The sequence below is a fragment of the Phoenix dactylifera genome, chromosome 10, assembly GCF_009389715.1.
Source record: "Phoenix dactylifera cultivar Barhee BC4 chromosome 10, palm_55x_up_171113_PBpolish2nd_filt_p, whole genome shotgun sequence".
Classification (NCBI taxonomy): Eukaryota; Viridiplantae; Streptophyta; class Magnoliopsida; order Arecales; family Arecaceae; genus Phoenix; species Phoenix dactylifera.
Window position 1 is genome coordinate 5,544,691 of NC_052401.1, and position 121,896 is coordinate 5,666,586.

The following is a 121,896-nucleotide window of genomic DNA, read 5'->3' on the forward strand; positions in this document are numbered from 1 at the left end:
GTAGGGGACGGCGCACGCGGCGGAGAGTCGGCGGCGGGGTGGATCCGTGGTTGCGGTGGGTCGTCGCCGTCGGTCGCCTCGGTCTTGTCGGAGATCTAGCGGCAGTGGGCGAAGAACTCGCGGAGAGAAGCGAGAAGACGCGCAATGAGGAGGTAAGCGGAGAAAGAAAGTAGAAGGTTTGCCGGGGGGTGAATGGAAATATGATAGGGGAAGGAGAGGGGAAGAAGATCCCAAACCTGGCCAACGGAGAGGGGGAGAAGGGGAAGGAGATGCGGCGGAGGAACACGATTTGGGATCGTTCGTCGGAGGAGATTGGCTGAGATCGGTGAAAAGGGCTGAGGACGGAGAGGGTCGGTCGCCGTGAGTTAGGGATTTAGGGCTGTGGGCTATGGAGGGAGGGGGTCGATGGGGTTTTGTGGAGGGGAGGAGTGAAGTCCGACGACGCTTATAAGCGTCGTCGTATTTTTTTCCTACGCCGACGCGTACAAGCGTCGGCGGAACCTTTTTTACCGACGCTTTAAACAAGCGTCGGCGGTTACCGTTGCAAGAAAAAAATTTGCCGACGCTTTTTCGTAGCGTCGGCAATATAGAGTCGCCAAAACCCTTTACTGTTGTAGTGGATTATACCCGTGTATAGATAGAGATAGTTTTACTTTAAAATAGTCGTACTCCTTTATTATTCTTGTATGATAAATTCGTAGTTTATAAAGTTTTTTGTTACGATGTGAGACACATTTTATTCACTCCCTTGAGACCCTTGGATCCAAAGAGATCAGAAACACTTGGGGCCAGCTTATTCACGGCTGTTGGATAAATTCCTTAGCATTTAAATATTTCACATACATAGATGGTCGTCTTTTTATTTTTCTTCTGGTATGTTATATGTTTTAGTTAATAACAGTGGATAAATACTCTTCAAACCAAGCTATCAATAGGTGAACTACTACTTGGAGAGCTTGGGCAACCTTTACAAGCTCTCCCGGACCTCACAGGTAACCGTTGGTAGCATCCAAACCTACGTAATCACCTAAAATATTTGAGCTTAATTAATATTGTTGTGGTTGAAATTTGGCCTGAGGGTGACCACGCCGGAGGAAGCCAAAAAGACGCCGGCCGGGACGGAAAAAGAGAGCCACCTCCTATGCTCCGCTGTACTTGTACAAAGCCTTGGCTGGAAATTCCGACGAAAGCCTCCGATGGTTAAGTTAGCATAGTTTTTGGAAATGTTTCTGAGTGCCTTTTATGGCCTCTTATGGCTCTTTCTTGCTTACCAAAGGTTTTTTCCTACCTTTTCTTTATAGAGTGAGGGTCTCGGCCGTTACCTGAAGTCTCGGGCCGATTTGTGATTAGCTGACCATTAGCTGGAGGCGGCGTGAATCACGAAGATCAATTCCGCGGACGGAGGATTCGGAAAATATCTTTACGGATTTGTTCTGAGGATCCGCCACATCATTCCAAGCCAATATAGTTGAGAGAGCTCTTCAATGCGTTGTGTGCACGCTCCCTCTCGAGGCATTACCTGCTGGTACGCGAGGAGCCAATTATCAATGCCCCGCCTTCTAAAGCGGCCATCATGATGACCAGCCTTTAACACCGCAATCTAGAAAGATTTGTTGAGGGAGCTTCTAAGTCTGCCACGTGGCATTATCTGGCCGCTCGGCCGCCCAGGCAGGCCGATCAGAGCCATTGAGGTAGGCTATATAAGGCCTTGGGGAGGAACATTCCTTTTGTTCTAAGGATTCACGGGATCTTCGATGAGATCAAGATTGACAGGGCCGAGGTCGGTTCGGTCTTTAGTGGGGTTCGAGGTCGGCCTGGCCTTCGGCGGGGGGCCCGAGGTTGGCTCGACTCTTAGCGGGGCCGAGGTTTGGCCCACTCGGCAGGAATTGGATGGTTCCACGTTGGAGTAGGATGATCCATTTTGCCTTCCATCAAATATTGTAGAAAACTATCCATGTTAATGTGATGCCCAATCCTATCCTAATCGCAATAAGACTTGATGAATTATATTAAATAAGAAAACAATTGTTGGTCTAGAAATTAACCTTCTAGACTAGGTGCAATCTAGTATGCTAATTTTATGATATGAACTAGTTTGGAAGGTGCTAAGGCACGTACTTTGCTGGTAAAGTTTTCTAATCAAATGACACAAACCATCAAGTCTTAGATTCAAATTCTATCTTCACCGGAGTCTAAAAGCCCATTGGATATTCAAGGAAATGCTACCTCTTTTTTTTTTTGGCCGTCCATTGACGAATGTCATTTTATTAAAAAATATTGTATAAAAAGCCCTACTTTTTAAATATTATACATTAATAATTCATTTATTTTTTTAAAATATACACATTTTATATGTCCACACTTTTTCGAGCTATTATTCTAACCCTACAAGGACAATCAGTTCTAAAATATTTACAATGTGCCATCTTAAACTTTAATAATTGCAGAGTACATATGTGACATTGAATTGTCATGCCCCGAACTCACTATCTGGGTTGGTCACGTGATACAGCCATATAAACTCTAAAACGGTGTCCTAAAGATCATACAGGCCAACGATGAACAAATTTCACCAGAAATTTAAATCAACAATTAATAGCCAAATAATCCAATGAAATAAATCTATCATAATCAACTAAGAAAACTTGTTCAATTACAAAATTTTCAAATGTTCATTTGATATTACAAATTAAGCTAACTAATTAATGACTCCATTATTCGAACTCTACATCCAATCCAATTGAGACTTTACGTCGAGCAACCCTGAAAGAAAAAAAAAGTGATGGTGTGAGCTTTACAAGCCAGTAACAATGCTCACACATCCACACCAATATAATAATATAATTCAAAAAATTCAAATAAATAATATCATGGTGAAATCTCATGTCAAGTATCTAGTGTAACTCAAAATGTTATATATGCATATAACATACATCGTATATCATCACAAATCCATCACAAGTATTATCAGTGGTTTCATATGACTTATTTTCCTTGTCTCAATAAGAAGATCTAAATCTATCAACAATTATCTTTCGGTTTCATATGACTTATTATCCATGTCTCAATAACAAGATCTAAATCCATCAACAATTATCTTTCGATTTTGAACTAACCATAGCCACATTCCATCTCGTGACTGACAAGCTCAAATATCACGTTCTTGCTCATGGGGAGAATATGCAAAACCTCTCTTTCTTAACCATCAATTTATTAAATCTTATTCATGCCAACTGAATATAGTATGGCATTATATTCCTTTCAAATTTTTAAGTAGCTAGGATCATATTTCAAACATCCAAAAAGCCATCAATATTTGATACATGCATATAATATAGAAAACATAAATAATCGTACTGCCAATCACATTTCAACAATAATCAGCTAAACAAAACCAAACCCATGCAATGTATAAATAAACATACATACAAGTGATCAAGTCTAAGGATTCTTACCTGCATTGGTGTCATACTCAAGTATAGTGAACACTGATCCACTCCTTGATCTATGAACTCGGGGCAAAATGTTCTATTCAACAACTTCTTGCCTAGATGATTGCTCAACTATAGAGCTTCTTGGAATAATCATAACCATCCATAGATTATGGCAGGTGATCAAAATAAGGTTGGTCTGAAACCTCCCCTTAGGGTTGCATAACGCCAACCCGGGACCCCCTCCAAGGTCAACGTTCATCCTGAGCTTACTTAGACGTTTAGACCTCCACAAGTCCATTAACCATGTAGAGAGAGGAAGAAAGAGAGAGTAGAGAGAGAAAGAATAGGGAAGAGAGAGACTAAGAGGGTGGAATAGAGCATATTGGTAGTGCCCAATGGCCTGAGTCAATCCGATCATACTAACTTCATCCAATCAAGATCAAACTAGGGTACAGCTGGCTCCATAGAGATTGAAGACAACCTAGCTCCATAGAGATTAAAGACAACCAAATCTAGTGGTGTTTGACAAGGGATAATATGGAGGCTAATGTACCGCCTGACGGCCAGGGATCATGACTCGTTTTATAATATTGTTGAAAATTGCATGAGAAGGTTCCTCTATTGGGGCCCATCCAATTTAAAGAGAGATTGTAGAGAGGAAGAAAGAGTCAAAAATATTTCTTCTTCTTCTTCTTCTTCTTCTTGGAAAAAGAAGGGAGGGGGAAGGAGCCTCATGAGGCCCGACAGTGGTTACAATCAATGGTGGCATTGCTGACGGCAATGCTACCTAAGGTCCGACATATGACAAAGATCACGGCGATTACAATGCCACGATGGCCGATGGTGGAGAAAAAGAAAAGAAAACTAATGCTAAGTCAACTCAAAACGAGAAAAGTTAGAGTATTCTGACTCATTGACCGGTAGCCGAGGCTCGGCTCCCGCAACAGAGCTTGCCAAGAGCTCGATTGAAGCTTCGGTAAGAGCCCTGGCCTCGAAGAATGTCGGAGTAGGCAAAATAAAACATAAACAAGGGAGAGGAGATTCAAAATAGGGGTGATTCGATTTTCAACTAAATTCGGCGACTCACCAGTGCTATCCGAGGTGGTGACAACAACCATGGAACTAGAAAAGGGAGGAGGAGAAGGATTAGTGTATGTTACCTCAACTTTGAGGAGGCACCGATAATAGCTTGATGAAGATCTCTGGCGGAAAATTAGGAGAAATCTCAACGAAAGGAGACTCAAATCGGTGGCGAACTTGGGGTGATCGACAGTGAGGCCCGAAGGAGGGGTGGGGTTCGCTTAAATAGATATAAAGGCTAGGGTTTTCTAAGCCTCCGATGGAGTCGGAGGGGAGACTGAGTCGATCTCCTCCTTCGACTCAAATAGGAGAACCCATCTTCGTTCCCTATCTCTCTCCCTCTCTCTTTGCTTTTTCTTCTTCTTCAGTGGACCAAGCCTGATTCGAGCATAAGGCTAGGCCAAAGAGGCCGGGCCTCACATGAATAGGCTTTTTTTCTTTTCATTTTTTTTTTAAGAAATTGAATAGACTATGCGTAAAGAGAAAAAGTGGACATTAAGAAGATAAGATATTTATTAAAAAGCTACATTGTTGCAATTATTACAAAGTTACATGAATTCAATATGTATAAGGCCTAATTCTCCTAACTATAGATTGCTTAACGCAAATATACCGTGCTACATAGCATAGAGATGGCAACCCTTCCTCTAAATGGAGAAAAGCTTTGTCTATAATCACGGAAGACTCAAGTGTTTGACATGGATAAAACGATTGGTATTTTTCCACGTACCATTATTTTCAAAACAAAGTAAAAAATCTAAATAGAATCATTAGAACAACATTTTTTCACCTTATGGAAGACATTTATTTTGGAATTTAGAATTATGCACCACTGGGATGGAAATTTTAATCCATCGTTCTTCCTGGTTTGATGTGAAATACATTCTAATAAAAAGTCTGATGTAGCCTGCTGGTTCCACAATTCATCTTAAGAGGAGATTGCTTGGATCTGTATATAGTAGCCATTTGTTTTCCACAGTTCAGTTCAATATATTCTCCATTAAGGCCGACATTACCGCAGACTAGTTGGAAAAGTGGGGAAAAGATCAATGAACTCATTACCAGTGCAGGAATGGTTACTCGTAAGAATTCCTGTAGGCTAAAATGAATGATCTAGATGAGCTAATTGGAATATAAAGTTTCTCCACAGGCTGCTGCTCAAATTTTTGACAAAAAGACTCAAGCATTGATTCATAGTAACCATGCATGCATCTGCACAAATTAATCAAGTACTATACTAGCCAAGACCTTGACTCAACACTAAACATAATGTCATGCATGCACTGGATTATAAAGGTTTCATGTTATAGTATTCTGCATTGAAATTAATTTACGGCCGAGGTATAAAGCAAACCTAGTTTGGTCAATGGTTGCTGCTAGATTTAAAACAACATTGTCTTTTCAAAAGAAAAACTGATTTAGGTGCATTTGGGTGGTCAAAGTCTTGAATTCTCGTACATGATCCGCGTAATGAACCATTTGGCGAGTTTGGTTTTATGGAGTATAATATGGCTGAAGTCCTGGAACTTTAGGCCATGCCACATTTCTTTACTACTATATATTGCTGGTCTTTATCCCTAAGGACAGTGAAACTTTGAATCTAGCCTGACAGGTTCACTTGAAATGCTCTTAAATACTGATAGAAGAACAAAAGTTTGATCTGCTACATCTCCTTCACTCAGACTTTGTAGTTGCGTGAATCAAATGATGAAAGACAAAGTTCCTTATCCCTCACTTCTCTATTAGCACCGTACTCATAAAAAGTTGATGATTCTTTGAAGATGGTTAGGTCTTTATGCATCTTTTGATGACATGCATCATATATATGAACCCAAGGGACACGGCTGAACTCGCTATGATCCGTCCCATTGATTGCTGAAACGTGATACATGTACCTCATGAATCCGTGTATCTATGCCTAGTGCGTGACACCTAACAATATTGAAGCAGGCAAGAAGCAACGCTCTCCTGCCAGAAAGTTGGAACAATTGTGGATTAGATAGTCTGCTGGGAAATTCCATTCAAACAACTTGGATTGTCCCTACGTGCCTAACACCACATTTGGGTCCATCACATTTATTTTCCTGATGTACTAGTAGTAGTGATTGTGATGGCAATGAGGAAACCAATGAGGGAAAAGAGGAAATCTGCCGCTTGTTGCCATGACATGTCATACATGTACTTCGAGCCAATCACGTCTGTGTGTGTCACATTTCCTTACGTTGTGTCACTTTGTAAGGTACTTAAAGGAGTGATTGTGGTGCAACCAAGAAAACGGCTCACTAGCCTAAGCGTCCCCAAAAGCACTTTGAGATTCCCTGCACGAGTCTGGAGCAAATGTCTTATCCGGATACAACATGAGTCATCCACACCAAGCATATTTTATTGCTACTTGATCTTTGAAATTACTTTAAAATTAGTTAACTTTCCAATCTTTACATAAGACTCTTCTGCATGATTTAACTCTTCAAAATAGATCTCTATGCCTGAATCAACTGTAACATCCTTTGATTCTTTTTTAGCAACTTCAAAATCAACTGGTTCTTCAATTATGATCTCTTTTAAAATTGATACAATATCCACTTGATCAAATCCTCCATTTTCTTTTGGATTTGATTGTTCCTTAAGCAGATCAACCTTGCCATGTTCTGAGTCTTCCGAACTTAATACAATCTCTAACTGATCAAGCTCTCTTGCTTCAAATCTTCATCATTAAACCAATTTTATTTTTCATTTAAATTTTTGGAGAAGCCTAGAACCAAAATCAGCTCTTCAGGTAATTTTTATTTGAGATATCTCACCTTACTGAAAATTAAGTGGACTATCACAAGAATATTCCATGCTTACTTGAGTTATTGTATATCCTATATATGGAGATACTTTTTTTCTATCAACTAAATTTGAATAATTCGCATCATCTTTGTAGATTTTAGATTCTACTGGCTTTTTGCAACTTTAATAGTGAAAGTATCTATTGGCATCGTCTTTGATGCATCCAAGATATCCTATAAATCTTGTCCTATCAAATAAATCTTGACAACAGCCTTCCAAATTAGATAACATATGTTAATTTATAGAAAGACACGGTAGAAGTAAAAATAGCTATATTGATATTGGTGAAGTCAAGCAGATTGAACTCATTGAGAGAGAATGTAGTAACATCAGCCATGATGATTCATCTCTTAAATCACTAAAACAAGAGTCTATATACTTGCACTACTGCACAAAGAATTACTAAAAACTCTTCAACCACGCTAAGCTATAAACACACGAACCACCAATAATCAAATTACTGTTCCAAAACTACACTCTGAATAAATCTGAAAGCTGCAAACTGCTCGACCACTCTCTAACCTCGCCTTAATACCATGTAGAATAGCACTCTACTTAGAGTAGATCAACTATGCCAGCCCGAGATCCATCTCTGGAGAGAAAAAGGCTCCAACAATTTTGGGAGAAAAAAATATTTTATTAAAAAATTGAGCTATACAAAAAAGGCTCTCTCACTCCTCACGAAAAAGGATATCTCTCACTCTCTCCCTCTCTCTCTCTCTCTCTCTTTTCACACCACAATCTCTCTCCCACTATAAAACAAAAGAATCATCGTCTCACTCCAATTAAAAAGCAAACTTAGATATATTAAGCTTAAGACTCTACCTAACTAAAGTGGACTTACACTAAAAATCAAACTATTCCAACTAATATTGAAATAGAAAATAAAGAAAAATTAGAAATAGAATTTTAGTACAAATAGGACAAGCGATGGACTTGCAACAATTTATAGTTTGATCATGCAAAGAAAACTTATTGAACTTTGATGGCAAGTAGAACTGGTCGATTTTGATTCTTCTCCATTGTCAAGTCCTAGAATTTCCCATGATTGATGACATAAATAAGCCCCATTAATGTCCTAGAATCATAAAGGAACTGTATAATTTTATAATAGACCGTTAATTGGATAGAAAATTTGAAAGTATATTTTTTGGATAATTTTTCACAGCATTGATACCTTGAACTTGGTATTAGTTTTAATAGTTGCTTATAATAAAAAATGACAATTAACAGTGATACCTTGAAGTTAGATAGTTTTGGTAATTAAATAATAAAATGATAGATGCATGTGAAATATTCTTTTTTTGAAAGTAATAGTATATATAAAAAACAAAAAATATAATAAATGATAATATTAAATATTTTGTGCATGTGAGCATATACGGAAGCATGAGGTTCGGAAAACAAAATTTCAAATATGTACTTTCTCAGTGATGTACTTGGGAACTATAGCAAAACTCTTATTGAGAAACAAAATTGGATAAAAGATTTACCTTGACTAATACAATAACTTACTTTCTTAACAGCATCATATTGTTTAATAATTAGCATCGGTAAGAGCATGAATTTAGTCCCACCCCCTTCTTTCTTGAATAAAACAATGACGTGCTTTGCCATGATGGATCACATTGATTGACTCTGAAAGAGAGATTAAACTGAAGGATGCCCTCACTCTATGGAAAAATGCTTTGAAAGAAGAATGTGCCTTCAAGGCCCCGACCGGCCGACCTATCCTCTTTTTTTGCCCGTCGACTACCTAGCTCGTTATTCTTTGAGATCTGGATAAAGTCTTCCTCCGGGTCAGGGGAAGTGCGAAACTCTGAATCTTTTGCTATCCTTTTCTTTTTTAGTCAGAGCAGAGTTTCTTTTTATTCGCAAAAAACTAAGAATTTTTAAAATATCGGTTACTTGCCAAGAAGATCTCGGATACTTATACAGAATTAAAAAATTTAAATAATACCTTCTGGCTAGCCTTTTTAGGTGAGGTTCTGAGTTGTGATAATATCTCTCTCCTTTCTTTGCTTACTAATTATCTTTATACCCACATTCTCTCCCTCCAACATAAATATCAAAATAATTCTCCCTCCCAATCCAATGACAAAACCACAATTTCTACCATGTTTCATATTATATGATTAGAAACTCTCCAATACTCCTACCATCTCTCCTCCCCTCTCTCTCTAGTTTATTCATTTGTTGGCTGTTGTATATGTCATTCTTAATTAGGAAGAGAAAAAAATATCTTCTTCAAGTCAATGTATTTGATATTTTTCTCATAATTCATTGTTTTTTTTTCTTAACATTTCCATACAATATATAACTTTTTTTTTTATAATACTCAATTTTTTTAAAAAAATGATCATATCCTTAAACTTTTTTTTCGAAATGTGCAATCTACATGCCTTAATGCATTGTGTTGGTTTTTTAATTATATTTACTTTTCTTACATGCATTCTATTTTGTATTTCATGATTATTCTATTTTATTTTATTTTTCATATTTTAGATTCGCGCCCATGTACTAATATGCTTGTTGTTGAACTTTTGTGTGGAGATGCTTCCTAGAGGCCATATTTCATTAGTGGATATACTAGGAGTGCTTTCAATACTTTTAAAAAGTCCCACAAAAAAAAAAAAAAAAAAAAACATGCTCAAGTCTTTGCACAGACACACATAAGACTCGGATGATTTCTTCTTGTTTTTTTCTTTTCAATAAATCAACTAAATTTGTTAGATTGATTTCTTTGGTTTCTCCCTCTCTAATTCATGTTTTTGCTAGACACCCAGTAATTGTTTGGGAGAGTAACCTTAACCATAACATTTCAACTAGTCCATAAGATTGTGGCTATCTATCAAATACTCTTTCCTTCACGATAAAATTACGCTATTGATGCATGCCAACCTTTTCTCTTTTTTTTTCTCTTTCTTTTTTTCTTTTGGTGCAAAATAGGAGAGGGGAGGGACAAATCCACCCACGTAGCAGCTTCCACTGGGCCCCTCTTCCACCAGAGAATGTTTGATGCAAATTGCAAGTTTTTGCATGTCTTTTCCGATCCGTGGATTGTTTTATGTGTGAGTACGTACGTCATTCCAGCACCATCTTAATACCGGCGGACCAAATAACGGGGACAGATTTGGAATAAAATCCAATTGCTAGCTCTCAATCTATTTCTTTGGAAGGAGATATAATTCGTTTTGTTTCTGTCCCCTACGACAAGTCCCAGGGCACGGGAAATGAAAGCTACGTGGATGGCCGGAGGGGAGACCACGTGATCACCGTCATCAAAATAGACGGCATGCACGCGCTCGAACATTCCCATCCGCCCACACCAAAATCAAGGGCCAGATGTTCCCCTCTCCTCTCGCCGCGTTGAACGTCCCCCCAAAGAATGGCACATGAGGAGAAGGAACACAAAAAAAAATAAAAAACACGCACCACAAAAATCGCCCCCCCAGTACGGCGCTCACAAACCAAGAAATAGAGCCCAAATTGTGCACCAAAGTGCTCCAACACGCCCCCGCGTCACAAACTCAGCAGTTTATTAGAGCCAAATCAATCATCTCGTGCCATTTGGCATCTCCTCCCTTTTGGTACAAATATTGAGCCCCATAGCATGAGAAAATTGTACCATCTATTTCCGCGGAGCTAGAAGTCAACCACAGCCTTGGACTCATCTCTCCCTCTCTCTTCTCCAATATCTCCCTGATGTCTTTCTCTCTTCCATAACACGGCCGCAGGTGACTGTACCGAGCCGACCACTTTATTTAGGGAGGGTTAAAAAAAAAAAATCCCCCACGTACAAAATGTCAGTCAAAACTCGCTAAACATGCTTCGCAGTCCAACATTTTAATGTCAACACCGAAGGAAGAAAGTCCTCTGAACCGTGTCGATAAATACCACCCACTCCCCGGCCTCTTCTCATCGCTCTACAAAAGGGTTGGCTGGGGGCGCTACTCCTCGATCTCTGGCCTCACTCCCCTCTCCAACCAGCCTCCAATTCCATCATCACCTCCCATCGTGCGATGGCATCGAGCATTTCGATATCGAACCCGCCTATGGCATCGCGTAGAATTGGCACTCGCCGGCCTCCAGTGTCCGCCTCGTTGGCCGCGACGTCCACCGTCGCAGCCCGGGCGCTGACATCGGCTGTCGCCACTCCCTCCTCCATCGCACTTAAAACGAGCACCGCCGCCGGCAGCGCCATGGTGGGTGCGAAGGCCCCTCTCGCTAGCGTGTGGAGGGAAGTCCAGGGCGCCGACGACTGGGAGGACCTCGTGGAGCCGCTGCATCCCCTCCTCCGCGAGGAGATCGTGCGGTACGGCGAGCTCGTCGCCGCGTGCTACAAGGCCTTCGACCTCGACCCGAGCTCGAAGCGCTACCTGAACTGCAAGTACGGCAAGAACAGTATGCTCCGGGAGGTCGGGATGGCGGGCTCGGGCTACAAGGTCACCAAGTACATCTACGCGACCCCCGACATCAGCATCCCCACCCAGAGCGGCACCTGCCGCAGCCGGTGGATCGGGTACGTCGCCGTCTCCGGCGACGAGGAGGTGAGGAGCCTCGGAAGGAGAGACATCCTGGTGTCCTTCCGGGGAACGGTGACCAACACCGAGTGGATCGCCAACTTCATGAGCTCGCTCACTCCCGCAAGATTAGACCCCCACGACCCCCGCCCCGACGTGAAGGTCGAATCCGGCTTCCTCAGCCTCTACACATCAGATGATAGCAGCTGCAAGTTCAGCAGTGGCAGCTGCAGAGAACAGCTGCTATCCGAGGTCTCTCGGATTGTTAACAAGTACAAGGATGAGGAGCTGAGCATCACGTTGGCCGGACACAGCATGGGAAGCTCTCTAGCTCTTCTACTGGGCTACGACCTCGCCGAGCTTGGATTGAATAGAGATGCATCCAACCGAGAGGTGCCCATCACGGTGTACTCGTTTGGTGGCCCGAGGGTCGGCAATTCCGGCTTCAAGGAGAGGTGCGACGAGCTCGGTGTGAAGGTATTGAGAGTGGTGAATGTCAACGATCCCGTCACGAAGTTGCCCGGCGTTTTTCTCAACGAGAACCTCCGGGTCCTGGCGGGGAGATTCGAGCTTCCATGGAGCTGCTCCTGCTATGCTCATGTGGGAGTCGAACTGGCTCTCGACTTCTTTAAGATGAAGAATCCTGCATGCGTTCATGACTTGGATGCTTACATCGGGCTATTGAAGTGCCCGAAGATGGCACAGGTTAAGAAGGATGGGGAGAATCTTCTCAACAAGGCAAAGAAATATCTAGGCTCACAAAAGCTCAACGTGTGGCAGTGGGAAGAAGCTGCAAGGCATGTTGGTGACTTGGTGCAATCTCTGAGAATATAAGGCCTAACAAATTAAAACCAAGGCTCCATAGCAGATGATCTCCTCATCCCTGTACATTTCACATACAGAAAACCAATTCTTTGATATTGTTACATTCTAAAGGAATTTTTCTAACCTTTAGATTGAAGAGAATATATGACTATTATTTTTTATTAATTCTTATTGATACACTTGTGCAGTTGGGAAAATTGGGTGAAAGCAGTTCATGGTGTATGAAGTGCATTAATTAAATTTTTTGCATGCATGCACAGGATTCTGAATTTGGAGATTAAGTACCAAAACGGCTTATTAAATTTTTTCCCATCACTGGCAACTTTGGGAATTAAACATCTCTACAAGAGAACTAGATTTAGGGCAAATTATAGAAACTAGGATTCGTGTTTAGGCTTTCAGTCTGTTCTAAAAGCAAAAAAGGAAATACAACTTCACCTGGTCTTGCGTTGCTTGCTTTCAACTCATCCAGTGTGGTGGTTGCTTATGCGTTGAAGAAGAAAAAGTCAGCTCACTGTAGAAATATTCAAAATCTATGCTTTCATACCATCAGTCTTCCATTTTATGCATTCAATATTAACATTGTTGAACTTTAGCACTCTCGGTCATAAGATTTTGTGCAAGACTATACCATGTTTAGTTTTCTTGCAGTTATGGGAAATTCATTCATTGGTTTTTACACCTTTGTTCCCATTCAGAAAGTTAAACTAAATGTTAGCAAGAAAACCATTTCTAATATAAGACCCAAAGTACACTTCATGAAATGAATCCGAATTTTGCTCAGACTCAAACAGAATATGAATTTTGTTGATTATTGTCATAACGTTGAAGTTGAATGTGCTGAGTTTTATAGCATTATTGCAGGGAATTCTCCAATTTGGTGTAATGCAAATGTTATGTAGTTCAAGCAATAAACATAAAAGAAAAGTAATAACTTGGCATATTACTCGAAAAAAATATGTGATTAATATAAGAATAGGTACTTTTTTGATGTAGTATGAAAAGTTTTCTAATGCAAAATAAATTAGTTGCAACGTTGTAATGTGGTCTAAAATCGACCTATCTATGATAAGCTAACACATGGCATAGCAAGTGACCAATTTCAGTAGGGCTCTTATCCTTAGGCTAAACCAGATAAGAATAGCTAAGAAGTAGACTTTTAGTCGAAGTCGAACTCTGAAGAATCCAACTTTAGCAGGACAAAAACCATCCATCTTTAAAAAGAAGGCTCATAGCATTGGCTATTCATCTCATATCATTCTACATAATACTCTTTTCTGTTGTTTTCCAAAATTCTGTCTGACTAGATTAGCTCTGGCGACCTTTATTGTTCTTTTTCTTTCTATATGTAGGTTGACAGATGCTCTTCAGGCCTCCACTTTTATCGGATATAATTTTGGTATCAACACATGATAATCTAGATATTAACATATTCTGATAATTTTGTGGGTATCAATATATATGCATGAGAAATTCTGAACAGTTTTGAAATAGTTGACAGTCTGGATCATTTTCCCATTGCAAGAAACCAACAACATCAAATAGGCAGAGAAGATATTTCAAAAGCTAAAATCCCCATGATTTGTGTAAGTAAAAGCATATTTTATCAAGGTAATTAAGTAATAAAATGTTCTACTAATTATTCAGTCTTTACAAAGTTCAGACCAAAGCAAAAATAAACATCAACCACTATACTTTATAGTAATGCTCATCACTTGTTTGTGTTTCCTTACAGAAGGATTTCTGCACCAATATATACATTCTCGGTTGACTCATGACAAAGCATACAAGGACATGAGAGTGATCAAATACAGTAGGCTAACTCTTCCATATAGCTAGTATCTTCACCATAGTTTCTCTAGAGCTAGCCATACAGGGTTCAATGTTTTCAAACAGTCATAGATGATGGATCCGAACCCACCTCGTTATAGAATTTATACTTTGTTTATCTTAGGCCATGACTCATGCTCTCTTTCTCTGGAGCTTCTTAGCCTTTTTTATTCTCCCCTAAGTGGTGATCTTCTTTGATCAAGCTTTCGTATACTAGAGTTGTCAAAGTTCTGTGTTGACCAGGTAGATCTCCCTCCATCCCCCATGCAAGTCACGTTGCTAACACAATCCGAGTGCCCAACCATTTTATAATGTCTTTCATTGCCCCTCTTAATTCTCATTACCCCTAAGTGGGAGCTTTAAAATATAATAATTAGCCATGGTTCATTAACACTAACCTTTTGTGTCCTATTGATGTGTTGGCCTCTAGTGGCATGAAATCATTCCCAGAGTCTGGACATGGGCATTAGCCGCTAATTAATCTACTCCTGCAGGTAATTAACTAATAATTGCCCATGTTCTCCTGGGCCGCGGATCGAGCGAGGGTGGGACCGTCCCTAGACAGTGGCCAATGAAGGACCACCATTATCCTCCCAGCCACCAAAATGGGTCCCACAAGGAGCCACAGAGAGGGGAATTAAAGATGGTGGGCGATGGATAGAGACGCTTTGATGATGGATGGATAGATATAAAGAGTTAGATGGATCTATGGATGGATAGAGATAGGTAGATACGAATATAATGACTCCAAATGAATGTACCGACCATATTAGAACACGTGAAATTAATATATTGTTGACCTTTCTAAGTCTGATGTGGCTTTACGTCTATAAGAGCAATATCTCTCTATTTGTCCTCAAGGGTCAAAGCCGCAAAACTCCATTGTGTGCTCGGTAGCGTGTGCGTGAGAGAACGCAAAAAAGGTTGTACCAAAATATATCGTACCGATTCAAATCGAATGGTATAAAGCATACTATTTTATATCAGTTTAGTATTAATATTCAGTACGCTAAAAAAATTTCGTACCATACCGTACTGATACTATACTTGTGTGGCATCGTTATGGAATTCGGTATGGAGATGGTGAATCTTGAGATTAGTATGTATTAGCTAGGAGGGATGAGCTACTTGTTTTGGAGGCTGGTCTCACACTCAGGGTGGTTTCATGCTTGCTCTTTTTCAACGGACGGTGGTCAGGATGGAAAGAGGCGTAAGGGTAAGAGACAATATTGTAGTTAACAAGACAGAGAAATGACATCTGAAAAAATTGTCAACTGCCTTGGAGGAAAGATATGACATGCAAGGAGACATAACAACTAATTTGCATGCTCTCTTACTTGTTTATATATAATTAGATTTCACTATAACTACATGTAAATAGAGTAATTACGGTAATTTGAGTTTGCAATCCTTTTTGGTGATGTATTCTAATCTTTTTTGCTCAATAAAAATTTATTCTCATTTGTTGAGATAACCAAACCCAATGTTAACTTCAATTGTGAGAGGCCCTAAGGTACATGTAGGGAAGTAGTCCTCAGTTAGGATCTTAAAAATAGAAACAATTGACATGTTGTAAGTATCATAATGCCTGAAAAATGAATATAATGTATCCATAAGATGGATCAAACAACTCGTATGGTTCCCTCTTCCATTATTTATTTTGAAGGTAACAATTACAATGAGAACGTTTTTGGAAGCGAGTGAATTTAAATGTCGTGCCAGATAATTTTTAACACCTTTCAGGAAACGGACGAGAATTTCTTATTGGATTCCAAGCAACATGACATGTGAGCGTAGGGCACTTGTGAAGCACATGTGGAATGAAAATGGAATTACCTTCGATCATTTGGCCAGTGCAATGCATAGCTGTTATGTAATAGATTCGCAAACATCTATTACGTAACCATGGTGACTCTCGTCAATATCAATAATTCAAGTTCTACATGTCAATTCTGCAAAAAAAAATTGTTAGATCTCTGTGCCGCAAAAAAATTCTTAGTAAACGTGTCCTCAATTAAGATCTTAAAAAGGGATACAAATTGGTGACTCACCTACTGCTCTTCACCTAGAGATTCTCTACAGTGCAACTTTTGAATTATGGAGTAAAATTGTATTACGGATAACCATTATGACATCCATTTTGGAGGTGGATGGCTTTTATTCGTTTTTGGAATATAACAAAGCACTATTATTGCGATACATGATGTATCCTAATAATAAAGAGAAGTCGGCTGTCTTCAAGATGGATGATGAAGCAAATGGTGTTTTTCACCTAGAAGCCTTCACATCGAATTTTCTCAAGGTTAACTTCGATGAATGCATGCTAAATGGTGGCAGGAGAGGTGATGCTAGCTTCATCATCAAAGGCCTGAACTTCAAGGTGGTAGTTGTTGGAGGTTGCTAGATATTCAATACCTCAGTTTTGGCGGCTAAGCGAGGGCGGCATGAGTCGGCTTGGGCCATGCTCGGCGTGTGTTGCAGGCTAGTATAGTTATACTTAAGGACGATTTGGCTACAGCGATTGGCTGGATTCAGAGTAGCACCGGCAGCGTGGAAGGGTGCCACATTTTGTTTCGGAACATTCGGGCTATGGTTAGCGGTGTGGCCTTTCAAACCAAGTACATATTCAGAGAGACTAACAGAGCTGCTGACCAGATGACATCGTATGTGGCCAGTCACTCCAGAAGTATTTTATGGCTTGGAAAGATGGAGTGGCCTAGAGCGGTCCAGAACTTTTTATTTTTTTATCTTATGAATCATCCATTTTAATAAATAAATAAATAAATAAAAGAAAGGACGATGTGGCGACTATTTGTAATGGTTGGTAGTCGACAGGGCAAGGGCAAAAGTTGTGCCATTGGAATTCCGTTGCTTCAGATCGCCTGACACGCATCACAAAGGATTGCATGGCCCCTGTTGCCCGTAAGAACTTATATCTATGCCGCCGACAAAGTCGATCCACTTTAACGGCGAGTTCATGTGCATTTGGTGTACGGCGAACACTTCACACTCATTGCTTGTCAATCATTAATTGTTTCTAAGTTTGTCGACTTTCAACCCATTAAATAGTAAGGTGACGTTTACGTCAAGGAAGATTTGGTAATGACGGCTGAAGCACTCATTACAAATTTTTGTTTACATTTTGTTTTAAAAAAAAGGAGTTTGCATGACTGCATCTATGAGGATCCAAGGTACAAAAGGGAGCATACGCGGCTCATATTTGCCGACTGTTTTTGTTTGATGTCATTTGGTACACATCTACATAAGTGTATTGCGGGGATAATGATTTTTGTTTGATTAGCACCAAAATATTATATGGCAATTGTTATAAATCAAATTTTATTCTTAGTGCAACTAGCCTCCATGCGCATACTGTTCATAAAATAAATTGTCTTAGATCACATTAATTATCTCATTTTGTGACATGATTTCGGGTGGAGGGCTGGTTGATAATTAAATTGCAATTATCATGATGGGTAGCTGATAGAAGTGAAAATTGTCTGTATATCAAAAATTGATTGCGTTAATGGAAGAATCTCAATTAAACTTCTGATCAGCTCGCAATTGACTGCTTGTTTTAAATGTAGGCACATGATGTGAAATAATATATTATCCTCAATACATAAATACACACATAATTATGTATATATATATATATATGTGTGCGCGCGCGCATGCATGTGCACATATGTGTGTATGTATGTACGTATATATCTATCTATTTATGTATATTAAAGAAAAAAAGGAAATTCTTTAAGAATAAAATGCAACATAGATTGAACTCGAATTACAAGCTTAATTGATAAAAGATTGATTACTGATGTGCAACCCTCTCATTTCTTCATTCAATGACTAATAATAGCAAATACCATGTCCATCCGCTAACTAGGTCTTGTAGTTAACTTTTTTTAAGAAGATAATATCTTGTAGATAACAAGCTGTTATTTAGTGAATGGAGCAACGCGATAGCTTCATAACATTTTCTTCATACTTTGTGAATGCAACTATTGATCATTTTGGTGGTGCTTGGTTGGAGTATAAATGGATTTATACCATTCAAATTCCATTTGCAAAATAGGCATAGACTTGGAATAGACTATGCTCTTCTAAACAAAATTATGCCCCTTTTTGGGGCATAGGCTATTTCACCATTTTAAGTTGTACCTCTAAAATTAATTTTATATCATCCGATATATTATCCAAATATTATAATATATCTAAGTATTTGATATAGTATTATTAGCATAAAATATTACTATTTTAGTATGGTAATAAAATATTATCATATTGCAATACAATTATATTGTATTATAAAATATAATATCAAAATATATTTTGCTTTGCTATAATGATTATTAATCTTATAATTACAACATAAAATTATTGCTACAATAATATTATATCTAATATATTAAATTTCTTGATATTTATTACTAAAATCTAATGTTAGAATATTACTAATATTATCTAGAAGTATATTATAATATCATATCATATGATATTAATATAGTGCATAATAATATTAGCATATTTAATATTTCATATTAATTATAAAACTTGTTACTTTTAATATTATAATATAATATATTATTGTACAAAATTCTAACATTATATTTTAATATCATACGTGTACCGCGAATTATTATTTTATATTTATATAGTATCATAATTATCAATATTATGGTACAAAATATTATGGAGGGCACTAAGAGTCAAAGTGTTCGGATAAGAAGTAGAAAATCCCTGCAGTAGAAATATACTTTATCTACATCAAAACCAATCATTTATCTTGAAAATTGGGAACTTAAAATTGCTTTTATACAGTTTAAGGATTTATGAGGAAGAATAGTGGCTTTTATGACCAATAATACAACCACGTTCCCTACCAGACTTGTTCTTCCAATGGGCTTCAACCGTACAAACCAAGTGATTCCAAGTCGGAAGTGCATCCAAATTCTAAAGCCTTCAATGCCTTTCCAGCTACTGCAATTCATCTAAGCCAATATTGAAAGAAACCCAGAATTTTGAACCTATGTTCATAAGGATGTATTCCCCGTCAAAAAAAAAAACAATGGTCAACCAGATAAATCTCAGGGTAGATTCTCAGCATAAGTCAAATACTAGATCTCAACGTTTGTTTGTCCAACACCTGGCTATTCATACTTGCAAAGTCTAAATACTAAATATTAAGTCCTTGGTCAGCCCTAGCCTACCGTGGACTAAGTAGATTTGCCAAGGCCGTGTGCATGGATCACGCTTGCATGTAATTTGTTCATATATAAATGTTAGTCATTCTGAACACGTCCCGACGTAAGCTAAGATCTTTTACTTCCTTTTCCAGGCTCTAATTAAGGTTTATATTTGTGGACAAGACTCAGTCAACGGTCTAAGAATCCAAGCATCTTAAGTTTTAAAGCCTGACGAAATATTAGAATAATAAGCTGACATAATAATATGTGATCGAAAAGCTGCAGGATTCTGTTGTTCGAGCGTCCATTCCACAAAAAATTAAGAGTGGAAAGCAGAAACCAGGACAAAATGCCACTTGAGTTTGTTCTGACCTTTGAAACAATGGGTTGATGTCATGAATGATAAAATGCCACTTGAGTCTATGCTTAGCGATTGGGCTTTCCTCTATTCGTGAATAACGTAGTAGTCTCTTTTACATACCAAAAATGCGTTCTGCAATTGAAAATAAATTTAGCTCCTGTACATGCGTGAACTAGATCTCTCTTACGCAAGTTTTATATATATATATATATATATAAAGTTCTGGAATGCATGCACAGACTACTATTCTCTTACACAAGTGTGGTTGTCCTTCCTTTTTCCATTATCTACCTTGGTAGCGAAATATGTGCCAAGTCTTTAACTAAAACAGGAGGCTTCACTTCAATAATGTGACCAACTTTTTCCTCTCTCTCTCTCTCTCTCTCTCTCTCTCTCTCTCTCTCTCTCTCTCTCTCTCTATCTATCTATCTATCTATCTATCTATCTCTATCTCATTTTGTAGATGCGGTACAAGTACTTCCAAGCTCAAGGGGTTCACCAATCCTGCATGTTACTACTGCAACAACCCATGACATCAGGACCTCATCCAAAATAGCTAGCTGGAAGATTTTATTTGGATTTCTTGATTCTATATAAATACTCAAGATCTACCTGGCAAATAACCGATATGAAACTAAACATATGCCTGCACGGGTCCTCACAACTACTCTCTTCGAACTATACTTAATAACAAAATTCTGATCATCATTGATGCTCTAATGCAACCATCTATAATTCATGTCACAAGGTATATATGCCTCCATGCTCCACCACTATGGATTCTATATACATATTGATTCAGTACTCTGATCTCAATCATCCTTTTTTGTGCATGAGGCAATGATGGCCTGAGAAATAGCAAATTTTGTAATGCTGCACTTTTTTTTTTGATGTAAAGAGAGGCAAAAGGAGCCACTCGGCTTTTATTGAAGATTAATCGTATTTACAATAGAGATCAGAAAAAGAGATGAGTTATATTGTCAAGGAATGAGAGGAACAGATGCAAGAAAAAGAAACCAAATAGTTCCAAACTAGGTGTCTGTTAATGAGGACAAAAAATATTGATGCTCATAAGAACTAGTGGATGAAAGAACCTTATCGAGACCAACAAGCAAGAGCATTTATTACCTAAAAGTTCCAAGCAATTTTATAAAGATTTTCATACCAACACTTCTTGCTATATCAGCCTCTTTTGAACATGAAGAGTTCTATTTTGTTGATCTCACGAGACCAAGTTATTGTATCCCTTACCACATCCGAATGACACTTTTTAAAAAAGCACCAAAATCCAAAATGGTTGCAAGCTCCAAATTTCTCAAAAGAGTCTAACTTGAGAGAGTTTTGAAACAGAAAACAATCAATTTTTCACAACCAATTTCATACCACATCTGATACCTCCTCTAAACCATAATACAATCTGCTAGAAGGCATAAGAGGACGAACAAGAGTTGTAGCTGAGGAAATAAAGTTGCAATTCCTCAATAATTGAAGAGGTTGTTTGCAACTGAGGCACATGTCGAAGACGGGGCTGACCTATTTTACATCTGGTAACACTGTACCTTCGTATGTGAAGATTTCGCACACGTTCCAACAAGCACTACCAGAAGACACGCGTATAGTGACGGAGATTTCCGTCACTATACCGTGTTTCCGGTTACTAATACGGAATTTGTGACTGGAGCTCCCGTCACTGCATTGGTTACAAAAACACGCGTCACTAAATTCTCAGTGACGGCGGCGATTCCCGTCACTAACCTTTGTGACAGAACCGCCGTCACTAAGCCGTTACAAATTCAAGAATTAAATATTTAAGAAATTATGTATTTTCCGTCACTATCCAGTTGCGGCGTTAGTGACGAAGGTAACTTGGTCACTGATTTTGTCACAGAATGCGATCACAAGTGTGGTCACTGATCTGTGACAATCTTCAGTGACAGATTTAATCGTCACAAACATGGTCACAGTCACTACATTTGTCATTAATCCCATCACTGACTCTCAAAACAAGGTTACCGTCACTAATTTGTTACAAACGCTCTGAGCAAAATCAATTTTTATTAACCAAAATTCTGTCACTAAGTTTATGACTGTTGTCACAATAATTGGTAAACAATTTAGTAACCAAAATTTGGTCACTGGTCACAATCTAATAACCTGGTATATTTGGTACATTGATTGGCTCATAATAATAATAATAATAATAATAATAATAATAATATCATTAACAGCAAAGGCATTCAAACGCAAAAAGCATTTAAAATATCATTCAAAATAGGCATCAACATGTTCTAAATCCATCTAAATCAAAGTCTAAAAATATGTCATAGAGATCAACAGAGATTTCATTCCTCCTAGGAATGCAAAGACCTATCATCTAAGACAAAAACAATCATAATGAAGCATGATCAGCAGAACCAGAATCACCATTACTCCCCCAATCTGCATGCCTTGGTCCAAAGCCAATCACTTCTCTCATCTTTTGAAGAACCTCCTCTTGCCATTTTTTCTTTTCCTGCTCAAGAATACGTAGAAGGTCTTCATGAGTGTACAGCTCTGGAGCTTGACTTGTAGAGGTGGAAGAGGATGATGATTGCCCAATAATTCCAGTGAGATCCTCTAGGGGACTAAAGCCATAGACATGGCCATGAGTTGGGACACCAGTTGCCTCAAACCACAAGTCATAATCACGTGGAGGAGCATCTGAGGTGGAGGCATCACCATTTTTTTTGGAGTATTTAGCTGAATACTTTGCCTGCCAGTTGATTTAAAAGAAGAGAAAAATATTATGGTGGATCAAACAAGAGATAAACATGAGCAAGCTCAATAATATTTATGAATCATAAAAAAATTATACTTACCATGACAGCTTCACTTCTCTTATCTACATATCCTCCCATGCCTTGCTTTGTCTTATGCATCCGATTAAAAGATTCAACTATTGTTGGCTCCCTACCTAACTTTAATTTCTACAAAAGAGAAAAGAAAAAATTCATTAACATATAATGGGCTGATTTGAGATGATTGAACAATAATATAAAAATTATTATAGAAATCTAGTTGAATAAAGATGTGTACCAGTCGTTCGTCATGATTGACAAATGCAATTGATCCTCCACAGTGTTTAGAGATGCTACCATTCTTCATGGTGTTTCTATTATTTTTGTTGGCTTCTGATTTCTTCCTCCATTTTGGGGAGATCCAAATGTCAATTAGCTTATTCCAATTTTCTCTAGAGATCCAATTAGGGGGTTTATCACGGGCTCTATTTAAATCTCCTTTTGCTTCCAGAAGCTTTTGGCTTCTGACCCTTCCTAATGAGGTTGTCAACCGTCGCTGACAATGCTTGTTCCAAACTTGATGCACATGATGCAATTGTCCTGGAAGAATTGTGTGTATCTCCTAACAATATATAGGTCGTAAGTAAATGCAAGCTCAAGGAACCCTTTAACTCCATCATAGAACTCAGCTCTTATATAACCATTTTCACTAAGTCGGTGGTACATCCAATTACGATCAACTGACATAGTTCCTCTAAAAATCAAAAAAATAAAACAACATAAGAAAGCCTAGAAAATATTAGAGAGATGATAAAAAAAAGAAAACAACATAAGAAAAACCGGACCATTAAAAACACGAAAGGCAATATCATAAAAAATGTAAAAGAAATAAAAACTGGTATGATATTTATGAAAATGAGAAGTTATCATAAGCATGACAAAAATAAGTCATTCAATCTTGTCCCAGCATCATTGACATTAAAAAAGCATTCAATCTTTACAAAAAGCTGAACATAAGAAATTAATCTTTACAAGTTATCTGTTCATTCATCTAATACCAGCAATATTCAAAAAGCATTTAATCTTTACAAAGACAAGAAATACAAGTCAAATCATCCAAATTTACATATGGAATACTATCTGCTTCACATAGAACAAATGTCAATATACATGATCGCCTCTGATGCTAGGAAAGCATGGTACTTGTTAGCAAGCCTTTTGACCAGCTTCTTGATTGCACACTGGAAATAAGTCACAACCATGAAGCAACACCATTTTCCACCACTTTCTATTTTTCCTTGCAGATGAACAATGATTGTAGTAATGAATAACATGACGAAGAAATTAAAATCCATGAACTTTACAGAGTCCCAACCCATCAACCCTCAAAACTACAACAGCTTATTTTTCAACAGAGCTTATTTTAAGATTACAACAGAGCTGGCAAATGGGTTTATTTTAGACATCAAAGGTCTAAAATCCATGAGCTTATTTTAAGATTACAATAGAGCTGACAGAAGAAACCATCAAATCACTAAAATCCATGAGCTTATTTTCATATGAAATTACAACAGAGCTGGCAAATAGGTTTAAGATTTTTTAAATAGAGCTTATTTTAGACAAGTCTCTCCACTCGAGTTGCAAGCAAGTTGGGCTGCAAATGGGTCTATAATAATCTACTGATTCAAGCGAGTTGCAAACAGAGCTTAAACAGACCATGATTGAACAATAACAGAGTTTAAACAGAGCTTAACAATAATAACAGAGCTTAACAAATGGGTTTAAGATTGAACAATAACGCTTGCAATACAACTCGAGTTGCATCAAGAATAATCCCAGCATATTAAAATGGGAGGGGGGCGCCGACGGATCCACAGGCGGAGATGAACACCTTTGCATTCTTAAGATGAACTATGTCAGTTGCTATGCCAGATAATGACTAGATGAAGATGAACACAAAGAGATGCAAACACAGGCGGAGATGAACACCTTCGTTTCTTTTACTTTGTTATCATGGGGTAAAAGAAAATGGGGTTAGGGTTTACCTTCGGGAAGAACCAGTTTAGGGTTCTGAAAACCCTAGCCGACGAGCAAGAAAGAGGGGGGCGCCGACGGGGTGATGTAGCCACAAGTTTGGTCCCGGGTGAGAAGGAGATGAACACAGGCGCCGAGCAAAGAGATAATGAAACCCTCGGTAGGTTAGGGTTTACCTTCGGGAAGCCCAGTTGTGGGTTCTGAAAACCCTAGCCGACGAGCAAGAAGGAGGGGGGCGTCGACGAGGTGATGTAGCCGCGATCGGGAGGCGTGATGTAGCCGGAGAGGAGAGGGAGAGGCCGGAGGTGGAGGAGAGGAGAGGCCGGAGGTGGAGGAGAGCAGAGGAGATGGGAAGCCGGAGGGGAGGCAAAAATGGTCGGCAAGGAGGAGCCGGAGAGGAGAGGCCGGAGGCGGAGGAGAGGAGAGGAGATGGGAAGCCGCGATGCCAAATCCCTAACTCGGGACTCCACTAAGTCGGTCTGCAAGCCAAATTTCATATTAAACTATTTTTTATCTATAAGGCTGATTGGGCTAAGTCGGTTTGCAAGCCAAATTTCATATCAAACTATTTTTTATCTATAAGGCTGATTGGACGAAGGAAAAAATATTTTTGAACTATAAAGCATGATAAAAAAATTCCAGACCTTTTTCCAAAATCCAATCCCATTGCAGAAAAGTTGCAATAGGGGTGCAAATGAGTCATGGCCGACACCATGAGATTTGAAAATGAGAAGAAGGAATTTGAGTTTTCTGGAGAGCGATTGGAATTTGGGTTATCGAAGAAATTTGGGCGGGACTACGGGCACACTTAGTTTCATTTTGGATTTTCCTCCTTTTATCTTTTTTTTTAAATTTAGATTTACTCAAAAATAATATTTTTAATATTTTTGGAATTAAAAATTAAATTTGGTGACGAAAATTTTTGTTAATAACCTGTCACCGCCAAAAATAATTTTTAAAAATTTATAAATACTTGGGTTACGATATTTGTGATGGCTGAATTTGTCACTATCTGGTTGCAATTTTGGTTATCATATTGCTGACAGATACCCCGTCACTATGATGGTCACTAAGTTTTGGCACCCATCCTACCCGCGCATTCTGTGACTGGTCTGTCACTAATCAGTCACTAAGTTTACACCACGGTGACCAAATTTCTGTCGGTCACTAATCAGTCACAAATAGTAACTGATAACGGTCCGTCACGAATTTTCCGTCACTATACGCATGTTTTCTGGTAGTGAAGTTGGTTAACGAAACAAAATTTATCTCTGGACTGGAAACTAGAAGGCCCGAACAAGTAGTGGGGTCGATGGGATTGGCATAGGTTTGGCTGTGATTTAACACATGGCAACTTGGAATTGGACAATATGATTCTTGATGGCTTTAAGGAACAAATGGGCCGTGTGCTTCGCTTTTGTTGAGCAAAAGTGATACCAACTTTAATTCTTGCAAGGGGATTAGGGAGCAAGAGAATCACAGGCTCAAAAAAAAAAAAAAAGGTCTGACCAAGTAGTTGAATCTGTGATATAAACCTTTTTTCCACAAAATCTATGTTTTCATACATGGTCTATGCTTAGGAATGGACTTTCTCTGTCTTCTAATGTGAGTAGTTTAGGGTTAATGTGAACAAAGTAACCCTTCGAATCGGTTGTGAGTTTGATTTCAGCCCAAGCCTCCCAAAATTATGTCGGTAAGTGAACAGATCTGCTCGTGAGCAGCTACTCTTTTTCTTGAGGCACTTCTATCTGGCAATCCTCTGCTCTCTCTTTCTTTCCTTTCTTCTTTTCTGGCTTTCTCTATTCTAATTCTTTATCTTCTTAATCTGAATAAATTCCATTAGGTACTGTGTCCTTATTTTCCTCTCTCTCTCTCTCTCTCTCTCTCTCTAGAAAAAAAAAAGAGAAATTGTATGTCTTTCGATAAGCAAACCAGCCAGTGATCTTCCTAAAAATTAATTACTTTTATTCTATGAAGATAGTAAAATACAATTTGTGGGCATCCTCTTTTCTTCTTCATGTACCATTATATCCTCCTATGAAGATTTAGACAAGATTGGATGATGCCTCTATCATGATCAAATGATGCTAGGAGGCGTGTATAGTAGTCCATGTAAAAAAGTCTGAGTAATTACATTCATTTTTGAACCAAACAGTTGAGTTCGATTGCTCATCACTTGTTTGTACATCAATTATTGTTGGGTATTGAGTAGGGCAAGTTCTATTCAACAGATACTATGGGTCAGTGTATGCATGGCAGGTGATTTTCTAGTTTTTTGAGAGGATCGAAACTTTTTAATCTATACTGTCTACTTTTATCTTTTGTAAAAGAATCTTAAAGCTTAAAGCAGTTTATATTTATGACGGATAGACATCAAAAAATTATTAAATCAATATCGAAGTACTTTTCTGTTAGGTACCATCCATATTGTATCCGTCACGTGAAAAACAACTTCAAGAATTAGATTTGCAGCATCATATTTTGAATTTTCAACTTAGAAGTTATCTAACTAATTTTGATGCCCTAGATTTGATCCTTTGATAATTATCAATGCAGGTGCTTGTCTATTATCGTGCAGCTCAAAGAAAGAGGCTGCTTGATTTACTAAATGCTACTGCCTATACTCCAAGGCTGAATGTTTTCGAAAAGCTAATTAGCAAACTTACATCAGAAGCCTCAGGGACTAGAACCTTTCTGATGTATGCAAACTCGGAGCATTGAGCAAATACAGTTTTTCCAAGTCCACGCTGGGGTATTATGATATCTAACACGGCAGAGTATTTTAATAGTTGGATCATGGAGGCTCGACATCTGCTCGTGCCTTAGATGGTTGACCATATCAGGCTTCAGATAATGCAATTGATGCATGAACAGCGTAATCGAGGTTACGGTGTTCAAACACATCTATGCCACAATCCTGAGAAGGTCTTGCATAAAAATGTAGAAGAAGGTCGAACATTATCCGTATTTACGTCAAACATAATGATATATGATGTAAAGGATACAAACTACTCAAGCAAAGTTGACCTCTAGAATTGCACCTGTTCTTGCGGCGTGTGGCGAATCTTCCACATGCGATGTAAGCGTGGAGAAGGAAGTCGAAGCCACTGTCGGAAAGATACTTTGACTGATAGGGATGGAAAACTAGGGAAGAATGGGAAGAACGGAATAACGAATGAGCGGGAGAGCAGAAGGGTTTTCTCTTCCAATGAGGGGAACAAATTAATGGTGGCAAAATAGAGAACATATTGTCGTTGGGTTAGAGAGTCGAACTTAGGATTGGAAATAAGGGAAGAGAGAAAGAGCGGAAGAGTGGAAGACGAAGGGGTATTTTCATCTCATGATGGAAAATAGTTAAATATCGGAATAATGCTAGACCTTGTTATAAAACCTGTCGACAAGGACTAAAAATTAGAGTTTGGTCCAAGGATGGACCGGCCATTAATCCCCCCCCCCCCCCCCCCCAAAAAAAAAAAGAGAAGGGAATGCATGCACATACTACCACTCTCTTGCACAAGTGTTGTTGTCCTTCCTACTTCCATTCTCTACCATGGTAGTGAAATATGTGCCTAGATTTATCCGGCGAGTAACTAATATGGGACTAAACATTGGACTACACGGATCCTCACATACTCTCTCCATTTAAGACCTGATGTCCTCATTAAGTTAAGGGTTCAAATCTATTTAAATCTAATCACAAGCACCATGTCGGCCTGTGGTCGACCCCAATGAATCTCTGTTGTAGTGTTCCCTAGTCCACATAGGTTATGGGCCAAAGTTCACTATGATACCATTTGTAACAACCCAGGACGTCACCCAAAATGGCTAGCCGGAAAGTATTATTTGGGTTCCTTGATTCTATATAAGTACTTAAGATCTATCCGGCGAATAACCGATAGGGCTAAACACACACCCGCACGGATCCTGACAAATACTCTCTTCGACCTATACTTAATTACAAAATTCTGATCATCATTGATGGTCTAAAGCAACCATCTATAATCCATGTTGCAGGGTATATATGCCTCCATGGCCCACCACTATAGATCCTGTATATATGCTGATTCTGTACTCTGATCACAATCATATTTTTTTGTGCTTGAGGCAGTGATGGCTTAAGAAATAGCAAATTTTCTAACGCTGCACCTCTGCATGCGAAAATTTTGCATACATTCCAGCAAGTTGTTTGAAGATACAAAAATTGTGTGCGGATTGGAAAATGGAAGGTCTGACCAAGAGTGTAGTCGACGGGGTTGGCTGTGGTTTTACAGATGGTAACTTGGAATTGGTAAATATGATTCTTGATGGCTTTAAGCAACTAATGTGCCTTGTGCTTCCCTTTTGTTGAGCAAAAGTGATACCAACTTTAATTCTTGCAAGGGGGTTAGGGAGCAAAAGAATCACGGGCTCAAAAAAAAAAAAAAAAAGGTCTGACCGAGTAGTCGAATCCGTGATATAAACCTTTTTCCCACAAAATCTATGTTTTCATACATGATCTATGCTTAGGAATGGACTTTCTATGGATATGGGTAGAAAAGCCATGTAAGCTGAACAAAGCATTATTTTTACTTTTCTTTTTCTGTGGCGAGATATTCTAAAGTGTACATCAACATCTATTAAGCACCTTTTCTCCCGGACATATTTGGTCAAACCTGTCCCAGGGATGAGAGGAGAATAAAAAACTTGCATAAGGAAACTCCTTTAGCATTTAAATATAGTTAGATTGACCTGTTTTATTATAAAAATCTCACCAAAAAGCAAATAGTATCACAAAAGGACCTACTTAGTTGATTTGATTTTCTTTGTTGCTACTCTGTTGTTGGCTGTGGGGGGAATAAAAAATCTCATATAAAGAGGCTTCTTTGGCACACTGACATTAAAAAACCATACCTTCCATTTGACTGTCTTAATTCTACTTCATGTTTGGCCACCATTTCTACAGGAGAATGCATGTTGAAAGTTCCCCACTCCAACGAATGCTAGCTTGACAATTTAATGTTTGACCATCCTTGTGTACTTTATATCATTCTCCTTGCAACTTCTGATAGGATAATTTTGGTCTATACACAAGAAAACCCTCGTGGATCGCAATTGGGAGTGCATAAAAGCAACCAACATACCGACATCATGCTGCTATCCTTCTGTGAATTTTAAATAGATATTCTTGTCTTTATTTCGACACATCTCCGATAATTTAGGAGAGATATTAGCACCTGGCTCTTTGTAAATCTAGAGACTTAATTCAGTGACCATATCTGAATCTGAGATGCCTTGAGTGTTTGCTATCTCTTGATGGGCAAAAGGAGGGCCTGAACAAGGGTAGGAAGGATGGTACATTGCCTGGATATGAACATCCCAAGAATGTGATCATAACCCACATATCTAAAGCATAGATGAGCCTCCTTAATACTGCCTCAACCATGCCAAATAGAACCAAGCATAGATAAGCAGTTGGGCATATTGTGTGCAATAGAGAAAAATTCTAGCAATCTATGTTGATAAAATTAAAAAGAAATGCTATTACATGTATCATATTTTCTTTTCTCTTCTGTTTTTCTCCATTCTAAGCTACTCACCTACAAATTGAACTCATCAAGAACACAGCAGGAACAAATCCAGTAATTCAGAATAGGCAATCACCTTAAAGCAGCTAAAGCAGGAATCCATGTACTGCACTATTATTCTTCTCAATAGATATTACTGTTAGAAAGGGCCAAAAAGGCCCAACCAAAGCTTAGGGTTAATGTGAACAAAGTAAGCCTTCGAATCAGTTGTTTGATTTCAGCCCAAGCCTCCCAAAACTGTCTGCAAGTGAACAGATCTGTTCATGAGCAGCTCAGGCTCGGATTGTTCATGCATGATTTTTTATGGATAGAAAGGGAGGAGAAAAGCGATCGCTAATGCCTCATTCAAGCTCATTTTAGCTAGGAACAAGATAACCTTGAATATTTTTCTAGAGCTTGGTTCAATAAGAAGCTCATTCAAGCTCAGTTCAGATAATAAATGAATCTATGCTCGATGATACTCTCTAATATTTGGCTTGAGATGGATAACTTCTTTCTTGCGCATGCCGAGCCTAAGAAGCCTATTACTCAGCTTGCATCTGCATGTTTGCACCCACCCCTATCTAAAACTAGATTCATGATCCATTATGGTTTCTAAACTTTCACCAATGCTTGTTAAATTTTACTACAGGGTGGGACGTTCATCGCCACCAGGGGCAGCCCAATACATTTGGGGGCTAAGGAGAACTCACTAGGAAGACTTTTTTTATATTTAAATGATGAAAAAATTTTAACAAGTGTAAAACACTTTAAAAATTTTTTAAAAAAGATGGTTGGGGCTGAGATGGTTTTGGGGCTTTAGATAAAGATTATTGTTTGGCATAGAGATGGTTTTGGGGCTTTAGATAAAGATGGTTGGGGCTGAGATTTAAGCAATAGAGAAGGAAAAGTTAATCAATCACAAATACAGCAATAGATACCTGTGTGGTAAAAAAAATAAAATGGTACAGCAATAGGAAGGTACAACTTGGCTTCCTTTACTTCATTGGGGTATTTTTGATGGGATTTCAGCACATGAGAAATGTTCTCAGAATTATGAAGCCTGTCTGAGTTGCAGCCTATGATTCGTAAGGTAAAATTGTGATGAACAATATGAATTTCTAATTTTTTTTCTTCAATCTGTAGTCATGATATATCTAAAACTTGAATTCGAATCCTCATTCTCACTTAGGTAAGCATGTTCTCAAAATGGGTCACTATTGCTTAGACAAGATGCCGAGCAAGGCTAATATCATAATAAATAAACCTGGATTTTGCTGATGCAACAGATACCAAACTAACATCCCGGAGTACCGATACAAGAAGATTCTGTTCTTAATCTACTTCCTAATTCACAAGGGTGTTGTCATTCGAAATAGCAGTATTTTTTTGCGTCTGCAATGTATTCTTTCAATCAAAAAAGAGCTATTGTATGTATTTTGGAATAAATTCCAACAGGTATCTATTGCTGTACCATTTTATTCTCATTACCACACCAAGATTAAACCACACAATATGAAAAGAAAAAGCTAATCAATCACAAACAAAAAAATAAACTAGAACAAGATTAGGGATCATAAAAGAGAAGAGACCAACACTGTTGTTGGCTCGAAGCAAGACCAGCTCCAACTTCAAGCCTCCAAGGATTAATGTTGGAGGTAACTACTTGTGGTCCAGATGGTCCGGTCGACCGGGAGGTGGGCTAGGTGGCCGCCCACTGCCGTCAAGGTACAGAACAGCAGTCGGCACTCGACAGAACTAGAAGGACGATGGCGGCCGGCAGGTCGCCACTCACCGGGTTTTTGCCTTCTTGGAGCCGAGGACAGTAGACTTTAGAGCGAAGCCGAGGAGGCCGGAGGAGTCGAGGACGGCGAGGAGAGCTGGAAAGGAGATCCGGCCAGCGGGTTGCCACTCGCCGGGTTCTTGCCTTCTTGGAGCCGAAGGTCAATGGACTTTAGAGCGGACCCGAGGATGCCGGAGGAGCCGAGGAGAGCTGGAGAGAAGATTCGGACTCTAAAGTGTTGAATTAAATTAAATATTTTAAACATTTTCTCCAAATTCAAAATTGGAATTCAAATTCCGCGTCAACGGACTTTCTGCTTCTTTTGGCCTGCGTCTGCTTTGACTTGGTCAACGGCCAAATGTCAAGCATCCACGCGCAAGCAAGAGAGCAAACATGAAAAGATCCCCAAAGGAAGCAGGCCAAGACAAGTGTCATGCATCCATACGCAAGAGCAAGCATGGAATGGCCCCCAAAGAAGGAAGCATAGGCGACCAAGATGCAACAGGCCACAGGATCAAAGGAGCATAAGAAGACATGTCATCAATCTACAGAAGGAGAGTCTGCTTCTTTTGATGCACTTGAGCCTATATAAAGGGCTCTAGGGATCATTTTAAGACAATAAAAAATTTCTCTTCTCCTCTTGTTCTTATTCACTTCTCCTGATAATTTCAATTATTTTTTTAAGTCTTTTTTGAGCTATTTGCAAGCGCGTACGTAGGGGGCATAAACTTTTCTGGGATAGCGTGTCAGCGTACTTCGATCCACAAGCCATCTTCTTTTATTTCTTCATTTTATTATTCTATTTTCAAGTAACTAATTTGCTAGTTTATTCTTTTATTTACTGTTTATGAATATTAGAAACATTCAATTATTGATTTATCAATTATATTTGTGCATCTAGGCTAGCAATCCAGAAAAGTTTATGTAATGTTAGCACTAGATTTTAAATTGCAACATTTATTATACATTATGCCACATATTGCATGCACAATCTTGGTATGATATCACAATTGCCACATATTGTATGCACAATCTTGGTATGATATCACAACTGCTACATATTGCGTGCACAATCTTAGTATAATATCACAACTGCCACATATTGCGTGCACAATCTTGGTATGATATCATAACGGTTACATATTGCATACACTACAATCTTAGTATGATATCACAACTGTCATATATTGTGTGCACAATCTTGGTATGATGTCACAACTGTCACATATCGCATGCACAATCTTGGTATGATATCACAATTGCCATATATTGCATGCATAATCTTGGTATGATATCACAACTACCATATATTGCATGCACAATCCTGGTATCATATCATAATTACTACATATTGCATGCTCAATCTTGGTATGATATCACAACTGCTACATACTACATGCACAATCTTGGTACGATATCACAGATCAATCTCCAAAAATCATTGAATCTGATTATCATATTCAAAATTAATATTTGTATCAAATCATAGGATTTAGTATATTTTAGCTGTTACACATTTTTGCTAGTTTCACTTAGTGCTTAATTTTTTAAGAAAAATATTACATTGCCTAACCTCCAAGAGATTTATTAATACCTCCCATTTGGACTCCTCACGGAGTAATTTTCAGATTCCATTCAAACGAAAATTCGAAAATTGGTTAATTCATTGGAGCTAGCTTAATATTGCACTTAGGATAAATTAAACGATATCTAGTGAAATTATCCATTGAATAACGGTGTCTAAGAAAAGCTTTTCAAAAAGGCCTACGTGCCTAAGAAAGGCTAGTACATAAGTGAGCCAAGTGCTCCACCACCGATCTGGAGCTAATCTGGCTGTTATTCTTTAGATTTTTCAATTAAACATCTAAAGTTCAAATTAGATATCAGTGCAATAATTTATTATAAATCTTTTCATTTTTACAGGTGTCAAAATTGTGTTAAGCTACAAATCAATCTCTTTCTTCTCTTCTAATCAATGGCTTCCCACATATCTAAAAACTTTAGTGCTAAACCTGAAAAGTTTGATGGGCAAAACTTTAGGATGTGGCAGAATCAAATGCGGTTCTAGTTCACCATCCTAGGCTTGATTTCAGCCATTGGTGAGAGCACTACTGAAGTCAGTAATAGGTCTAACCTATCTGCTTCATGACCTGCTACTCGCCGCAATCCAAACCTATGAATGATCAAATCCATGAATATGAAACCCTCTACCTGGTCAGACTTTGCCAAGACTTTGAGCAACACCCAAGGTGATCTGTCTCTAACTCAAGTCCTAAATTCTATTAGGATTGAAGAACAACATCACCTTAGAAAAATAAATTCTACTCATCGTCAACTTAGAAGTAAGGGTCTTGCCACTTCTAGAGCCCAGGCCAACATGGTGACCTATGGGGCTGACTCCTCTTGGACTGCTATTAGGTCTGTTTTCTTCATATCTGAAGTTTAGATGACCTTTCTAGATACTGTCACATTTATCTTATCAAAGCTAAAAAAGAGGTCTTAAATAAATTCAAAGTCTATAAAGTAGAGGTTGAAAACCAATTAGATAAAAAGATTAAAACTTTAAGGTTAGATAGAGGAGGTGACTATATCTTATTTGAGCTGATCCAGTTCTATGAAGAACATAGGATAATTCATGGAGTAACAGCTTCCTATTCACCCCAAACTAATAAAATAGCTGAAAAAAAGAATAGAACCTTAATGGATATGGTTAACTCTATGCTAATTAGTTCAGGTACACCAGAAAATTTTTGGGGGAGGCATTAGTAACTACATCTTATATCTTGAACAGAATTTCATTCAAACATAATGATAAAATTCCATATGAAATCTGGAAACTTAGAAAACCTAACTTAAAATACTTAAAAGTGTGGAGGTGTTTAGCTAAAGTAAAAATTCTAGAAAATAAAAGAAAGAAAATTAGACCCAAAACAGTAGATCTAATATTTATAGGATATGCAATTAAGAGTAATGCTAATAGATTTTTAGTATTTAACTCTCAAATAAATAAAATAAATAATAACGCCATAATAGAAGCAAGAGATGCAATCTACTTTGAAAGTATATTTTTCTTTAAAACAATGATAAATGATCAAATAAATACCAATAATAATCTAGAGACTAGTTCAAGCAGAACCAAATTTAGAGAGGAAGAAGAAGGAAGAAGAAACTGAGCCTAGGAGAAGTAAAAGAACTAGAGTTGAAAAGAACTTTGGAGAAGACTACTGCACATTTCTAATAGAAGACTCTCCTACTTCTTTAGAGAATGCTATAAAATCTTTAGATGCCCCCTTCTGAAAAGAAGCAATAGATAATGAAATGCAATCCATAGTTCAAAACCACACTTGGAAATTGGCAAACCTACCCCCAGAAAGTAAACCCATAGGGTGTAAATGAATCTTTAAGAAGAAACTTAGGTCAGATGGAACTGTAGGTAAATACAAGGCTAGGTTAGCAGCCAAAGGTTTTACTCAAAAATCTGGGATTGACTTCTTTAATGTTTATGCCTCTGTAGCTAGAATTACTACTATTCTGATCCTTGTTGCCTTGGCTTCTATTCATAAGTTGGTTATACATCAAATGAATGTTAAAATCGCTTTCTTGAATGGGGACCTAGATGAAGAGATCTACATGGACCAACTCGAAGGTTTCACTATCCCAGATCAAGAGAAAAATGTATGAAGGTTGATTAGGTCTCTTTATAGTCTAAAACAAGCTCCCACACAATGGCACCTTAAATTTGATAAAATAATCTTAACTTATGGATTTAAAACTAATAACATAGATGAATGTGTATATTATAAAAGGAAGAATAACAAAATTATAATCTTATGTCTATATGTAGATGATATCCTAATTTTTGGAACAGACTTAGAAATTATTAATGAAGTAAAATAATTTTTATCTCTAAAATTTGACATGAAAGATTTAGAAGAATGAGACATAATCCTAAATACTAAAATTATAAGGAATGAAGATGGAATAACCTTGTTCCAAAGCCACTATGTTGAGAAGATTCTTAAAAAGTTTCACTAATCTGATTGTCATACTGTATCTACTCCCTATAATCCATCTCTTTATCTAAAGAAGAACTTAAGTGATCCAGTCAATCAAAGCTTGTATAACCAGATCATTGGTTCTCTAGAATTTTTTGCAAATTATACCAGACCTGATATTGCATACTCTGTGAACCGACTGAGTATATATACTCACAACCCTAATAATGATTAATGCTGTTCTGAAAGACTATAGTGATGCCAACTAGATCAGTGATACTGTTGGCCTCGGTTTCGATGTCGCAGCGTTAAGTCCTCTATTTCCAGCATGGATGCCTAGTTTCTATGGCATGTGGGTGACACATGGCGGAGGCCGGTTGGGTGTCGGTCGAGTTGACTCGAGACGCTTCGCGCTACAAGGGTCCCTGGACGGTTGAGGTTAGAGTAGCGCATTCACTAATAGCAATTGCTTTTGGTGTAATGGTAAGCGCTTAGTCCTATAATTGGTATCAGAGCCATAGATCTCGAGTTCGAGATCCAGGCATCGTGCTGGGGGGGATTGTTGGCCTCGATTTCGATGGCGCAGCGTTAAGTCCTCTATTTCCAGCGTGGATGCCTAGTGTCTCTAGCATGTGGGTCACATGTGGCGGAGGCCGGCTGGGTGTTGGTTGAGTCGACTCAAGGTGCTTCGCGCTACAAGGGTCCTTGGATGGTTAAGGTATTAGAGTAGCGCCTTCACTAATAACAATTGCTTTTGGTGTAATGGTAAGCGCTTGGTCCTACAATTGGTATCAGAGCCATAGGTCTCGAGTTCGAGACCCAGGCATCGTGGGGGGGGGGGATTGTTGGCCTCAATTTTGATGGCGCAACGTTAAGTCCTCTATTTCTAGCGTGGATGCCTGATGTCTCTAGCGTGTGGGTCACATGTGGCGAAGGCCGGCTAGGTGTCGGTCGAGTCGACTCGAGGTGCTTCGCGCTACAAGGGCCCCTGGACGGTTGAGGTATTAGAGTAGCGCCTTCACTAATAGCAATTGCTTTTGGTGTAATGGTAAGCGCTCGATTGTATAGATACAGTTGACACCAAATCTACCACTGGTTTTGTCTTCCTTTTAGGAGGTGTAGCTGTATTATGGAAGTCTACCAAACAAATTATAGTGGCTAAGAGCACCATAGAATCTCAAAATGATTGCCTTAGATACCACTAGCATTGAGGCCGACTGGCTTAGAGATCTACTGGTAGATTTACCTCTTGTGACTTCACCATTACCTTCTATATCTGTTCATTGTGACTGCATATCTGCTATAGATAAATGCAATCAAGAAAATGCAAACGTGAAAATGAATAGGTATTTGAAAGTGCGTCATAAATCATTGATATACAAATTAAAGAATAATTTAATTACACTAAATTTTGTAAGATCCGAAAAAAATCTGGCTGATCAGCTTACCAAAATATTGTCTAGAACAATAGTTCTAGAGTTGTCGAGGGAGATGGGGCTAAGCCCATAAGTAAAGTCATCACGATGATAACCTAACTTGAAAAGGTTCAATGGGTAGAAACAAGCCAGATAGGTGACTAATGAGGATCACTATTTATTTTTTCCATTTCTAGGGCAATAGTGCTCATAAAAAGCAAGGGTTAGATTGAGTTTTTACTCTTAATGAATCCGAGACCCATGAGGCAGGGTACCTACTTACTCGTACCCTTTTGAGGATTTATCTATATGTGTGTAGTCGTAAGGCTGCAACTGTGAAAAGTGGGCTATTACCTAATAACACATATGAAGAGATACCTGCACATGGTCGTAAGGTGCAAACCTGCTTTGAGCATTGTTCACGCTATATTATGTGTGTTGTTGATGAAATCTGAGCCATGGAGCAAGGTTCAAAGCATAGTCCACCTTGGCTCCATAGAGGTAATCAATTGTCACTAAATAAAGGTTCAAACCGAAAGGTACCTATACCTATTACATAATATAAGATACTTAGCAATTTATTTTGATTTTTAAATTATTCAAATATTTAATTTATGTGGAGGATTGTTGAATTAAATTAAATATTTTAAATCTTTTCTCCAAATTCAAAATTGAATTCAAATTCAAATTTAAATTTAAATTCAAAATTGAATTCAAATTCAAATTTGAATTTAAATTCAAAATTTGAATTCAAATTCCGCGTCAACGGACTTGCTGCTTCTTTTGGCATGCATCTACTTTGACTTGGTCAACGGCCAAGCATCAAACATCCGCGCGCAAGCAAGGGAGCAAACATGAAAAGATCTCCAAAGAAAGCAGGCCAAGACAAGTGTCATGCATCCACACGCAAGAGCAAGCATGGAATGGCCCCCAAAAAAGGAAGAAAGCATAGGCGACTAAGATGCAACAGGCCACAGGATCAAAGGAGCACAAGAAGACATGTCATCAATCACGGTAGGAGAGTTTGCTTCTTATGACGCACCTGAGCCTATATAAAGAGCTCTAGGGATCATTTCAGGACAATGAAAAATTTCTCTTCTTCCTCTTGTTCTTATTCACTTCCCCTCATAATTTCAATTATTTTTCTAAGTTTCTTTTGAGCTATCTGCAAGCACGAACGTGCTCTTCTTTCTTTTCTGGAGGCGCACTGACGGAAAAGACGTAGTTTTGTATTGGGTCGTCGTATCTCTAGGAATCTATGCCAGCGGAATCGTACGTGGGGGTATAAACTTTTCTGGGACAGCATGTCAGTATGCTTTGATCCACATGCCATCTTCTTTTATTTTATTATTTTATTATTTTATTTTCAAGTAGTTAATTTGCTAGTTTATTCTTCTTATTTACTGTTTATGAATATTAGAAACATTCAATTATTGATTTATCAATTATATTTATGCATCTAGGCCGTCGCCAGTCGCCCACCTGTAACCCTATTACCTCACCTCAATCACCTATGACCTATAGCCTGTAGCCTGTCGGTCGTCGGGGATGCACTGTAGCGGTGTAGCCAGGTGGTAGCTCACCGTCCTGCTAGCTTTCAGATGTGAAAGTTGTGTAGTGTTAAGCAAAAAAAAAAAAACTGTGTAGTGGTGGCAGAGCGGGGCTTTCCTTGGGCCAGGGGCCTTAGGCGACCGCCTCAGTTGCCTAAGGCTCGAGCTGGCCCTGATTGCCACAACACGTCGGCATATCTGGTTGGGAAGAAGAGAATGTAGGGGTTTCAGGAGCATCTCATCTTGAATCATGGTGTTGACAAGGGAGGTGAAAAGCCTGGTTAGCCTTGGTTGCTGTTAAGAATATTGGTACTATGAAGAATTTTTGCAAAAGAATTAGGGTCAAACACTTGAGGCACTACTATTTAGCAATCCTCTGCGCTCTTTTTCTTTCCTTTCTTCTTTTATGGCTTTCTCTATTCTAATTATTTATCTTCTTAATCTGAATAAATTCCATTAGGTACTGTGTCCTTATTTCTCTCTCTCTCTCTCTCCCTCCCTCCCTCCCCCCAAAAAAAAGAGAAATTGTATGTCTTTTGAGAAGCAAACTATCTAGTGATCTTCCTAAAAATTAATAACTCTTGTTCTATGAAGATAGTAAAGCAGAATTTGTGGGCATCCTCTTTTCTTCTTCATGTACCATTATATCCTCCTATGAAGAATTAGACATGATTGGATGATGACTCTATCATGATCAAATGATGCTAGGAGGTGTGTATAGTAGTCCATGTAAAAAAGTCTAAGTACTTACATTCATTTTGGAACCAAATAGTTGAGTTCGATCGCTCATCACTTGTTTGTGCATCACTTATTGTTGGGTGTATATTGAGTAGGGCAAGTTCTATTCAACAGATACTATTGGTCGGTGTGTGCATGGCATTGTGATTTTCTGGTGTTTTGACAGGATCGAAACTTTTTAATCTTTACTCTCTGCTTTTATCTTTTGTAAAAGAATCTTAAATCAATCAATGACTGTTTATGCAACAGGTTTAGTCTTGCATCAAACATGGGGGAGAAAATATCAAAATATAATGAGTAGGGTTGTTTCTAAGAATAATTAAATAACAAATTCCTGACATCGACTCTTTATAATGAAAAAATTCTATGGTAGTGTGAAACCTTCATGCTTTTTTACAAAAAAATAATAATATAATTTTGCTTTTCTTTTGTTTGTGTGCACGCATAAATGTTCAAGGAATCTGATCATAAAGAAAATAAAAAAAAGTTAATTATTTGCAATCTTTATATACTTCTTACCAAGCTTTCAGAGAAAAAAAATATAGACAGTGTTTGGTGATCCAAACATGATCACTAAAATGATCCTAGATCTCTAATGATTCAAGATTATCGTATTAGTATGGTATGTTTCAATGACTTTTGAATATCCACGAGTAACCCGTCAGGTAGTTCATTAAAATCTAAGATTATTAACCATATAGTAATATTATCAAGCTTTTAAGAAAAAAAAAATACAGACACACACATTGCTTTCTTGAATATATGACCATCTAAATTATATAATGTACATGCCACATGCTAATATAATTAAAACCACTTTATCCACAACAATCAGTTTAAAATGCAAAGTAATTGTTTTTTCTTGAACCCTAACCCTAAATTTACAAATCTACAAAAATAAATAATGGCCATTATTTCTATTAAATAAATAAATAAATATTCAAAAGCTGGTTTCTTATTTAGCAATAGGGGTGTTATAGGCTACATGTTTCAAATAATACATTGTACTGTTTATCAATCAAAAAAATCGTTATAATGACCGTAATATTCCAAAATTTTTATATAAAAATAATTATTATTAAAATTTATTTATATTGTAAGAGGTTGCTAGGATTTTTTTTTCATGAATACCTTCATAAATATCGAATTTTGCATGAATATACTTCCAAAATTAATATTTGCATGTATACCCTTGTAAAATACTTGTTTTGCCATTCTACTCTTTTTTTTAATTTTTTGTTTTTGCATATGTATCCATGTTATCTAACGACGTTAAAAATTTAGCAGTTTCAAATTAAAATGACTAAAATATCCTTAATGGGTAGACATGCAAATAAATCGCGATTCCAAAAAAAAAACAGAAACAATAGTGTAATTTTAAAATTTTATTTTATTTTTAATTAATATAAATATGATTTTTTTTAACACCGTTAGAACAACTGTTATATTACGGGTATTTGTACAATAACAGAGTTTTACGAGGGTATACATGCAAATATCAATTCTGCATGGGTATTCATGCAAAATTCGATATTTAGAAGTGTATATATGAAAAAAAAAAATCCTAATAAATAATATATTATAACGGTAGAAATTTTTTAAAATTTCGGATTTTTTTAACCAGACGGAGGTCGACGCCGATCAAGGGATTCAAAGGCCTCGCTTTCAGTTCGCCAGGTGAAGCCGTTTTATCGTCGTCGTCATCTAATCTTAATATTATGGTGGCTTGCCTGTCCCGGTCCCCCGCCGTCTTCTCCACACTTCCAAGGCCCCCAGCCTCAAGGCGTCGCCGGGCGATGGCTGCCAAGTGCTCGACCTCCGGCCTCACAGAGCAACATAAACTCCCTGTGCTGCTCTTCGACGTCATGGACACCATCGTCCGGGATCCCTTCTACCACGACATCCCCGACTTCTTCCAGTTCGTGTCCCCTCTCCTTCCCCCTTTCGTGTTGGGTTTTCTCTCTGCTGGATCTTTCGTTGTGTTTTGTGGTTTTGGCTTTTGGGATTCATCTGATAATGTGTCCAAGATCGTTCGCTTTTTTTTGCTGGATCTTGTGCATCAATTAATTGCTGTTTGGAGCTGATGATATTTTATATTGTGGATCCAAGAGTAGCAATTTGATCCTCGTTAGTGGAGAAATGATTGAATAAAAGAGTTTAGATTGCGAGAAAATTTGAATTGTTTTGTGATTCATGTAGTTCTCAAGCAAAATAGCCGTAGTGAGATATCGTGAATTGTTTTTTTTTCTTGTGGCTTGGTGTTTAAATTTGCTGAAGGAGCTTCATCCTTGCTGATGGATTTACTACTTCGTCGAGTCGAACATCACAAATATAACTTCAATTCTATATTGGATTTCTATCACAGTGGTTGAAATATTAGCTTAGGTCGCAACAGAGAAAGAAAAGGGGGAAAAAGTAAATAAGCTAGAATAGAAAAAGGATTTTTAACTGACATAAGAGTTTCCCTGGCACTTTCTAGTTTATAATATAGTTGAGGCAATTGTTCATGGCCGAAACTCATGTTGCATGATATGACTCTGCCATTTTAAACAAAGTTCGGTAAAAAAATATGCAATAGAATAAGTAGAAAACAATATATTGGTCATTTCAGAAGGATAAAATCTTGTTAGAGTCACTTGCATGGTCATTGCCTATTTTGATTTTTTTTTTAAGAATTTCCTCTCTGTCCTTAAGTGCTCATTGCCACATATAAAGATTGAGATATATTGATCATATATGCTATAATTGAATTATATTTGGAAATTAGGAGATTTGTATGCATTTCAAAAACATTCTACTGTTTCCCCATGAAACCCCCTTTTGTCTTTGAGGGAAGAAATCCTCTCAGGCCTTGGCACTAGGAATTGGCCTCAACTGATCCTATACCTATTTCGTTCGAGATACAACATGATAATGTAGATCTTAGTCTGACTATGTTTATCACCATTTTCAACTCTAAGTAGTTCAAAATATGAATTTGCCAAAACCAATTCTTCATTTTGATGTGATCAAAGCTGAAGGAAAAAGGTCATAATAGTTGAGTATGCCTAACGCAATTTCAATGGAGATGCATGAAATACAACACTGCAATCTGTTTCTCTATCTTGGGATTGTATGTCAAAAAATGGAGAAATCAGTAGATACATATCTGATAGAACTAGAGTTAGGTGGACAAAAAAAGAAGATGCTTCTAACATGTTAGTTAATGGCTCAAGCATTGGCTACTTAAAACCTGATAAAATGGCATTCAGCTCATAATCATGTTCAAATACGATGCCAAAAAGGTATCAACTTTGTATAGGGGTGCCTATTCTCATATCTTGCTGCATGTTGATCCATGCCAAAAAGGTATTAACTTCGTGGCAGGTACAGGGACAAAAACCCTTGTTGGCTGTCACAAGTCTTGCCATGTCATTGGGACATGACTAACCTGACTTGGCATAATATGATACATAATGTGCCAGCCCATCACTGACATGGGCATGGAATACGATGTATGCATAATATTTATGAATGACTTTCAGACACCAACAAAGGCTCACAATAATGCGATTGAAGATATTGATGTGGGTGTGTGGTACTACGAGGAAGGATAGGTTGAGAACCAATAATCTAGAGCTGTGGAAGTTGACTAATTGAGTATTAATTGAAGAGAACTAATTGACATGGTATTGGGAGGGGAAAACAAAGATTTGGAGGAGCCTTCGTTTGAATGACTTTTAGATCAAAAAAATAAGGCAAAGACCTAAGATTAGTTGGCTGGAATATGTAAGACAATATTTGAAAAATCTCCCAGCAACTTTTGATATTTGCCCCTAGGAAAAGAGATTGGCGAATAGGTATTCATAAAGGCAACCTCCAAAGATTAGGATTAGGCAAAATCCTTTTGAGAACATAATTATTATCTTAAGGTTATGGTCATATGTGATAAATGTTGAAGCTGGGTATCTGGGTTTTAGATCTTCTTTTTTTTAAATAATTTTGAGGGACAGTCTTCTATTTGTTTTTAATTTTATGTCATTCATAGTCTTACAACTAATATATTTGTTTTAAATCACTTTCATGCTAAACAAGACGTCTTTCTGAAGATGTTAGCTACATACTCACATGCCTAATTGTAAATATGTAGCTATTTCTTTAAGTCTACAAATAAATTATGTTTGTTTTAGATTTTTTTGCTCCTCATCCAGCTCCATGTTATTATTTTAACCCAACAAAAAGAATGATAACTAGTGTTTCATGTTCATCTTCACCCTGTACTTACTGCTTTGATAAGTTTTCTGACTGAGAAGAGACACCAAAGACCAAGATATGAACCCTGTGGGAGCAACTTTTTTGTTGACACGGATAAGAGATTTGTATACAACATGATACGAATACATTGCTATAGTAAATCTTTAAAAACAGATATGATCAACGTTGCATGGACATAGACACGAGACATATCCATGTGTCTGACTCGGTAGGAGAAAAAAAAAGAGATTCACGGATAGATAGAAAAATAATTATTAGTACAAAGTTTAATAAAATTTTATAATAGAAGAATTATCAAAGTGTTTTCTATGGTAGGCATAATATATCTTTTGTTCTTAAGCCTAAACTCCAAATCTATTAGTAGGAAAATGAATCATATTATCACGATGGTGATAGTCTTGGTTTCAATTTTAAACTTTATATTAAATTGTTTATATCTTATCACTGAATATTAAAAAATATAGGTATTATTTATCATGGCATAGGTAACTCATAACATGCATTGATTATTTTATTTGTTTATGGAAATAAAATAAGCTTTACAAGATCGGACATGATATTAAATGTTCTAAAAAGAAGGGTAAGAGTAGTTATCATGTAAGCTTTTATCAATAAAAATAATTTTATATTTAGTGGCCAGTTGGAATGCTTTACAAGCAATACGATCTCTTCCCAATAAAGGATTTGATGGTTGTACGCCAAAAAGATTATTGATAACAAATAAAGTAATATTTTTAGATATTTTCATCGTTGATATATAATATTTATTACTCAAAATAAAATATTTTTAGAAGTTTCACATCAGCCTGTTTTGCTTGATGCTTAGATTTCTAAGTTCATAGCAATTTAAAATTTAAAAAAATCTTGACCACCACCAACACAGCACTTCTTGATATGCCTCTTGTTCTCTCTCCCTCCGCTCCCCCAAAATCTAAACTCCCTTCTCTGTCCTTCCCTTTCTCCTATCTCTCCCACTTCCCCTGTTCTCCTTCTGTCCTTCACTATCCTTTCCTTTTAGCATGCAAGCTCGTCTTAAGCCCTGCAGGCTAGCCTAGTCGCCGATTGATCACCACCCCCGACCTCGACAAAGGACCACCACCAGCCCACAACCTAGGTCCACCCAATCTCTCTCCCTCTCTTCCTCCTCACCAGCCTCACTGCATTTTCCTTTATCCTTGCCTGATGCATTGGATTATCATATTGGGTATGGCAGAAAGAGTAAGACTCTTCATGATGACCTAAGGGCTAGATTTGCATGTTGAGTGTGTATGTAATAAAGTCTGATACTTGTCAACTTCTTGATGTGTGTTGGCCCAATTTTTTTGGTTCAAACTTGCGACTCTCGGTAACGCTGCTGTTGAGTGTGTATACAACAAGTTTGACATGTGTCGACTGATCAATACATGTCAACTTAACTTTTTGGTCTCGAACTTGTTGGTGCAAGTAACACCGGATATGATATGCCTATGATATATATATATATATATATATATATATATATATATATATATATATATATATATATATATATATATATATATATACATGTGTATTATATCTATCTGGAAAAAAAAAACATCAATAAACATACTAGGCTATCATAAGATCATACATCATACTTCACGCATTAACTTGAACATTCATAAACTCCATCATTAATTCATCATCAAAATCAATATACTACAATTCATACTCCTTACAATAACATAAACATTAACTTAAAAATTAACCATTCACAAGTGAGATGTCAACATTCTTCAAGAAAAGAAAAAACCTCCATAGAGTATCTCAATTCTCAAGCACATGAATGGGGTATTCAGCAGTTTTTTTTTTCAAAAAAAATAGGGCAGTGGGAATAAGGATCTTACACCACTTTAGCTATATTCGATTAATATCTGATATGTATCAGATGCATATATAGCATGCAACTTGAAGTATCCTCTAGGTGGCTATGCCTCCGCCTTTAGTGGAATAAAATTCATAAACTTGCATCTTTGGCAAGGAAACATTAAGATTATGTCCCGAGAAAAGTGGAAACCAAGGTTAATGGACAATTTTTTTAACCTCACCAGGAGGTGAAAAATATGACTAACTACATCTAGGATTTTATATGCTTAGTTGCATTTTGATAAAAAAATCGAGAGGTAATATATTAGTGGATTTCTTTGGCTATTTTTGATAAGATGAAGATGCCTAGGCATGGAATGTTAGTAATTCATACTAATTTGAGGTTAAATTTACTCATTATGTATACTTATCCTCATTGATGTTAATAATCTCTATGTATCCTGATAGCGAAAGTATGCCAAGAGCAAAAGCATAGCATTAAAGCATGCAAATAGTAACCATAACATGTCACCAGATGTTCCAATTGACTCGCGAATCAACTTATGTGGTTGAATGTTTAGATCTAACATATCTTTGTACTCATGTAACTACCCAAGACCTTAACCAAAAAAGCTAGCCATAAGGTATTTTTTGAATTTCTTAGCCTATGTAGGTATCCAAGATCTTTTTTATGCACAACCGATGTGGGACTAGATACACGTCAACCTGGGCTCTCACATACTCCCTCCATTTAGGCTCTAGCATCCTCATTAGGATAAGGATCCAAATCCAATCAAATCTAGTCACAAACACCACAATCAACCCGTAGTCAATCCCAAAAGGACTCATGTTGCAATATTCCCTAATCCACATTAGCCATAGGCTATGTTCGCTTTGATATTATTTGTAACAATCTAGGACCCCATTTAAAAAGATTGGCTAGAAGGTATAAGTACCTAAGATCTATCCATTGCATAGTTGATGTAGGACTAAACACACCTGCATGAGTCTTTGGATACTCCCTTCCTTTTAAGCCCTAGCATCTTCACTAAGCCAAGGGTCCAAATCTATTCAAATTAAATCACAAGTACCAAATTCAATTACAAACATTACGATCAGCTCGTGGTCAGCCCAAATGGGTCTGTGCTATAGTATCCCCAAGTCCATGTGAGCTTGGACTGGGTCCATTTTTATACCATTTGTTACAAGTCAGGACCTCACCGAAAAATGCTAAGTAAAAGGTATTATTTTGGTTCTTTGGCCATGTATAAGTACTCAAGATCCCTCCAATGCACAACTAATTCGTGACTAAATACATGCCAACATGGGCTCTGACAACTCATATAGGGAGGTCGTAACTCATTTAGACAACATTTGGTCCTTGATGAAGAGTAAGATAATAAGGAAGATGAAAGAAGGACAATAAAGAAGTTAAAAGAACATTTGACCTTATTAACGATGATGTTGACATAATATGTGGAGACTAGACTTAGAAAAGAGGCTTAGTCATCAAGGATTAAAATATCATAAATTGTGCTCATATTGGTCAAGTGCCACATGATATACACATTTTGTTGACAAGTGGTAGTCATTGGCATGGAAAGATACACAAGTCTATAAATAATATGCATTTACAAGTGCCTTGCTAAGATTTTAGTTTGTTCACTTTCGCTTAAACATGAATTTATCTCTTGACTACTATAAAGTAATAGTTAGATTTTTTTTCTCAATGAAGATGGTTGGTTTGCTTAAGCATATGGAGCAAATCTAAGAATCTTGATTTTTTGTGTGATTATTTAATTTGTTTCTTGTACCCATTTAGTAATTTATTATTTCCCTTTGACTTGAATCTCATTTTATAGGATGTCCATGAAAGAACTCTTAGAAAACAAGCACCCTACCGCATGGGCTGAATTTGAGAAGGGGTTGATTGATGAGGTATGTTTGGCAATACTAGGGCAAAAAATTCTTCTGCTATATCACATTAGTTGATAAGTAGTTATTAATGTGTTTTCATACTTCTTTAGCACTTTTGGAGTATATACTTTTGCTGCTACTTTAATCTCTTTTATCTTTCGTATCATATTTTGGATTGGTTAGACTTCAGTTAGGGATGAGTTGACCAACATTCAAATTTTCAGCAATAATTCCTAATCGTATATTTAAGTGCTTGTTGGCATGATATGCAATGCATGCATACCGCTTCAATGCCATACTTGCACATAGCATGTGCATTATTGGACGCATGATTTTACTTTGCGTGCTACCATACCATGTGTTGTCAAGGCTAAACATGGCATGATATTGTGTTAGTGCCAGTCCAATATGCCACAAGCACATGATACTTATATCCTTGTCCTAACAATAAAGGAAGTAGATAAGAGTAATTAAGAGTAATATTAAACGTATACCTAAAGAATGACCATGAAACCTAAATAATTCAACAGGAAAATATCTAGTACTAGTGAAGAAGTGGGTTTTACTTTTGTTATAGAAGTGCTGAAGGTAAATTTGACTTCATGGGATAGTAAATATACTATTAGGCACAACTGTTATATCTAAGTTTGTAACACTTGATCTCAGAAATGATTTGATACAAGGAAACTTCATCATAAACCAAAAATTAAACGTATCGATACTGATATTGGTGGAGATCAGATTGCTATTGTAAACAACTATACTGACAGTTGGTACAGTTTGTGGTGTTGATACTAGTGTCATTGCCCACTTCTTTTTTTTTTGTTTTGTTTTGTTTTTGTTTTGTATTGTTTTATGTTTTCTATTAGGGTTAGGATTCAAAAATGGTTGTAAATTGAGTTTATGGTGTCAGAAATGGCACCCGCACCATTTTTTCATTTTTTATTTTGTGTCATTTCATGGTTGCTAATGGGGTTAGGGGGAGTTTATATTTCAAAAACATAGCAGATTGAACTATTTCTGTGTTTTTTTTCTGAAAACATGAAAAGTAAAGAAGAAAACATAACTAACTTCATCCTTTCTTCTGCGTAAAAGGGAAGTCCATCCGTTTATTAAAAGATTAAAATAATGGTTTATTAAAAGATTAAAATAAAAGATGAAAAGGTGGCTACTATGGCCTCTATAATGGCTGTTATAGCAGTTTCATTCCAAAAATGCTATGTTAAGCTTCATTGTAGTGCCATATGGCACCTGGATGTAAGGCACCTGATATACTGGACAAGAGCCCACTATGGCAGCTACTGTGCTATGAGCTCAAGGTGGGAACTATACCAGTTTAGCAATTATATGTCAAATCTAGTGTTACTTGGACATGACCAGTGTCATGTGTTTGAATGTCCAAAAGTATCTAGCACGACAACTTTTTAAAAGTTATGAGGATTTGAATTGATTCGGATTCCCTAACGTAAGACATGGTCTACTCTCAAAATCCAAAAGTCCGCAGCTAAGGAAAGCCTCTTCTTCATAAGATCAAGAAGGTACTCGCTAGTTTCGAAGATTTGAAAATCTCCCATACTTGGAGAGAAGCAAACCAACCGGCCCTGCAGGAGCAGCTTACCCCACGGCATAAAAATGAGAAGAAAACTGCTCTGCTATCCAGTCAGAGGCCATCAGCCACCCCGGCGAACTTTTTTTACGAGGAGCAATCCGGAGGGCTACACGAGGACTAGGCAATCAAGCTTTTCCAAACACAATAGTCTCCTCAGTTTGGTATTGCAAAGATTCCATCCTCGGTGTGACCATAAATAAATAAAAAAAAAAATGAAAATAAATAAATAAGGAAGTACGTCGATTCTGTTTGAAACAAAGACAGCAGGCAGGCAGACACGTCAATGCAGGCACTCGTGATTCCGGGAGACATGGGGACATGTCAATATCTAGCATTTCCTCCTTCTTAATGAAGCCATCTAGTTTTCAATATCGAGCATTTCCTTTTTATTAAGAATGGAGTCCTGTAAGAGTTTGTTCTATATGTCTTTTTTACAAGTACTTGGAAAAATGAAGCATGCTTTCTGTTTTCACTATGTTCTTCCCTTCCATTTGCTGCCCAATATTTGACAGTTCCAAACTTTCTTTAATGATACATCAAATGCTTTTTTGGGCCACCTAATTCATCTTTCTTCCATTTATGATAGGACACGAGAAAATTTACACCATTAGATGTTATTTATTCTGAATTTTGGAGATCACGTAATGTGGTTGTAGAATGTCTAACAAACTCTCTTCCACCTATTTCAGAATGAGCTTGCTAAAAAGTTCTTTAAAGATGGAAGACCATTTGATTTGGAAGGTGAGAAGAAATGCTTAATGTGTTTGTAAGTTTCAACTTCAAATGCTATCTATTTTTACTCATCAACGATGCAATTTTAATTAGATTTGTAGTATATGGTCCCTTATAAACATTGGGTATAGTGATTCTTCTTGCAATTTAGAGATAATATGACCTGTAAACTTGATATGTAAGACACTATCTTATTCTCCTGAACATATTCGACTGAGGGATCCTTATGCATATATAGCTGGAAATAAGCACAGTTGCAGGGCGGCAACCTAAATCACTATGACAGTTGTTGAAGTATCAAGGGTGAATTATTGTAAACATAGAACAGATTGGGTCTGTACCTCAAATTTAAATCCTGGATAAGGGATTACATTGTTGCATAATTTATGTGGCGTAAATAAGTGGCAATTGTTTTTAGACATTAGCAGTCTGAGGAAGTATAATATGGCATTGTCCTTAATTAAACTTGTAAAAAGAATGCAAGTTGGTGTAAAGCCTACGAACATGGAACCTTAAACATAGGAGAAAACATACAAAGTCTGTCATCAAACAAATGCTGAAGCCGTTCCAGGGATAGAAAATCTGTCTTCAGATAAATAGGATGACATGGTTATTGTAACATTGAAGCTTAAGTGAAAGATATGTAAATCAGAACCATGGTCAAGAGGCTTTTCATGTAAAAAATAATATGAAGCAGTTCTAAGTGTATTGAAGGATTCCTTTTATTAGCAAACAAGGATGCTGAAGTTTGAAAACCTGAGGTTTTAGCAGAACGATGTGTGGATTTTCTAATAGGTTATGGCTATCCCTCTTTTTTCTCCTTCGGGAAAGATGGGGGAGGGGTATGTCAGCAGTCAGCTATCACAGCTTATAGATTTATTTATTTATTTTCCTGTGGTGGGGGGGGGGGGGGGGGGGGGGGGATTAGGGTTATGTCAGCAGTCAGGCATCGCAGCTAATAGAGATGGTGCATTAAGAATTCCATCTATAGAGAACAACTTTCTTATGCTGCTGTATGAGCAGCATCAGTGTCATATGCCAGTTTGCCTCCCGTTGAACCTGCTTCTGTCAATTATCTGCCAGTACCTTTTCTTCTTTATGTCAGCTGCTTTTCTTGTTTGCTGCTTTCTTCTAGGTAATGAAAACTCCTCTGTACTTTATTTATGTTAAAGAGAATGGAGACTTCAACCAGCCTATATTTTAATGAATTTCTACGACCAGGGAAAAAGAAAACCAAGAAAGAAAGAAATCAAGAAAAATTGCTGCTTCATTTATCAAAAAAGGACCAAGCACATGAATCCCTATCAAAACGTGTCCTTTTCAAAGGATATTGTCTGTGGTACGGCTTAAATGAATTTAGTTCTCTTTTTAATCCTGTATATCCTATTATTGATAAGATCTGCAGGAATGCCTATACATATGTTTCTCCACAAGTCTATTCAGATATTAGCAACACACCTTGTCATGATTATGCTGAGCGGAGAATAGCTCGCATACAAGCAGTTCTCTTGAAATTAATTACTATATTTGGGTATACTTATCTTTAGCTAGTGCCCTTCTGAAAAAGTAGCTACTACCTGCTTAACTCGTTACCTTACCTTCTCGCCTTATATTTGGGTATACCTATCGTAAATTACTCAAATAATGTATTCAGATCATTTATCCACAATTGAAATTGGCCAATTTATTAATTTCTTATAGGTCTCAAACAGTGCATGCTAAGAGGATATTCCTATGTTGATGGCATTGAGGAATTGCTCCACAGTTTGAAAAGAAACAACTATGAATTGCATGCTTTTACAAACTATCCAATATGGTCAGTTTCATACTTTTCCTAAACAATTTCATCAAGATATTCCTTCACTATAACTGAGATATGTTGTATTAGGTACAAGATGATCGAAGAGAAGTTACAACTCTCCAAGTATTTGTCATGGACATTTTGTTCTTGTATAATTGGTAATTATTCTGCTCATCATAGAACCTTCATTTGTTTTGAACGTTGAAACCTTGATAGTTGTCAGACCTTTCATGATATTTCTGATGTAAATATCTCACTTATGCACTTAAAAGTTTAACATTGTCAATAATATTTAGTAATTTATGTGGAGAAATATCGATATTTGAAGAAGCATGGGCTTCAGAGAACTGACAATTTACCATAGCATTAGAAAATAGTAAATTGGTTTATTTATGAGTCATACTATTCTTCAGTTTATATATTTAAATGAAACCCTTGAATATTGCTTCTTTATGTTTTTGGAAATTCTTTTGCGTTATCTGATTAGTTTTCAACTTCTGTCGCGTTCTTGCACATTGTAGACAGAAGACCAAAGTTTCCACCATAGAAACTGCAGACATCCATCCAAAATCTCACCTTTGCTGACCACCACCTGAGACATGTCTTCATTGAGATTGGTTCAATGTTGAGGTTTTTTTGCTTTTTCTTTTGTTTTGTTGCTGAAATAGACTACCTATTAGTTAAGTAAGAGGATAAAAGAGAATGAAGGCATGGAAACAGAACAGGGGATAAGCAACTCAAAATTCTTACATGGATAAGACTGATCACACCTGATCAGTGAAAAATTCTTACACCAATCATTTTTTTATTTACGAGTATTACGCAAAGAATTACAAGCGGATGAGTGTTCTTTGTCTGTAATGTGTGTCAAGTGTCAAACCACACTCCACCTGTATGCTAGGGCTTGTGCGAGGTGCTGATTGGACTGGTGGTGCATATTTTCAGTCTGATCTGAAACAGCAAATTTTAATTGAGCAAATGGTTGATTTTTGAGCAGGCACAAAAAATACTCCAATACATCAGTTTCTACTGGCATCTGTTACTTCTTTTGAGTGTATCCATCGATTTCATTCTCATACACAGGGAAAAGGAAGCCTGCCCCAGAATTTTATATGGAAGTGTTGCATCATCTTGGAGTTGAGCCAGCAAGCTGCATCTTCATTGATGACAGGTTTTTTCTGCTAAAATTGCTATAGGCCCAAAAAGATTATTTTCATTTGTAATGATATACTTTTTAACAGTAAATCTTGGTCGACCATTAAAAAGTTGAAAATATCGAATTCAGTAAGGATATCATTCTTGTCAGATGACACTGACTTTCCAGAAACATTGAAAATAAAAGAAGTATTACCACAGCAAGAAAGGTTGTGGAGTTATAATGTGAGGAGAGGGATTAGTTACAATTCCTTTCCAGTGATCAGCTAGCCTGTGATTCCGGTTATTGTTTTCCTTTTTTTTTTTTTTGGTAAAAATTGTTTTCCTTTTCTCTTACTGAAGTAATTGATGCTAACCGATTTCAGGATGGCAAATGTTGAGGCAGCTGTGAACGCTGGCATGTTCGGGTTGCAATTCAGGAATGCAGATACCCTCAAACAAGAATTATCTTCATTGGGGGTTGAGGTAGTTAATTTGGACAAATCATAAGCCAGAATCTATCAACATTTTCCATTCTTAGAGGATAATCTCACTGTATTTCACCAATTTGTTTCAAATTGTTGTTCCTATTAAGATGCATACGTCTGTATAGTTTCTTGGAGGAAAACAATAAAAAGAGGTTCTTTTGCATGGACTTTATTTGCTATAGCATATTTCTATGTCATTTCATTCCTTGATCATTTGGAATGCTTGCCTGAAAATACTATGACAATGTCAGTCAAGGGACTTGTACCATTTTCAGAAAATAACAGTCATAACAATAAGTGACTTGTACCGGACAAAAGCTATCTTTGGTGGCCTTGGAAATTGGCAATGGTGCCTTTCTATCAGATATTTGGCCAGGTAAAAGTTGAGGCCAGTATCATTATACATGGGAACTTTTGGTGTTAATGAATGTCGTAGAAGTTAGCCAGACAAGCTTGTTTTCATATCCATGTTTGAGCAGAACTAAATGTAATGAAGTAGAGCAGCATTAACCTATGAAATTGAAAAGGATGAGGGCCAGCATTTACGAAGTTGTATATGGTCATTTCCATTATTCTAAATATGCAAGTATAGGTCCAGTGATAGACCAATAGCAGACACACTTTGATTTTTGAGATTTGCAAATCCAAAAATACATACATCTTCCTGTTAATTGGTTTTGGCTTTAGAAAGTTCAAAATAAATATAAAATCATCCATAAGGAAAATGGATTATGGAAGTGTTCATGTCTTAAATTACATCATTAAGAAATTCAAATTATCCAACTGAGTTCTAATCTCCAATCAATCTGGTTGAATTAATTCTATGGTCGATGACAAAGGCATAATGAATTTAAAATTTCAAACACTAGATTTGTAGATTTTGATACTTTTCTTTGCTTCCATGTAAACTATATAGAGGAAATGTAGCTCATTCTGTAGGAATGCCTCTCACCATATTCCAACCTCAGTGGGCCACCAACATGCTGTTGCGTGTCCAAATCTACCCCAACCCAAGTTTTTTTTTTTTTAAGTACAACGGCTGCTCGCACAAATCTTGTATGAGTACAACAAACAAAATTATTAAAAAAACAAAATGGCGAAGAGAAAGAGGAACAAACACATAACTCCCCCAAAAGATCCCTCTCAAATGCTGAGCGGCGAAGAAGATGACCCAGTCAGCAACCATATTTGTCTTCCGGTAGATATCAGTGGCCTAGAAGGAGCCACAATCTCTCACCAACCTACGTATGTCACGAAGCAATAGTTGTCCATCTCTATTTCTGTGCTCGTCTCGAATTTACTCGATCATCATGGCAAAATTCCTTCAAGGTAGATACTATCCGTATCCAGAACACACCTCGCATAAGTGATTTCCTTACATGTAGCTCTCAGCTATGCCCCAATGAAGTCTCACCATCTGAACCTACCGCTTGAATCTATTGGCAAGAGGCTTTTCCACGTGGAAGAGGTAAAAGAAGAACACGGCAAGGTTGGATCATGTTTGGTATTTAGCCCAGCTGGCCTCGGCTTACCCCGCGGAAAAGAACGACAAAGGACTGTATTAATATCGGTTGCAGCGTTAACAACTGAATGTGTTAATCGCGCAGAAATTGGAACTCCATTGCTGATCCATGACAGTGGCATAATAAAAGAATAAGTTTGAGAAGTTGACCATTTTCTGAAACAGATGTTTGCAAGAATGTCCCGATCCATGCTTCCCAAGCACCTAGGTATGGGAGATTCGCATGGCTGAGTCATTGAATGTAATAAATCTACACTTACCATGCAATAATGTATGATTAATTATTTAATTCTGTGGTTAAAGAAGAGTATCATGGAGAGGACAATCAAAAGGAGAGAAAATTTTATGGATTGCTCTCAACACATCAGTCATGACCGTCTAAAAGTAGATCGATAAATATACCTTCCCTTAGTTTACGAACTATTCTAAGGAGTATTAAAACCACACACAAAAAAAAAAGAAATACTACCTAGCTTTCATGTAATATATATAACGAAGTCATTTCATTTCATCTTTTACCTTGGGACTACTCAAGTGAATAAATTCATTATATATATTTTTTTTTGAAGTGAGATGGAGGTAGTAAGAAATTCATTATATTTTTTTATATTCACTCATTTTTGGTAGAATATTCACTTCCTGCGTCTCCTCCTCTGGTATCCCTTATAGCCTATTTTCACTTCACAAAAGTGAGAGCAAGCAGCTTTGTTATTTGGATGAGGAAAAAAATGTGGTTAGATTTTTTTGTTCTTTTTTTTTTTTTGCACGTGCTAAAGCAGGTAAATCATGCCTGACGAGTACAGATGCACTCAATAAAACCAGAAAAAAAAAAGCTTCGGAGTGATCAGAGTAATTCTCCATCTCCAGCCTACATGGTACTGTCAGAATGACTAGCTACATACGCAACCACCCAATCCATAGCTCCGTTGGTTTGTTTTTTGGTTGGTTGAAACATCCATCATCCAAGTCTTAAATCAAAACATTAGATAGAGGGTTATGATTGGAACAATTTCCAGTAAACCATCAAAAATTAGGAGTATATCCACTGTCAAACACTAATCCGTGACACTAACTAAACTAATATAAACTGCTATACCAATTCAAAGCATTAATCTCTCCTACAGCAAGTACAATGTTAGCTTAATCTCTAATCAATTCATCAACTACCTATTACGAAATTAAAAACCACTTCCAACTGCAACTACCAATTGAACTGTAACTACCAATTGCCCAATTAAAAACCACTTCGAACTGCAAAATTAATTGCATAAGTGAAAAGCAATAAAAAGAGAAACTCAACTGTACGATGGCCTCTCTTGTCCGTTACAAGAAAAACCCCTTCCCCCGCGTAGTACTTAGAATTCCGGCTTCAACGGCTGGAAAAGATAGCCCCTGGTCTTCCCGGAGCAAAGCAGAGCCACCGTGGACGCGTAGAAGCCGACGACGGCGCTGATCAAGAACGCCTCCACAGATATCAATCCCTCCTCCCCACCTCCGCCGCCGTCCACTGCCTCCTCCGCCGGCAGGCTCGCCTCCGCGCCGCACCCGGCCCCGGAGGACTCCAGGCACAAACCCGGGTTCCCGGCGAATGCCCCCGGAAACCTCCAGAGCCCGCCTCTCGTCGGCACCGGCCCGGAGAGAGAATTGTAGGACAAATTCAGCACCTCCAGGCCCCTCAGCAGGGAGATGCTCGCCGGCACCTCCCCCGACAGTGAGTTGTGCGAGAGGTCCAGCCGCCTTAGCCTCCCCATCCTCTCCAAGCTCCCCGGAATCCGGCCGCCGAGATAGTTGTAGGAGAGATTCAAGTACTCCAATCCCCTCAGCCCGATCAAACCCTCTGGGATCTCCCCCCGAAGAGCGTTATCGGACAAATCAATCCCCACCGCTGACCGGAGCTCGTATTCGAACTCCAGCTGCTGGCTCCCGGAGAGCTCCATCGACAAAGAAACACGAACCTCTCCGGCGAGACCACTGTCGTTACATGACTCGTGGGAATCGATGTTGTTGAATTCGGCGCTGACGTTGAAGTCGCCGTCCGGTATAAAGCCGGAGAAGCGGTTGCCGGAGAGGTCGAGCAACCGGAGGGACTGGAACGAGAAGATCCAATCCGGGAGGTCGCCGGAGAAGCGATTGCGGGCGAGGGAGAGGAAGCGGAGGCTCTGCCACTTGAGGATGGCGCCGTTGAGCTCGCCTGCGAGCTCATTGGAACTGAGATCGACAACCTCGAGGGACTTGCATCCAGCCAAGGGGAGCGGGATCTCACCGGAGATCCGGTTCCCGGAAACGTCCAGAATCCTGAGGCTATCCAGCGCGTCAAGCTCCGGCCGGAGGGCGCCGGAGAGGTTGTTGTGGTCCAGCTTGAGGTGCCAGAGCTGGAAGCATCCGGCGAGACTGACGGGAATCGGACCGGAGAGATAGTTGTAGGAGAGATCAAGAGCTTGGAGGTAGGTCAAATTCCCGATCGCCGCTGGGATCTCTCCGGCGAGCTGGTTTTGGGCCAGAAATAAGCCTTGCAAGCTCCTCAGCTCGGTGATCTCCGCGGGAATCTCGCCGGAGAGCCGGTTTCTCGACAAATTCAGCAGCAGCAGCCCCGACCGGTCCGGGTCCTCCACGATTCTGCTCGGAATCGGGCCGGAGAGCGCATTCGAGCTGAGATCAAGGACAAGGAGCTTATCGGAGAAGATAAGTCTCGGCGAAATCCTAAATTCCAAGCCGTTAGAGGAGAGATTCAGCTCCGTTAACACCCTGAGCGAAGATATGCACGTCGGAAACCCTCCGACGATGGCGTTGCCGGCGAGATTGAGAACGGAAAGAGATCGCGCCGACGCAGAGAGGCAGGGGAGGGTGCCGGAGAGCTGGTTGGCGGCGAGACTGAGGAATTCCAGCGGCTGATCGAACTCCCTCAAAAACCCAACCAATCGATTGCTCGAAAGATCGAGATATCTCAAAGAGCGGAGCTTAAACAAGCTCGCCGGAATCTCTCCTTGGAAGGAATTCGATCCAAGATCGAGCTTCTTCAGCTTAGCGGAGAAGTTTCCAATCCACTCCGGAATCAGACCTCCAACGTTGGGATTCTCGGCGAGCAATAGCTCCTCGAGGCGCCGGAGCTTGGCGAGCTCGAGAGGCAGCGGGCCGTCGAGCTTGTTCCGGCTAAGATCCAGGGTTTTGAGGGCTCGGAAGCGGCCGAAGCAAGACGGGATGGGACCAGAGAAGCCATTGCCGGCGAGAATTAGGGTTTCAAGAAGGGGAAGCTTGCAGAAGCCGGGATCGATGGGGCCGGAGAGATCGAAATCGCTGAGATTGATCCCGACGACGCGGCCGGTGAAATTATCGCACGAGATTCCGTTCCAGTCGCTGCAAATGGATCCGTTCCAGCTCGCCAAGCTCGCTCTGGGATCGATCAAGCGGGATTTGAGCTCAAGGAGAGCTTCCCGGTCGCCCGAGTGGAGATCAAGGTCGGACAAAGCAGCCGCCGGTATCAAGATGAGGACGAGGACGAGGAGGAGGAAGTTAGGGTTAGGGTTTGGAAAGATCGGAGGTTTTTCCATAGTTCTTGGGTTTGAAACCATGGCATTAGGGTTAGGGTTTTGGAGGGGGTTAGGGGGTGAGATGGTATCAGGGAATATCAGATGACGACGATGACGACGATGGGGTGGGATTTGGTATCGTTTATTCGCCATTAAAGAGCTTTGGAGGATATTTCTATTTTATTTCGTTTGGCTTTCAAAATTAAAGACGCGGGTTTTTCTTTCTCTAAAACTAAGCTCGGGCTTCTTTCATTTCATGAGTCAAACTGGTTCCTTGTAGTTTAATATTTTTCCCCTTTTTTTTTGAAAAATAGTCGAGCTTGGAGATGCAAGTTTGAAAGTTTAAGCAATCGTTATAAAAATTTGAAGAAATTTGGGACACAATTTGGTGCATATTAATACCTCACTTGAGAACTTGATACTCATCACTATTTTTATGCATTTTAACTCGAGTTGCATGGGAGAGTCTAATTTTTATGTTCCATGTCATTGAAAAAATTCTAACGTGTTTGGAACCATCACTCCATGACATTACTCGAATTTTAATCTACTTACACCTAATCCATTTTGATTTTTAGATCCATGAATCATATATAGATATGAAAAATGGCGAGATCCATTTAGCCCATGATCACAAAATTTTATTATTAACACCATGTGACTTTATTTCTTTTCTTTGGTGATGTAAAGAACTATGTCATCACATGGCATTTTGTAAAGGTAGGTCAGCCTAAGTGCTAAATCTTTCTGAGGAATATAATCACAAAGTGAATAAAAGAAGCAAAAGATTCACAAAGGAAGAAAGCACTTTATCTAAATCTTTAGCATGCGTCTCCAAATTTATTAGCTTTTGAAAATTTAACGACCTTATTCTCAATATTTGCTTATATTGGATATTATTTATCCATGGGACTGCTCCTCGACATTAAAAACTCGAAAATTAGAGTAAGCAGCGCGAGTGTCACATGGTTGATGTATGTGAGTTTCGCATGGAAATCAAAACTTAGGTGATTTGGCATTTTCCTACTGCTCCTCTCTTGCCTAACACCATGCAAATCATAGGTTAGAAAAATGCTCATGCATCTAAATCAATTGAATTAGGTTTTCGAATTCATATATCTAATGGACCCATCTAAGAATGCACCTCATGAGAGAGAATTACTAAATGATGGTTCAAGAAAGTAATTCTGCTAAGGAAATTGTAGCACAATGTCTTGCCTTTTGGGCCAAGCAGACCATCTAAGCTCTCGATTTTATCATGATGTTCAAAAGAAAGCTTTTCAACCTAGACTTCTATTGTGATTTTAGATGTTTAGAGTTAAATGCCCTAGTGTCAAGCTACATAGTGTTGCATAAAATCAAACAGAAAAAAAGTAATAATAATAATTATAGTTGCATGACTGTGGCTACCCTTTCCTTGGCCAAGTTGTGATTAAAGCTTTCCCTGACTATCCTTAATTATCCAAATCCTAGTTAATTTTGGATGAACCTAGGCCTCTAATAGAACCATCAAGAGACTTTTCTAGCTTGATAAACTAGCAACTTTCCTTTTGACTTGGGTCATCAGCGTGCAATTGATATTTCTTAGCATCAATTGTTCGGTTTGAATGTCATGTTAAGGACAAAATATTCTTCATGAACTTGATCATTTATATAGACAAAGTGTTGTTCTATGATCATGCTTTTGACCAAAAAAATAAACTCTAGGTTCAAAGTTAAAGCCTATATTAAGAAGTCCTAAACTAGATCAAGCCTAAGCCACCACAGCCAATATTTCAAATGTTATCTACTTGGGGTCAAATACTCTAGGGAATGGGTATTAAGGTGTTAGCTCAAACCTTCTATATCATCTCAGTTTGCTTGTATTTGCCAGAATCTATGGATATGAAAATACCGATATCAGATTAATTGGATGTTTTGAGACTACTGAATCAATGGTGACAACATCCTAGCATCCTTTTCATGACCACTTTATTTTTGCCAATAGGACTTTTCATGACCTTTTACTACTAGCTGTTTATCTGAATAAATTTGTATGTATGAATTGTTGAGGCAGTGGGGTATTACGAAAGCGAATCAAAGAATTTTATATGGCTTTGAGTTATGTATAGACACTATCTTTAAGTTAATGTTTGCTTCCACTGGAATGACTTCACTACCGAGTTTGTAGCAAATCACCTTTAGAATATAACAAAGTCACTAGAAATCTGCAGATAGTAATTCTGAAGATCTCTCTTCAAAACTTCTTTACAAAATTGTGTACTTGACTATAAAAGGAACGAGAGAGAGAGAAGGAGAATAAGTGAGTGATCTGAAATTTGTGATCAAGAGCCTCTATTTATAGATGTTGATATACCTATTCATCAAGCAACATGACTATTTGGAAATATTTATTCATGGAACAATGTGACTGTTCATATTGAACTAATGGTTATTTAATTATCATATACCAACAGTCACATTAGGTCCCAAGAGTCACATTGATTTCCAATAGTTACATTGGTTCTTGTTGGGGGGAAAATGGATTGCCCAAAACACGCGGATACGTCGCCGGCACGTGACGATGAGCGCAACGGCAGCAACCCTTAAAGCGCCCGACCTCAGAGGGCCCGACCTGAAGGCGCCCGACCTCCAGGGGCCCGACCTGAAGGCACCCACCCTCGAGGCGCTCGACCTCAGAGCTCGCGGCCTTGCGGCCTTGATCTCGGCCAAGCCGAACCCGATCGACCTCAAGTCCGAAGAAGATCCGGTCAAAGGACGAAGCAGACTTCTCCACTCCACCAGAAATCAAGCCCCTCTCTTTCTCATCCGGGATTCAATCCCGCGATCTCCGCCTGAGCGACTGTCAACAATTAAATGCGCACGATCTCCACGGACCTCCAGCCAGCCCGAAATCTCAAGCCATCCACAGCAACTCATTGACTCACTCAATCACATCCAATCATCCACGGCAACTCATTAATTCACATGATCACGCCTAATCATGACGGTAACTCATTAATTCGCACAGTCACATCACAGGCAACCCTGGCACCCCTCCTATAAAAGAAAGACTTTTCTTCTAAGAGAAGAGGACTTCTAACTTTTGACTTTTACATACAATCTCTCTCTTTCTCCACAAAAGCCCCCTCTGAATTAAGCATCGGAGGGCCAGGGCCGGAAATCCCAACCACCGGCTTCTTGCAGGTCTCCCGGAGGACGCAGCCCGCCGATGCACCACCTGTCGGAGCTTTTCCTCCTCAGCCAGTAGTCGCCCCTGGGTCCAGTTTCCAGCAACAATTCCCAACGATCATATTGATTCATTGAACCATTGTATATTCGTTCATGATCACACTAATTCACTTTCATAAATCAATATTACAATCTATAGATTATTTCAACATAAATTGAAGTAAGGGTGATACTGAAACTGCATTTGCAAGTTAAACAATGGATAAAAATGTACATTGCGGTGTCTCAATACTCAGACAAGTATACATCTCTCTGGTGCAAGTTTTTGTAGAGCAGAGGGCTATACAGCCCTCCATAGTCACCATATCATCTAATTATGAAAATAGATGGTTGTTTAGTATTCATGCGCAACACATCTTATGTAGTATGTATGATGGCCTATTATATTTGATAGTCATATGTCTCAATGATGGGTCAACCCTTTGTGGTGCAAAACATCGGAAGAGGATTGTATCTTCCGTGCAAAAGAAGAACTTCTTTTTCTTCATACGAATTCATCATTGGAACTGTTAAAATCACTACTTGTCCGAAAATTTAAGCTGATAGGATGAGATCGATTTATTTATATATTTTATATTTTCTTATACTGTTCCTCATGTGTAGACCGGACTTTTTTTTAGTGGGTAAGCCTAATATATGAAATTTTTAATAATGAGATTAAAGAGTCATTCATCCTTCTGTACAGATTCTAAAGCATCCAGTGGATGACCCGCGCGTCGAAAGAACGCGACCCAGAGCAGATGCATCCACATGGGGTAGTTCTATATACACCCCCCCTATTGCTCAGGACACCCCCCAAAAACCAAAAAGAAAATACCCAAACTAACCTTTAGTGTAATTACCATATTGCCCTTGAAATTTTCTCATACACCCCCCTTCCTCCTCCTCCGTTTCGTTTTGAAAAGAAAAAAAAAACCCCCCTCAAACCCCTCTTAAACCCCTCCTCCCCCGTTCCCCCTTCTCCCTCTCGTCGCCGGCATTCTCCCGATCTCCAACCACCTCGCCGGCTTCTCCCGGAACCACCTCGCCGGCTTCTCCCGAAATTTTTTTTTTTCACGGTTCGTGCTCCGTTCGGCACTGGATCGCCGAACAAAAGGCTTCTGTTCGGCTGAACAGTGCCGAACAGAAGCCTTCTGTTCGGCAACCCTCAACCGAACAGATCTGTTCGGCTGCACAGTGCCGAACAGAAGGCTTCTGTCCGGCACTGTTCAGCCGAACAGAAGCCTTTTGTTCGGCGATCCAGTGCCGAACGGAGCACGAACCGTGAAAAAAAAAAATTTCGGGAGAAGCCGGCGAGGTGGTTCCGGGAGAAGCCGGCGAGGTGGTCGGAGATCGGGAGAATACCGGCGACGAGAGGGAGAAGGAGGAACGGGGGGGTTTTGGGCGTTGGCGAGGTGTTTTGGAGGGGAAGACCGGGGTGGGGGGGGTTTGGGGGGTGTAGAGAGCAATTTAGGTGAGGGGGTGGGGAGGGTGGGGGGTAATTTAGGAATTTTTAATTTTTTAGGGGTGTCCTTAGCAAATGGGGGGGTGTAGAGAGTATTTAATTTTTTTTTAATTTTTGGGGGGTGTCCTGAGCAATAGGGGGGGTGTATATAGAACCACCCTGTATGGGATGAGGAGATCTGGAAAATGGTCGCCGGAGTCTCGTTATTTACAAGTCCATCCCAAGAAGGTGAAAAAAAATGATGCCAATCCAAGCCGGTTCCAATAACGGTGCTGGGATCCCTTCGATAACCGTAATAGTGGCCTTTGTTAATCCGTCTCAGAATACACTATTTCAAGCTTCCAAGTAATGAAATAATTACTATTATAACAACTACTAAACAATATTATGATTAAAATTATAGATAATAATGGTGTTGTTTTTTAAATTACTGTTCACTCACTATATTATAACTCTATGATATGGATCTTCCAATGTGGCCTAAATTTCAAACCTTGTTTATAGCCAAAAATCATCAAATTAGCCTGAATTGATGTAACCTACATGAGACAAGACAGCTAAATAATATATCAGATGACTAGGGAATCCATATAAATAGCAAATACTATGAATGCCATGCTACTTTGTAGATAACAATTAATGTCCATTGTGGTTAGCAAACCAAACATGGTCCTGGATAGCTTGTCTGGTCTTTGTTTGATGGAACTGAATAGTATGTCCATCCACCTGCATAAATGTATGCATTGTACTACTTGAGAGGACTTCTTTTGAGCAAATGAAAAGTGGTGCATCACAAGAACTTCACAGGATACTTCAAAGGACTCATCTCATGACACATTTTATGCATTTCATTCCATGTGTAGTTCACTAACTTTGAGTTAGGTTGCAATCTATGATGAAATAACTACAGCATATTATAATGCTCAACGTGATAATGAAGCTTTGATCATATAGTTTACCTCCGAACATAGATGCGGTATAGTAGTGCTTAAAGATTAACCAAAAATCAGCTGCGGCTTTTAAAATTTCGCAATAACATGTACCAAGTGATAACATAATAAATCACTAGTTTATTACATCCATGCTATACTTTCCCGCTAGCTATTATATAATGATGATAACTTAGTTGAAATATTTGTATATTAATATCCAATACTTTTGCTTAATTATGCTTGATCGATCCTCTTTTGATATCATAAATATATTTTTTTACAGTACTCTAAAAATTGACACAGGCAAGGTTGAAAGGAACCTTAATTTTATTGTGGGTAAAGAATGTCATCGAAAAATCTTGAATACTTTATAGAATTATTTATTCTTCTAATTGTTAATTTAAATTCACACTCGTTATACATTTATAAGAAGGTAACAGTAGATAAATAATTAAATACATAAATAGTATCCCACCACACCTTCTTTTAGAAATAAAAACTTTCTCATCTAGGTTATATTTTATAGACAGTATAGAATCTGAGTTCTCTCTTGCTCTCTCTCCTCGACACATATGCTAATATCCAAACCTATATGTAATCTGTAATAATTAAATTTGGTTCCAAAGTAAACTGGCATACAACTTTTATTTTGCCAACTGCGACTCAAAAGTCCCGAAGTCCAAACCAAAAAAAAACAAATTGAATGTAATAAATTATTTGGCCGAAAAGGCTTGGAATCTTAATGAATTATTGGCCATTTTTTGGTAGTTTTGAATAACTTCTTTGGAAAAGTCACATTCTACTCTTAATAAAGCTTATTCCATCTAAAGACATTTGACTTGGTTATCTTTATATAATAATAACAAAGCGAGCAGTAATAGTAAGCAAAAGATTCTCAAAGTGTTAGCATTATTGTTGCAACCTAGTTATCAGCAAATTCATGATAGGATGCAATAGTAGGCCAAGAGAAGGATTTATCAAACTATAAGAGTCAATAAGGTAGAGTTCAATCACCAATAATATTTATTGGGTCTACCAAATAGGGGACAATAGAGACATCTCAAAGTACAAGCTCATCTAAGATTATTTAACCTATCGTTAAATTGAACCCTAGGCGATCTAATCAAACCGCAATTTAAACCCAAACTAATAAGATAAAAAAGTCAAATTACTTAGGTCCAATTTTTGATAGTGAGCTATCGAGCGCTGCACAGCATTCTATAGTGTAAATGTGAGGACCCGTGCAAGCGTGTGTTTAGTCCCACATCGGTTATTTGCTGGGTAGATCTTAGGTACTTGTACAGGATCAAGAAATCCAAATAATACCTTCCGGCTAGCCATTTTGGGCGAGGTGTTGGGTTGTTACACTGCAGCACGGATCTATTGGGGCTAACCATGAGCCGATCGTAGTGTTTGTGATTAGATTTGAATGGATCTGAACCTTTAGCCTGACGAGGACGTCAGAGCTTGAACGGGAGGAGTATGTGCCGGAAGGTATTATTTGGGTTCCTTGATCCTGTACAAGCACCCAAGATCTACCCAGCGAATAACCGATGTGGGATTAAACACACGCCCGCATGGGTCCTCACATACTCCTTCCGTTCAAGCCCTCATGTCCTCGTCAGGCTAAGGGTTCAAATCTAATCACAAATACCACTATTGGCCCGTGGTCAGCCCTAATGGATCCGTGCTGTAGTGTCCCCTAATTTCTATAGGTTATGGGCCGAGTCCGCTTTGATACTATTTGTAACAACCCATGATCTTATCCAAAATGGCTAGCCGGAAGGTATTATTTGGATTCCTTTATCCTGTATAAGTACCTAAATCTACCTAACGAATAACCGATGTGGAACTAAACATACGCCCGCACGGATCCTCATAGTAAATTGCGCACTGCAGAGGGCCATGCTCAGTGGACCTCGAGCCCGCAACTACCTTTCCAATTTTAGAATCTCATCATTTATCAATCCACTGAAAGGATCCCACGTTGATGAACGTTGATGAACAGTGAAATACAGAATCTTAGCACTAATTAAATCCCACAAGCGTCACATGTTCACATGGGGAAGTCACTCAAACTCAAATGTAAATTTCCACCAACCATAAGTCCATTTCCATAACTCAGCATCAACATAATTAATCAAGTATCAAACTTCTCCTCCCCTCCACCGCCAATATTACCCTCTCTCTCTCTCTCTCTCTCTCTCTCTCTCTCTCTCTCTCTCTCTCTCTCTCTTTCTCTCTCTAGAGTGGCCGACATCATGAACAAATCGCCGCCGAAGGGGAGAAATGGGATGGCGATGTTCGCGACGGCGCACCGGCCGCCGGGGCTGGCGAGGAACGGGTCCGCGCCGGGGTGGCTCACCGGTGGGGGGGAGTTTCCCATGGGGAGGTTCTTCTCCGGCGAGTCGCCGTGCCTGACGTCGGAGTCGACCTGCAAGGCCGGCGCCGCCACCTCATCGGCGAATCCCGACGCCTACCGGAACAAAGACGGGCGCGGCGTGGGGTCCGGGCTGCAGCGGTCCGACGGCGTGGGAGAGATCTCGGTCGGCGACCTGCCGCCGCCGACGGCTGCGGCGGAGGAGAATTCGAGGGGCGGCGGGAATCCGTTAACTCGGCACAGCAGCTCCCCCGCCGGATTCTTATCTCATCTGATGGTCGATGACGGTCAGTTCTTTTCTCGTCCCCTCTTTTCTTTTCTTGATTCTTTTTTTGTGGAAACGGGACGTGAAACGCTTCAGTTTGACGGAAAAAAAAGGACAGTCGATACTAGTTTATCGCGAGAAGAAATTGGAGAACGCCGTTTGGTGGCGATTTTCCGTTTCGTAAAGTGGGGTTTCACGCCTTCGGAAGCTGCCAAATTGGAGCAAATACAGTTGACTACTGTAGCTAGTCTCCTCACTTAAACCTACTATTGAAATTATTAAAACGATCAACATACTCTCCATTCCATGCAATCGATCATCAGAGTTCAGCTAATTTAAGGTATCCTGGACGTCTGATGGATGGACCCAGACGTTGACCCCTTAATTGAAATGAATAAAATACCTTTCGGGGGGTAGTGGTGGGGGAAAAACCCCAAGTCATGCCACCTCGAAGGCGCTCAACCAAATAGCGCCGACCAGCAAGGCGCTCAACCAAATAGCGCCGGCCAGCGAGGCACTCAACCAAAGAACCTGAATAAAGGCGCCCGACTAAAAAGAGCCGACCAGAGAACGCCGACCAGAAGTAACCCCGCCACAGGACACTCCGCTGGGCGACCAGCTCGGCTCGGCACCCGTGCCGAGCCCGAGCCTTAACCAAATACTCAATCTCCGCCTAACCCTCTAAAGGATCTGACGGCTAAATACACGACTCCACTACAATCTACCACTATCTCTAAGTCATCAAAGCGCGAGATTTCCGCAGGTACTCGGCACGACCTGTCATTAATGCATGAAACCCCCTCAGGCCTCCGATGCACTCAGTCATTAAATGAACACGGCTCAAGATGATCTCCGGATCACTGAACCATCAAAGTGTATGGCTCTCCCTGACCGCCGGTTCACTCAGCAATTAATGCACTTACCATCTACGAACCCCAGGCCCACCACGGCCGGCGGTTCAACCACTCCAGCGGGTCCGATCAACCGTGACAACTCTCTGATTCCGGTCTGATCCCGCCTTATTCTCCACTACGCCATTAATGAGCCAAATCGTGCCCAATTATCACAAAAGAGGACAAATTCCCCTGTCACCTCCCAGATAATATAATATCCTTCTATAAAAGGGAACCTGGGAGGAAGAAGAGGGGGAGACAACAAAAAACAGACACAAATATACACACAGAAAGAACAGACACTCCTCTCCTTACTCCCCCCACATATTAGCCCCCTCTGACTTAAGCTTCGGAGGGCCGGCGCCGGAAAGCCCGGCCACCGGCTTTTTTGCAGGACTCTCCAGGAGGACACCACCAGCCGGCGCTCCGCCATCCACCGTCCCGGCAGCGAAGCTCCTCCCCCTTTGGTTCGCGGCAGCCCCCGGGTCCAATTTCCAGCAACAGTTGGCGCTAGAGGAAGGGACCGAGTTGCTGCCATGAAACTCAGGAGTAAGGGGGCTTCCAATGCCTCTCGACGTCCTCCACCTAGTCCTGGACACTCTGTCCAGAACTCACCCCCTCCGGCCGAGTCAACCCCTCAAGTTCGGCCGGAGCAGTTTGATGCCCTGGTGCAACAGGTGCAGGCCTTGGCTACCGCTGTCCAAGGCCTGCAACCCAGGGGCATCCCGACGGCACCGCTTCCTCCGGCTCCAGTTCAGCCGGAGCCCCCTACAAGCGGGCTTCCCCTTCGAGGTCAGAACTCCCAAGTCCAGGCCTCCCTCTGGAGAGAACACCCAGTCAGAGGCCCTGGTGGCTGGCCACAACCTTCGGAGGCTGAGTCGGTTCCAGGGCAACTTGCACCGGAACGAACCACTGCCGCGATCCCCCAGAATGATGAACTCGACAAGAAGGTTGAGAAGCTGGAGCGCCAGATCCAGGCACTCCACGGAAGAAAATCGGGACGTGATGGTGACTTTGAGTTCACCACGAAGTCCCCCTTCTCCCCGGAGATTGAAGACGAACCGGTCCCGTCACGGTTCAAGATGCCCCAGGTGGAGCCTTACAACGGTAAGGCTGACCCCCTGGACCACCTAGAAAGTTATCGGGTCTTAATGGCCCTACAAGGAACCTCGGAGGCCATGATGTGCAAAGCTTTTTCAGCAACACTCCGAGGACCTGCCCGGCTCTGGTTTACCGGGTTGAAGCCGAGTACTATCTCTTCTTTTGAGCAGCTCGGCAGACAATTCGCCGGCAATTTTGCTGCCAGCCAGCCCCAGCGGCGGACATCGGACTCCCTCCTTAATATCAAACAAAAGGAGGGAGAATCCCTGAGGGAGTATTTGGACCGGTTCACCGCCGCAACATGGGAAGTCCGGAAGCTTGACCAATCAATCGCCATGTCGGCACTAAAGACTGGAGCCCGGTTTTACAGGTTCCTCTTCTCTATCGAGAAGAATTTCCCTGTGAATCTCACCGAGATGCTTGTTCGGGCGCGGAAGTACGCCAAGGCTGAGGAAGCCGTGGCTGTTAGGCGGAGCGGGGCCGAGCAGAACCCCAAGAAACAGAAGAGACGCCGCGAGGAGCGCGGCCAGCCCAGAAGCTCGTCCCCGCGCCGAGCCAAAAATCCACCCCGCCTGAAGAGTCCACCCCGACTACGGGGACCGCCTCAGCAGAGGTCACCACTCCGCCCGAGGTTCCCACCACGGGCCCGTGCACCCGAAGGGAGGTATGAAAACTACACTCCCCTCACTGCTCCTCGGGCTGAAATTCTCATGGAGATTGAGGGTCAGGATTATATCCGGCTCCCACCTCCAAAACGAGATTCCAGAGCTCGGCATGATCCCCGGAAGTATTGCCGTTTCCACCGGGATCACGGCCATGATACCGAGGACTGCTATCAGCTCCGAAACGAGATCGAAGCACTCATTCGCCGAGGGGTGCTCGATCAATTCGTGCGGAGCCGGCGTGAAGAAAAGAAGCCAGCTGAAGGAGCCGCGCAGCCTGAAGGTTCAAATGCCAACAAGCCCATCGTCGGCATCATCAACACCATCCGAGGCGGGGCCTCGGCTGGAGAAGCTTCAGGGAAAGGAACCTCCTCGAAGCGCCTGCGCGCCTCAGAAGCCATCTCTTTCTCAGATGATGATCTAGAGGGAGTCGAAACTCCCCACGATGATGCTGTGGTCATCTCCATGATTATAAATAGATTTGATGTAAAACGCGTCTTAATCGATAATGGAAGCTCGGCGAATGTTCTGTATTTTGATGCCTACTATAAAATGGGGATGACAGGAGAGCAACTACGGAGGATGAATGCTCCTTTAGTTGGATTTACTGGGGACTCAGTCCCAGTAGAGGGCGAGATCGACTTCCTGGTCACAGCCGGGCTCGCCCCCCATGAAAGTACCGTGGGGATGAGCTTCCTCGTGATACGCCTGCCCTCGGTCTACAATGCCATTCTCGGAAGACCAGGTCTCAACGCCCTCCGAGCGGTAGTCTCGACTCGCCACCTGCTCATGCGATTCCCCGCCAGCCAAGGAGTTGGCGAAGTTCATGGAGATCAAGCAGTAGCAAGGCGATGCTACATGGCGACCCACGAAGCGGAACGACCAGCTGAAGCGCCTGTCCCAGCAACCGACCAGCCTTCAACTAAAGTTCTGGAGGCGCGGGTCGACCCTCAGAAAAAGCGGGTAGAGCTTGGTGAGTTACTAATCCAGGTTCCTTTGCGCGAAAACTTTCCCGAGCTAACCGTGCAGGTCGGCTCTGGCCTCAATGAGCGCGAAAGGGATCGCCTCGTCAACTTCTTGCGAGACAACATGGACGTCTTCGCATGGTCGCCCACGGATATGCCAGGGATAGACCCAGAAATCATGGTCCATCGGCTCCAAGTAAAGCCAACCTGCAAGCCAGTGCGACAAAAGAAGCGAGGCGCCGCCCCTGAACGACAACGAGCAGCAGCCGAGGAGGTTGACAAACTCCTTGAGGCTGGTTTCATCCGAGAGATATCCTACCCGGAGTGGCTCGCCAACGTGGTCCTCGTCAAAAAAGCCAGCGGAAAATGGCGCATGTGCGTGGATTACACCGACTTGAATAAAGCCTGCCCAAAGGACAGCTTCTCACTTCCCAGCATCGACCAGCTCGTGTACTCCACCTCGGGTCACGAGCTGCTAGCATTCATGGACGCCTTCTCTGGATACAACCAGATCCGCATGGCGCCAGAAGATGAAGAAAAAACGGCCTTCATCACCGATGGGGGAACCTACTGCTACAAAGTAATGCCATTCGGCTTAAAGAATGCCGGGGCAACTTATCAGAGGCTGGTCAGCCGGATCTTCAAAGATCAAATAGGCTGAAACATGGAGGTCTATGTTGATGACATGCTGGTGAAAAGCAGGGTGGCGCAAGATCATGTGGCCGACCTTGATGAAGCATTCTCCACACTCTGAAGGTATCAAATGAAGCTCAATCCAGCCAAATGTGCATTCGGAGTCACCTCCGGCAAATTCCTCGGCTTTATCATTACACAGCGGGGAATCGAGGCCAATCCTGAGAAGATCCGAGCCCTCCAGGAAATGACGCCTCCAAGGACAGTCAAAGAGGTACAACGGCTTACGGGCCGAGTCGCGGCTCTCGGAAGATTCATCTCCCGCTCAGCCGAGCGCTGCCTTCCATTCTTTGCGGCTCTTAAGAAGCCAAAGAATTTTCTATGGTCGGACGAGTGCCAGCGGTCTTTTGAAGAGCTCAAGAACCTTCTGGCATCTCCTCCCCTGCTCACAAAGCCTCAACAGGATGAACTCCTTTACATGTATTTAGCTGTCTCCCCTGTAGCAGTAAGCTCGGTCCTGGTCCGAGAGGAGGGCAAGCTCCAAAAACCAGTGTATTACACCAGCCGGGTCCTGAGGGACGCTGAGACTCGATGCTCCAAGCTAGAGAAGACTGTTTATGCCCTGGTCATCTCGGCTCGGAGGCTGCGGCCTTACTTCCAAGCCCACACAATGGCCGTGCTGACCGACCAGCCAGTCAAGCAGATCCTGCAAAGATCAGACCGCGCGGGCCGGATCACTAAATGGGCCATCGAGCTCGGGGAATTTGACCTCGAGTACCGACCCAGACCGGCGATCAAAGCACAAGCACTCGCCGACTTCATAGTCGAGTGCACCATACCGAATGAGGTCGAGCCCGAGCCTGAGCCACCAACGGAGCAAACCCCAAGTTTGGCATGGATTTTACATGTCGATGGCTCTTCAAACTCGGGCGGTAGCGGAGCAGGTCTCATCCTCACCAGCCTAGAGGGGGTGGTCGCTGAGTAAGCCTTACGCCTCGAGTTTCCTGCTTCCAACAACATGGCGGAGTACGAAGCGCTCGTCGCCGGGCTCAAGCTAGCCAGTGAACTAGGAGTGAAGGATCTGAAGGCCTTCAGTGATTCTCAGCTCGTCGTCAACCAAATCATGGGAGACTTCGAAGCCAGAGACCCGATCATGCAGAAATATCTTCAGAAGGTACGGGATCTCACCTCGACCTTGGACTCTTTTCACATCCAACATGTTGCCAGGTCGGAGAATCTCAGAGCCGACCAACTGTCAAAGCTGGCGTCTTCTCGCATGAGCGAGCTCCCCAAAGCGGCAGCGCTGGAGTATCTTCAAAAACCCAGTACGGAGGAGCCCGAGCAGGCCCTTTGTATTGAGTTCGAGCCAAGCTGGATGGACGAGCTCATCAGCTATCTGCAAGACGAAGTCCTCCCCAGTGATGAACGAGAGGCTCGCCGAATAAAGCGCTCCGCCACCTGGTACCTACTGCATGAGGGAAAGCTTTATCGGAGATCTTTCACTTCTCCCCTCCTCAGATGTCTCCGCCCAACGGAGGCTGATTATGTCATGCGCGAAGTCCACGAGGGGATTTGTGAAAATCATCTGGGAGGACGAGCATTGGCTCATAAAATTTTGCGCTAAGGATACTATTGGCCGACACTCCAGAAGGATGCTGTGGACTTCGTCCGAAGATGCGACCGATGCCAGAGAAACGCCAATGTCCAACGCCGACCTTCGGCTCCCTTAACTTCTATCAGCTCCCCTTGGCCTTTTGCCCAGTGGAGAATTGACATTCTAGGGTAATTTCCTCTGGCTACCGGGCAAAGAAAATTCTTGGTCGTCTCCATCGACTATTTCACAAAGTGGGTAGAAGCTGAGCCTCTTGCCCGGATCACCGAGCAGAAGATGCGGGATTTTGTCTGGAAGTCCATAATTTACAGATTCGGGCTCCCCCGCATCCTCATATCCGACAACGGTCGCCAGTTCGACAACCTCCATTTTAGAGAATTCTGCTCCGAGCTTGGCATCGACCACCGCTTCACCTCGGTCGCGCACCCTCAGACGAACGGAGAAATCGAGGTAACAAACCGTACTATTTTGCAGGGGCTCAAAGCCAGGCTCGACAAATCTAAAGGACAATGGGTGGAAGACCTATACAATGTCCTGTGGGCTTACCGGACCACATTCCGTGTCCCCACCGGCGAGACTCCCTTCAATCTGACGTATGGGACGGAAGCTGTCATCCCGTTGGAGATTGGGCTTCCTTCTCCAAGAGTAGAACATCACGATGCCAGCTCCAACTCCTCGCAGCTCAGAAGCAACCTTGACCTGATCGAGGAAACACGGGAGGCCGCCCGGGTTCGCATGGCGAGGTACCAACAAAAGACAGCTCAGTACTACAATGCCAGGGTCAAAGTCAAATCCTTCAAACTGGGGGACCTTGTCCTCAGAAGAGCTGAGGCCTCCCGACCAACTGAACAAGAAAAACTGGCTCCAAATTGGGAAGGACCTTACCGAGTCACGCGCATCCGCCGACCCGGAACTTATAAGCTAGAGTCTCTAGATGGGACTCCCATTCCACGAAGCTGGAGTTCTAAGAATCTCCGCGTGTACTACCAGTAGAACCCCAAGGGGTCCCCCATTATTCAACCATAAATTTCATCTTATAATAACTTGTGATGGTTTGTGCACTTATTCGAGCTAACCAATTCTCCTAGCTATCTCATGGTGCCAGGCTCATTCTCCTACCCTGATCACGGTCAGGATGCCTTGATATTTCGGGATGGAGTACCTACAAGGACTCCCTGAAGATGTTCGTGATGCGTTCTCCATCAACCAACGAGCTCGGCTCGTTCTCCATCAACCAACGAGCTCGGCTCGTTATCCATCAACCAACGAGCTCGGCTCGTTCTCCATCAACCAACGAGCTCGGCTCATTCTCCTATCCCGAGACGTCGGGATGCCCCGATACGTCGGGATGCCCCGATACGTCGGGATGCCCCGAGACGTCGGGATGCCCCGAGACGTCCGAGACGTCGGGATGCGGCCTTTACCAGCCAACGAGCTCGGCTCGTTCTCCATCGACCAACGAGCTCGGCTCGTTCTCCATCGACCAACGAGCTCGGCTCGTTCTCCTACCCCGAGACGTCGGGATGCCCCGATACGTCGGGATGCGGCCTTTACCGGCCAACGAGCTCGGCTCGTTCTCCATCGGCCAACGAGCTCGGCTCGTTCTCCATCGGCCAACAAGCTCGGCTCATTCCCCATCAATCACAGAGCTCGACTGCTCGTGATCGGCGAGAAGACCGTCATTGGCAACGAACTGGATTCTATCTTGCTGGCGTCCTCAAAAAACGGACTCCGAGCAGAGGAGCGTCTTCCGTCCCCAGGCAAAGTTCACGGCCTTGGCATAAGGACGCTCATGGTACCAGGTACCCCTTTTAATTGATGTCTTTCCGTTTTCATTTACCTTCATTCTTGGTTAATTAATTACCTGAATGAACCCCTGACTGGCGTCGAGGCACCTGGTCAGGCCAATCATCGCTCGGCCTCACCCCTCCATGCACTGTCTAATAGCAAGCTTAGTCCAACAACCCTTTCGTCGGAAAAAATTCGATCCGCCTCGGCAACTCGAGGCTCGAACCCAAAATTCGCTAAAAATTCCAAGTTTTAGTGGCTAGTCTTAGGGCTCGGTCGAATTCCGAGTTAAACTCGAACTTAAGCTCGCCATCCCGAGCCCAAATGCAAGTCCAACTGTGGCGGACGAAGTCAGGGCCGTGGAGCCCATGTCCTTTGAGCCTAAAATGGATCCAAGCAGAGAAACCAAAGTCTACCAAAGACAAAGGCATTTGCAAATTTAAGGAAAATACATGTATATTCATTTCAAAAAGCCTGTAGGCTAAGTACAAAGACTCGGGCTCGGCCTTAACAAGTATGGAGGCCATCCCGACTTACAAAAAAAAAAAAAAAACTAACTACACTAAGGCTCGCGCCCGGCAGCTTCGGGAATAGCCAGCTCTGCGGTCAAGGCCTCCTCTTCGGCAGCCTCGGCAGCACCAGGAACGGCCTCGGAGGCCGTCTCGGTCGCCTCAGGGACAGCCTCGGCCGCCTCGGCCAGACCTCCCTGGTCGGCCTCCGGAGCTTCTGCCTCGGCCTCCGGAGTTTCTGCCTCCACCTCCACCTCCGACCTTTCGACCCCTGCTCCTGGTCTGAGCAGGTTCAGGTCAAAATCCGGAAGAAGCTCCCGCAGTTGGTTGCGGAAGTCCTTGAAGCCCTGGATGAGCCCGTTCACACCTTCCTCTTCTAGAAGGTCACGGAACTCATCCGACTCACGGAAAAGCTTGACCGCGTCTTGGGCCTGCTCCCGAGCCTCATGGTATGCGGCTTTCCGCTCGAGGTTTTTTATTTCCCGCTCGAGCTCTAAGGTCTTAAGGCGGGCATTCCCCACCTCTTGCTCGCGGGAGGCCAGTGCCAGCTCGGCCTCGGCCAAACGAGCCTCCGCGGCGCGCACTTCCGATCTCGCCAACGTATGCGCGCCCTTCTCGTCTTCGAGCTCGGCGGTCAGAGCTCGAATCTCGTCCTCGGCTGCTCCCACTCTTGTTTGGAGCACCTGGCGCTCGGCCTCGGACGCCTGGCACCTCGCCTCGGCCTCCTCATGCCCCCTCTGATGCCTCCGGGCCCGCTTCCGGTAGTCTTGTACAATGTGCATCAGCGTCTCCGTCTCGTGCAAATGCTGCAAAAAAGAGACGTGAGAGATGAGACTAAAAAATAAAACTTGCATATAACCGTACGAATAGGAAGACCAACTTACCCGGACGGCAGAGCAAAGAGTGGAGTCCATGAAGGCGCTGTAGTTCATGGACCGTATCTTGGCCTGGTCGGCCGGAAGCAGCGCGACCCGAAACACTTCGCGCGCTACTTGAGGATTGTCGAGGGCCGAGTTGCCCTCAAAAACCGACCAGACGAGAGCGTAAGGAACCCGCTCCCATGAGCCCGACGGGCCCGAAAGGCTAACTTCGGCTGCCCTAGGCAGAGCCGACCCCGAAGCTCCCTGGCTGCTCCCCGGCTCGGAATTGGAGGGCTGGGGTCGAACAGGCGGCCGATCTGACTGCCGCGAAACTAGAGCGGGGCGCGCGAGCGCCAGACCCGCGGAGCTTCTCCTCTGGTCGGCAACTGGGGCTTCCTGCCGACCAGAAATTTGCGACAATGGCACCGGGCATGGGAGCGCCACCGCAGCTCCCCTTGAGCCCACGCCCCTGGAATCCGCGCCCTCCCTCCGACCAGCTTCGGAGCGCGCGGGTCGAGGAACGCCCACCTCGACCGCTGCGGTCGCCGAGGTCGCCGAGGTCTTCGCCTTCTTCCTCGGCTCGGTCGGTTCTCCCGAGAGCTCGGCCGCCCTCTTCTGAAATCGGGCGTATAGGACCTCGCTCTTGGTCACCATCTTTGCGATATCTGCAAGGACGAGCAGGATTAGAACTTAGAACAGTAATAAAATGAAAAATGACACCCTACTGTTACCCTTACCATGGGGACACGCCGAGCTCAGGCCAACGTTCACTAGAGCATCCTCACTTATGAGGCCACTCAGTAAAATACCGTCCCCGAGGCTGCGGATGGTGTCGATGATCCCCTGCTCACGTGGAGAAAGCTGGGGGGGTTTGTTGATAGACCTAAGCTGGGTCGGTCTCCACCTAGGGTCAAACCCCCATGTCCGTTCAGAGCCTAGGAAGAAGAACTTCTTCTTCCAGTCATGAATGGACGAAGGAGCGCCCTGAAAGAGTGGCCGACCCGCCCGAAGGGCGATATAGAGCCACTCTCCGTCTCCCGGATTCGACTTCAAAACAAAAAGTCGCCGGAAAACGTTGGCAGAGGTCGGAATTTCGTGCAGTAAACACAGCGACAGGAAACCGATCACTGTCCTCCAGGCATTCGGAGCAAGCTGCGCCGGAACCAATTGGTACACCGCCAACAACTCGTTCACGAAGCCGTGGAGAGGGAATCGTAGGCCGGCCCAGAGTGACTCTAAGTACACTCCAATCCGGCCTACCGGAGGATCGGTCACCCGATCCCCCCGCCTGGCGGGTTCCAAACGGAACCCTTGAAGAGGGAAAAACCACTCTTCGGTCATTTCGACCTCCAGAACACTCATGGTGGACTCAACTTCACTAGGAATGGAACCCATTAGAAGGAAGAGGGAAAGACTAGGAAGAAAAGGGACCTGTAGGAGACGCCGGACAAAAGAAACTTCGGACTGAGAAGAGCTGGAGGAAGAAGACAATAAGAAAGGAACGGGAGGCCGGGTGAGAGTTTATATAGACCCCTCCAACGGCCCGGATCAGCGAGAGAAATGCTGCATCCCGTTTAGATTACGACACGTGTCGGCCCAAAAGACGGAGCGCCACATTTAATTCGGGTTGACGCTTCGAACACCGAAGCGCCCCATCGGATCGTGCGGCCCCATCATGAGCCCACGACGCGAGGACGCTTCGGAGAGGGCGTCCCAATAATGGGACATTTCGGGAAAGAAGAGACGCCGCCTATTAGAGGCACCTCGAAGCGCCCGATAAATAGAAAAGCGCGATAATTTAAAATTTTCGAAATCCGTAATGACCCAACTAAAACTACTTCCCGCGCTCAAGCTGGTAGCCAGCTGGAACTTGGAAGTCGGGGGTAGTGTTGGGGGAAAAACCCCAAGTCATGCCACCTCGAAGGCGCTCAACCAAATAGAGCCGACCAGCAAGGCGCTTGACCAAAGAGCGCCGACCAGAGGCGCTCAACCAAATAGCGCCGGCCAGCGAGGCACTCAACCAAAGAACCTGAATAAAGGCGCCCGACTAAAAAGAGCCGACCAGAGAACGCCGACCAGAAGTAACCCCGCCACAGGACACTCCGCTGGGCGACCAGCTCGGCTCGGCACCCGTGCCGAGCCCGAGCCTTAACCAAATACTCAATCTCCGCCTAACCCTCTAAAGGATCTGACGGCTAAATACACGACTCCACTACAATCTACCACTATCTCTAAGTCATCAAAGCGCGAGATTTCCGCAGGTACTCGGCACGACCTGTTATTAATGCATGAAACCCCCTCAGGCCTCCGATGCACTCAGTCATTAAATGAACACGGCTCAAGATGATCTCTGGATCACTGAACCATCAAAGTGTATGGCTCTCCCTGACCGCCGGTTCACTCAGCAATTAATGCACTTACCATCTACGAACCCCAGGCCCACCACGGCCGGCGGTTCAACCACTCCAGCGGGTCCGATCAACCATGACAACTCTCTGATTCCGGTCTGATCCCGCCTTATTCTCCACTACGCCATTAATGAGCCAAATCGTGCCCAATTATCACAAAAGAGGACAAATTCCCCTGTCACCTCCCAGGTAACATAATATCCTTCTATAAAAGGGAACCTGGGGGGAAGAAGAGGGGGAGACAACAAAAAACAGACACAAATATACACACAGAAAGAACAGACACTCCTCTCCTTACTCCCCCCACATATTAGCCCCCTCTGACTTAAGCTTCGGAGGGCCGGCGCCGGAAAGCCCGGCCACCGGCTTTTTTGCAGGACTCTCCAGGAGGACACCACCAGCCGGCGCTCCGCCATCCACCGTCCCGGCAGCGGAGCTCCTCCCCCTTTGGTTCGCGGCAGCCCCCGGGTCCAATTTCCAGCAACACATTTCATGTATTTAACCATCAACGAGGTCCACCCATTGCTACCTAGACTCGTCCCTAATGTCATGGAAAACATTGACAGTCTATTTGGATGATTGGATTGAAAATTCTTTCAGATTTGTAGATTATATGGGATTCGGATTGGCCGACTCTAAAACTATTTCTGAGTACTTATGGATATGGGTCTAGTCTAGCATGTAATTCTATTATTTTACAGGTTGTACTGGCTAAATTCACAAATTCAATAGAATTTTCAGTATAATCATCCAAAGCTCTGAATTTTTTATAAATCTGGATGGCTTTAATGTCGTTCAGTTGCATAGCTTTTACCAAATTAATGGTGGTCTGTTAGGTGGGTGGCCCAGATGAGCTGTATGGGCTGATAAGACTGGGAGTGTCGGGTGTTTGGGTTTAGTGGACTGCCATGTTTGAGGATTCTTTTCATGTCTCCTCTTCTTGTGCCAAATGAAGGATGATGTTTTCTTTGGTCCACCTCTTTTTATTGCCTTTATCACTTTAGATGTCGCATCCTTCTTGTGCTTATAATTCTATTTATCTAGTTGGTTTCAGAGAGAAATGAAAAACTGTTCCTGCACCTTTACTATTATAAAGCAAAAGCTTGGAATCTTCATCTATGGCACCTCAACCATGCCATCTATCCAGATATAATATAAATGTGAGGACTCATGCATACATGTGTTTAGTCTTACATCGGTTATTCGTTGGGGAGATCTTAAGTATTTATATAGGACTAAGAAATCCAAAAAAATACCTTCTGACTAGCTATTTTGGGTGAAATCCTGGATTGTTACAAATGATATCAGAGCGGATCCGGCCCATAGCTCATGTGGACTAGAAGACACTGCAACGCGGCCTCATTAAGGCTAACCACGGGCCGATCATGATACTTAAGATTAGATTTGAATGGATTTAGACCCTTAGCCTGATGAGGACGTTAAGGCTTAAACGGGAGGAGTATGTGAGAATCCGTGCAGGTATGTGTTTACTCCCATATTGGTTATTCGCTGGAAAGTTCTTGGGTACTTATAAAGGACTAAGGAACCCCAAAAAAAAACCTTTTGGCTAGTCATTTTGGGTGAGATCATGGGTTGTGGCAGTAAATATCTCCTTTCTAATGAAAATACACCTTAATTTAGTTCAAATTTTGCACAAGTAAATTAAGTAAAAGTTGCAGTCATTTATCTGGTATTCACAACCAACAATGCCTCCTTCGACATGATCATAATTCCCCACGCTTCTCATGGTAAAATCAAGACTTAAATTTATATTATTTATTATATAAATAAATTATTTTATAAATAGAAAAGGGCGCATCGCATGTGCTGAGTACTAGTATACTATTATCAGCAAATTACTCGAAGCCTTCATCTAAGTACCTTTTAGCCTTCGAAACATTTATTAAGTGCTTTACAGGTCCCTCCTTCTATAACAACTATACATTTTAATTACATCTTAAAAAAAAGAGAGAAACAATAGAAATTTACTAGCTAAAAGTGAAAGTGTTTTTGTTGGATGGCATGCTGCCTCTCGCGATCACAGTCACTTGAAGTTCCCTCATGTGCATTGGACATCCCCACCACAAGTTACTACGTATATTGGCTAGTTGAAAAGATTAGAAAGAATATGCTCTTCAGGGTCCATTAGAGACTAGAGTTCAAATATTTGCTTCAGAGATTTTTTTTTTACGGTACCCAAATCATGGCACTGCGCCTCTGTGTGCAGAAGAGCTCCTTGGCATCAAGTGGTACTGCATGGAAATCTGTGTCTATAGTATTCCTTCCTATCAATGAAATGCATGCATACATGCTAGTTACCATTTACCATAACATCACTATGGTGATGAAAAGCTTCCATTGGCAAACCTTGTGAAACCCTCTCCTCAACTATGAGAAAATTTGCATGAAAAGGGTTCTTATGTAGGCACACGGTCCCTTCATCTATAGCTACGATTGGGAGATAAGTTGGTTTCATAAGAGTTATTTGTAAGTATTCTTCAGTATTATATCATTATTATTTGCTAATATTTTTATCCCATCGATTGATGTTATGCAATAAATTATGTCGAATATGGTTGGAGCAAGGAAGCTCGCAGCCCTGCAATTTTGGTCCTTATTCTAGTTGTTCATGAAATTTTTAATTACATATATCAGATGGTTGTATTGCTAAAAGTTTTTGACCCATCCCATCTCAACTCACCAAGATGCATGTCATATATCCTCAGGTTGGGTATGAGCTTTTCACCATTTACCTGAACGAATCAGATTGCTGTGCCTGTACTCGCCATTTGTTTGTTGTTGTGGAAATTATGATTACTTTATCACTGCATGTGCATAGATATTTTATTTTATCATGATAGAACAATATCCTACCGAACTTTTTTTTGTTACCAATTGCAGTATTGCACATAAAGTGGACATTGTTGTCATTAAATCATAATTATACAACATGATCAGCAGCGGAAAAAAATTAGAGAATTAGAACCATAAGTAGATCAGGACAAAGTGCTCAATTTTGAAACCAAAATGTTGGGGGAATTTGATCAATAGCTGCCCAGCAGGTCTAATCTGCAGTGGTATCAGTCAGACAACAATGATCCACTAGCGGCTCATATTTGGTATTGGCCAAAGCCTAGACATCTAATCATACAAAATTTTCTCAATGAACATCTAACTAGCTGATGCCCTGACTATTGTTTTTTTTTTTTGCAATTAAATGTACAGAGCCATAGGTTGTAACGACTAATCTCGAAGAGAAAAATCAATGCCAGCATATACGAAAAATGTGAAAAGATTGAAGTGGAAATTATATAGATTAGGACAGAGTAGTGGATTGGTAGAAAATAATAAAAAAAAAGAATATATAGATTAGTTTTCACATCTTAATTGACATGTATATCTTAGATCAGATGCTTATTAACAAGGGTGGAATTGGGAAATTCCAAGTTCTACAAATGAATGTTCTGCTCCTTCGAGTATCATTCTTTTTCTTTTTCTTATCATGTGGAGATAGGTTGTCATGATATGGAATCCTTTTATATGGCAAATCAGAGCACCGAAAGCTCACAAGGAGATCACAGTTTATATCTCATTCAGACTTCCTAGAAAGAATAATAACTTGTTCTACATTAGGGGCTGATCTATCTGCTCGTCTTGACTGATTGGACCTCAGCAAGTCATTTAAAAATACTTTTCATGTTCTACACAACATTATGGGCATTATGGTCTGCTGTGTGACAGGTTTATCAGTCACAAGGGACACTGGGAGCTATTCTCAACCAGGAGCAGATGGTGTTTATGCCATGCCAAGCAGAAGATTTAGCTCCCAATTGAGCTTCTCTAGACAGGGAACTTTGTCTCAAATATCCGAGATCAGCATCCCAGACACTGGAGAGAGTGTAAGTGGCAGCAACAACTCCAATGAGACATCTAGGAATGTTGGGCAGTCATACATTTCGAGCAATCTTTCTATTGGCTCATGGGATGATATCAATTCTATCATGTTCTCTGCACCTCCAAGCAAACAGGCCAAAAATCACAATGGGGACATAATAACCAGACTTAGCAGCATTGAGTCTCAGGTACGTAGTTTCTATAATTTTGTGATGCGAGCCAGTAAACTATGTGAGAAGTTGGTAACTATTTGGATATATTGGGACATTTTTCATGGTTATCTATTGTTACATTGAGCTCCAACTATTGGCTTAACCGAGTGATGCTAATACGTAAGACATCAGATCTACAGTCTCTAATTATATTGTCATAATTGATCTTTCAGTTTAGTCTGCCAACATCGTCATCAGAGTTCCTCCAGATCCAACAAGACCAGGCTCCATTCAAAACCCGAGCTAAGCGTGGATGTGCCACACACCCACGGAGCGTTGCTGAAAGGGTTGGTTTAAACTGATCTAATAAACCATCTCTTTATATCCTTATTCCTGTATCAGTTCATGCCATGTAAAATGAGGCCTCATTATCAGTCTAAGTTTTATTCTTTATGTACTTGCCAGGAGAGGAGAACAAGAATTAGTGAGAAGTTGAAAAAGCTGCAGGATTTTGTGCCTAACATGGACAAGGTACAAATAAATTGTAGCGCAAGTATTCCCAGAAAGGGTCTTATTTTCATGCCACTGTTGTACAAGATGCATGGAATCCTCCTAGCGGCACCTCCGCCTAATAATAATAATAATAGTAATAATTAGTAGCAGCAGCCGCAGCAAGCATCAAACCTTTAGACAACTGATAAATCTCGAATGATCGTGTAGGTTGTAGGATATTTGCTTATCATTTTATCCCCTCTCCTAGAAAACTGTTGCGACAGAAGTGATGTAGATATAGTTATTTTACAGCTTCTTTTTTTGATATTTTGCAGCAAACAAACACAGCAGACATGTTAGACTTGGCAGTTCAGCACATCAAGTCACTGCAGAGCCAAGTTCAGGTGCATATCAAATTGTACTGGTTTTTTGCTAATACTATAACTACTACTTCCAACACACTGATGCCTGCAAATATCCAAGATTAGATTAATTTTATAAACACACACACACATATATATATAAACTAAAAGCCAAGTAGTTGCTTCTATCGTGAATGGCCATTTCCATGTTGCACAGTAACCAAATTTAAACAACCTTTAGTTTTATCAATTTTTCAAATATGTATTATACTTCCTTGAGAAAAACAGCAATATTTAAGTAGATTCAAACATGTGGATGGATATGTTTACTGCATGCATACACACACAAACTTAGTTATTGTTGCAGCACTTTGATTTTTTTTGAAGTACCTCTGGTTAGTCGTCTAGCCATCATTCCCATACTCACATGCATACCTATACACATACATACAAGACTACATTTATGCTTAACATACATACATGTATACATAAACTTAAATGCTGTTGCAACACTGATTTTTATTTTTTTAAGTACCCTGGTCGGTAATCTAGCCATCATCCCTAATAATGATCAGCTTAAATCTGTGTCAGTTTAGCTACCTAAATGAAATATTCTATTCTCGCGGATGTTGAAGCTTTTGTAGTTGAATATAATGCACAGATATGTTAAACATTTCTACAGATTCTTACCCAAGAACGTGAAAGCTGCATATGTGCAAGCAAGCAAGAGAAGAATTGAAACACCAAACATGTTTATGTATATCAAGTATTTTTTGGTTGTTGTCTCTTGTCAGATGAAAAGGAGGAGATGCTTGAGAAGTTCTCATATGTGTATTAGCATTCCCTTGATCTTTGGCAGTCCAATAGGCAATAATGAAGAGCAGTTTTGTACTTCCAAAAAGCTCTTGCTTCATTGTGTTGGAGGGTGATTTGGCCGCAGTGATCGGCTGGATCCAAAAGCATTCTGCAGCTGGAAATAGACCCTCCTGATTCTGGACATTTGGCAGTGTGTGAGGGAGTGCTTTGCCTTCAGGGTGAGTCATGTTTACCGCGAGGCGAACAGAGTAGTAGACTAGGTTACGTCTTTTGTTACTGATTATTCCAATGAGATACTGTGGACGGGTGGTATGGTCGTGCCACCCCCTCTTTGGGATATTTTACTTTTGACTCTTGGGGATGTACTCATACTAGATTTGTGTGACTCATATGGATTGTTAAAGAGATTTTGGAAGGAAAAAAAAATAGTCTTCACTGCACAGAGAAGTTCAGGTTCCCGGGGGTTTCTCCAGGATCTAATATTTCATATTCTATTGAAGGTTTTATACTTCTCAGGATTGTGCTTGGTCATATGGAGTTAAATAGGCTAAAGTTTTTTTTATTCTTTTAATCAATGCTATGACAATTAACCCTTTTGAACTTCTGGATATGTTTTTCTTTCTGCTTTCTATCTTGATAAACCCAAGCAGAGTAAAATTTCACGTCTCGTGTACTGTAACCTATGTATCTGTATCTGTATATATGATTTGTAGCAAGTGTCAAACTTTTGTTAGAGGTGTAAAGTCACAATGATGGAAGGGTTGTGTGGAGAGATGACAGTCTTAACTTGTGGGCTCTGGGTTGGGGAATGGCCAATGTCAATGTGCTTCATTATTCATGAAAATTTTTATTTTATTTCCACAATCTGATGATATTTTCTGATAATCACATTCATGTGATGTTGGCAAACTACTAATAATGCTCGTGCCAGCAGTTCGTCATATAAATGGTACACTCGAAAGATGGTGTTTTCTGCCTAACACAAACCCTAAAAAGATGATGTTTTCTGTTTTGGTTGGGCAATCTAAATACAACTTTACAATTAAGTGGCATGAATTAAACTCTTATCTTGAAGTGAGGCATATATTTTTTGAACAATCATATAGAACACATACATTAAAAAGGATTTTGTTCATGTTCAATTCGGTGAAATGGCATTCTGCTGCAGATTTTGGCATGTGGGCATAGTGTCCAAAGAATTGAACTTTGATGTCTGAGAATGTGTGAGTTCTTAATACAGGTTATGACTCTTTTTGTGCTTCTGAAGATCATAGCTTGATGTTCTCATTTTGATCAAAGAATCTGTTGTAAAAGACATAATATTTCTTTCCTGAAAAAATTGCTAATATTCTTAATAAACAAGGAAAAAAATGATATCTTATTACTAGATGAATTGAGAAAAAGGCATTGCAAGATTTATTGCACTCTCATTTGTAAGACATAATCTAACAGAATACTTAATCATGTAAGCAACAAGGAAATTTTTGGGCCTAGCTGCTAATCTGGAAGAGATTCTCCATTCAGAACCAAGATCATATAATGTACCATATGCTACATCATCTTTAACAAAAAAACCTCCACCCCTTTCAAGTAGGTGAAGATCCACTCAATAAAATAATACTCTTAACCACCCGTAGCAGCATAAATTGTCCAAAGCCAGCAAACTTTCATCAAGGTTGGCCCGGAACTTCATGGACGAACTTTCATCAAGGTTGGCCAGAAACTTCATGGACGAACTTTCATGGGCTGAACTCATGGAAGTAGGCCAGCCCACGGGCCGCTCCCCTAGCTATCCATTCGCAGCTTGATGGGCCATGGGAGAGCCGGTTGACCTGATTGACCTGCCCAATCAAGAAATTAAAAAATTAATAAATCAAATATACCCTAAGCTTTATTTGGATATCATTGTTAGGGTATTTTACAAAAACAGTTGAGTTGATGTACAAATTTTTCATTACGTTTGGTTTTTGTGTGCCTCCATTTGATAATCATTACTTTAGGATGCTTTGAAATCATCTAAACCCTTTTCTTTTTATCACAAGTGATAAATAAGAATAGACCATATCATCCAAAGCAACCTGTCCGAAATCCGGACGCAAAGAAGGGATTTTTTTGTTTGGTTTTACTCATGTCCATCACCTCTTTCTTCTTCTTCTTTCTTTTTTCTTTTTCTTTTTTGGTACAATAGCTACTCACACAACTCTAGTGTGAGTATAGCCAACAGAGTCAGAGAAAAGAAATAGCTTAACGGTAGAAGGGCAACTACAAAATATGTCCAAAAAATCTCTTCCAAGTGTTGAGCAATAAAAAAGGTGATTCAATCTGCAGCCCTATTCACTTTCTGGTATACTTAAGCAGCTTGAAATGAGCCACTTTCACTTTCATTTATGCCTAAGATGGTGGTTGAAATGAGAGGAAAGGGACAACAAACCATCCCATGTCTCTTTCTGGATTATTCGATTAAGATGGTTGTCGGTTGTATAAAGCCTGAAAGGACGACAAGAAAAGGGCTATAGCCAATCCGTTTTACCAAATCCCTCTGGTTCTCCATTGTCAAATCTCATTTCATCCTAATCTAATCTAAAAACTTAACAGGGTTCCCAGTTAGAACAAGAACTCGAGGGAGTATTTGATTTTATGCACGTTATGCTCGTTAGACGGAAGGGTGCTACTGGTCAAAGATTTGCGACCCGTCGCCCCCACAGTCTATCCACCAATCAACTGTCGTTGATTGAACACGGCCCGACTGATTAGTGGGACCCAAAAAACAAACAAACTTTTGTAAGGGAAATCAGCGGAAAAGAACTCATCGGCATTCCAGTGAAGTGCATGTGGACTTCAAGAATCGTGTTAATTTCTCCAGCTACGCTACTGTTCCAAATTTTCTGGACTGTGGGACCCACGATCTAAGGCCACAGGCCACAGCCCGATCGGCGACGCCTCCCCCACGGAAATGAGGATTGTAAGGCTCGTCCGGAGGCCTCTCCCCGCCGACGCAGCCACCACCCCCGGCGGCGCCACCTGCCGCCCAGGCGGCCCCGCCCCGGACGATCCTAGCACGGGATCGGTAGGGGGTAACCGCAGAGCCCCTGATTGTTGAGAAGCGCCGTCGGGCCTTGGTTCGCGGGCGACCCCGCCTGCGGGATCTCGCAGGAGAGGTTATTGTACCGGAGATCGAGGCTCACCGTCGACGTCAATTTCCCGAGAGAGCTCGGAATCTCGCCGGAGAACTGGTTGTGAGAGAGATTCAGCGTGCCGCCGAGGGAATCGAGGGTCTCGGAGATCCGGAGGGCTGGGTCCCTTGAACTGGTTGGAGGAGAGATCGAGCTGGACGAGAGGGAGACCATCTTAGGCCAGATCCCGGTGGGGCTCTCACCGGAGAAGCTGTTCTAGGCGAGCAGCAGCCGCTGGAGCTACCGGCAGTTGCGGAACTCCGGAGGGAGCGGACCGGGGAGGGAGTTCATGCAGAGGCCGAGGTTCTGGAGGCGGGGAATGTTACAGACGGCCGGCGGGAGGACGCCGGAGAGATTGTTGTCGTAAAGAAAGAGGGGATGGAGGGTTGAGGCGTTTATTATTATTATCAAAAAAATGAATATAAATCACAACCACCATAGTTTGGATGACAAATCTTAATTTTAAACTTGTTCAACAACTTTTCAGCTTGGTAACATCAAATTTACGTATTGATAGATTCATATGTAAGCTGAAATCTCAGTTGACATTCATCAGGACTAAAGAACTAATTGATTAGACCGGTGGAACTTGCATCATTTCCTGCTCAGGTGGAACTTGGACAGCAGGGTAGTATTTATCATGCAGCTCGCGAACATCATCACCAGAGATCTTCTTCCAACCATCAGGTCCAACATGATAAACTGCAAAGCAAAAACATCATGATAAGTTCGACCATCAGAGAGCACATGAAGATTACCAGAATATATCAACTCTGTGATCATCAAATAAATGACATTTTATAATCAGTTGCATATCAAAATGCCAGAAGATGACTATGGCAAGCCATTGAAAGAAAGAAGTGCAAAAGATAAATGGAATGTCGATGGATAGTGAGCTAATTCTTAGTGGATAGGAGAGAATAATATACCAACAGCTACTCCACCACTAGCTCCATCTCTGAATGTTGCATGATAAATGGCTCGACGAGCCAGTTCTGCAGCTTCCCCAGTAGGCATGTCGTAGCGATATCTGATACAATGTTAGAAGAAGATATGAGCTGATCCAGCTGAAGTAATCTTCACATCAAATTGAGGGATTGTCCAATGCCCACCCATTATCCAAGACAGCATAAGCATATGGAGATCCAGATCCTACTGAAAACCTCGAGCCTTTGAGCCTTCCTCCTTCACTGTCGACATAATAAAGAGATGGCCCCTAATATATGCATGCAAACAGGAAAGAACAAGTCACGTAGCTGAATTGGAAATGGGAACAACTAGAAATAATAGATGCAGAGATCTATACCATTTCATCGCATCCAGCAACCATCGTCCCTATCGAAAGGCCCATTCCGCGATACGAGTAGAGCATATTCGTCAGTAGCTTTGAAGCACCTGCAACTGAGATCCTTCGCTTGTTTTCCAGTTCATATAACCGGCACTGAGCAGGAGGAGAATCAAAACAATGTTTGGCATAATAACTTATGGATTATTTCTTGCATGCTCACTGTAGGATACGTAAAGTAGCATGTACATATCTGACCTTCATGCCCAAATTTCTATGCCAGAAGATGCAATCTGCAGCCCCTCCAGCCACCGTCGCAATCATGTAAGGATTGATCTCAACAATTTTCTTGACGTTCTGAGAAGCTGCAATATATGAGGAGAGGTTAGTGGTACAAAGGTTGTCTAAAGGTTCTTCTATGAGAATAACTTGGATGGGGTGATGAAATTCAACTATTGTTTATTAAATTGAATAGGTGAAAACTCTTAAATCCCACTGCATAGAATGCCAGTCCCCTTGTTACATCTTATATCCTATTCTCCCATCAAAAATTCACCATCTGCTATCATGCAAACAGCAAACGGCCAAACCAAGCTACAATACAATACCAGTTAGCTGGTTGGTTCTACCAGACTGCATGCAAACTCCTTTAGTGAAATATATATGAAGTGGTCTCTTTTTTTCAAAAAAAAATGAGTATTTATATAAACTTATTGTAGCAAGATTTGTAGTTTTCGCGGAGGGTTAGGTCCATCATAAAATTTTTAGGCTTTAGTCCAGGTTCGATTTCATGCAAACCGAGTCTAATTGATACTATAATTAATAATGATGGCCAATAACGAGGGAATAGCTTGAGGGGGGTGAAACCACCATACAATCACACATGATTCTTAACTCTAATCATCCTCCTATGTGGTTTCACATATATGTCCAATTACTAATATATGTCTGCCCTTAGTCCTGCCTAGGCCTGTGTATATTCTTTTTAATAATATGCAAGGAGAGTGCCACCATTTCAGGTTGAACTAGGGACCTCTCTGCAGGGAGGAAATTAGAAGGTGCCAACAGGCTGAGATAAGTGCAATTGCCAACCTCTACTCACTCAAGGTCCAATTTTTTTCTTGGACCAGGTTTTGTTTAGGTCAAAAACGAGTCCTTCGATCACCCTATGATTCACCAATTATAAGATAGAGAACAAGTAGTATCATGGAATCCCATCAATCTGAACAAGCAAACCATAACCAGGCAAGGAGTACTAGTAGCTACTTGAGCAGCATAATTAACATTCACTAGAATGTGCAGTGGTGCAGAAGAACTCAAGAAGAAAACATTGTTCAAAGGCCTCGTGATTACCAACATATCCTCCCATGCTAGTCCGGGACTCAGCGGCCACAATGATGCCTTCCTTGAAGACGAAAGCCAGCGTCGTCGTTCCCTTTGCCGGCTTCACCATCTGAATCGCGTTCTTCTGAAACCCATCAAACTGGACAAAGGAAAAGAAAAAGAAAGCGATTAGACCATCAAAAAGAAGGAAAGAAAAGAATCTAAAGTTCATGGAATTCAATCCATTGTTCGAAAAAATAAGAAGGAAAGAAAAGAAAATCAGTACTAGCAATGCTTCAACTTACATCAGCACAAACTGGAAGATCAAATGATGGGGGCGCCCAAAATTCTCCATGGAGATCATCCATTTCTCCATGAAACGAAGCAAAGGATTCGAGACCAGTTGTGTCAAGCTTCATGCTTGGAGTACACCTAGAAAAAGAGAGGATTATTAGCACCAAGAAGCCATGAAGCCATGCAATCCTTCATTCTAAGGAATGGGATGGGACTCCAACATACTTTGAAGTTTGGAAGAGAAGTGACGCGAGATTGCTTTGTTTCCAATAACTGATCCAGAGGCTGCTACTTAAGGATGGAATGAAGCTTGGGAAGAAAGAATAGAAAGGAGCCGGTGTGGACCTCTCAACGGAAGTCTTCATGCTTGGAGACAAAGAAAAGAAAAAAAAAAGACTTCTTTTTTTTTTTGACTCAGACCAATCTGATAGGGACACATCCAAAAAAAAAAAAAACAAAATGCAACAAGTCAAAAGAGAACCTGAGATACCTTCTCTTTGCCCGTCCAAAGAACTCCTCTCTCAAGATTTGCAACCATAGCTGATCATGAGTCGGACATAGACACAGAAAATATTAAATTTTACATAGACCCGAACCGAAGCCCGATTAACAATAAATAGAGTTTAGACCCGAGGCCCGGCCCAAGTTCAACTCCATTTGCAGCAAAGGAGGCCTGTAGCTCTATTAGGACTTTCATATTATATCTCTAAGAACCAAGTTTGGAAGCAGGATAGGCAATTCGTGGTATATATAAATTCAAGGATAAGGTGGGATAAGTTGAATAAATCCTTTTTGTTTTTTGTTTTTTTGTTTTGGATACGTCAACTGTATCCCCATGCATGATTACATTGTATGATGGTAAAACTGATGTAACTGTGAATTATGTTGGATAAGAAGATACTAGCCAATTTCTCTGTGTGGTTCCTTTTTGGTAATTAAAGATCATTTTGATCGTTCCTATAATAAAGGTGGGATAGAATAAAGAAATGAACCTGGTAACGCTGCAGTTGAGTTATTGTTTATCCCCGGTTATCCGTAGTCTGACTGATTAATTGGGGATCAGCAATGCCAGACCATTTTTCGGCATGTCTGTCTTTTACCCCATGAATAACGTAGGATAAATGTGTTATCCACCCTTATCCCATATCCAAAGTCCAAACAACACCTCATGTTGCTCCCTAGCTTCAGAGTTGATTGAGATGCAATGATGTAATCTATGTCTCAAAAATGTTGGTATTGTATTTTGCGAAAAATCTTATCAACTATTTTTAGCTGGAGGCATCTATGTTCATCGAAGCTGCTAGATCCTCATCTCAAACTTGGGAACAACCTCCCATCACTGGCGTGCACTTTGCGAGACATTGATTTCTCTTTCTTAAAAGACAGCGGACTCACGTAAGCATTTACACATTAAAGTTACAGAGATATTTCAAACCACTTCTGAGATTTTTTAGTTTGTTGTTGAATAGTTTAATAAGTCTACTTACATATTTCAACTATCTTTTGTAAAAAAAAAACTTTTGATTGCTTTTTTGTTTTCCTCTTTTGGGTAAATCTTTTGTACATAGTTTCTATAACTCTCTTTTCTAATAAAGGCCACTGCCTCCTCCATCAAAAAAATTTATTGGTATTGCAGAATTTAACAATATCCTCTATTTTATTAGCAATTCAGCGATCTCTTTTGATTCCTCAAAATTATTATTCCTCCCTCTCTCGTTCCTTTTGGCTTTTTGAATGACATAAATAAGCTGGTTAGACTTAAGTTCATTTTTTGATGAAGTTTAGACATCTAGCTAAAAGATCATTGTCCCAAAACTTTTGGATTGCAGAATTTAATGATCTCCTCCGATTCCTCAAAGTTTTTAGTCCTCTCACCTCATTTTTGTTTACTTTTTATCCCACAAAGATAAGTTGGTGAGATATCCAAAGAATTGTTAGCAACGCTGGTCTCGTGTGAAAAAACCATGAGTAATATGGAGCTTTCCTGCTTCTCGTACGTGCAGGCTCAAACAGTATTAATCCAATAGGGGAGCAAGGGAAGAAATAGGAGTAGTTCTATATACACCCCCCCCTATTGCTCAGGACACCCCCCAAAAACCAAAAAAAAAATACCCAAACTAACCTTTAGTGTAATTACCATATTGCCCTTGAAATTTTCTCATACACCCCTCCTTCCTCCTCCTCCGTTTCGTTTTGAAAAGAAAAAAAAAACATCCCTCAAACCCCCCTTAAACCCCTCGATCCATTTACATCGTTTAGGCGATCTTTGAAGGAGATTTAAGCCCCATTCGAAGCATGGACAAGCAACTAGTGATTTGGGACGAAGAATCGGCCGCAAAGGTACGTGTTCCACCTTGTTTCGAAATTTTTTTTTTTTCACGGTTCGTGCTCCGTTCGGCACTGGATCGCCGAACAAAAGGCTTCTGTTCGGCTGAACACTGCCGAACAGAAGTTCGGCTGAACACTGCCGAACAGAAGCCTTCTGTTCGGCAACCCTCAACCGAACAGATCTGTTCGGCTGCACAGTGCCGAACAGAAGGCTTCTGTCCGGCACTGTTCAGCCGAACAGAAGCCTTTTGTTCGGCGATCCAGTGCCGAACGGAGTACGAACCGTGAAAAAAAAAAATTTCGGGAGAAGCCGGCGAGGTGGTTCCGGGAGAAGCCGGCGAGGTGGTCGGAGATCGGGAGAATGCCGGCGACGAGAGGGAGAAGGGGGAACGGGGGGGTTTTGGGCGTTGGCGAGGTGTTTTGGAGGGGAAGAGCGGGGGGGGGGGGGGGGGGGGGTTTGGGGGGTGTAGAGAGCAATTTAGGTGAGGGGGTGGGGAGGGTGGGGGGTAATTTAGGAATTTTTAATTTTTTAGGGGTGTCCTTAGCAAATGGGGGGGTGTAGAGAGTATTTAATTTTTTTTTAATTTTTGGGGGGTGTCCTGAGCAATAGGGGGGGGGGGGGGGTGTATATAGAACCACCCAAGAAATAGACGTTAGCTGCATATTTTTTTTATTATCATTATTATTGTTTAGATTTCCGTGATAAAATAGTGCTGCTGCTTTAAAACCTTCAATGGGAGCTCCGAACTTTTCTCAAAGAATCTTCAATGGAAGTAATGCATGTTGTGAGAGATTTACGGTCTCTACTTAAGTGATACATGCATGGTATGCATGTAGACGACGATGACGACAATAACGATAATAGAATATATTGTTGTTTAAATTTGGGCCTGAGGGTACCATGCTAGAGGGTCGGGGGAGCTGCCGGTCGAGATAGAGAAAGGACGCCACCTTCCATGCGTCGGCGTAACTGCACAAAGCTTCACCGATATTTTCGATGAGGACCCTCCGATGCTTAAATTAGCATTAAATATTTGTTAGCTAAAAAGTCCTTAGGCTTTACCTGATGAGATTATTTATAATTTTTGCAGAAGTGCCCAGGTAGCGGAGATATGGTATGTCCTCATCATGAGAGGAAATGGAGCGTGGCTACGGCTTGCTTGAGGCACACGGTTTGAGCTGTCCCTGCGCACGGTATGGCACTAGCGTGTGCCGCAGGATATGCTCCTTGTCAGCAGGCATGGCTGGGGCAACAAAGCGTAGTCCATTGTCGACGTGTCTCGGCATGGTCATCAAGTGAAGTATGGTACGGTGAGGTTGTTGCATGGCATGGCTGCGGCGCGTACTAGGCGAGGTTAGCTCCGCCATTGGTGGGGATCGAGGTCAGCTCGGCCTTGCCCGCTTGGCAGGGCGCTGAGATCGGGCCGACTTGGGAGCCACAATATATGTTCGGTGAGATCGGCTTGGCGGGTTCTGAGATCAGCCTAGCCTTCTTAACTTTGAAGTCTACTCAGTAGGGTGCCTCGAGCTCAAGTCGAGGCATCATTGCCTGCGGTCGACGGGGCCTCTTCGGCTCTTGGTCGGCACTACATGATGCTATGACCTCAAGCCGAGGCGCGTCGTCGTTGTAGACTCTAAAAGAGGTTGCTGCAGGTCGTAACAGCGAAGAAATATACTCGAAGTCGACTTGGTCGGCGTTGAGGTATGCTTGGCCATAATGGAGTGGTCCACTATCCTGAGCAGGACGATCCATTTTGTCCTCTATCAGAATATATATTTAAAAAAAAATATTGGCATTGTTAAACAATTGTAAGCAGTATTATTTCCGGTGCTTAGGAAAAGCACAAAACTTCAATAATGCAGAAGACGGCCATTCTGATGTTTTAAATTGATATTGTAGATTTTTTTCCTTATTTTTCTTTTATAATTTCAGAATAGCAGAGGCGACAACCTTTTATTATTTTGAAAAATGAAAAAAAAAATAATCCTAATCAAACACGCCCACCGTGGGGCTCGAACCCACGACCACAAGGTTAAGAGCCTTGCGCTCTACCGACTGAGCTAGACGGGCAAGTTATAAGTCGTTCAAATATGTGAAATATATATATAATAGATAGACATAGAAAACCACAACACCATACAAAACCGAAAACGCTTTGAAGAAACTTCATTTTGGAAGGCCTGTACATTTGGGTCGCCTTCCTCCCTGAAGGCAAGAAAAATTCCACAGGAGGGAGGGAAACTTTCATAAAAAAAGAAAAAGAAACAGACTAAAATTACATCAGCAATTTACATAGGCATTGAGATACATTCTAGTATTGATGCCGAGACCGGTTCTTGTACTTCCACATTGATGTCATTGATGTCCATGCCCTCCCAAACCTCTTGGATCTTGATTTACAATATGATGTCGCTTTGGATACATCCTTGTAACCTCCACCGTCCGCACAACCGCCAACCCCAACAGTCACCACCTCATGCAGCTGAGTCCGAGCAGGGGACACCTCGCGCTGCCGCTGCTCTCGAAACAGCTTGAGAAGCTTCTGTGCTTTCTCCTTCCCCCTCGGCGTTCCATTTGCCGTCACTAGCACTAAAGCTGGTATCACTCCCTCTTGCAGCACCAGGTAGCTCCACTCCTCACTGTCGCTGCACAGAATTAGGAGGCATGACACTGCCTGCTCCTGCTCGGCGGGCTCGCCATTGTCCAACACCGCAGCGATCGAACCGATCAAACCTGGGGTTGATATGATATGTTTCCTTGCTGCAGTGTTTGATGCTGCTAGGTTTATGAAGATGGCAAGGGCCTTCTCCACCCAAGTGTAGCCTGAGGGTCCTGCAGGAGCTGCAAGGAAAGATTGGAGCTGTTCGATTATGCCTGAGGTTAGGAGGTGAGGGATGTTTGGGGGGTGAGCAGACAAGTTGAATAGGGTGTAGAGGGCATCATGCTTGCAGGAATGGCTTCGAGAATTGTTGGCCTCTAGGAGCTGGATCAGAAAAGGGACAGCTTGGCTTGACCCAATGACAGGTTTGGCCTCATCGAGGCAGGAGAGATTGAGGTAGAGAGCAGCAGACGCCTCCCAAGTCTCAGAGTTCTGAATCATCTCCTCAAGCAGGGGTGCCGCCCCAGCAGATAGCAACATTGTTTTGTTCCTGAGATCCCCCCATATGTGGCACAGCAATAAGAATGCAAGGGAAGAAAAAAAAAAAGGATGGCAGGAGATCTGAGACTAATTATTTAAATATAATAACTTGCAAAAATCCAGCAAAAACAGGTAGGGTTGATTATATCAAATCCTCTGGTATGCATATATATATATATATATATATATATATATATATATATATATATAGAGAGAGAGAGAGAGAGAGAGAGAGAGAGAGAGAATGCTTCTAAATACTCCTAAATGCTTCCTAATGGAAATCAATGATATATTTTTTAAATAATAGAAAAAAATCCACACCATTAATCATGATCCATGATGTCCAAATAACTAGAAACTAAATAACATTTATTTTAGAAGTCTCTTGCCTTTGCATCAAATGAGGGTAAAGTGGATGGTAGCAATATAGTGAGCAAACAGAAGTGCATTATAGGCTACATAGTTTGTAAATCCAAACTGTTGGACCGATCTAAATATTTTTAAATTTACATGAATCAAATTTTAGCTAATTTGTATGAATCTAGACTGTAGAACAAAACAAGAAATGGGGTCATAATGTTAAAATTATCCATTTTGCATCCATCCGATATATTTGTTAAAGTCCTAAAAAATACATGATTTATGATTTATAAATATTCCATACATCTTAAATGATCATCAATACTGTGGATATCCACCCTGAGAGATCCAAAATTGATTTCCATTAGGAAGCATTTGAGGCCAAATGCTCTCAGAAGAATTCTAGCCTAACCCATATAGGGGAGTTATGCATGCATGCATACATATGTAGGCAACAACACAATGGTCTTACTGGAGCAACTTGTAGTTGCTCCAACTGGCAAATGACAGAAATACCCCCCATGCATCATACAAGAACCTTATATACAAGAAGGTATTTCTGTCATTTGCCCTATACCATCAATGCACTAAAAAGTGAAGCAATCATCGTATCAATAAATGCACGAGAAAGGTGCATCGATGGCATGGAGCAAATGATGAAATTACTGGTATACATGTAAGGCTACCTAGAGCTTTACTCATTCATTATCTAGCAAATCAAATGGAGGTATCTCACCTACAAAATAAAGAGAACTTAAGAAATGATGGCTCTCACACCTGTTATTGTTGACAGCAAGGTTGAAAAGCGCCAATGCTCCGACCTCCTGAGCTCTGGCATCTCCTTCACAGATAGCTGACTTCAAAAACTGGACAAGTGCCTCGACAAAGCCATTCACACCCATATAGATCCTTGCCTCCTCATCATCCTTCAATAGGAACCTTATCTGCTCCACAGCTTTGTGTTGTTTTCCAATATCATTACCCTCATTGAGCACTGCTAGCAAACTTTCATATCTTTCAAGCTCATCCATTTCATGGTCCTCAAATGGGCCATTTTCCAAACTGCCCCTCTCATCCACTTTGAGTTTCTCTATTGCAGCATTCTCCTCCAATGGAACAACCTTGACACACTTCGTCTGGCAGGAGTCAATGGTCCCTGTAGATCTGGAATTCATAGCATCTTGGTCTGACAAAGCCAGCCTCCAATAGTTGAGATCAAGAGATTCTGGCGGACCATCTGGAATTGGAACACCATTCTGTTCGCACCAACTAGCAATCAGGCCTTTGACACAATAGTTTGGAGTTAAAGAGAGATGGGAGAGCTGCTGCTGGGTTTTGGGGCAAGTACCATGCCCACCATTAAACCAATTCTCGATGCAGATACGCTCATATGTCTGCCCAGATGAAATAATGACCGGATCATACATGAGCTGTAAGGAGATCGGGCATCTGAACTCCTCAGGCGGTATTGGCATGTTTCCTGATTTCACCCAATTATGCTTAAAATCAAAAGAACTGAGCTTTGTTAGCTGCCTCTCAAAAGCTTGGTTGTTCCCATTGACACCATCAAGAGAGCCTAGGATAGTAGGTGAACATGGAGCAGATTGTTGAGAGTCGGTATCATCTGGCGTCACACTTCTGAAAAGCTTGGAATATTTTCTCATAAGATGCAATAAGTAAGCCACAATGGATTCCTTCCTATTGTCTTCCTCAGCACAGGCTTTTTCAATCAGCTTCTTGAGAGCTCTTCTCTCAGTAAGAGCTGCTCTAGAGGATGTAATGCCCAGCTTTAAAGCAGCTTGGTGGAAAACTTCAAGTTCAATGCCATCGTTGGAATCGCCATTAAATTGTTTTTCCTTCTGAAGCAATGTAATTACTTCCTCACCTACTTGCTTCTCTGATGGATCCAAAGTAAAAACAGTGCCCTCCAGCTGAGCAACAATCTCCATGATCTGACAAGAATATGCGAAAATATAATCTTCAGTAAACAAGAAACGTAAACTTAGTCAAAGATAGATACAATAGATGGATATTCAAAGCAATCAACTACCTGAGCATATATTATGAGAACTACAGAAGGCAAGAGGATGCACAACACCACATCATAATAAAAGGTAGCCCTACATCTGTTCATATCCATCTAGAAAAAGCTGTAGGCTGATTTGCAAAAACTGGTTCAGGAAAATCAGTTATAAGAGAAACCGAAGAGATGATGGAAAGTATACCCCTTCAATAGATGTAGGCAAAATGTGAACCTGGACTCAGTTATCTTTGACTGAATGGGAGACAACTCTCCGGTTTGTTTGGAATTGGTTATAGATTATACGGGATGTGATCGTTTATCGTATGCAAGGAGATGGGAAGCAAAATCTATAAAAGCTCAACGTTAAAGAGGAAAAATGAGCTCATGACCTATCAAAATTTCTAGATTAGGTCAGGTAGAACTTTGATTTTTTTTAACTGGCAAACTGTATTCAGCTAGTATTTACCAAAAGATACTTCATGAAGCTTATAGCCTGGTAGCAACTATATAGATCAAAAATGTCATCAGATGTTATAAAAGGCAATAAAAAGCCACATTCAACAAGGTTCAATTAAATAGCTAAGTTATAAAGGTTTGATCATTAATTTGATCATATGTAATGTGTGTGTAATTTGTAGCTAGCGCTGTGCCATTAGCATATGAAGCAATTTATCGATACAGGCTTCCACACATCATCATTACTGTCTTACAACTGTTTAACCATGAAGAACTTTAATATGATACAAATAACCAAGGACATTTCACATGTAGGTCTCCAGCATCAGCGCTTATGACAGGTTCCTGATTTTACCTAGCCTCTGGATGACTTGATTTTTTTCCTAAGATCCAGGAGCTAGGCCTCAAATCTGAACTGACCAATCTACATGCTGATCATGTAATCGAATCTAAAAGTTATCATTAGAATGGCCTTAAGAAGTTAAGATGTATGCAAGGAAAACAGTAATTTCCTTCATTTTTTTGCAACATTGTTTTGGGAAGAACGCTATTTCCCAGACAGGTGATGTTTAAGGTTAAGTTTGCATAGAAAAGTTTGAGGTTATATATGTCATAGTAATTTGCACAAAGGAGATCATGGCGTGAAAGAGCAAACATATGATTATCAAAAAATTGGTGCACACATGAAACAGATACAGGACGGTTTTATAGTCTTTGAAAGCAATGTCCCACATTACAGCATGTCCTTTGCTAGTTCAATCTCTGTAACTTACCTGACAACCAATGGTTTGCGGAACTATGTCTTCAACACGCCGAAGACTTTCTTGGAGAGCACATCTTGTCTTCTCAAATTTCATAAGAATGGAATCCCCAGTTATAGCCTAATAATTGAGAACGAGAAATAGGCATAAGATGCAGCATCAAGATGGAGCATAAATTAGCCTCTAAACCATTCTAGCCATTACAGCACATGAAGCTAATTTATGCACCAAACATGACAGCTTTGTCATATTTGTCAATTTTTTTCGAAGCATAACCACCATCTATTTGTTATAAGCTAGAAAATAAAGGAAAAAAAATCCTAAATGCCTCCATTTCGTCAAGAAAAACTAAAGCATTAGATGACCACATAGTCAATTGGCAAAATAGAATAGACTCACCAAGTAAATCTTGCTGCAGTCTGAGCAATGCAGAAGAAGGCTCTTAGCCTTGTTGAGAGCTACATGCAATGAACATAGTGCCTGTAAACCAGGCTTGCTTCTCGGTCTTGCATCCTCCAAGAGTGGAAAGATCCCCAAAACTTTATAAACAATTGCAGAAAGTTGTTTACACATGCCTCCATGCAACTGAATACAAACAGCAAAATTTTCTCAACCACTTAATCTTAATACCCACTCTGCAATAAAAGTCGAATTAACAAATGATTTGTCTTATATTTTTTCCCAAGGCCCATGTAACCATCCAGTAATATCAGAAGTAGTATCAGAAAAACCCTTGAGGCAACACTGTACATTTACCATTTGTTTTCAAGAAAGGACTTGGAAAAAAGTACAAGCTTTTTTTTTTTTTTGGTACAATGGTACGAGCTCATTCAAAAATAAAATTTTGCAAGGAATTGTTAATAAGCAACACTACTCATAACAAGACTTTTACTAAATTCATATAAGAATATTACCTACAAGGAAAAGAATAAACGGTACAAGGGGAACTTATTGATGGGTAGTATGTGATCAATGACGAAATATTCATATCTGGAGTTCATTACAATTATATTCACAGCCTAACCAGTTACAACGAAAAGATGCAATGATAAAAAATTCCTTTTATCGATCAATTTTGAGAGAAATTGAAGCCTTCCATTTAATTTGGTTATGCAAATCAGCTTGGTGAGAATACCTTTGCATCACCAGGTGCAAACAGATTCTCTTCAACCTCGACAGAATCCATAACTCCCTTCAATCAAACCTAATTACCTACAAAGAAAATTAGAAGCTCAAAACCGCGAGGCTCATTAAAGAACAACAACAACAACAATCATAAGGTTATGCAGTAATTCTTTTCCAAACTCAATGAACTGCGAAGAAGGAAATAAACATCAACTAATAGCCGAAAGCATTCAACATAAAATGCATTCCCCGATACACATTCACCGCAACTAAAATCCCGACAATATAAGGAAAAAAACCTCGGAGGAAAACAAAATGTTCGCTTTAGTTACCAAGACGAAAATTCATCCAGCATTGAAAAAAAAACTTACGTCCGAAATCAAAAATTAAAAAAAAAAGAGAAAGAAATGGGTTCCAATAATCCATTCTTCAATAAAAGCAACACATTTTAAAAAAATAATTATTTAAAATTTAAAACTAGATCCCAGATGGACGAAAATGTATTAGGTATTTGGGCTCAACATTTGTAAGACTTCATAAAAAAAAAAAAAAGTAAAATGAATATTAGAAATATATCGAGAAAAGAAGAAATAGGGAGAAAATCAAATCAAAAATTCTAACTTTTTTCCTTTCAATGCAACATTAATTATTATCAAAACATAAAAATTAATTGAAATTGCATTTCAAACCTCGAAAAACATCAACATCAAGATAGCCACAGGGAAACAAATTCCCCAAATCCTCAAAAAAAAAAACTCGCGAATCCGAGTTTCGTTATCCCCTAATCCGATTCAAATCAGAAAAATACCGAAAAAAATCCAGAAATTCTGCCAAGGAGGCTTCGTCCTCAAGCCGGTAAAGAGATCAAGAGAGAGCTCTCGCTCCCGAACATCGAGATCTCATCCCCTCCACTCCGCCAAAGTAGGGTTTCTTCGAATCCGAAGCCCAGGCGAGACGAGGCCACGCTATGTTCTCAGAGCCAACAAAGAGAGGGAGGGAGAGAGGGGGAGGGAGGGAGAGGAGTGAGATCGAAGGGTACGAAAAGAGATTCTCCGGATGTCATTTATACCAGCGATTAAAATAATTCGAATAAAATATTCCTTTTATAGAAATAGTATATCTTAACCATATTGGATAAAAAATAATTAACCATCGGAACTCGAGTAACATCATAATCAGAAATCTCGACCGTCTATTTTGCAAGCTTTCTCCTTAACGGCATTATTCCGTTATAACAGACTTTGTCCGAAACCTATTTAGGATTTTTCCCTGCAAATTAATTTCTATAATCTCCTATATTTGCATTTTAATGATCATTTCTCTGTATTTATGTAACTAATCCCGGGACCTGGACGCTCGAAAACTTGTTGCAAACTTGATTTCCTTAATCTTTCATATTTATTTGGGATTATTATACAAATATAAAAAATAAATATATAAATATAGAATATTGTATAGAAACTTATAATGTTAGTATAATTAAAGATACTTATGATAATAATAATAATAAATAATTATTTTCTAAATTATTTTATTTCAAAATATTTTTATTTTTATTTTTATTTTTTTGGTTTAAAAGAGGCTAATTCTTTTTTTTAATTTTTTAAGCGAATAATTCATACAATCTGATATATTTAATAAAGTCAGAAAATAATAAATTTCGGAGCGTTCTAGACAACTCTTCTTTCCCAATCCACAGGGTATCTTCAAAATGGTTGGCCACATACAAGGCCGCCTAGTCCGCGGCTTTTTTTTTTTTGATAAAAATGACATTTTATATAGTTCTAACGTGAGTACATCCTGCCAAATTAAGAAAAAGTAAAGAGTACAAAGGAGGGAAAATGTCTTCCGTGGATGTCCAGATGATCTTCCCGAAGTGTCGGACAATAAAAGAGGCGATCCAGTCTATGGCACTGTTCGCCTTCCGGAAGACATGTAATGCCTGAAAAGAGCTCAACTCCTGAATCAGTTTGCGAGTATCATGGATAAAAGGGTGACCATCACTATATCTGTCCGCTTCTCATACCCAATCAATCACCACTGAAGAGCCCCTCTCGTGGCATATGCCACCAAATACCCGTCTCGTAAAAGAGATACCTTCCTATGCTGCTCTGATCAGTCCGCGGCTTCATTTATCTTTCTAAAAACATACTCAAACTGCTTTTTGAGAGCCAGTTGCAATGGGACCCTATTCTCTTATTAATGTTGTCATCAGTAGGGTACCCCTAAAAGGTTTTGAAAATAGAAAAATTAAAGATTGTTTGCATCATCACTAAGACTAAATAAGGGCCGTTATTTCTTACAATGACGGAAGGATCTAAAACCGTTATTTTATCCTTGGACCGACTGTTATCTCATAAATCCCGCGGATCCAGCGATGCGGTTCCCGTGGCTTGTTTTACGGATGGGTCAAGGATAAGGATTCAACGGAAAATAGTTGTTAATTGGACGGATGGGATTGAATGGTTGGAGAAGTTCATTGATCTGACGGTTGTGATTGGTCCAGCGAGGTTGATACGGGTTGTTTCATCGTTTCGATGACGGTTAGTTGGTGGCATTCGCCGGCATTATCTCCCGGGATTTGAGGCAGTCATCGCCGACTTTGGCATGGGCCGGTTTGTGCCGGCGGTCACATTAAATATATTTTAGGGCTTGTTTAGAAAATTCAGATGAATCAGGCAGAATTTTTTATAAACATCGGATCGGTTAGCTTGCTCAGCCCATTTTCTTCTAAAATCACATCCTAATTTTAGTCTAAATTTTATTTATGAGAAGATTAAGAAAAAATTTATTATTTTTTTTTGTTTTCATAGAATTTGGACTGGAGAGAGATTGGATTGATATAAGCTTTACTTAAATACATTGTGTAATTCATCCTATAAAAAATCCAGCTGAATCTCAATGAAATTTTCAAATGAGCTCTTAGTAAGATGAATTTTCTCTTATTGAAAAGAGACGGATACTAGGGGAATCCTATCTATGGGTAACCAATGACGGAATAATGACTTGGACCAACAATGTTTGAGAAGATTTGAAATTGATACTTACTTAGTAACTAGAGGCAGAAATGTATTGATGTAAAAAATGACAATATTACCTTTCAAATAGTATTGGATTAGCTTTATTTGTATTAAAAAAATTTTGACATCTAGCTAATCTACTCACATGCAAAAAAGAAAAAAATATTAAAGAAGCTTTATTTAGATGACAGTTATCTATATGAAAGCAATGTTAAGTAGAGCAATGTATTAGAGAGAGAATTGTTCCAATAGAATCAAATTACAAATTTAATCTAGAAGGATCAAGGTTGGCTATTGTGTTTGTGTAGTAAGGCTCTGCTCCATATAATATGAGCAAGACAAAAGATGCTTCGATTGATATCGTGGGTCATAAATCTCAGCTATTGGGCTAGGATTTTTCACCTTCTTCCATATTAATTTTATTTAGAGCTAGTGATGAAAATAAACTAGGAGAATTTTGAGATGATCATGAGTAATGTTAGGTGAAAGCTATATTGTTCAGATATACTAGTTCCTTTATCTCCTTCCATGTCCCTCCTTTCCTAGAGCAAATGCACATAGCATGTGAAATATATACATATACATATACATACATACATATATACATATACATACATACATACACATACATACATACATACATACATATGGAGGATTTTTGAAATTGGACATACAAATCGGATTTTCTAGAAGTTATCATATGCAAAATGCAACCTCTAAAGATGCATGAGAACATGAAACTTGTTTGATTTTGATGGCAAGCATGTTCAAAGAAACACCTGCAAAGACTTTTTGAGAGATATAATCATAGCACGAGCTAAATGTTAATATTATTTTCTATGCACCATATGTGCTCTTTTTGTCATTACGATCGAGAACTCTTGTTGCAGTAAATATCATAGTCCCCATTTGCTTGCTATAAATGATCATAGTCCCAAACGCACAAGATATATCGATTTTTTCTCCTTTTTTATGATACCACAAAAAAAGAGAAGGGATTAGTTGAAAAGTCCTGTTTTTAGATGAGTAAAAAATATAAAACATAAATGAGAATTAAAAATAATAGAAAACTCCTATCATTGAAATAATACAGGTAGTATTCAATCAACAATTGCTATCTAATAAATATTTTACTATAATGGCCTTGTAAATGAAAATAACAAATCTCATTTATCATCTGCACTATTTACCAAAACATATTTTAAAATTATGTTTGGTTCATAATTAAAAATATTTTCATCTGATTAATAGTGGTTTAGTTAACAATAACTTTTCTTTCCATCCATGACTTTTACTGTCTCTTTATAATGACAGATAAAAGCCATTAGAGTCACTAACCTCAAATAAAATAGTAATGGACAAATGAAGCCTCGAGACGATGGCCATCTCTTTTTTCCTTTTTTTTTTTGGACCCCCGGGCAAATAATGATCACAAGCGAACTTTTCTACAAAGTAATATCACGTGCCCCAAGCGAGATTCTCGCTTCTCCTGGGGAAAAGCAGGAGGAATTCAGGTGGGCCAGCGGCTGCCGACTTCAATTGAAAGGGACAAGGGATTAAGGAATTCAGGTGGACCAGCTCCTGCCGACTTCAATTGATGGGGACAAGGAATTGAAGAACACCAGAGGCAAGAAATTCGTGTCACTGCTTTGAAAAAGCAATGCTCTCTCTCAGTGACAAATGGGCATGCTGGTCCCAAGTTAAACTCGAATTTTTGGCCAGATTTAGCACACTTTATTAGAAAATTAAGCAGAACTAGAGACAGGTTTAGCTTGCTCAATTTCCGCTAAAATTAATTTAAAAGATAAATATAAAATGATATATTGTTACATTTATGATTATTTATATAACATGAGATGTAGTCTAACTATCAGGTTGAGATATAATCAAGATTATTACTCTAAACTATATAAATAGAAGTTTCAAGTAATTTCGAGCTCTCGTAATTTTATTGGATCTTTTAAACAAGCTGTAGTTCAAGCTTGATTATAAAATGGGCTGAGCTTGAGCTAAGCCTATTTTGACTCAAATTCGGCTTATCTCCACCCTCGCCTCTCTCTCACCAATGAAAGTTTTAATGCCATAAATTGGCAAAGATTGCAAAAAAAAAAAAAATCCCTTATAACACATCATAAGATTTATCAAAATGTTTGCGAGTGATAGTGTCAATTCTCTCTTTATAAAGTACTATCCTAATATAGTAAAAGAATGGCTGCTTCTTATGCATTGGATAGAAGATGGTGATGTAGATATTAGAGATGTGAGTGTCACCTGGTGGAGAGTGACATGTAAGGATGGGATCTAATATGATGACTCCTAGCAGCTCCAAGAGAATAAATTTGATATAAATGCAAAATTATTACTTGGACTTAGAACCCTGGGGTCCTTTTAAGGTTGGGTTTAATGAGACTTAGGTCAAGCCCAGACTGATTTCGATAATGTCTCATTGGGTCGAGTCTGATTTTGCAAAATCATTGTGGGGTCTAGTGAGAGATTGGGGTACACAGTATGTCATCATCAAACCCAGTGTTAAATAAGGGAATTATTACTCAAATTAAGTAATAGTTTTTTTTCTTCGTGTTTGCATGGGTGGACGTGTGTGTTTCCATAGAAGAGAGGGAGGGGTTTTGAGCATTGTTTATATCACAACTCAGGACATCATCGATCCAAAATGGCTAGTTGAAAGGTATTATTTCGGTTCTTTGATCCTGTATAAGTACTCAAGATCAGCTCTGACGTTCTTGTCAGGCTAAGGGTTCAAATCCATTCAAATATACTCATAAATACCACGATCGGCCCGTAGTCAGCCCCAATGGATCTGTGCTGCAGTGTCCTCTAGTCCATATAAGTTATGGGCCGGATCCGCTCTGATACCATATGTCACAACTCAGGACCTCATCCAAAATAGCTAGCTGGAAGGTATTATTTCGGTTCCTTGATCCTATATAAGTACCCAAGAGCTATCCAACAAATAACTAATGTGATTAAACATACGTCCGCACGGGTTCTTACAGTTTACGTATACAAAATAGCATGCTATATAAATCATCATACTATTCTTTTCTACAGAGGATGATTCTGGGTGAATTAACGGAGTTTTCATATAACCATGGACAAAACGCACCCTAAAAGGTGTAGAAGTAGAACATGTACATGACCCGAGAAAAGGCTTGCACGAGATTTTATAAGTACTTAGGATGAGGAGATTGGAAATAGGTGGATACCTTAGCTCCCGTGGAGGTAAGGAGCATCAATCATATTTTTCTTTCTTTTTTTCTTTTCTATATAATTTAGTCTTGAAATGGATAGAACGCCGTTGGCCTGCTTTGTGTATGGGACTCCAAATAAGTTCATGATCCTCCATGGGTCCACACGATGTGCGTTGCATCATTAATGCCTTCAACATTATATCATCCTTTGCCAGCAAAACAAACATATTGTTGTCGCCAAAATTCGACCTAACAAAGATAGCATCATCGAAGTCCGATTTGATGCAGATTGGTTGGATTATTCTGCTCGAATTGGAAGTTCTACTCAGGATGGAGAATCCGACCTACGAGCAAAAGAAAAAATACTGGAGGTTGTCGGATTTGATCTGGTAGGAGACCCTCTGATATTTAAGTTAGGTTAAGTGTTGGTGAAACAGGAGAGGTTTAAGAGAAAGGCAATCAGTGGAATCAAATAAGAGAAAAGGCATGCATGGAGATCTCTCGAGCCTAGTATATACATGAGTGAGGGTGTAGAATAGTTATTCATAAAATCAGGCACACAATAGCCATTAGACATGCAGTAACTGCCGAATTATGCAGGATGAGTTGTAATGTTCCCGTAATGTGCCTTAAATATGGGATTATAACCATCCTCCTTTGATTCAAGGATGTGCAATGCTTCATTATTGGCTGGTGAGCTATAGGAGTGTCTATGGGGTGCAGTCTTGCATGTTAAACCGTTCAAGAAATTTTTTAATATAAGTCTCCTGCGTGGATGTAAAAAGCTTTTTTGAACGATCCTTATAAATTTTAACACTAATTACATAACGTGCTTTCCCCATATCCTTCATTTCAAAATGATGCTTATGGCGCAAGAAAGAAAGGATGAAAGAAAGTTGTTCCTTTAGGTTTCTCTCTCTAAAACAATGAAATATTTTTTCTAAGAGAGGAGTTTGGACGTGAATAGTGTGCAGATAAGAAAGGGAGAGAGAGAGAAACCACCTAGTAGTTTTTTCTAACTATTTCCTCTCTCAATTTAAATGTTAGATGATCTTGGTCAGGCTAGGCCATCAAGGGCAGCCCAATGAAGCCCAAAAACCAGCATCTTGCTTTCTAGGTAAGAACAAAACCTTATTGACGTAACAGAAACAAAAATGTCAAGGTGTGCCATGTCTCGAAAGCTAGTGGAAAAAAAAAAATCTAATGAAATTTGATAGGACAACCGCAAGGTCACCACCATCTATGTGAAGGTGGAAGTTTGATATAAAGAAACTAAAAAAAGATATAGTTAGATTTTATCGAACTAGTTTGCATGGATCATTTCAGAAAAAAGCTATTCGTTTTGATATTAAGAAAAGTTAGCTTGGGAGTTGGGACTAATAAGAATGTAAGGAATCCAAGGAGTTTCACAGTATAAGTAGACGTACCATTACCAAGAAGAGATCCTGGAACCATACCTTATGTTTTTCAGAAGACAAAAAAAGAGCTTCCCATTGCCTGTTAGCATCCTTTTTTAAAACAATCCTATGACACTGCAATTGACCTCCAAATTAGGTCATGCAAGGGCAGGTCAAGGTTTCTTCTAAGTAATCTTTCAAATCTTGGAGGAAAAGTATATAGGCAACACAAGCATAGATTTACCTTTCTTTCTTTCTTTCTTCCTATTTCCCTTTGATTCATAAACTAATAAATGAATTGATGGTGCAATTGCACCGTTTTCTCCAAAAATTTAGTTTGGATGGATCATATATAACATATTCCTATTTTTTTTTTTTAAGCTCAAAACGGAAGTATCATACATAATGTGTATGGACACAGCTAATAAAATCAAAAAATAAAACACCACGGAAAGCAGTACGATGCTCCGAGTCTCCCTCCCAAAAGTGATCCCATGAGTGGTTAATAACAAAAGAAGCAACCCAGTTTGCTGCCCCGTTGGCCTCTCTGAATACATGTCTCGTCTGATGTACCATACCGTCGGCACCCATGGCCCGGATATCTCTCACTAATGGGTGGTTGTCGCCGACCCACCCAGAAGCCTGCAGAATCCACCCAATAACCGTCGCATAATCACCTTTCAGAAGAATATGTCGCCCCTGCAGGGCATGCCAGACATAACACAACTCCGTCTAGCCTGTTCTCAGCTCCGCCTCTGGCACCGAAGCATCAGTTTATATGGATTCCTTTATTAGATTTTTAGCTCTAATCAAATTGCATCTTTCATGAATATCACATAACAAAGGCATCGCCTAGGATTATGAGGACACTAGAGTACACCTGATGGGGGACTATGAATGATATGAGATTGATGATTGAGAGGGATTGAAGAAATTGGCCATGGCAAGTAGTGAATCCAAATATATATAATTTTACAAGGCTAGATCAACCCAAAGCGCCGTACATCAAGCTGGAAAATAGGTTAAAAAGATGGCCGCCACCCATGAGACGCTAGGGGTTGAGCACAGAACACACTTTGTTTGGAGTCTCTCATTGGAGGGAGTATCCACATAGAAAGCCACTCAATGGAAGTTCAATGGTACTCAGAACACAGCCTTTGGTAACTTGATATTCTCTATAATTGCAATAGTAATATATGCGTATCGACAAATCATATCATTTCAGCTTCAAATCAAGCACAACTATAGCTTATCCTTAGAGAGGTTGAAAGCATTGTGGGGTAGATAGAGATAAATAGAAAATAATATAAGGTCAAATATAATGGTATTTAAATTGGTTACTGAAAACTAGCCGGTTTCATCAATTTGAAGGGCAATTTTCACCGATAATTCAATAGAAATGAGATCCATGACAAGTGAGATTGTATTCTATGCGCTATGTGGACGTGCATGCTAATAATCACAACCACTTATTTTTGTAGTGATGCACTGAGATAAGCATTTGATGAATGAAGCCCATAGAAATGAGCGGCTATAATTGGCCACGTGCATGGCCATGTGGTGCATATATTGTAGGGTATAATTTCTCCTATGATAGAACCTTCTTCCTTCTAGTGAGATGATTAACATACAATCAATGAAAAATAGTGTGCTTGCAAGATGGTATCTAAATAACTTGGCTATGGTTGGTGGATATCACGAAGAAACATAACAAGTATAATCGTTTAAATGTACCTTGATGTAACAGCTGGTTTGCCCGAGTGGTTAAGGGGGAAGACTTAAGATCTTCTGCACATAAGTGCGCATGGGTTCGAACCCCATAGCCAGCACAATTATTTGACTTTTTATATTTTTCCCTGAAAAAGGCTTAGAAATCGACAACCGTGAAAAAGTGCATCACATGATTTTGTGGGACTCGTATGATCATGGTATAATAAATGGATGCATGGTATAATAAAAGGAATATAAATATGGATGGAGAACAATTCGATTTTATTTGTAATTTTATTTAACTAATATAATATTTATAATCTTTTAGAAAAGATAAATGATTATATTAATATGCTGTTAGTTTGATTTACCATCCACTTAGTAGTATTTTTAATTCTGTGATCATAAAATTTTATTATTCGATTTATATATGTATTTATATCCACACTTTCAGTATTCGATTTGTATCTATATTTGTTTAAAATAAAAATAGAAATAAATTTTTGTATTCGATTAACATTTTGTATTTATATTCGCCAAATAAATATATATATAAATATGAATATCAGCGTTCAATCTGGTTTCAACCCTATTCGAATCGTTGACATCTATGTTTGGTGATGCCTTTGGAACATATGACATAACATGAGGGGCTCCAAACATATGGTACTCGTTTAGTTCGCGAGAAAATTGTTTTCTCATCGAAATATTTTTTTTTAAAAAATTAATTTTTAGAAATATAATGCCTAAAAAAATGAGTTTGGCATATTTGATTGATCATGAGAAAGTAGCCATTGCATAGTAGCTTATGTTTAGTTCAATATAAAAGTCATATAAAATATCTATTAAATTATTAATAAAAAAAATCTTGTTCATGAATTTTGATAGCTTAAAATGTAATTTTAGGAAAACAAAAAATCCAATTCTCGGAACTTGTATTTCTCATGAGTTATTTTTCCATAAATTTATGAAAAAATTATTTTTATAAAATTATGTTTATTATTATTGAAAACTCTAGTTTTTTTTTTCGTTTTTGCTGTTCACCACACCTTCCCTCATTCTTTACCGATGAACTAATCAATCAGGCAGGTAGATTGAGGGAGGATGGATTTGGAGGATGCAGATTCACCCGCCTATGCGCTCTTCATCTGGAAGGTGGCATGGGGATGCCTACCGACCAGAAGTTTGCTATTCCGCACGAGGAGTGCGAGTCAGATAGTGTTGTGCGGTGTGCACAGAGATGGAGGAGACCATTGATCATGTTATTTTGCAGTGCCCTAGGGCGAGTGAGATATAGAGCAGATCACCGATTCTCTTGCCCCAGTCGGTGGAATCAGCATAGGAACTGATTCTTTTATTGAGAGCATTTGTTCGGAGCCTCGGATTATGGAAGGAGGGCAACTTCAGAACATATCTGACTTACCATATTTGGTTGGATAGAAATGCGGGCATGTTTGAGGGTAGGAGGTTGTCACCGTGGATGGTGGTTGATAGAGCTTTACTGCAGGCGGAGGAGGTTACTGCAGCTTCCACGTTGTTCACTAATGATATGGCCGGAGACATCTGGGGCACTTTATCCGCTATCACAGCGCCTAGGTTCGTCCTACTTTTTTGGGTGCCTCTACCTTTTGGTCATCTCAAAGTGAATTTCGACGGAAGCATGTTGAAGGGTGGTGCATCCCAGTCTGCTGTCTACCGACATGCTATATAATTTAGAGCTCCACTGCATCCCAAAGCTTATGGCAAATTTTATAGCTATATGATTTGCCGTTTTTAACAAAAAAAAAAAAAAAAAAAACTAATCAGTCGATAGGAAGTGAGTGAACCGGGATCACGGCGGTCAATTCGTCAGTATCCCCTCACCGGAAGGTGACAAGAAACCTTCCCCGATTTAAAAGCGAGAAGAGGGCAGTTGGCGGCGGAAGTGGGAATATCGCCCCTCAGTCCACGACGAGATCCGCTGCTGGCCGGTCGGTCGGAGAGAGAGAACTAAGCGTGCGACAGATGGGAGGTAAAGCCGCCACGCAGCCCTTTCCCGGCACCGTAGAACTCCAGTGTCGAGCTCCATTTCTTAGGGTTTTTGACCTCCCAATTGTTGCAGGCCTTAAAGGAGGAAAAGGAGCGAAGGAGAGCTCCACTGCGTCCCAAAGCTTATGGCTTGCTTCGAATCCGAGCAAGAGATGGGGGGAGGCGTTCTTTCTACTCTACACTCCCTTCTGGCTCACCCTTACCATCGGGATCGTGGTTCCTTACAAGCTCTACGAGGTTTAGATCCGTTCTTTGTTTCTTTTTCTTCCTGTCGTTTGGTTCCTCGAGAGGATTCAAGAAAAGATCAAATCTTGATGTGATTTTGAAGGAAAATTTTGTTCATAAGCTGATAATTTAGTTCTTTTTCAAGTGAAAAGGATTTATGTTTTCTAGACCAAATCTACATTGTGTATTAAGATCATCTCAGCAAACATTCTATTATTAAAAACTGTTTTTATTTATACAAAAGTTGATGGATGAATATAATTTCATTATCTTGAACTGATCTTAACATTGCTTAGCATGTTATTGTTATAAAATGACATTGTAGCTGAACTGATTGTGATGGCAGAGATTCACTGAATTGGAGTATTTGCTTCTTGGGTTGGTTTCCGCGGTTCCGGCTTTCCTGATACCCATTTTTGTTGTTGGAGAGGTGCACATTTTTCTCTTTACTCTGTAAATATAGATGCTCAATGCCCTGGTGCTTTCTCATTTGAGGAAGTCATTCAGCTGTCTAGAGCTTTCGCTTTGCTTCATTCATTACATGGCACACTTTCTAATGCCAATTCAAAAGGGACAACAGAATTGCAACAACCAGTTGAATGACTTCTTGAGTGAAATCTCTGGGTTGCTGGAGCATCAATTTTTTAAATCCAAAGTCAGTTTATGCTATCTTTGACAAAGAGTCATCATTTAAATGGAATATGTCTTACTGTTTGTTGTATTGCTGTAAACTATTGGTAGATTGATTAGTTGGTTATGTAGATTATCGTAAGTACATTTTTCTAAGTGATTATCTTAAGTACATTATCCCTGCAAAAACTGCCTGCGGGGATAATGCAGCGACCAGGAATACAAGCATTTGCTACTGCATATCTCAGTGATAGTCAAGATAGCGCCTATACTGTATTTTTTGCACATGTTTTACGTTAGTGCCCATCTATATGTGGCATGCCTGGACCTAGTGAAAGTTTGGATTTGTGATGAAGCTGAACAATAGTGAAAGAAAAGAGGAATATAAACAAGTATGTCTTATTGCTTTTACCTAGATATCTGAACAGCAGCTGCCAAACTCAAAGAAGTTCAAAAAACAATGCAAGAAACAGAAATGGGATGCAAAAATAAATAAATAAATAAAGATTTAGTGAAAGAGGGAAGCTAATGCATAAAATGGGAAGCTATGCCAACCATATCTTTTTCTTTAACAAAATAAAGAAAAAAGTCTTTCTAGTAATCATCAGTCGAACAGGCCACTTGCATAAATTTGGTCATTATACTCTTTAATGCTAGTTTTTGTAAGTCTTCTAAACTTTTAATCCTAAATGACAATCAGGATAACCCTTGATAATTAGATTAAGTATATGTTTAGCGTATTTAGGGGTTTGATTATTTGTTCTTTCCTTGCAGGCAGACAGAGGCAAATGCTTGAAGGATCGGTACTGGGTAAAGGTAACTTTTCAGTTTTTGAACCTCTGTGTGGCCACATTAGTGAACTTCCTATTGACAACTTTGCAAATTCATTTGTATGCCAGATTCTCCATGGCTAACTCTATACCATGAAAACTAGTATAAAAAGCTATAGGAGAATTATAAGTGAAAACTGCGGCAGGCTATTTTCTTCATAGATCTAACTTAATGATTGTGCTGCCTAATGGTTTATCACTTTAGTGTTTCCATATTTTTTCTTTTGCGGAAAACTGAATGGGGTCAGTTTCTCGATACTCGGCTGACTGGAAACTGCAGTGGAAATGTATCTACTTGGCTATACTTTTATTGCATTTTCATTGCCCAATGATGAATTTTTATTTGTTTAGTGCATATGACTTAGTTATTTTATTTGGTTACTATATACAGATGTTGAAGGTACCTCTTGTCATCGATTTTTATATTGTGTAAATTTCATCTAAGTTAACTCATGATGCAAACCATGACCACAAGGATTCTTTGGAGTTTTTATTAACAATCGCAAGATTAAGAAGTGTTAAAAAAAGTTTTATTCCTTTCAGTTATGTGGAACTAATGTACACTAGATAATTCTTTAATTTCTGCTAAAAGGAATTGATGGATGGAGGAGATTACAATCCTGCAACCACAGTAAAACAATGGGCTATTTACTCCTTGTAAGTTGGAACTATGAAGTCTGCTGGTTCAAAATCTTTCTTGCAACTATAACTATGAGTTTTATGCATGAAACCCTTGCAATCTGAGTTAGGCAACAATGTTGAATTAGATTTTCATGTTTTCGAATACAACTATAACATAGTCAGCTGTATTGTTTGAGCAAAACAATCCAGTTCTTGGATTACTCATATTAAATATACAGAGCACGTGACCTTGAATAATCCAGTCCTCTTGAAATGCCTATTGAGATCTTCACATACAGACACACACAATGTCCTTACTGTTATTCGGGATGTTAGCTTATCCTAAATTGTTGCTTTTCTATCATGCCTGCTTACTTTTGAGACGTTAAATGGTTTCTGTCTCTATTTTGCTGCAGGCAAATCTCTGGATAATAATTTTTAGTTATGTTGGGAACTACTTTTGGACTCATTATTTCTTCACTGTACTTGGAGCATCATATACTTTTCCGTCATGGAGAATGAACAATGTAAGTGACAAGCCATAGCGATGCCATGCTTAGTGCTTTTGTCCTGATCTTGATGCAGTGTCCAGTTTTGTTATTTTCTGGTCATCATTGTATATTGTTGATAGAAATTAATAAAATGGGGTCTTTATTACTTTTCATCATGAAAATATAAATGTGGTAAATTATCAAATGTAATTAATCATAATTTAAAAACATAACCAGCAAGCAAGACCCTAACTATTTGGATTTGATTGATCCTTCTTTGACATTTCTTCTTAGGTTGAACCTCTGTAATGCACATCGTTTTATTATTAGTAATATGATTATTTTATTTATATTTATGTTTTTATGGGCTTTCTCCTGGTCTTCCTAAATCTTAAAAGCCTTTTTTTTAGCAAGGCTTTAAACTTAGTTGCTGATGCTGAAATCTAAAATACAACAGAACCTTGAGAGGTTAGTATCTATTAGCTACCCTTCATGATTAGACATGAAGATATGTAATTTAATGATTCAAAAAGTTCTGTGTGAACACTAACTTGTGTGGTTCTCTTTAGTTATGAATAGCATTTAAGAATAGCAGTATTTTATGCTTGTAGTTGAATAGTTTAATGGCCTCAGCTAGATGCTATTATATTTATGTGAGTCAGGAAGGACAAGTGAAAGATGTAGTTTGTTATAGTCAGTTTTCATGGGGACTGACATGCATGTATATTTCCCCATTTCTGCTATTAATTCATGTCTTATGTTATTGATTGTTATAAATGATCATACTTGGAATTGATTATGCATGACTATGTCATCGGTGTCATTATAATCATTGTTATCTTATACTGGGATGATTGTTATAAAAAACAATGTAACCTTTCCTATTTGTTACATTACAGGTACCCCATACAACATTCCTTCTTACTCATGCTTGCTTCCTATTTTACCACATGGCATCCAACATAACTCTTCGTAGACTACGCCGCTCCATTGCGTACTTACCACAGCTAATTCGGTTGGTCACCGAAGCTTCATGGATTTTGGCCCTTGCTTATTTCATAGCATACTTGGAGACATTAGCTATTTCAAATGTATGTGGTAACATACTCATCACATTAATTTGTTCTTATTTTCTTATTGATTAAAATCTTCAAAATCCAATTTCTTATATAGATTTGTATATGTTGTCTTTGGTGCATTTATATTTTGATTTGAATGAAAGTTTGGACATGGTAGTATGTGAAGATGTGCTTGATATGTCACATACAATATGGCAATCTGGCTGCAACATGGATGTGTAATATTTGTTTATGCTTCATTCCGAGTTCCATTGTCAAGCATTATTGAGCCTTGAGAGTATGGATTTTGCTTTTGTATGATAATGGATATTCAAGCAAGGCTTTTTAGATAGATTTTAGGATTCAATGTTATATATTAGTTGGTGAACTAATTTGACACATCATTTTAACATATTTCACAGAATTGATTTAGGCCTACATTAGAATATGAAAGACTTTCTAATTGTTGAAGCTTACTTTCTTGAAAGAGGATGATTGCAAGCAATATTTTTGGACCTAAAAAATTCAAAGCCTTCGTGGCAGCCTTCCCCAGAAAGGTTGCTTATGCAATTTGTCATTCCATGTTATGATTTCTTGAACAACTTTTAACATGATTCCTGGTGATTTCAAATTTTAATGAATCCAAAGTTCGATGGAAAGTTAAATGCAACATTCGCATGGTTGTAGTTTGCAAGATGTGAGTTTCAATTTGAAACCAACGCAAGGACTGGTTGATGTTGTTTAGTATATAAGGCCTGCAGAATGTTTTCTAATGTTAATGAGCCCGAATTATATACAGCCGTCAGAGCAGAGCTGAATTTACAACATACTATAAACACAATGCTCGCATGCTTATAACTTGCAAGATGCAAGGTGACAGTGGATAAGCATCAACACTCCGGAAATGCAGCAACTGATGAACATCATTTCCTATAATGCTATCTAAATCAACTTTCAACAGTTTGCTTCTTTTTGGTGGTACTCAAACTTTAATGATGGGATAAAATCTTCAATCATTGCATTTGTTGTCCTGCTGTGAGGACATGTCTATGCAATGTGTATTTTTTGTTTATCAATGCTTATATCATTTTATTGTTAATGCTATAGTTCTGCTAATTAATTATTCTCCTTTTCATTTTAAGTTGAATACTGGCTTTTTCTGGTTAAGTTGCTAATGATTTGACCACTTCTAGCAAACTTCTGTGGAATTAAACCATGTAATGTTTGCCACCTTGACATGACCATTCATAGAAATAACTTCTGTTCTTGAATACCACTTGTGCACTAACAACTTCATGTTGATATTCTGTGGATTATTTGAATTCTTGCAGTTTCCTTATTATGAGTTTGTCGATCGAGCTTCGATGTACAAAGTGGGATCCTTGTTTTATGCAATTTATTTCATCGTGAGCTTCCCTATGTTTTCAAGGTAAGAAGCTGATTTAGGGATTTTTTTTCATTATTTATTGTGGAATTTGGAAAACATGCCTTTAAATCATGTATCATGTATTATAACTTGTTTGCATCTCATAAGTAGTATTTCAATACTATCATCCAGTATCTCTTTGCTTTATTACAATCTGATGGGTTCGTGTATAAATGCTGCTAGGAAATTAAAATTGAGATCTAAGATCCTTGGTCTCTGCATTCATTAACCGTACACTTGCATTTTGAGTTGCATTGATGCACTCGTGCTTTATGTATATGCATACAGTCTGCATGCATCAATCATATATTTAGCATGCATCATAATGTAAGCATTCATCCATAGGAACTGAAAGATAAAGAGGCAGAAGAGGTTAAGGAAGGGGGGAAAAGGAAAAGAAATTGTTGGACAATAGTGTAAGTTTGCTTAATCAATCATAGGAGGGAGAGAATTCTAAGCATCATAAAACCTTTTCAATAATTCGGCATGACACTTCAACATAAATATCATACAAAATCATTTAAAGCTAACTTATTTAAAGATTGGTTGTTCCAACATATATGTCTTATTCAAAGCAAAAACCCTATTATCTAGAAACAATTATGGTATAACTGATTAAGTTATTGGATCCTATGTAGAGATGGAGTTAGGTATCTAAATTCATGCCCTACATGACTATTGATATCATTTGGAACTTCCTAATGTTGAGCAAGTATTAATGTGAAATTAACTAGACAAAACAAAATGAAATTCTTATATTGTGCTGAGGAAAACGCTTATAGCTAGCACACCAAAATTTTCCACCATGTGGTTTTCTCAAGCTAGTTATAGATGTTGCAAGGCATCTCAAAATTTTGATCTTGAAATACAATTAAATCACATGAATACAACAAAATAAAATCACAAAACACTGAAGTTGCAAAGGATATCCCACCATAAACATATGGCCTGTTGTTATTTCCTTGTGTTACAAATTGACTCATGCCCCCAACTTGTTCCCGAAATGATCTATCCACCATCATACTCTAATCTCATCTTTTTGTTAGTTTGATGGCTATCAAGTTGCCTGATAAACCTATGTGGCTGCATGTCCCTTCGGAAATGGTCCTTAACACATTTTCTTGGTTCATAAAGACAGACATTTATAAGACCATGGATTTGGGGTTTTCAACAAGTTGGTTTTGGGTAGATTCTCATATGCAAAGACAATTAAAATCTCGCTTTTGTAGTTTGTTGTTTTTAGTTAGAGCATTTGGAATTCCAATGTGTTATTGGATAGATACCTCTTGTCATGGTAGCGGTACTATTTAATACCTATTGTTGTAGAGTAGAGGCAAACATTTTGCACCTGGGCTGCTAAAATGAGGGCACCACAGGCATGTTTCACTTGCATGCCAGGTATAAGTAGCACCTGCATGATCAGTTTAGCCATTATTTATGACAAAGATGACATTAAAAATACTTTTGTATGATGTTAAAATTGTAACATTGAAAATCTATTCAACTTTTTTTTTTCAAAACAAAACATTTTCTACTGCTCTACATTATGTTCAATAACTTTTGTTATGCATATCAACTATGAAAGAGGGGATAAATGGATTGGGCAGATCTTCATTGTTCAAAGGGTTAAGGAAATTAGCAAGTGGGTTGGGCAGGTTGGCTATTGGCTGGGTATAGTTGAATAACAGCTTGTGGGTCTGGCCCATTGTTGGTCACACATCCTGGGATGTTAAGCTCACCCAACATAAACCATAGTCACCCTTAGCTTCAAGGTGGAGAAAAGCTGTAATTTGGATACCTCTTAATTAGTTATGGGGACTACATCAAGCTTAAAGTATTGTATGTCATGCTTATGCTGATTGCGGGTGACGTGGTATGCATATGTGGGCATATCTTGTGAACACCTGGCATGAACTAGAAGGAAAAATTTCACAAGCATGTTTGCATGCTAAAATATATTCTTTTGTTAGTTTTTTCTATTCAAGTCAATATTAATTGCCTTAGACTAGTTTTTGCTATTTATAGACAAGTATACAGTTTTAAACTTTCATGATCATAAACCATCTTAGGTATATATGTTGATTGCGATTTAACATGGGCATTGCCCTCTAATTTGTTATAAGAGTCAATGTTACATTACTATTTACATGTGAGCAATGCAAATAAGCTCAAAATTCATGATAGAAATCACAGGGCACATATAATTATGTTTAAATATTATAAATATATTATAGGTGTTTATAGATATTGCGGATACTATGAGAAGCTCATATACTAGCATTATTGTGGGAATGTGTAATACACATACGCACGTGCACACCCTAATTTTTTAACTTTGGTCTGATGTTAAGTGGCATTTCTATCATTATTTATTCTGTAGATGGGCCTTAAGATGTTGTGAACAAATAAAAAAGAAAAAGAAAAATAATGGGGGAGGTCAGAAGAGTGTGATCAGTTAGATCGAAATTGAAGGCTATTTAGTGAGGTGGACTGCATGTTTAAAAGGAGAGATCAGTGTACAAGCCTATACTGCTATACATTGGTCTGTGTTGATGCATATCGAAGCTACACATGCAAAGTTATGATCCATTATGCATCAGTACACATCAGCACACATGATATAGAGGTGTCCACCCCGGTATGATTCTGAAACAGCAGGAATACATGTACCCAAGATATGACATGATACGGGTAGGTGCTTTAATATTTGGATCATAGATAACCTGTCAGAAATGTCTCTGCAAAAAAACAATTGAAATCAGTAAAGAATGGTGGATGGTATGGTTCAGAGATAGCAAGAGGAAAAAAAAAAAGAACTTGTTAGGTGACCCCATGTATGATCATCCAAATTGGAATCAGCTTCACCGTCTGCATAGAACTAAAAAGCTACAGTTAAAAGTGGTAGATTTTTTGGAAATCAAGTAAAAAGATACTGAACTTTGGTGGGTGATCTCTTGCATGAACCTTTTTAGTAAAGTATTAACCTAGTCTTTTGTAGATAGGAATGCAAATCATATAGAACCTTTTGGAGTTTTCTCTCGTCACAGGATCAACAGATGACAGTTAAAGGAGATGAATAGTTTGGGTAGGGGAAAATGTTATATGATCTCTGGAAACATGTTGTTAACTTACCAATCAATTGATGGGGACACAAATCGTACAGACCAGAAGGTCATGTGCAAGTCATCTGGGACTCAATTGACACATGGTTTCAACATTATCTCTGAGGCATATGGGAAGTATTTCTGACTCATTTTGACTTGCGACACAATGCGCATGGAGGTCATAGTATGTGAAGAGACAGATTTATCTGCCAAAACTTTTTACTAATTAGAACATCACCTTAGAATCATTCAGAATTTTTTCTGCAAAGGCTCTAACAGGCCAACGTGTTTTCTCAAGGTGCAGGACACAAATATATTGACTGCACCATTGTTAAAATTGTCATCCGCTGTTCTTTCTAAAAAGTTGTTAACCGTCCATCTGTCTTGCATCATACTTCATCCATCGGCATAAGATTAGCTTATAGTTAGCATTGGCTCATCCTATCTTTGCTAATATCCAGGGTTGATGAGAAAAATGGTGAACCATGGGACCTACCAAGAGTGGCTGTCGATGCATTGGGTGCTGCGATGCTTGTTACCATAATACTCGATTTATGGCGTATATCTTTGGGGCCCATAGTTCCAATTCCAGGATCAGGTCAGCGCAACCAACCAGGCCTTGCATGGTTCCGCATGCCGGAGAGCTTTATGCAAAATGAGAGTGCATGATATGTGGGGCTGAAGACTTCCTGCAAAAGAAATGTTCTGTTGTAATAGCTTCTGTATTAGCTCCATATGAAGAGCTTGACCCCCATTTCCCTGAAGTATTCTATCAGAGGCTCATGAGTAGTGCAGCTTAGAATTTAAATAATTAAAAGGAACTGTAACAAGTAATGTTCACTGTTCATTTTCAATTTGATGGAACAGCAAATGCTAAACTGTCTACATTTCAACTTCATATGCACATCAAGATTGAAATGTCAAGGTTTCCAGTGAACTATCATGAATCATCATCTTAGTACATACCTAGTGATTCTAATAGCATTACAGGGTGCTTTCTTTTTGGTAAAAGATCCTGAAAGGCTTAAATAAATGGTTGGTTAGCTACACACCGTCGGGCGGGTAATCCAGTTAAACCTTGGCTGTTGCAGAGTGCTGAGCTTAAGCAGAAGCGTGGCAATCTTTGAAGGACCCAGCATCATCTCCAAAAAAATTAGATGCTGCTGAAGGAACCCAGAATGTAGAACGCAACTATGCAACCGATTTCTGCGAAAATAGGTCGAGTCGATTCAAACAGCAAAATGTCTTTTAAGCATGATTTTGCTACATACCTCTTGTAGTTAGAAGCAATCAGGGAAATTGTTAGATGATACAGGTGCAATTCAAGCATGCAATTACATCTTGTTAGCTATGATAAAATGATCTAAGGCCAGCTAATTGCAGGTATCAGTAATTGTCGATGGCTCGATGCAGCCCAAGCATGCAAGACATCATTCATGGTCTCATCTCTGGATCAGAACCCTCTTTGTCATCATGTGATTCCTTTGGCCATGTCATTTTGTTCTGGTGGTAAGCTTTTCTTAGTGAATGGTTGAGACTGAACACAGCCCCTGTAAAAGTTCAAGGGCATGCTCTCCTTGTTTCTATGGCTCATGTAATTAACAAGTCTTTGAAGTCTAATTAGTAGCCAACCCTTGGTGCTTGGGCCCTTCTAAAAGGATACTGACCATAGTTATTTTCTTTTTGGCAGAAAAAAAGGGAACTAACTCCTCTTATAGATTGGCAACCAAATATATTAAACTTTCTTTAATCTTGGGATG

The 121,896-nt window shown here is 40.0% G+C and overlaps 7 protein-coding genes and 2 non-coding genes across 12 annotated transcripts; 5 read left to right on the plus strand and 4 right to left on the minus strand.

Annotated features, from left to right (window-relative positions):
* The first annotated feature begins 11,548 nt into the window (after window positions 1–11,548).
* On the plus strand, window positions 11,549–12,770 carry LOC103708596 (galactolipase DONGLE, chloroplastic). The gene has a single exon (XM_008793607.2). It carries the CDS (start codon window positions 11,549–11,551, stop codon window positions 12,701–12,703), a length of 1,155 nt encoding a protein of 384 aa, XP_008791829.1. The 3' UTR covers window positions 12,704–12,770.
* A 28,749-nt stretch (window positions 12,771–41,519) lies between these two features.
* Window positions 41,520–53,853, plus strand: LOC103708543 (flavin mononucleotide hydrolase 1, chloroplatic). 2 transcript variants are annotated; one of them, XM_008793510.3, is made up of 7 exons: window positions 41,520–41,827; window positions 47,853–47,928; window positions 50,206–50,257; window positions 51,950–52,064; window positions 52,137–52,207; window positions 53,047–53,220; window positions 53,570–53,853. In XM_008793510.3, exons 1-7 carry the CDS (start codon window positions 41,628–41,630, stop codon window positions 53,593–53,595), a joined length of 714 nt encoding a protein of 237 aa, XP_008791732.1. In that variant the 5' UTR covers window positions 41,520–41,627; the 3' UTR covers window positions 53,596–53,853. The 2 variants fall into 2 exon arrangements, with proteins under 2 accessions (XP_008791732.1, XP_008791731.1); XM_008793509.3 differs by having other exon boundaries at window positions 41,524–41,827; window positions 53,133–53,220.
* Window positions 53,854–54,313: 460 nt separating this feature from the next.
* On the minus strand, window positions 54,314–58,945 carry LOC103708542 (receptor-like protein CLAVATA2). The gene is made up of 2 exons (XM_039130876.1): window positions 56,494–58,945; window positions 54,314–55,397 (listed from the first exon to the last, which is right to left on the minus strand). Exon 1 carries the CDS (start codon window positions 58,871–58,873, stop codon window positions 56,549–56,551), a length of 2,325 nt encoding a protein of 774 aa, XP_038986804.1. The 5' UTR covers window positions 58,874–58,945; the 3' UTR covers window positions 54,314–55,397; window positions 56,494–56,548.
* A 7,550-nt stretch (window positions 58,946–66,495) lies between these two features.
* Window positions 66,496–84,690, plus strand: LOC103708541 (transcription factor bHLH128). 2 transcript variants are annotated; one of them, XM_008793505.3, is made up of 6 exons: window positions 66,496–66,994; window positions 82,145–82,485; window positions 82,683–82,796; window positions 82,915–82,980; window positions 83,277–83,345; window positions 84,098–84,637. In XM_008793505.3, the coding sequence occupies exons 1-6, from the start codon at window positions 66,589–66,591 to the stop codon at window positions 84,230–84,232; spliced, it is 1,131 nt and encodes a 376-aa protein (XP_008791727.1). In that variant the 5' UTR covers window positions 66,496–66,588; the 3' UTR covers window positions 84,233–84,637. The 2 variants fall into 2 exon arrangements, with proteins under 2 accessions (XP_008791727.1, XP_008791728.1); XM_008793506.3 differs by having other exon boundaries at window positions 66,497–66,994; window positions 83,986–84,690.
* A 2,764-nt stretch (window positions 84,691–87,454) lies between these two features.
* Window positions 87,455–90,497, minus strand: LOC103708540 (proteasome subunit beta type-5-like). Its single transcript, XM_008793504.4, has 8 exons — window positions 90,420–90,497; window positions 90,206–90,332; window positions 89,931–90,060; window positions 88,836–88,942; window positions 88,599–88,733; window positions 88,405–88,508; window positions 88,222–88,322; window positions 87,455–87,994 (listed from the first exon to the last, which is right to left on the minus strand). The coding sequence occupies exons 2-8, from the start codon at window positions 90,317–90,319 to the stop codon at window positions 87,867–87,869; spliced, it is 819 nt and encodes a 272-aa protein (XP_008791726.1). The 5' UTR covers window positions 90,320–90,332; window positions 90,420–90,497; the 3' UTR covers window positions 87,455–87,866.
* A 4,023-nt stretch (window positions 90,498–94,520) lies between these two features.
* TRNAK-CUU lies at window positions 94,521–94,593 on the minus strand. Its single transcript has one exon. It is a non-coding gene; the product is annotated as a tRNA-Lys (tRNA).
* A 52-nt stretch (window positions 94,594–94,645) lies between these two features.
* LOC103708539 (U-box domain-containing protein 6-like) lies at window positions 94,646–101,415 on the minus strand. Of its 2 annotated transcripts, XM_008793502.4 has the most exons (6): window positions 101,196–101,415; window positions 100,398–100,474; window positions 99,662–99,847; window positions 99,275–99,382; window positions 96,800–97,974; window positions 94,646–95,672 (listed from the first exon to the last, which is right to left on the minus strand). In XM_008793502.4, the coding sequence occupies exons 2-6, from the start codon at window positions 100,446–100,448 to the stop codon at window positions 94,835–94,837; spliced, it is 2,358 nt and encodes a 785-aa protein (XP_008791724.1). In that variant the 5' UTR covers window positions 100,449–100,474; window positions 101,196–101,415; the 3' UTR covers window positions 94,646–94,834. The 2 variants fall into 2 exon arrangements, with proteins under 2 accessions (XP_008791724.1, XP_017698671.1); XM_017843182.3 differs by lacking the exon at window positions 99,275–99,382.
* Window positions 101,416–109,759: 8,344 nt separating this feature from the next.
* TRNAL-UAA lies at window positions 109,760–109,842 on the plus strand. Its single transcript has one exon. It is a non-coding gene; the product is annotated as a tRNA-Leu (tRNA).
* A 1,760-nt stretch (window positions 109,843–111,602) lies between these two features.
* LOC103708538 (cycloeucalenol cycloisomerase) lies at window positions 111,603–121,079 on the plus strand. Its single transcript, XM_008793501.3, has 8 exons — window positions 111,603–111,734; window positions 111,825–111,988; window positions 112,323–112,406; window positions 113,381–113,422; window positions 114,474–114,584; window positions 115,448–115,639; window positions 116,938–117,035; window positions 120,598–121,079. The coding sequence occupies exons 1-8, from the start codon at window positions 111,728–111,730 to the stop codon at window positions 120,803–120,805; spliced, it is 906 nt and encodes a 301-aa protein (XP_008791723.1). The 5' UTR covers window positions 111,603–111,727; the 3' UTR covers window positions 120,806–121,079.
* The last annotated feature ends 817 nt before the right edge of the window (window positions 121,080–121,896 follow it).

Bases quoted from the DNA above. Each gene is read 5' to 3' on its own strand.
- LOC103708541 (XM_008793505.3), top strand. From the start codon at position 66,589: ATGAACAAATCGCCGCCGAAGGGGAGAAATGGGATGGCGATGTTCGCG. The intron at 82,981-83,276 runs GTACAAATAAAT...GATATTTTGCAG, and splicing joins TTGTGCCTAACATGGACAAG to CAAACAAACACAGCAGACAT. The intron at 83,346-84,097 runs GTGCATATCAAA...GTCTCTTGTCAG, and splicing joins CACTGCAGAGCCAAGTTCAG to ATGAAAAGGAGGAGATGCTT.
- LOC103708542 (XM_039130876.1), bottom strand. From the start codon at position 58,873: ATGGCGAATAAACGATACCAAATCCCACCCCATCGTCGTCATCGTCGT.
- LOC103708538 (XM_008793501.3), top strand. The intron at 115,640-116,937 runs GTATGTGGTAAC...GAATTCTTGCAG, and splicing joins AGACATTAGCTATTTCAAAT to TTTCCTTATTATGAGTTTGT. The intron at 117,036-120,597 runs GTAAGAAGCTGA...GCTAATATCCAG, and splicing joins AGCTTCCCTATGTTTTCAAG to GGTTGATGAGAAAAATGGTG.
- LOC103708540 (XM_008793504.4), bottom strand. From the start codon at position 90,319: ATGAAGCTTGACACAACTGGTCTCGAATCCTTTGCTTCGTTTCATGGA. The intron at 88,943-89,930 runs GTAATCACGAGG...CATATATTGCAG, and splicing joins TAGCATGGGAGGATATGTTG to CTTCTCAGAACGTCAAGAAA. The intron at 87,995-88,221 runs GTATATTATTCT...TTTGCTTTGCAG, and splicing joins TAGTGGTGGAGTAGCTGTTG to TTTATCATGTTGGACCTGAT.
- LOC103708543 (XM_008793509.3), top strand. From the start codon at position 41,628: ATGGTGGCTTGCCTGTCCCGGTCCCCCGCCGTCTTCTCCACACTTCCA. The intron at 41,828-47,852 runs GTTCGTGTCCCC...CTCATTTTATAG, and splicing joins GACATCCCCGACTTCTTCCA to GATGTCCATGAAAGAACTCT. The intron at 52,208-53,132 runs GTAATTATTCTG...TCTCATACACAG, and splicing joins ATTTTGTTCTTGTATAATTG to GGAAAAGGAAGCCTGCCCCA.
- LOC103708596 (XM_008793607.2), top strand. From the start codon at position 11,549: ATGGTGGGTGCGAAGGCCCCTCTCGCTAGCGTGTGGAGGGAAGTCCAG.
- LOC103708539 (XM_008793502.4), bottom strand. From the start codon at position 100,448: ATGGATTCTGTCGAGGTTGAAGAGAATCTGTTTGCACCTGGTGATGCA. The intron at 99,848-100,397 runs GTATTCTCACCA...GTTTGTATTCAG, and splicing joins TTGCACCTGGTGATGCAAAG to TTGCATGGAGGCATGTGTAA. The intron at 99,383-99,661 runs GTGAGTCTATTC...CTCAATTATTAG, and splicing joins ACTGCAGCAAGATTTACTTG to GCTATAACTGGGGATTCCAT.